Here is a 144,179-nt window from a genome sequence, read left to right as displayed (position 1 = left end):
TGCCAAGGACAAAGCATGAGATCCAAAGGCGGTGGCATGACCTAAAAACCAGGGTCAAAGGCATCCGTGCTAAAAACCATCTGCGAGCACATCACACTGGCGGCGGCACCCCCCCCGGAGCCCATACCCTATACTGATTGGGAGGAAAAGGTGCTGGGCATACTGCAACCAGAGATCCTGGAAGGAATTGAGGAAGGAGAAGAGGCTGGTAAGTACAAACCAAGCACCACGAGCACATAGACATGGCCTGCCTCACACAACTGAGAAGAAAAAGCTCCCAGGCTCTAACCCATGCATGTGGGCTACATGCTCACCAAAATGTAAACGGCTCCCAACAGGCCCCCATGTGCACAGGGAGGGTGGTGGTGTGTGGGGTGTGTGAGAGAGGTCACAACTACAACTCCCAACAGGCCCCCATGTCCACAGGGAGGGTGGTGGAGGGTGGGGCGTGTGAGAGAGGATAGTACTACAACTCCCAACAGGCCCCCATGTCCACAGGGAGGGTGGTGGATGGTGGGGTGTGTGAGAGAGGTCACAACTACAACTCCCAACAGGCCCCCATGTCCACAGGGAGGGTGGTGGAGGGTGGGGCATGTGAGAGAGGTCACAACTACAACTCCCAACAGGCCCCCATGTCCACAGGGATGGTGGTGGTGTGTGGGGTGTGTGAGAGAGGTCACAACTACAACTCCCAACAGGCCCCCATGTCCACAGGGAGGGTGGTGGAGGGTTGGGCGTGTGAGAGAGGTCACAACTACAATTCCCAACAGGCCCCCCTGTCCACAGGGAGGGTGGTGGAGGGTGGGGCATGTGAGAGAGGTCACAACTACAACTCCCAACAGGCCCCCATGTCCACAGGGAGGGTGGTGGTGTGTGGGGTGTGTGAGAGAGGTCACAACTACAACTCCCAACAGGCCCCCATGTCCACAGGGAGGGTGGTGGAGGGTGGGGCGTGTGAGAGAGGATAGTACTACAACTCCCAACAGGCCCCCATGTCCCCAGGGAGGGTGGGGTGTGTGAGAGAGGTCACACCTACAACTCCCAACAGGCCCCCATGTCCACAGGGAGGGTGGTGGTGTGTGGGGTGTGTGAGAGAGGTCACAACTACAATGCCCAACAGGCCCCCATGTTCACAGGGAGGATGGTGGAGGGTGGGGCGTGTGAGAGAGGTCACAACTACAACTCCCAACAGGCCCCCATGTCCACAGGGAGGGTGGTGGTGTGTGGGGCGTGTGAGAGAGGTCACAACTACAACTCCCCACAGGCCCCCATGTCCACAGGGAGGGTGGTGGAGGGTGGGGCGTGTGAGAGAGGTCACAACTACAACTTCCAACAGGCCCCCATGTCCACAGGGAGGGTGGTGTAGGGTGGGGCGTGTGAGAGAGGTCACAACTACAACTCCCAACAGGCCCCCATGTCCACAGGGAGGGTGGTGGTGGTGTTTGGGGTGTGTGAGAGAGGACACTGAAAAGTAATGCATGGCAAACAAAACATGTCATGTCCAAAGTATTGATCATCAAAATCTTGTCCCTCAGGTGATCGCAATTTGACTGGTGAAACCAGCAACCCGCCGCAACACTCTCCTCACTCACATCCAGGACTCTCTTGGGACGATGCCACAGCCAGCTCCGGTGCGGAGGAGGGAGTGGGCCAATGCACACTGCCAGGGCCATCTGGCTCACTGGAAATCCCTGCCTCAACAACCGTGGCCTGTGTCACTCCTGCAACACCTGCCACAGTGAGCTGTAGACCCACCACCAGCACCTCCACCACCACCATTACCACCACTCCTGCCTGTGCCACCCTGCCTGACCCACCGCAAGACGCAGGGCCATCAACAACCCAGCCAAGAAGGGAGAGTGGACGGGAAAAGAGAGAGCCGAGGCAACATCCCCCAAGCAGGAGTACCTCACACCGGCGAGCTGGGCAAGGACACCCACCCCATCCTGGCGCTGAGACACTGGAAGCCCTAGGCAGAGTTTAGGCTTCCTATGAGCGTGGGCAGGGACATGCTGATCGTGCCCACCAGGACTCGGTTGATAACACCAATGTGTTGCTGTGCATTGACAGCCGCCTTGGCCAAATAGTGGACCTCCTGGGCCAGCACAAATCACTGTGGAGGGAATGGTTAGACCGCAACACCCCCCCCCTCAACCAAGTGTCCAGTCGCCACGGTCAGCAACGCCACTGCCACCTGTGCCCCTGGACACGGATGTGGCCCCTGAGCAACCTGCCCCACAAGCTGACTCCGTACCGGCTCCAAGACGGAGGGGCCGTCCGAGGCTGGATGGAGGTGAGAGCAGTGGGGATGCTCCATCTACAAGCTCAAAGAGGGGCCGACAATGACTGTAACACTGCCTGGAGGCTGCCATCCACCCGCAAACTATCCTGTCCCACTACGCCAAGTATTGCCACAGGTCTGCTGGACTAGCCCGACATCACCCAATGTGGTGTCAGCACGGACATTTCATCTACCATGACCTTCAACTCACACTCCCCCACCAAAAACTTACTTGCATATATCCACCAGCACCAATGCACAACCTGTAAATAAATTTCACTTACACACTCAATGATGTGTTGCCTCCATGTTTATTCACATGATTGTCTCAGAAACAGACCTGACCAGGTGCAGGGAACCATGTCGTACAGAATCCTGCCGCTGTGGGAGTGACCTAGGGAAAATCAGAGACAGCAAACACACGTCAGGAAAGTGAATCACACCCATCACAACACACAGCAGTGCAAAATTCCACAAACCACACCCATCACAAATTCAGTGGATGAGAGGACACACATCATGGAAACTTGCATGTCCAGAGAAATAAACACACATACATGCAAACATAACATACCAGAAAAGGCAGCTGATGAACACCACATCCACACACCACCAGCAAACATACATAACGCATTGTCAACCCGCACAGGCGGTAGTCACTCACATTCAAGGGAAATAGCGATCAATGAGCTGACGCCTCTGGTCCACACCTTCCTCCTCACCACTATCCTCATCAGTCGACTTGGGTGGGATGGGAGGCCGAGGAACTTGTTGGTCTTCAGGGTCCAAGATCAGTTCAATGTTATTGCGCACTGCCAGGTTGTGGAGCATGCAGCTGGCAATCACGATCCTGCAAACTTTGCCTGGTGAGTAAGGCAGGGCCCCTCCGGTCTTATTCAGGCACCGAAACCTGGACTTTAGCAGTCCAAAAGTACGTTCCACCACTCTAAGTGTCCTTCCATGGGCATCATTGTAGCGCATTTCACCCGCTGTAGTAGGATTACGTATGGGACTCAGGAGCCAGGGCCGGTTTGGGTACGCCGAGTCGCCTATGTAGGGGGATGACAGACACAAATATCACAACCAGAATTGGTGGGTACCCCATGCCACACAGAAATCACAAATGTCCCCACAGCATACTCACCAACAAGCCACGCGTGTCCTGGACGCAGATTTGCCATCAGTTGGGGGACAATGCTGCTCCGCATGATGTGGGAGTCATGTGCGGAGCCTGGAAATCTTGCACACACATGGGAGATGATGTTGTCGGCCAGGCACACCACCTGCACGTTGAGCGAATGATAGTGCTTGCGATTCCTATATACCGGCTCACGTGCCCGTGGTGGAATGAGAGCGATATGTGTGCCATCAATGGAACCCACTACGTGTGGTATCTGGCCCAGTGCATAGAAGTCTGCTTTGACTGCTGCCAACTCTGCCGGCCGTGGGAAATGGATGTAGTCATCCTTGTACAGCATCATGGCTTTTAGAACATCCCGAAGTACCATGCTGAACATGGACTGTGCCATCCCCCCGGCATGTCCAACTGTGTACTGAAAGGTGCCAGTAGCAAAAAAGTGTAGTGCCGCCATCACCTTAGCTGTGGGTGTAATGGAACCAGGATACGTCCTTCGTGGCTGCAGATGAGGAGACAATTGGTCTACAAGCTCCATCAATCTACGTCGATCTAGCCGGAATTTCCTGATCACCTCCTCGTCAACCATATCCTCCAGCACAGTGTATTGGCGATGGACATTTGGAGCCCTCCTGTGTGGGAGTAGATGTAATATAAGTCAACTTACAAACAACGCATGGCTGTGCAACTCCATCACATGTAAGCCAACACTAGCAAGAAGATAAATGTTGTGGACAATAGTCATATGTGTGACATCTCAGAAAGTTACGACAATACGGAGTGCCCTATGAACAATGTGCAGCCACTAGCAACATGAAGTGTGTCAACATGTACAATGCAACTTAGTCTCATGTCAACATTACTGCCAACAAGACATGTGTAGGGACCCAAATGTGTACAAGCCTCATCACAGACACACATGCACGTGCAAACACAAAACGATAATGCTACACACACTTGTAATCATGCACCAATGACAACACTGACAATGGTGAGCATCCGCTCATTACATGCATGGTCAAACAACAGGCAACACACATACGCATACACAGAATGCATGTGTACCCACACCATTGTTATTAGCACACATTAACTACACACTGTCAACAGATTCTGAATGGGCGAGACAGGCCTGATGTACTGTGTAGATGTGAAGATTTTGAAACGTGTGTAGGGAAATACAAGACGTCAACACGTCGACATGCACATGTGTAGCACATTGTGTGCACATCAATGGGCATAGTATGAACACACATGATATAGTGCATGACATATGCACTTTCGCCAGCACAGTCACAACCCTCATAACGCAATAGCGGACTATACAGCACGGTGCAGCGGTCCAATTAATGACATCATTGGCGCCGCCATGGCGGTGCACTGCTTCCGCGATTTTCAAATGGGCATACGCGGCCCGCGTTCCCTCTTCCCATTGGCTGCATGTGCACGGACCGTCACGGTCACACATCGGCAACCGCATGTGCAAGCTTCCGGGACGGATGCTTCTCTTGCAACAATGTTTTTTAACTCACTGGCACCACCATGGTGGTGCACGCATTCCGCGGGGGAGGTGCAGGCCAACACATCCTTCTGATGATGTCAATGGACATGGCAGTTCATGACCCCCCTTACAGTCACATTGCATCATCCACCGTACACCGGCTGTGGCAGGCCCGGTGCACAACCGCCGGGCCAGGCATGTCACCCACCGCCGGGCCAGGCCGGTGCACACCCGCCGGGCCAGGCATGTCACCCAACGCCGGGCCAGGCCGCTCACCCACCGCCGGGCCAGGCCGGTCACCCACCTCCGGGTGTTGACCGTCCTGGCCCGGCGGTGGGTGACATGCATGGCCCGGCGGGTGTGCACCGGCCTGGCCCGGCGGTGGGTGAGCGGCCTGGCCCGGCGGTGGGTGACATGCCTGGCCTGGCGGTTGTGCACCGGTCTGGCCCGGCGGTGGGTGACATGCCTGGCCCGCCGGGTGTTGACCACCCTGGCCCGGCAGTGGGTGACATGCCTGGCACGGCGGGTATGCACCGGCCTGGCCCGGCGGTGGGTGACATGCCTGGCACGGCGGGTGTGCACCGGGCAGGGACGGTCGGTCTACGGTGGATGATGCAATGTGACTGTAAGGGGGGTCATGACCTGCCATTTCGATTTCCATAATTACAAGTATGTGTTGGCCTGCACCTCCCCCGCGGAAGGCGTGCACCGCCATGGTGGCGCCACTGATTGAACATTGTTGCAAAAGAAGCAACCGTCGCAGAAGTGCGCATGTGCGGTTGCCGATGTGTGTCCGTGACGGCACGTGCACAGGCAGCCAATGGGAAGGGGTAACGCGGGGCGCATATGCGCCATCGACAATGGCGGAAACAGTGCACCGCCACACCAGGGCCTGTCATTGGGCCTTTTCGAATGAGGCATCCAGGGGGAACCAATAGCTGGCCACGTGTGCCACTGACATGGGCTCTGGGCCCTATATATGTGTGACTTTCATAAGCACACATTCACTGCTTTGATCCAGTGCTGCCTGTGACCATCACCTCGACCTGCTGCTGCTGAGCTGACCAACGGCTGCTGCCTGTGACCATCACCTCGACCTGCTGCTGCTGAGCTGACCAACGGCTGCTGCCTCTGACCATCACCTCGACCTGCTGCTGCTGAGCTGACCAACGGCTGCTGCCTGTGACCATCACCTCGACCTGCTGCTGCTGAGCTGACCAACGGCTGCTGCTGTTGTGCCACAGTCTAGGACCTTGCCATGCAGGGAGTGCGAGAGACCGGTCGCGTCCCTTCACCGCAGCGGAGCTGGATGTCCTTGTGGACGGTGTGCTCAGCCACTACCAACGGCTCTACCGTGCGCCCGGACAGGTGGTAAGTACAGTGGTGTACATGTTGTTGGTCATGAGGTGTTCTGTGGCTCCTGTCTTCTGCAGGCCTGGCGGTGTGCTGTGGGACCTTTACATGTGTAGTGCTGAGCATGGCTGCATGTTGAAACGTGTTACTACGATGTTTGTGCATGTCATACTGTCCACTTAATTACCCTCCCATCATGGCAGGAAAAGCTGCACCTTCGCAAGGCCGTGTGGAGGACGATTGCACGTGATGTACGGGCAGTGGAGGGGTTCAATAGACGACACACACACTGCCACAAGCGCTGGGACGACATCTCCAGGCTTAGCAAGAATGTGGCGGAGATGACACTGGGGATGATTTCAAGATCTACACGTCTGGCCCGCCGCACCATGACCCCTCTTATGCACCGTATCATTGCTGTGACGCATCCTGACCTGTCCGCCCAGCTGAGTGGGGAAGCACAGCAAACTAGCGGTGAGCAGATTGTATGTGTATGTTACGTGGGCCTGCAATGCATGTATTGCTGCTCAGACACAGTAGTGGCTTCCGTAGTGCGTATGTTTATCTGAAATACCATGCTGGTGCCATTAGCGGAGTAGGCGTTGGCATCCATGTCCGCCAGGTGGACAGCCCACTTGCTTGGTAGTTGAGGGTTCCAGGACATGCCGTTGACGTCTGTGGTCCCATGGCATGACATGTGTGCAGATAGTAGGGGTGGGACGTGTGCAGGATGTGTGCAACATGTACAATGTATGTAATGGAATCCTAGATCTGTTGTCCATCAGTACGTGAGTGTGGCACTTACTCACACCGCGTTTCTCTCTATTTCAGCTTTGGCAGAGGGCACTGACCCACAGACGACGGAGATGAGTGGTGGCAAGGATTCCGAATCAGAGGTCACACACACGCAGACTGACACTGAAGAGGGCAGCCCCGGAGAGGGGGACAGGACCGTCCCTGTGGACTCGCATGTGGAAACACCATCGCCCTCATCCTCAGAAAGTGTTGGTGAGTCCGCACTGTTGGCACAGACAGGGAGTGGGCAATCGACACCTTCAGTCGGGACACAGCACACAGGGCCCACACTGTTACCCACTGCAACATGTACTGCTTGTGCTCGCCAGAGGAGGGGGAGCAGAGTTGCCTTAGGTGCAGGAACCGCCTCCCCCGCCCCAGTGACACAAAGCGCACTTTGTGAAGAGGCTGTTGATCTGCTGCAACAGCTGTGTGTAGGGCAGACCAACATGATCAATGCATTCGAAGACCACGATAGGAAGTTGGGGCAGATGGTGGCATTCATGGAGGGGATGCATGGCGATGTTGCTGGTCTCCACAGAACAGTTCAGTCATTGGCAAACACTGTGTCCTCAGCCATTGTACAGTCGCATAGACAGGGTGCTACTTCTGTACAACCATCCACACCACTTGATGTTACAGGGGAGAGTGAGTCTTCAGACCAGGCCTCTTATTCTGGTTATTACACTAGGAGCATCCACAGGCAGCAAGGCAGGGCACGGAGGGCACAGACACCATCCCCTAAGCCTGTGATCTCTTTATCCGAAGACGACGTGTCCAACACTGGAGTTGACAGACAGGATCATGTAGGGGTGTGTATGGAAATGGATTCACATGCTACACAGCCATCCCCCACCAAAGTGACTCCCAAACCAAGGCCACCTCCCTAGAGCAGGGACACTCCCAAGGACAAGGACAGTACCAAGGAAAGGGCACCTCCCAAGAGCAGGGACACTCCCAAGGACAAGGACAGTACCAAGGAAAGGGCATCTCCCAAGAGCAGGGACAGTCCCAAGGACAAGGACAGTACCAATTAAAGGGCACCTCCCAAGAGCAGGGACACTCCCAAGGACAAGGACAGTACCAAGGAAAGGGCACCTCCCAAGAGCAGGGACACTCCCAAGGACAAGGACAGTACCAAGGAAAGGGCACCTCCCAAGAGCAGGGACACTCCCAAGGACAAGGACAGTACCAAGGAAAGGGCACCTCTCAAGAGCAGGGACACTCCCAAGGACAAGGACAGTACCAAGGTAAGGGCACCTCCCAAGAGCAAGGTAGCTTCAAAGGAGAGGGACACTACAATGGACATGTCTGCACCCAGGGACAGGGCACCAGAAAGGGATCAGGCCCATTCCAGGGATAGGACACCTCCGACGTCGAAGGCACATCCCATGGCCAAGGGTTCTCCCATGGACACGAGCACCATCAAGGACAGGCATATTTCACCCCTGGCTGCACTGAGGATGATGTTTAAGGAACGTACAACACATGTATCAGCGGTGGAGTCCCCCCCATACCTCTACTCCCATCCACGCCCCGCTAAAGCAGAGGATGGAGTACACTGTTGTTGCATCCCCCATTACACATGATGCAGAGGGCAGAAGGCAGGCCACAGCAAACGTCAGGCAGGGTCCAGCACGTCCCCAGAGAGCAGACCACCACAAGCACATGATACACCTTTGATGTCTGGTGATGCCACTCCACTTACCAGTCCAGGCATGTCCGGGGTGCCCCTACGTTTCAAGAAACGGAGACACACACCACTGAGACCTGACCACCCCAATGTCGCTCCAGTACAGCTGTCCCCAGCTCCCAGAGCCACCCTGCCTCCTGGCCCATACAGCCCTGTGGCTCACCATTTCAGTGGTCCTATTGGCTCAGCTGCTGTTCACTCACATGTGTCAGGTGCAGGCATGGTATTTGTTGGTCAGTGTACAGGGACATGTCCGGGCAGTGTGTCTGGGTCTATGGCACATGTGTCAGTCACCACAGCTGTGGCTGTGTCTCACACTCCTGTTTCTGGTGCTGGCGGTGTGTCTGGGTCTAGGGCTCATGTGTCAGTCAGTAGATCGGTGGCTGTGTCTCACACTCCTGTTTCTGGTGCTGGCGGTGTGTCTGGGTCTAGGGCTCATGTGTCAGTCAGTAGATCGGTAGCTGTGTCTCACACTCCTGTTGCTGGTGCTGACGGTGTGTCTGGGTCTAGGGCTCATGTGTCAGTCAGTAGATCGGTGGCTGTGTCTCACACTCCTGTTGCTGGTGCTGGCGGTGTGTCTGGGTCTAGGGCCCATGTGTCAGTCAGTACATCGGTGGCTGTGTCTCACACTCCTGTTTCTGGTGCTGGCGGTGTGTCTGGGTCTATGGCACATGTGTCAGTCACCACAGCTGTGGCTGTGTCTCACACTCCTGTTTCTGGTGCTGGTGGTGTGTCTGGGTCTAGGGCTCATGTGTCAGTCAGTAGATCGGTGGCTGTGTCTCACACTCCTGTTGCTGGTGCTGGCGGTGTGTCCGAGGCGAGTTGTTCAAGCAGTTCACCAGATTCTGTGGTGTGAGGTCTAGTTGCCATCAGTCACATGTCATTTAAGTTTGTGTGTAGATTGACGAATGTAACCACGTAGGTTTTATTAATCTCCTTGTGACGGGTCGCTTGAAACACGTACTTGGGTAGCCTCTGATGTACCTGCTCTGTTGTCCACAATGCCCTGTTGCTGTTGTGATACTGCATTCTGCCCTCTCACGTGCTGCCAATGATGTACCTGCTCTGTTGACCACAATGCCCTGTTGCTGTTCTGATACTGCATTCTGCCCTCTCATGTGCTGGCTCTGATGGACCTTTTCAGTGGAATGGACTGTTGATGCACTTAGCCCCTCTCACGTGCTGTCTCTGATGGACATATTCAGTGCAATGGACTGTTGATGCACTTAGCCCCTCTCACGTGCTGCCTCTGATGGACCTGTTCAGTGCAATGGACTGTTGATGCACTTAGCCCCTCTCACGTGCTGCCTCTGATGGACATGTTCAGTGCACTGGACTGTTGATGCACTTAGCCCCTCTCACGTGCTGCCTCTGATGGACCTGTTCAGTGCAATGGACTGTTGATGCACTTAGCCCCTCTCACGTGCTGCCTCTGATGGACCTGTTCAGTGCAATGGACTGTTGATGCACTTAGCCCCTCTCACGTGCTGCCTCTGATGGACATGTTCAGTGCAATGGACTGTTGATGCACTTAGCCCCTCTCACGTGCTGCCTCTGATGGACCTGTTCAGTGCAATGGACTGTTGATGCACTTAGCCCCTCTCACGTGCTGCCTCTGATGGACCTGTTCAGTGCAATGGACTGTTGATGCACTTAGCCCCTCTCACGTGCTGCCTCTGATGGACATGTTCAGTGCAATGGACTGTTGATGCACTTAGCCCCTCTCACGTGCTGCCTCTGATGGACCTGTTCAGTGCAATGGACTGTTGATGCACTTAGCCCCTCTCACGTGCTGCCTCTGATGGACATGTTCAGTGCAATGGACTGTTGATGCACTTAGCCCCTCTCACGTGCTGCCTCTGATGTACCTGCTCTGTTGTCCACAATGCCCTGTTGCTTTTGTGATACTGCATTCTGCCCTCTCACGTGCTGCCAATGATGTACCTGCTCTGTTGTCCACAATGCCCTGTTGCTGTTCTGATACTGCATTCTGCCCTCTCACGTGCTGCCAATGATGTACCTGCTCAGTTGGGCACAATGCCCTGTTGCTGTTGTGATACTACATTCTGCCCTCTCACGTGCTGCCTCTGATGTACCTGCTCAGTTGTCCACAATGCCCTGTTGCTGTTGTGATACTGCATTCTGCCCTCTCACGTGCTGCCAATGATGTACCTGCTCTGTTGTCCACAATGCCCTGTTGCTGTTGTGATACTGCATTCTGCCCTCTCATGTGCTGGCTCTGATGGACCTGTTCAGTGCAATGGACTGTTGATGCACTTAGCCCCTCTCACGTGCTGCCTCTGATGGACATGTTCAGTGCAATGGACTGTTGATGCACTTAGCCCCTCTCACGTGCTGTCTCTGATGGACCTGTTCAGTGCAATGGACTGTTGATGCACTTAGCCCCTCTCACATGCTGCCTCTGATGGACATGTTCAGTGCAATGGACTGTTGATGCACTTAGCCCCTCTCACGTGCTGCCTCTGATGGACCTGTTCAGTGCAATGGACTGTTGATGCACTTAGCCCCTCTCACGTGCTCCCACAGATGGACATGTTCAGTGCAATGGACTGTTGATGCACTTAGCCCCTCTCACGTGCTGCCTCTGATGTACCTGCTCTGTTGTCCACAATGCCCTGTTGCTGTTGTGATACTGCATTCTGCCCTCTCACGTGCTGCCAATGATGTACCTGCTCTGTTGTCCACAATGCCCTGTTGCTGTTCTGATACTGCATTCTGCCCTCTCACGTGCTGCCAATGATGTACCTGCTCTGTTGTCCACAATGCCCTGTTGCTGTTCTGTTACTGCATTCTGCCCTCTCACGTGCTGCCTCTGATGTGCCTGCTCTGTTGTCCACAATGCCCTGTTGCTGATGTGATACTGCATTCTGCCCTCTCACGTGCTGCCTCTGATGTACCTGCTCTGTTGTCCACAATGCCCTGTTGCTGTTCTGATACTGCATTCTGCCCTCTCACGTGCTGCCAATGATGTACCTGCTCTGTTGTCCACAATGCCCTGTTGCTGTTCTGATACTGCATTCTGCCCTCTCACGTGCTGCCAATGATGTACCTGCTCTGTTGTCCACAATGCCCTGTTGCTGTTGTGATACTGCATTCTGCCATCTCACGTGCTGCCTCTGATGTACATGATCTGTTGTACCCAGTGCCCATGCTCTTGGATAATCTGATATTATGCAACTATTATGTTGAATAAAGCTAATAAATCATGTTTTGTGGTTTGTCGCTGTCATTCCTGGTTGTGTACTTCAATTGTGTATATTTTGGTGCGTTAGTCAATGTATTTCCTGTGACATGACACTCCCCCTCCCAACGTCACAGCCCTGCCAGGTACTCCCCTTCCGGCAGTAAATGGTGTGTAGCGTACCTGCGTCGTCGTCAATGATGGTCAATGACTTGCTGGTGGAGGATCGCGAAGAGTATCGGAAAAGCGTGTAGCGCTGGGTCCATGTGGGCGAGCTGCTTGTGGTGGGTATCTTCGCAATGTGTGGTTTGTTGGCCGTGGGGAATCCACCGTGTTCAGGCAGGTTTTTTTTCCGCTGCGGTTTTATGTGTGTTTTCCGCCATCGTGATTTGGGACACGGTCGAAGACGTCATTCGTACGGCGGTGTCTCTGGATTGGTTACGTCCGCCGCGGGGTCGGGTGTGATTCCGCGGCGGTGCGTTCTCTTCCGCCGCGTACGGAGTTTCAACAGTGTTTCCCATCCCAATATGGCGGTCGGACTGTCCGCGGCAGGCGGACAGAAAAAGGCTTTTTCCACCTACTCCAGGACGGCCCTCGTCCTTCCGTCCGCCATCCTAATGAGCCCCAAAGTTTGGAAATTTAAACCTGTGCGATAACACTCAATTTCTTTACAAAAAATGCTTCCAATACCAGCGCGTCTCTTGTTTCAAAAATCAAAAAATGTGGTTTCAAAATATCAAAATATCAAAATATCATTAACCAATGATTGCGCGGCTTTTCTCGTGAGACTAGTTCCCACGATCCTGTGCTCACCCCTCCTTTACAATTACTATCTCAGCTACATGCCCGCTGTCTCAACCAATACCAGCACGGCTCTGAGTGACGTCAGCGCAGCTCCGCGACTGACTCCCTCCTTTGCAAGGTAATTCGAAACCTAATTTATTTTATTTTAAAGTGCAAATTTTATTAATTAACAACGTAAAAACATTCGCCACTGTACCTAAGTGACTAAAAAAGGAAAGATATATTTCACTGCGAGTAAATCCCTTTCGCTTACTCTTTATATACTACGAGTAGATCCCTTCCGCCTACCCTTCACGCAAGCATTAGAAAACTTGCTACTCCTTCGGACTTATCCACTCCGGGATATATACTAAGGTCAAAGTTTCACCAGTGAACCCTTTTGCTATCAATCAAGCTACTACTTCCGTGTGACCCTTTCTAGGTGATATCACACTAAATGTTTTGCTAGCGAACTGTTTGCTATCATTCATTCACACATTCATACAGAAAACCCTAAATAGTGCTTACAGTTTTACCTAACCATGCACTAACTTCCTCAAGGTAAGTGACCTCACTGCAGTGTGGCTTCCATTTACCACCCGCTATTCTGCCCTCGGGGATTCCAGACAAAACATATAACAGGTATGAACAATTTTGGTTAATACATAAAATCAATACAGCATCAACAGAATCAATAAAATGTCAATAATATTTAAAATAATATCACATTTGATCGATCAATAATTAACCAACTAACTAACTACCTATCTTTAACTAAACCCTAACCGTACCTCTTCTACCAAAAGAATATACTGATAGAGCGTGCAGGTCACCCGACTATGAATTTACCATACTCACCTTTGCCCATAATCAATAACACATAATTTATTCAGGTAACCTTCACTCTACTACCAGTTATTTTTACCTACTAGGGGCCAGATGTAGGTAGGGTTTTACCGGTCGGTAACGGCCGAATTCGGCCGTTACCGACCGGTAAAACGATTTTGAGATGTAGGGGGCAGAATCGGTAAATTTACAGTTCGGTAAATTTACCGATCGGTAATTTTACCGAATCTGTAAATATACCGGTCGGTAAATTTACCGACCGGTATTTTTACAGATTCGGTAAAATTGATATGTAGGTGGGACTCTTATGAGTCCCACAAGGCCTAAGAAATCGGTATTTTACCATCAAATTCAATTTGATGGTGAAATACCGATTCAGGTGTGCATGCACATGTGTGCATGCACACCTGTGCCATATGGCAGGCAGACCTGCCCTTAGGGCAGGTATGCCTGCCCTATGGCCCCCGACCCTTTTTTGGGGGTGCTAGAGGGTGTCAAAGTGACACCGCCTGCACCCTTGTCAAAATCGGTATTTACCGATTCGGTAAATACCGACCGGTAATGCCCCATTCATTCCTATGGGCTTCAAAGCCCATAGGAATGAATGGAGCATTACCGGTCGGTATTTACCGATTCGGTAAATACCGATTTTTACCGATTCGGTAAAATACACATCTGGATGTAAATGTAAATGTACAGGAATTTATATAGCGCAAATCACCGAGCGGTTTCTAAGCGCTTGCTTAGGGAACCCGTCCTGGTATTCCCCTGTGAGATAACCCCGGCAGGGTATCCGCAAGGTGAAAGCCAGGCATCCCGCCGCGAGGGGCCGTTGTGGAGATTAAGCAAGCTATTGCCCAGAGTCGCAGAGTGTGAACCTGTGAATCGAGTAGGCACCGGAGCGAGAATTGTCGAGTCCATGGACATTTTAGGACTCAAGACCCTGCCGAGCCGGGAATTGAACCCTGGTCCCGGGCTGACCTCTGCTTCCAGGTCTGCCTCCTCTAACCAGTGAGCCACACTTCTCCACTGGATGGACCTACATGTCCACCCTTCATATTTACCGATTCTTAATTACCGAATCGGTAAAATTCGGTAATTAAGAATCTGTAAATATTTTTTACCTACATCTGGGCCCTAGTCCTTTACCATTGACTTACCAATCCTTGTCACTGGTACCTGTAAACCTATTGGATCAGGGTGTTAGCATAATAGGAAAAATACATTTGCACTCATATAATAACCACAGACTCGGGAAAGTTTTAAACTTTTTATCTACATTTCTTAAATTGTCACGATCCAAAGATTAAACACAAATAGACTCTCAATAATGAAGATCAGAATCAAAATATAACTATGCAAAAGATGTATTAAACTGATTTCGATCATTTAGCAATAGGGAGGGTAAGAAAAGGAACATAAAATACGATCAAAACATTTAGGCATTTAACAAAGGGAAGGGAAAAAAGGAACATGTCAACCTTTATCAATAGGAAGGGTAAAGAGAAGGAACATAATATGCAAGCGCAATTATCAAATATGTAACATTTAGGGAGGGGAAGAGAAGGAAGCAAATCAATGATGAACCCACATAAATGTATATGTACCTAGGAATGGTGTGAAGGCAGAACCCCGAAAGTTGCAGTCGCCAGTAGGCTAGCAGGTGCGGATCAGAATCAGGACAGGTAAAGCCAAATTGGATCAGGACAGGACCACCAAAGGTTAAGACCAGCACCCGCAGTTCAGTTGCAACTCCTGCGCTACTCCCTCTCTGCAGCTAATAGTCAGAACCCCGATTGGGTTATCGATTTCACCGACAAATGCTTCGCCAGCACCTCAGCTTCCCGGACCCCGATTGGGTCAGCGAATCTTCTGACAGAGTGCTTCGCAGCACTTCTGCTCTCGATCACCTATTGAGTGCTTTGGGTCAGTGACAGGTCAGCTATTCGGACAAGGCGGACAAATTAACTAACTAAGATTACCCTAGTTATACTATTTTCCAGGTCAGTGTACCACCCCCCAATGTTGCAAGTGTAAGGATCCCCAATTTTGATTGGACAAAGAATGAGGAGAGGTCATCACAACACACCAAATTTTGATACCTTAGTGTTGAATATTAATTTTATGTTCCCGCCCATCAATTTATTTTCACATGACATCTTTATTCCACCCCACAATGGATGTTCTATTGGCGAATACATTGTTATAACATTGTAAACATTTGAGTTCAATAGTTCATGTTCTCAGGAGCATCTTCTAGTCAGTCAGCTCCTTGGCTGCAATCCAAAGGTCACTGTTCCAGAGCCTTGAGACTTTCGCGCAGTCGCAGTTTCAACAAAGATGGAGTACAGCGTTATAAATTAGGCCAGTTTTCCGTGTGTAACATGAAATGGAAAAGAAACAGTTTTAGAACACAGAATAAATGAATACACTGTATACCATGTATCTCTACTCTATACCCATTATTTTATATTTAACTATAGCATTAGGATTAAGCAGAAAGAACAGCTTAGCAAAAGCAGCAGTGCAAGCTTCTTGCATAGGAAGACATAGAGCAGCCATATTATTACTAGTGCGCAGAAGCGACAGATTCCCTCCAAAGCAAAGAATACGTCATGTCACGTGAGTATGACAGACACATGCGCAGTAGAAACCCTCGCGTAGCAGCAGCCATCTTAGATGCAAGCGTATTACGGTTAGTAAAACACATACGCAAGCTTCTCTCGGACACCCAATGTTTATGTAAGATGCGATTTTAGTAAAACAAACATGTTGATTAGTGCTTTTAACTTTATTCGAGGTTCATGAATACAAGCAAGTTGCTTCATGTGCGAATCCTTGCGCCATCACCGCATTGGTTGGAAATTACTCCAACAAGACCGCTTCAGTCAGAAAGACTGTTCTATAGGGATTCAGATTTTGTAAATGCTTATGTTGTACCACCAAGCAGATTATGATGCATTCAACACTTTGTCAGATTCATGGTGGCTTGTAGGCCACGTGGAAACACCAACCATAATGAGTTCACAAAACTTTACAGCTGATGCCAATTGAAAGAGTAGACACACCTACCAATCCACCTATAAAAAAACCATATCAGACCATGATCCTTTGCTAACACACTTCTGCAGAGTCGGTCTGACAGTATTGCTTTCTCCTGTCACACAGCAGCCACCCCTTCACACAATCACGCACTGTTATAGCACCATTCACTGCACATATCATATTTGTTTTCCACTTTTTGTACACCCCTTTAATTTCACACTCACACTTACTATTTCATGCAGAATGTCCAAAAGACCCAGCCACGTTTTTCTGATGAGGAGTTGTCAGTGCTTGTGGATGAGTTGAGCCACGGTTATTCGAGCCCCAAGTCCAACAAACTTCCATCACCCAGAGAAACCTGATGTGGGAAAGGATAGTCAACAAGGTGAACACAGTAGCCACCACCCTCTGCACAAAGGGGATATTAGAAAGAGGTGGCATGATGTCAAGAAGAGGGTCAAGGCCTTTGCCAGCTGAAACCACCTGGCTTCACAACAAACTGGTGGTGGCCCTCCCATGCCACCAGTACACCTTACTGACTGGGAGGGGATGGTACATGGCATCCTGCCACGGGAGAGCTTGTTTGGAATACCTGTATGAATGGAGTCTAAGAAGTCATACCTAAACATTTGCCGCAAGTTATCCATTACACCTTAGCACACATTACTGTTTTGGTCAAAGTCTTGTAAATCTGACTGTTTTCAAGAAAGCAGTAGCCAAAGTATTGGAGATGATGTAACTAATGATGACAACCTATATACCTGCACATAAGATTAAAAATAACCAAATCAATGACATTTTCAAATTTCTACATGTAGGCTGTAAGTGTATACCCATTAAGTCATTATGGCAGCAACATCTGACAACATCCCAAAACATGACCCATAACTAGAGTAAGTAGTTACCAGGTATGTAATGCTAACCAGTTCATCAAGTAATCAGATCTCCCAAAAGGAAAGGACTACACCTATCATCAGCCACTCAGACTCCACCTAAGAACAACAGCTACCTATGTCAGCTATCTCTCTACTCAACTTCCCCTTACTGGCAGAGAGTTATTTGTCCAGGTAGACTTTGTGGGAGGAAGGAGGACTCTTTGCACTGATAACAACTACTATAAGGCCTTCTACTCCTAACTCCAAACTACAGCACCTGTGGCAGCCATCTCCTTACTCAACTTCCCTTCACTGGCAGGGAGCTATTGGTCCAGGTGAGCTGGGTGGGAGGGAGGAGTACTCTTTGCACTGACCACAACTATCGTCAGGCTTTGTACTCCAAACCACACTCACCTGCGTCAGACATGTTTCAACTGAAGATCCTCTCACTGGAAGGGAGCCATTGGTCAAGTGGGGTGGAGGAGTGTCTGAAATGAGCACAACTACCATCAGGCCTTCAACTCCTAACTCCAAACTACAGGCACCTGTGTCAGCCATCTACCTACTCACCTTCCCCTCACTGACAGGGAGCAGTTGGTCCAGGTGGGCTGGGTGGGAGGGAGGAGTACTCTTTGAACTGACCAAAATACCATCATGCTTTGTACTCCAAACTACAAGCACCTGTGTCAGCCATATCTCCGCTCAACGTCCCCTCACTGGCAGGGAGCTATTGGTTCAGGTGGGCTGGGTGGGGGGAAAGAGGGCTCTTTACACTGACCACAAATACCATCAGGCTTTGTACTCCAAACCACACTCGCCTGTGTCAGCCATGTTTCAACTGAAGATCCTCTCACTGGCAGGGAGCCTTGGTCAAGTGGGGTGGAGGAGTGTCTGAAATGAGCATAACTACCATCAGGCCTTGTACTCCTAACTACAAACTACATGCACCTTTGTCAGAAATCTCTCTACTCAACTTACCCACACTGGCAGGGAGCTATTGGTCAAGTGGGGGTGGGGTGGGAGGGAGGAGTGTCTGAAATAACCACAACCACCATCAGGCCTTTAACCCAAGCTAAAAAAGCAGACACGTGTGATGTACCTCAGCAACCATTTTTTATCACATCTTACTATGGAGTGGAAAGTCAAATTCACTGAGTTGTATATACACCATGCTATGCTCTTACTTGTTTGCCAACTTAGGCTGCTTTACCCCAGACTTTTGAGTAGAAAATAATGAGCACATTACTGACACCATGACAAGGTTGTACATAAAATACCACAAATGTTTTGAGCTAAGGCTGTCACTTCACTGTGCCTGGTGAAACATAGACAATGTACATCACACAGTTATAACAACAACTAAACATTACCAATTGATTTGTAAGAATGTCCTGCCAAAATATTTGATTTTGAACTCACTAATCCTCAAGTGTCATCTACAGAATGTCAGGTTCAATTTATTGTCAGTAGCCATGTCATAATCCAAATTGTGACACTGACCATATCAGCACAGAGGTGGAGAAAGACCATAATACCCATTGTGAAAAAGTTGCATTGTTTACATCAATTTAATGCTAACACATAATAGGTGCCAATTCCTCCATCTAAATCTGTTTTTTGTTCCAAGCATATACTCTATTTGTACCCTTTGAGGTACAATGTCTAGTCACATAATTGACTTTGTGATATGTGTACCAACAGGGCGATCTGGCAAAAATTCAAGGAGGAATGAGAAAACCAGTCTGCCTCAGAGTCCAACCCTGAATGAGCTTCCCAATGATGATGACTCTCCTGAATACTTGGATGTGGAGGAGGAACATGGTTCATCAGATTTGGCTGAGGTGACAGCACCAGTATGTTCAACAGGGTCCACTGCAACGCCTCCCACCTCAGGTTCCAACTCACAGCTGACCCCTACCCCAACAGACACACAATCAAGCATGGGCCACATCATCACCAGTGCACCACAGTCTACCTCAGAGTTGAGGATCCAAAACTCACTCAATGAGGGTGGAGGAGCTGGTTCGACAGTGCAGGCACAAACTGTGCCAGCCCATGGGGGTAAGGGTGGTGGGAGGGGACATGTGGTCCCACGTCGTCCAACAGCTGGGCCACGGATGTCCAAACCAACCTTTCCCGAGTGATGTATGCCTTTGAGGGGTACCAGGGAGCAATGAGTCTGGTATTCCAAGAACTCTGGGACATCAAACAACTGTAGACGTCCCTAGACCACAGACTAGAAAGACACAATGAACAAATGGATGAGGTCATAAGGGTGCTGAGGGACATCAGTACCACCTTCTGCCAGGCCTTGGCCCACACAACTACCCCTACCTGTGTGACAACTACATCTGTCCCCTAAACCTCTGCTCAAGCCACTGGGAGGGAAGGGACGGTGAGCCAGGCAGAGAATCCTCAGTAACCCCAGAGCCTGCAGCTGTGGATTCCCCCACCCGACATTGGAAGGGACATCCAAAGAAATACTTGTAAGAAAAAGGGGTAACCCTGAGCAGCAGATATGTTCTTAAGTTAGGGAAAATATACAAATTGTACACAAAGAGCACTTAGGAACTTATTAAACTAGTGGACCTTAAAAAATTCCTAAACAGATATAGATCCAATCAGGTGAATATTTTATCTTCAAAAACATTTATTGATACAGAATTGCTATAAATGAATTCTCAAAAATTACATATTTATGCATTGTAAAACTGACAACACAGTTTGGTTTTGAATCCACATCCCTAATTTGATTCGTTTTCAATATACTCTTCACTTATACTCCCACATTCATGCCGATTGTAGCATTTTCATAGCTCCTCAGAATGACAATGGAGACTATAGGTTTATACTATTAGGTACATCGGTGGTTTATATACTTTTGTCTTTGTCAGTCCTTTTATGTACAATATTACAATAATTAATACAAATTTCTCAATAGTAGATTATTTTTCTGCCACAGTTTTTAATGTGTTGTTTAAATCAACCAAAGGGAGTGTGGTATTTGGATTTACCAAATCAAATAATAGATTGGGATCAGGACATAATATTTTTTGTTAATAAAAAAAGTTAGAGAGCAAAATGACATTCACATGGCTGAAAGTTTGTGTCCTACGCGCATTCCGGCTGTGAACCTTTGTCAGGAAGCCATGAATTCATAAACCCCTGGAATACATTTGAAGCACATCTGAATTACGTATATTCAGTCCACTGAGACTACAATTTAAATTAGGTGTGTGCTAAACAAAAGGGTGTGTCAAAGGAATAGATGGAATCTTTAAAAGCTTCAAAAGTTCTAGAAGCAAAAATGTTTAAAAACCAACATTAGTGTTCAAGTCACCATGCGCAAATGAAACCACCACTGTGTTTAAGAAACCTTGAGATAGGCCACCACCAGTATATGGGTCATTAGTGGGGTCAGGGTCTGGCGTGCACCCCTTCGGCCTGGAGGTGATGGGCCCAGCTGGACTTCCGCTATCTTCTCCAGCCTCGCAAGTCCTGCCACTGTTTGCGACAATGGACACTGCGCAGAAGTGTGACACCCAGGGACCGCACCTTTTGGTTGATGGCCCTCCACAGGAAAACGTTCTGATGGGAGTTGACCTGTAAGGATGACATGGTATCAGACACTTAGTACACATGCAAGATGTACATCTACAGCTAGTATTTCACATAGGTCATATACAGCTAGCGTAAGCATTTAACAAGTTAGCAGATCAAATTCTTTCACACTGTACATGTTGTCAAACATCCAACATATTAACATAAAAAAATGTTCAGTTCTGATTGGCACCACCCTGTATCTTGTCCTTGTCCTAAGTGAGTATACCACATCTCTTACAACACTGTGGATGGGACCACACCACAGGTGGTATGAAATCTTTTACCAGCTAATCCAGCACACCATTGTGTCCTCTGGAAAGGAACAGTAGCACTTCGGCCCTGGAAATACACCAAACGAGTTTGGCACAATTTATCAGAATCACACTGTATAAAATACCACTGAAATCTGGTCATTTTGTTCAGTAAATGTTTTTGGGAGTAAATGTAAGGTAGTATAGGTGGGTAACTTGTTGATCACCCTCAGTGTAACAATGGACATGTGTCTGACGCAACAGAACAACAAATCGCGACTGTGTTAGCCTGTGAAAACAATGATGCCATATGTGCCAGTGTGAAGGGGACTACATCAACATAACTTTGTACAACAACCATTGCCACAGTACAACAGTGCATGTGATGCTCATGCTCTACACTGCAGTCTCAAAATATCTGCAGGCGACATGTTTGAGATCGCAAATGTGCACATACATCTTGGCATCACTCATGGCATTCTGACTGCCAACTGGTATGGTCAAGTATTTTATTTTCAAGCAAACATACTGGGTGACAAAATGTGTATATGTCGCGTACAACTGGGTCTGTGCCTCACAGCATGTATTTGAACATATTGCCACACTAGGAGCATAATTGCCAAACCATAGTCCAATGAGACGTGATGAAGCCAAAACAGAGGCTATGTAAATCAACTGACGGAACACTCTGTACAACAGTAACATTACCACATAACTGTGCTCCAGCTTGGGTAATGATCCATACAAGGATTACAACCCTGCATGTGTGTCAGCTCAGCATTATTGCACTGCTGTTAAACATAATCATCATATGACCTGACTGAACATAATGACCTATACACCTGGTGGCCTACTACATCTGACATGACCCTTGTTGAGCACTGTGAATTGTGAGGTGTAGTGATATGGCTGACGTAACATTAAATTTCCCTCATGTGTGTTGAGTTGTTGTTGTGATTGTACACATCAACAACTTATCCACATATGCAACTGACAGTTTAAAATAACCATTAGAGTTTGAAGAGCTATGACTCCACAAGCGAGACTTTGGTAATATTTACCAGTAAACAAAATTAAAATTATGTAAAAGTGATGTGTACATGCATAACTAAAACACCAAACGATGTGTGTGGTCTATGATGAGATGTGCACATGACATGTTGAAGCAATTTTCAGAACAGTACTGTCACACAGACAGCAGTGAACTTGTCCATAACATTTCAAAATACACTTTCACACAATTAGAAACAGAATCCATTCAGTTTCTCATTGCCACAATCTGCCCTATGTGTATGGTTACCTGACATGTAGGTAAGTATTTCTGTCTGAATTGTACTCACTTGCTCCTCTTGTGTGCCATACAGCTGCTTGTACAGGGGAGGCACCACATCAACCAGGGTTTCCAGCTCATCATGTGTGAAGGCAGGGGCCCTGTTCCCCGTACGGCGTGTCATCATAGCTCCCAGAGGGTGAGAACAGCAGCAGAGAAATGGAGAGGCCTGTAAAAGTGCAGTTTCTGAAGGCAAGCAATCTGCATTTCGCAAACGTGAAGAATTGGACAATATTAAAGTGGAATGTTAGGATTTTGGTCAAATCCCACATGTGATTAAAGCTATTGATGGGACAGATACTGCTTTAATCCCACCACTAGCCAATGAACGGGTGTATAGGAACAGGAAAGACCTCCACTCAATCAATGCACATGTGGTTTGTTTGCCAGATTTGTACATCTCACATGTCTATGCCAAATTTCCAGGTTCAGCCTGTGACCCCTACATACTACTGAACAGCATCATACCCCATTTGATGACACAACTACTTCCAGAGAGGTCCCGGCTGGTTGGTAATTAAGAATTTTTAAGACGTTTGTTATGATTGGTTTTGTGTGTATATTCGGTAAATGTTTGTTTGAACTTTGAACAACAGTCAAACTGCCATATAGGAGACTCAGGATACCCCAACCAGCCATGGTTACTGACGCCATTGAAGAATCTTGTGACCCCAGGAGAAGTCTTCTTCAATGAGGCCCATGGGAAAACAAGGCAGTCAGTGGAGGGGGTTTTGGCCTCCTGTAGGCAAGATTTTGCTGTCGAGACAAAACTGGAGGAGCCCTTCAATACTCACCTGGGAAGGTGTGGCAGATCACCCTCACCTGCTGCATTCTCCACAACCTGGCAGTAAGGAAAAACATCCCTCTCATTGAAGAAGATGGAGACCATCAGGATCCACTGGTTGAGGATCCTGGACGAGGTAATGAAGACAGTGGTGAAGAAGAAGGATGTAACTTGTGACAACAGCTTATCAACAACTACTTTTCATGACTGTAAGTATGCACTGATATGTATTTCCAATGTCACAGTGTTTGTTGTAGTGTAGCTGTGAGGACTATGTGTATGTACACTTAAGAGTTTGGGGTAAGTGTGCCAATGTCTGTACAAAACAGGTTTTTAAAATAGTTAATGTCACATGAACACTAGAAAATATTGAATCTTTACTAGTGTGAAAATTAACATTGTTCTGGCTGAAGTTTAAGTTGATGGGTAACAGTTTGCTGGCCCACAACATGGACTTGTGGACTGGCCATTTGGCTTTGTGTTTTACATTTCTGATATTGAGGCTGAATAAAGCACTTACTTGTTTTCTTTTTCCTGGGTCCACCCATTGCTACTGATGTTAACTCTTATTCCTGTGTAATGTGGGACTACAGTTCTGTTTGTTTAACAATGATAGCATATGGCTAATAGAGTGTGTTGGTTTATTGGGATCTTGTGTGAAATTATGTACCTACAGTGGCTGGGTGTCAATGTTCACATGATGTATTTGTAGGGGTGGAGGGTATTTGGCCAAACCTGGCATTGGATATTCTATTTCTATACATTCATGGTTTTAGCAGCATTTCTTTGGCCAGTGTTCAAGTGTGTCAACGGACAGAACTCAATAACATGTATGCTGCATATGTATTTGATGTGTACAAAGTGCATATTTTTGTCTACACACTTGGAGGCGTTGAGGGCCATATGTATCAAACTCTGATTTTGCGATTCTCAAATTGCGATTTTTTGCGAATCGCTATTTGAGAATCGCAAAACGCTATGTATGTAGGATTTGCAAATAATTTTGCAAACCCTACATATTCCCAAATTGCAAATTGCAAATTGCCATTCGCAAATAAGGAATACCTCCCCATTCATTCCTATGGGCCTAGAGGCCTAGAGGCCCATAGGAATGAATGGGAAGACATTCTCAAGTTGTGATTCTCAATTAGAGAATCACAAATTGAGAATGCAATTTCAAGGGTTCCAGGGTGTCAAAATTACACCCTGTTGCACCCCTGACATGTGGATGTGTGCACATGTGGCACACATTCATGCCCTACCCGGACTCTGAGTTCCTTTGTGGAGTCCACAGGCCGCCTCTCCCCTTGTCAGGCTGGCTTTCGTCCGCTGCACTCAACCGAGAAGGTGGTAGTGTCGGTGATGGACAAACTGAGGGAGGGCATTGACACCTGCCTCCCCCAGGCCCTGGTCCTCCTCGATCTGTCCGCCGCGTTCGACACGGTAGACCATGACATCTTATTGACCCGTGTCGAGGCGGCGGGCATTGGGGGTACGGCCCACGCTTGGCTCCGGTCTTTTCTAACTGACAGGGAGCAGGCTGTCCACCTGGCAGGTTTTGCCGCCCCTCCCCGTAGAGTAACATGCGGCGTTCCCCAGGGCTCCTCTTTGTCCCCCTTGTTATTTAATTTATACATCTCACCCCTCATTTTTTCTTTACAGCAGATGGAGGTCTCGGTGTTCAATTACGCCGACGACCTCCAACTTATCTTTAACCTCTCCCATTCCCCTTCTTCTGCCCAGAATTTTCAGAGGGTGATGCTTTTCATCCAAAATTGGATGAACTGCAACCACCTCAAGTTAAATCCCGACAAAACTGAGTTGGTTTTGACCGGGGGTGGTTGCAGTCCTTGGTCCCCGTCTTTCTGGCCCGACTCACTTGGTTCCCCCCCCTCCCCGGTTTCCAAGGTCAAAACCCTGGGCATCTTTATCAACTCCCAGCTTTCGCTTCACACACAGGTTTCATCGGTGGTGTCCTCCTGTTTCTTCTCCCTCCGCACTATCCGCAAGGTTTCCCGTTTTTTTTCTGCCCCAGCCCTGAAGCTCATTCTCATGGCCATGGTGCTATCGCGCCTTGACTATGGGAATGTGGTCTATAACGGCGCCCCAGACTATTTGATCCACCGACTGCAGCAGATACAAAATCAGGCTGCCCGCCTGATTTATGGACTCCCCAAATTTCATCATGCCACCCCTTTGTTGCAATCCCTGCATTGGCTACCGGTGAAGGAGAGGGCTCTTTTCAAGCTGGGCTGCATGACCTACCAGGCCAGATCTGGGACTGCCCCTGCCTTTCTTTGTGAGATTATATCTCCTTACCTCCCGGCTAGAGAGCTTCGTTCCTCTCACCAGGCTCTTCTGACAGTTCCACGCTTCAAGAAGAAGAGGTCTGGGGGGGCGAGATTCGCGGTCCTAGCCCCCTCCTTCTGGAACTCCCTCCCTTTTGACCTCAGAGCTTCTACTTCATATGTAGAATTCCGTAAACACCTCAAAACCTTCCTGTTTCCCAGTTCTCCAGCAGTTTAGTCTCCGTCCCCGACCCCTCTGGTTCTCCGCTGTCTAGCGCCAGGAAACCGTCTCGGTAACAGTGCGCTTTAGAAATTCATTAAAATTCAAATTCAAATTCAAATTTAAGGGCATGCATGTGCGCCACATGGCACTTTGAAAAATGCCAAAATGTGCATTTTTCACAGAAATCGCAAATTACCACCAACTTCAAGTTAGTGGTAATTTGCGATTCCTTAAGGCCAAATTGTACTTTTTCTGTGCTTCTTACATTGCAATTAAGGAATAGCAATTTGCGATTCCTTAAATGCAATCGCAAAATAGGGAATCCCAAATTTTGTGATTCCTTATTTTGCGAGGCATTTTTTCTTTAATACATACCACTAAGCCCAATTGCGATTGCAATTTGGAATTTTACATATGGCCCTTTGTCTCTTCATACCTGATAGGTACTGTAGACTCTGTAAACAAAGCAATGTGTACACTGCAAAATATGTCTTACTAGATATGGGCCAATTGCTATTTCTTCTGTAGCTATTGTTATTAAATTTGAATGAGACAGTTGCCACACGTGGCTGCCACTTTGTGCCAATACCCATTAGTTCCAGATGAGATTGATTCTAACTGTGCTGTCCACATTGTGACTGGGTCGCAGTTGCAAAACAGACTGTGTCAGGGCCCGTACTTCCCTTACTTTTAGTAACCAGTTTATGCAAGTTATATATGCACTGTGGCCTATTTATGTTATAAAACTTGGATGGCTGTAATCCCATTCACTTTGCTTGCCTAATTAATGTGGGTGATGTCTGTGGGTCCATCAGAGTGCTTAGTAAGTTAAACTGTGTTTGTCTATTTTGAATTTTCCTATTGATGTATGTGCAATCAGAGGGTCATACTTGTTGTAAGGTGTGGGCCACAGTTGTCAAGGAGTGTTTGTGTATCAAGCGATGTGGAGTGTGTGTACATAGCCAGGTAGGATGTGTCACCTGCAAACAGTTGCACATACACAAGCTTCACGACTTCTGGGTTGTGGTAGAGTGGATCAGTCTAGTGATCTTTGCATTGTGACTAATTTATCTGGTTAGTCACGACAGGAGTCTGAGTGGCTTCATATAACAGGGAATTAGGGTGTTGACTCATAGGGACATGTATTATGTTTATGTGGGCACCTTTTACAGCCATTTGAGCCACATAAATGTGCTTTGCACTTAGTGGTATACATATGGTATGTCAATACTTCTGGCATAGGACAAGATGTATATAGGTGAATGTACCCCGTACATTGTATCTAAGATGCTCAAGTGTTTGTTATTGGCAATGGATGTTATAATCAGGCCACTTTGGTGACACAAATATGACTTCAATACATAGGGATTTGTAGTAGGTTCATTGCTGGCAGTAGGAGATTGTGCTTGTAGTGTTACAGACATCTCAGCTATCAGTTCTGGGGCAGTGTTAGGTGATGCAGCTGCAAAGTCTGCTTTCTGTCTTTTCAACATATTTCTGAACTCAATGGAGTGTGGGTGGAAGCTTTCTGTGGAGGCAGGTTTTCCTACTTCCAATGCTATGCACTATCATTCACAAAACCTTTTCATGGACTGATATACATTTGTCAGTGCTCGCTCCTCCAATGCACCTTAGAGCCCCCTCATGTGGTACTTCTCAAGGTATAGCTTTTCACCCTGACACAGCACTGCAACTACCTCCTTCACGGTACAGAGCAGCAGCTCAGCAGGACCCTCAGTCTTGCTCCCAGCAGTGGTGAAGAGGTTAATGGTTTCTGGGAGGATTTTGTGTGGCGGTGTATTGCTATCAGTGGCACATACTTTTGTGTGTGGATTGATGTTATGTTGCCATGACATGTGGCACATATAGCAGTGGTGAGCTCACCATACATATATATATATATAACGCGTCAGGCAAGCATCATGACACACCTGTGAGCCAGTGGGGAGATAATCCAGTGAGGCCGGATGGCAGGCGGAACACGAGTGCGTCCTGAAAAGCTCTAGGGCGTTTGTGAAAAATTATGCAGCGCGGGGTCCTTACCGCGTCAGGATGCACCTTCTCGAGTCACCGCGCAGCGGGGAACGGACTGGAGGAGCTGGGGAACGGAACTCTGCCGCTCCATACAGCGTGTTAAGCCGGATTGAACGCAACTCTCCTTGGCATCACGGGTTTCCACTTAGGAATGAACAATTGCTCAAAACAAAGTCTGTGACCCAGAGCTTGGTAAAAATACAATTCCCAGCATGCAACATGAACTCAAACGCCAATCCTCAACCAATGGAATCGTGCATGTTAACAACAAATTAAATGAAGTCTCTGTAATCACATTCTGAGCCGCCTATGATTAAGGGGCGAGTGACCCCGAAACGCGTCAGGCAAGCATCATGACACACCTGTGAGCCAGTGGGGAGATAATCCAGTGAGGCCGGATGGCAGGCGGAACACGAGTGCGTCCTGAAAAGCTCTAGGGCGTTTGTGAAAAATTATGCAGCGCGGGGTCCTTACCGCGTCAGGATGCACCTTCTCGAGTCACCGCGCAGCGGGGAACGGACTGGAGGAGCTGGGGAACGGAACTCTGCCGCTCCATACAGCGTGTTAAGCCGGATTGAACGCAACTCTCCTTGGCATCACGGGTTTCCACTTAGGAATGAACAATTGCTCAAAACAAAGTCTGTGACCCAGAACTTGGTAAAAATACAATTCCCAGCATGCAACATGAACTCAAACGCCAATCCTCAACCAATGGAATCGTGCATGTTAACAACAAATTAAATGAAGTCTCTGTAATCACATTCTGAGCCGCCTATGATTAAGGGGCGAGTGACCCCGAAACGCGTCAGGCAAGCATCATGACACACCTGTGAGCCAGTGGGGAGATAATCCAGTGAGGCCGGATGGCAGGCGGAACACGAGTGCGTCCTGAAAAGCTCTAGGGCGTTTGTGAAAAATTATGCAGCGCGGGGTCCTTACCGCGTCAGGATGCACCTTCTCGAGTCACCGCGCAGCGGGGAACGGACTGGAGGAGCTGGGGAACGGAACTCTGCCGCTCCATACAGCGTGTTAAGCCGGATTGAACGCAACTCTCCTTGGCATCACGGGTTTCCACTTAGGAATGAACAATTGCTCAAAACAAAGTCTGTGACCCAGAGCTTGGTAAAAATACAATTCCCAGCATGCAACATGAACTCAAACGCCAATCCTCAACCAATGGAATCGTGCATGTTAACAACAAATTAAATGAAGTCTCTGTAATCACATTCTGAGCCGCCTATGATTAAGGGGCGAGTGACCCCGAAACGCGTCAGGCAAGCATCATGACACACCTGTGAGCCAGTGGGGAGATAATCCAGTGAGGCCGGATGGCAGGCGGAACACGAGTGCGTCCTGAAAAGCTCTAGGGCGTTTGTGAAAAATTATGCAGCGCGGGGTCCTTACCGCGTCAGGATGCACCTTCTCGAGTCACCGCGCAGCGGGGAACGGACTGGAGGAGCTGGGGAACGGAACTCTGCCGCTCCATACAGCGTGTTAAGCCGGATTGAACGCAACTCTCCTTGGCATCACGGGTTTCCACTTAGGAATGAACAATTGCTCAAAACAAAGTCTGTGACCCAGAGCTTGGTAAAAATACAATTCCCAGCATGCAACATGAACTCAAACGCCAATCCTCAACCAATGGAATCGTGCATGTTAACAACAAATTAAATGAAGTCTCTGTAATCACATTCTGAGCCGCCTATGATTAAGGGGCGAGTGACCCCGAAACGCGTCAGGCAAGCATCATGACACACCTGTGAGCCAGTGGGGAGATAATCCAGTGAGGCCGGATGGCAGGCGGAACACGAGTGCGTCCTGAAAAGCTCTAGGGCGTTTGTGAAAAATTATGCAGCGCGGGGTCCTTACCGCGTCAGGATGCACCTTCTCGAGTCACCGCGCAGCGGGGAACGGACTGGAGGAGCTGGGGAACGGAACTCTGCCGCTCCATACAGCGTGTTAAGCCGGATTGAACGCAACTCTCCTTGGCATCACGGGTTTCCACTTAGGAATGAACAATTGCTCAAAACAAAGTCTGTGACCCAGAGCTTGGTAAAAATACAATTCCCAGCATGCAACATGAACTCAAACGCCAATCCTCAACCAATGGAATCGTGCATGTTAACAACAAATTAAATGAAGTCTCTGTAATCACATTCTGAGCCGCCTATGATTAAGGGGCGAGTGACCCCGAAACGCGTCAGGCAAGCATCATGACACACCTGTGAGCCAGTGGGGAGATAATCCAGTGAGGCCGGATGGCAGGCGGAACACGAGTGCGTCCTGAAAAGCTCTAGGGCGTTTGTGAAAAATTATGCAGCGCGGGGTCCTTACCGCGTCAGGATGCACCTTCTCGAGTCACCGCGCAGCGGGGAACGGACTGGAGGAGCTGGGGAACGGAACTCTGCCGCTCCATACAGCGTGTTAAGCCGGATTGAACGCAACTCTCCTTGGCATCACGGGTTTCCACTTAGGAATGAACAATTGCTCAAAACAAAGTCTGTGACCCAGAGCTTGGTAAAAATACAATTCCCAGCATGCAACATGAACTCAAACGCCAATCCTCAACCAATGGAATCGTGCATGTTAACAACAAATTAAATGAAGTCTCTGTAATCACATTCTGAGCCGCCTATGATTAAGGGGCGAGTGACCCCGAAACGCGTCAGGCAAGCATCATGACACACCTGTGAGCCAGTGGGGAGATAATCCAGTGAGGCCGGATGGCAGGCGGAACACGAGTGCGTCCTGAAAAGCTCTAGGGCGTTTGTGAAAAATTATGCAGCGCGGGGTCCTTACCGCGTCAGGATGCACCTTCTCGAGTCACCGCGCAGCGGGGAACGGACTGGAGGAGCTGGGGAACGGAACTCTGCCGCTCCATACAGCGTGTTAAGCCGGATTGAACGCAACTCTCCTTGGCATCACGGGTTTCCACTTAGGAATGAACAATTGCTCAAAACAAAGTCTGTGACCCAGAGCTTGGTAAAAATACAATTCCCAGCATGCAACATGAACTCAAACGCCAATCCTCAACCAATGGAATCGTGCATGTTAACAACAAATTAAATGAAGTCTCTGTAATCACATTCTGAGCCGCCTATGATTAAGGGGCGAGTGACCCCGAAACGCGTCAGGCAAGCATCATGACACACCTGTGAGCCAGTGGGGAGATAATCCAGTGAGGCCGGATGGCAGGCGGAACACGAGTGCGTCCTGAAAAGCTCTAGGGCGTTTGTGAAAAATTATGCAGCGCGGGGTCCTTACCGCGTCAGGATGCACCTTCTCGAGTCACCGCGCAGCGGGGAACGGACTGGAGGAGCTGGGGAACGGAACTCTGCCGCTCCATACAGCGTGTTAAGCCGGATTGAACGCAACTCTCCTTGGCATCACGGGTTTCCACTTAGGAATGAACAATTGCTCAAAACAAAGTCTGTGACCCAGAGCTTGGTAAAAATACAATTCCCAGCATGCAACATGAACTCAAACGCCAATCCTCAACCAATGGAATCGTGCATGTTAACAACAAATTAAATGAAGTCTCTGTAATCACATTCTGAGCCGCCTATGATTAAGGGGCGAGTGACCCCGAAACGCGTCAGGCAAGCATCATGACACACCTGTGAGCCAGTGGGGAGATAATCCAGTGAGGCCGGATGGCAGGCGGAACACGAGTGCGTCCTGAAAAGCTCTAGGGCGTTTGTGAAAAATTATGCAGCGCGGGGTCCTTACCGCGTCAGGATGCACCTTCTCGAGTCACCGCGCAGCGGGGAACGGACTGGAGGAGCTGGGGAACGGAACTCTGCCGCTCCATACAGCGTGTTAAGCCGGATTGAACGCAACTCTCCTTGGCATCACGGGTTTCCACTTAGGAATGAACAATTGCTCAAAACAAAGTCTGTGACCCAGAGCTTGGTAAAAATACAATTCCCAGCATGCAACATGAACTCAAACGCCAATCCTCAACCAATGGAATCGTGCATGTTAACAACAAATTAAATGAAGTCTCTGTAATCACATTCTGAGCCGCCTATGATTAAGGGGCGAGTGACCCCGAAACGCGTCAGGCAAGCATCATGACACACCTGTGAGCCAGTGGGGAGATAATCCAGTGAGGCCGGATGGCAGGCGGAACACGAGTGCGTCCTGAAAAGCTCTAGGGCGTTTGTGAAAAATTATGCAGCGCGGGGTCCTTACCGCGTCAGGATGCACCTTCTCGAGTCACCGCGCAGCGGGGAACGGACTGGAGGAGCTGGGGAACGGAACTCTGCCGCTCCATACAGCGTGTTAAGCCGGATTGAACGCAACTCTCCTTGGCATCACGGGTTTCCACTTAGGAATGAACAATTGCTCAAAACAAAGTCTGTGACCCAGAGCTTGGTAAAAATACAATTCCCAGCATGCAACATGAACTCAAACGCCAATCCTCAACCAATGGAATCGTGCATGTTAACAACAAATTAAATGAAGTCTCTGTAATCACATTCTGAGCCGCCTATGATTAAGGGGCGAGTGACCCCGAAACGCGTCAGGCAAGCATCATGACACACCTGTGAGCCAGTGGGGAGATAATCCAGTGAGGCCGGATGGCAGGCGGAACACGAGTGCGTCCTGAAAAGCTCTAGGGCGTTTGTGAAAAATTATGCAGCGCGGGGTCCTTACCGCGTCAGGATGCACCTTCTCGAGTCACCGCGCAGCGGGGAACGGACTGGAGGAGCTGGGGAACGGAACTCTGCCGCTCCATACAGCGTGTTAAGCCGGATTGAACGCAACTCTCCTTGGCATCACGGGTTTCCACTTAGGAATGAACAATTGCTCAAAACAAAGTCTGTGACCCAGAGCTTGGTAAAAATACAATTCCCAGCATGCAACATGAACTCAAACGCCAATCCTCAACCAATGGAATCGTGCATGTTAACAACAAATTAAATGAAGTCTCTGTAATCACATTCTGAGCCGCCTATGATTAAGGGGCGAGTGACCCCGAAACGCGTCAGGCAAGCATCATGACACACCTGTGAGCCAGTGGGGAGATAATCCAGTGAGGCCGGATGGCAGGCGGAACACGAGTGCGTCCTGAAAAGCTCTAGGGCGTTTGTGAAAAATTATGCAGCGCGGGGTCCTTACCGCGTCAGGATGCACCTTCTCGAGTCACCGCGCAGCGGGGAACGGACTGGAGGAGCTGGGGAACGGAACTCTGCCGCTCCATACAGCGTGTTAAGCCGGATTGAACGCAACTCTCCTTGGCATCACGGGTTTCCACTTAGGAATGAACAATTGCTCAAAACAAAGTCTGTGACCCAGAGCTTGGTAAAAATACAATTCCCAGCATGCAACATGAACTCAAACGCCAATCCTCAACCAATGGAATCGTGCATGTTAACAACAAATTAAATGAAGTCTCTGTAATCACATTCTGAGCCGCCTATGATTAAGGGGCGAGTGACCCCGAAACGCGTCAGGCAAGCATCATGACACACCTGTGAGCCAGTGGGGAGATAATCCAGTGAGGCCGGATGGCAGGCGGAACACGAGTGCGTCCTGAAAAGCTCTAGGGCGTTTGTGAAAAATTATGCAGCGCGGGGTCCTTACCGCGTCAGGATGCACCTTCTCGAGTCACCGCGCAGCGGGGAACGGACTGGAGGAGCTGGGGAACGGAACTCTGCCGCTCCATACAGCGTGTTAAGCCGGATTGAACGCAACTCTCCTTGGCATCACGGGTTTCCACTTAGGAATGAACAATTGCTCAAAACAAAGTCTGTGACCCAGAGCTTGGTAAAAATACAATTCCCAGCATGCAACATGAACTCAAACGCCAATCCTCAACCAATGGAATCGTGCATGTTAACAACAAATTAAATGAAGTCTCTGTAATCACATTCTGAGCCGCCTATGATTAAGGGGCGAGTGACCCCGAAACGCGTCAGGCAAGCATCATGACACACCTGTGAGCCAGTGGGGAGATAATCCAGTGAGGCCGGATGGCAGGCGGAACACGAGTGCGTCCTGAAAAGCTCTAGGGCGTTTGTGAAAAATTATGCAGCGCGGGGTCCTTACCGCGTCAGGATGCACCTTCTCGAGTCACCGCGCAGCGGGGAACGGACTGGAGGAGCTGGGGAACGGAACTCTGCCGCTCCATACAGCGTGTTAAGCCGGATTGAACGCAACTCTCCTTGGCATCACGGGTTTCCACTTAGGAATGAACAATTGCTCAAAACAAAGTCTGTGACCCAGAGCTTGGTAAAAATACAATTCCCAGCATGCAACATGAACTCAAACGCCAATCCTCAACCAATGGAATCGTGCATGTTAACAACAAATTAAATGAAGTCTCTGTAATCACATTCTGAGCCGCCTATGATTAAGGGGCGAGTGACCCCGAAACGCGTCAGGCAAGCATCATGACACACCTGTGAGCCAGTGGGGAGATAATCCAGTGAGGCCGGATGGCAGGCGGAACACGAGTGCGTCCTGAAAAGCTCTAGGGCGTTTGTGAAAAATTATGCAGCGCGGGGTCCTTACCGCGTCAGGATGCACCTTCTCGAGTCACCGCGCAGCGGGGAACGGACTGGAGGAGCTGGGGAACGGAACTCTGCCGCTCCATACAGCGTGTTAAGCCGGATTGAACGCAACTCTCCTTGGCATCACGGGTTTCCACTTAGGAATGAACAATTGCTCAAAACAAAGTCTGTGACCCAGAGCTTGGTAAAAATACAATTCCCAGCATGCAACATGAACTCAAACGCCAATCCTCAACCAATGGAATCGTGCATGTTAACAACAAATTAAATGAAGTCTCTGTAATCACATTCTGAGCCGCCTATGATTAAGGGGCGAGTGACCCCGAAACGCGTCAGGCAAGCATCATGACACACCTGTGAGCCAGTGGGGAGATAATCCAGTGAGGCCGGATGGCAGGCGGAACACGAGTGCGTCCTGAAAAGCTCTAGGGCGTTTGTGAAAAATTATGCAGCGCGGGGTCCTTACCGCGTCAGGATGCACCTTCTCGAGTCACCGCGCAGCGGGGAACGGACTGGAGGAGCTGGGGAACGGAACTCTGCCGCTCCATACAGCGTGTTAAGCCGGATTGAACGCAACTCTCCTTGGCATCACGGGTTTCCACTTAGGAATGAACAATTGCTCAAAACAAAGTCTGTGACCCAGAGCTTGGTAAAAATACAATTCCCAGCATGCAACATGAACTCAAACGCCAATCCTCAACCAATGGAATCGTGCATGTTAACAACAAATTAAATGAAGTCTCTGTAATCACATTCTGAGCCGCCTATGATTAAGGGGCGAGTGACCCCGAAACGCGTCAGGCAAGCATCATGACACACCTGTGAGCCAGTGGGGAGATAATCCAGTGAGGCCGGATGGCAGGCGGAACACGAGTGCGTCCTGAAAAGCTCTAGGGCGTTTGTGAAAAAATATATATATATATATATATATATATATATACATATATATGTGTCTTTGCGCATTTCTAGTCCTACGTTCATATTGTGCCTATCCCTGTATTTTCTTGTAAAACTCTGGTCACCCGATGCTGAAATTCCATCCTTCCTCATGCTCACCATGCTACAGAGCAGTTTTACATTAGTGCACCATAGCTTTGTAGTCACTTTGATGCCTACGAGTAGGTGTGTCATTTACCGGCGGTGACGTCTACGACGGTTCTGATTTTGCAGGTCATCGAGTAGGTATAAAAGCGGTATGACATGCGCGATGAGCTCCATGGCTGCTCAGGAAGTGTGAAACTGTGCTGTGGTAAGTTTCGGACATATAAGCCTCCCCTTCCGCCATCTCTGGTGGGATGGTTAGACCACCACAGACAGTAGGTTGGAAGTCTGCATTGTAATTGGGTGGGTAGATCAAGGGTGAGACAGTGCTCCGATCGGCTCCATTGGACCTTTCTGAGACCTGCGCAGTCAGAATTTCCAGTCGGAGGCGGAAGAACCGCGTCAGATGGTAAACCATGTATTGGAATGCATCATAATACTGAGGTCGGAGCGGCAGCTTTAAGCATGGGCGTAAAATCCGCTCCGCTCGCGGATTTTTCGGATTTTCGGCAAATTCGCAATCCGCGAACTCTCGCGAATTTGTCGAAAATCCGTGAATCCGCTCGCGGCGGATTTTTTGCTTGGTTGCGGCGCGCGGCGTGGTGCACGGCGTTCACTTTCCGTCATTTTAGCGTTTGCCGAGTTGTTTTTCTTTGCGAGTGACGCGCCATTTTAGATCTTGCTGCGTGTTCCCGCGGGAGTTTGTCGCCCGCGAATACGTACTCGCGGCTTGCCACCTTGCACAGCACACCTCGCGAGAGTTCGCAATTGCGAACACGTAGTTGCGGCGGAAAGGAACAATCTCGCACTTGCGAAATAGAGATTTTGCAATTTCGCACAAGAAAATCACCAGCAAACAGGATAAACCTTCAGAAAATTATGATTTTTATCAGAATCACTCCTCAGGTTGACATTTGCATGGCCTTTTTTTTTGCAAGGAGTCCATTTTGGGGGGGGGGGGAGGAAGGAAGTGCCCCACAGTCTCCAACTTCCTGTTCCTGTCCAGCAGGCTCCTCCCAGTGCTTTGTCCATCTCCTGGTCACTTTCATTTGGATCTGGAGCTGGAAGGATTACTTTTTGTGGGTGCTGCTGGATATTTGGATTTGAGGCCTTTTTGACTGTCTTTGGATCACTTTTGGATTAGAAATCAACTTTCACAAGTAAGTTTGTTTGGGGCATTACAGTTGCTGCAAGTACAATTTTGGAACTTTTTCAGAAAATTAAATAAATTATATTGTGGGTAGCCACAGTATCCAGTAGGACCAGGGTTGGTTATGGGTGCATGATACAACTGTTTTGTTGAATTTAAACACCATTGAGGCCATGGATGGGCTGGGATTGTGCAGATTTTATTGTTTTTTGTCGTTTTTTTGGGCCTGCTGGTGTGGCCCTTTGCCCAGGGGTGGTGAGTGAGTGTTGCATGGGCCTAGTCTTTCTGTGGGGTGTCTTCTTGAATTTAAACATAATTGAGGCCATGGATGGGCTGGGATTGTGCTTATTTTATTGTTTTTTGTCGTTTTTGGGGGGCTGCTGGTGTGACCTTTTGCTTGCCCAGGGGTGGTGGTGGTGCATGGACTGAGTGTGCCTGTGGTGTGGTCTCACTCTCTTTGATGTAAACATCATGGATGGCATTGGATTGTGGTGATTTCTGGCTGTTTTTCTGTTTTTTGGGGGTGTACTGTTGATGTGGACTGGCCATGTGGGTGGTGGTGGTGGCCATCTTGAGTGCTGGCTGGTACAGGCAACATGTGCTTGGGGTGTAAGGGGGCCATTTTGAGGAGAGGCAGTGTCTGAGGCCTGCACTTATTTTGCCTACTTTTCATCCCTTATGCCCAGGGGTAGTGAGTGTTGCATGGGCCTAGTGTTTCTGAGGGGTGTCTTCTTGAATTTAAACACCATTGAGGCCATGGATGGGCTGGGATTGTGCAGATTTTATTGTTTTTTGTCGTTTTTTTGGGCCTGCTGGTGTGGCCCTTTGCCCAGGGGTGGTGAGTGTTGCATGGGCCTAGTCTTTCTGTGGGGTGTCTTCTTGAATTTAAACACCATTGAGGCCATGGATGGGCTGGGATTGTGCAGATTTTATTGTTTTTTGTCGTTTTTTTGGGCCTGCTGGTGTGGCCCTTTGCCCAGGGGTGGTGAGTGTTGCATGGGCCTAGTCTTTCTGTGGGGTGTCTTCTTGAATTTAAACATAATTGAGGCCATGGATGGGCTGGGATTGTGCTTATTTTATTGTTTTTTGTCGTTTTTGGGGGGCTGCTGGTGTGGCCTTTTGCTTGCCCAGGGGTGGTGGTGGTGCATGGACTGAGTGTGCCTGTGGTGTGGTCTCACTCTCTTTGATGTAAACATCATGGATGGCATTGGATTGTGGTGATTTCTGGCTGTTTTTCTGTTTTTTGGGGGTGTACTGTTGATGTGGACTGGCCATGTGGGTGGTGGTGGTGGCCATCTTGAGTGCTGGCTGGTACAGGTAACATGTGCTTGGGGTGTAAGGGGGCCATTTTGAGGAGAGGCAGTGTCTGAGGCCTGCACTTATTTTGCCTACTTTTCATCCCTTATGCCCAGGGGTAGTGAGTGTTGCATGGGCCTAGTGTTTCTGAGGGGTGTCTTCTTGAATTTAAACACCATTGAGGCCATGGATGGGCTGGGATTGTGCAGATTTTATTGTTTTTTGTCGTTTTTTTGGGCCTGCTGGTGTGGCCCTTTGCCCAGGGGTGGTGAGTGTTGCATGGGCCTAGTCTTTCTGTGGGGTGTCTTCTTGAATTTAAACATAATTGAGGCCATGGATGGGTTGGGATTGTGCTTATTTTATTGTTTTTTGTCGTTTTTGGGGGGCTGCTGGTGTGGCCTTTTGCTTGCCCAGGGGTGGTGGTGGTGCATGGACTGAGTGTGCCTGTGGTGTGGTCTCACTCTCTTTGATGTAAACATCATGGATGGCATTGGATTGTGGTGATTTCTGGCTGTTTTTCTGTTTTTTGGGGGTGTACTGTTGATGTGGACTGGCCATGTGGGTGGTGGTGGTGGCCATCTTGAGTGCTGGCTGGTACAGGCAACATGTGCTTGGGGTGTAAGGGGGCCATTTTGAGGAGAGGCAGTGTCTGAGGCCTGCACTTATTTTGCCTACTTTTCATCCCTTATGCCCAGGGGTAGTGAGTGTTGCATGGGCCTAGTGTTTCTGAGGGGTGTCTTCTTGAATTTAAACACCATTGAGGCCATGGATGGGCTGGGATTGTGCAGATTTTATTGTTTTTTGTCGTTTTTTTGGGCCTGCTGGTGTGGCCCTTTGCCCAGGGGTGGTGAGTGTTGCATGGGCCTAGTCTTTCTGTGGGGTGTCTTCTTGAATTTAAACACCATTGAGGCCATGGATGGGCTGGGATTGTGCAGATTTTATTGTTTTTTGTCGTTTTTTTGGGCCTGCTGGTGTGGCCCTTTGCCCAGGGGTGGTGAGTGTTGCATGGGCCTAGTCTTTCTGTGGGGTGTCTTCTTGAATTTAAACATAATTGAGGCCATGGATGGGCTGGGATTGTGCTTATTTTATTGTTTTTTGTCGTTTTTGGGGGGCTGCTGGTGTGGCCTTTTGCTTGCCCAGGGGTGGTGGTGGTGCATGGACTGAGTGTGCCTGTGGTGTGGTCTCACTCTCTTTGATGTAAACATCATGGATGGCATTGGATTGTGGTGATTTCTGGCTGTTTTTCTGTTTTTTGGGGGTGTACTGTTGATGTGGACTGGCCATGTGGGTGGTGGTGGTGGCCATCTTGAGTGCTGGCTGGTACAGGCAACATGTGCTTGGGGTGTAAGGGGGCCATTTTGAGGAGAGGCAGTGTCTGAGGCCTGCACTTATTTTGCCTACTTTTCATCCCTTATGCCCAGGGGTAGTGAGTGTTGCATACTTGCATGTCCCTAGTCTTTCTGTGGGGTGTCTTCAATGTAAACATCATGGATGGCATGGGATTGTGCTCATTTTTCTGTGTTTTGTCGATTTTTTGGGGTGTATAACTGAACTGATGTTCCTCTGTCTTCCATTGCTTTTAGGTGCACAAGAAGACTCAATAGAACCACCAGTGCCAGGAAGAAGTCCTGCAGCGGTGTGTGCAGCATAACGTCACGCGACGTCACGTCTGGACACAGAACCCTCTGCAACTCGTGCAACTGCTGCCTGCTGACCTGCTCTGAAGAAGATGGCCCCAAAAAAAGTAACCCGTAGCTCCTCTAGCAAGAAAGGTGCCAGTAAGGAGCAGAAGAAGCAAGTTACCAAGGACACTGGTGTGCCGCCCGCCCCTTTTTTTGGGAGTAAAAAAAAAAGTATGCCTGCAGCAGCTGCAGCGGGATCTGCTGGGGACCAAGCTGGCAGCAGCACCACCGCTCCATTGGGCTCAGTGCCACCACCACCACCACGCCAACTTAAGTCCAAGCCCTTGAGTGCTGCAGAGGCAGCCAGTATACTTCTTCAATCACCATCGACCAGTGATGTTGGCTCATCGCAAGAAAGCAGCAGCAATGTCCCTCAATCAACACAGGTTGTTGTAGCTCATCTGACGAGTGTTGAACAACCACAGCCGCAACAACAATCACATGTGCAAGTACAAGCCCAAGTACATGTGGAAGGAGAGGCAGCGCAAGGAGATGCGCAAGCAGAGGTGCATGGAGGGTCACAACAAGTGCCCACAATAGTTGTTCCTCCCGAAGTAGGGGCACATCAGGAAATCGACAATCAAGGCTAGGTATCATTTGAGGAAGCCACTCCTCCTGATGATCCTTCATTGTCTTCCACACCCCTAGCAAGGAAGAGATCAAGGGTGGTGTCTACATCCTCTTCAAGCACACCTCCTTCTGATGATACGGATCAAACTTGGGAACAAACAAAGGTAGTTAAGCGTAAAAGGAAGCTCGTCCAAAGTCTCAGAGTTATGGAGTGTGATGAGTCTCAACAAGAAGTGGCGGATACTGCTGCTGATGAAGACTCTGCCAACGACGACCCAGTCATCATAAAGGTCACTGCAGCCCCAGCGGGCATGCAGCAAACAGACATTTTGACCCTAGCCCGAAGAGCTGCTGAGCGTGATGATGATGTTGTCGATGAGGAGGCAGTGGAAACACCACAATCATTGGAGTTAAGTAGTACACCAACTCGTCCCGCTTCCATATTTCTTTCTGGCAAGAAGAGACCTCCGTCAGCCTCGACCTTAATTAGTGGCGGTGAAAGTGCAAAACGTACAAAAGTTGGGCAATCCACATCCTCCACTTCATCTGGCATTAGCTTCATGACCACCACCACCAGTATCGCCGCCTCCTCCATGTCCCACAGACACTTCAAGTCCCCAGTTTGGGACTTCTTTACTGTTTGTCCAAAAAATCCAAAGTTTGCCATTTGTACCATTTGTAAGCAAGCAGTTAGTCGTGGTAAGCCAGGTACCAACTATGGTACCGGAGGCCAGAGAGGTCATCTTAGGAGACAGCACACTGTCAAATGGTTTGCGCACCTAGATGCGATCAAGAAAGGCCAAATTCAAGGAAACGTTGATGTTTCATCTGATGATGACGAGCAGGAAGAAGACGTGTCAAACACTTCCCTTACACCCAGTACCCCTGTCAGCAGCACACCCAATGTGAGGCACACTAAGAGTGTTGGAGCGAGTGAGACACCAACGCACAAAAGTTCACCAGCGAGCAAAATTGGGTCAACGAAGTCATTATCAGCCCGTAAATGCTTGGTCCAGGGCAACATTAGAACAATGCTTACTTCAGACGTGCCATATGAACGCAACCACCCACTGACGCGTCTGTATAACACTAAGCTGGCTAAAATGCTAGCTGTGGACCTTCTACCTTTTTCTTTTGTAGAAGCGGTAGGTTTTCTTGAATTAGTGGCAACGCTCTGCCCTAAATGGAAGGTTCCGAGCCGGTTCTATTTTGCCAGAGTTGCGGTTCCAGCACTACATGAAGATGTGCTGCAGGCGATTGGGGCAGCTTTGCAGAAGAGTGCTGTTCACACAATACATCTGACAACAGACATGTGGACCAGTGGCGCAGGCGCTGATTACATGTGCATCACTGGACACTGGGTCTCTTTTTCAGGTGTTTTAGCAAAGCTAAACGCAGGTGTTGACCCGGACAAAGTTTTCAAAGCTGCTCGGAAGCATGCAACACTAGCCATGTTTGGCTTGGAGAAAAGTCACACAGCAGAAAACCTTTTGGAAGAGTTTAACAAAAAGGTCTTGAAAATGCTATCCCCCCTAAAACTCAAGATTGGTTATGTTTCCACGGATAATGGCGCCAATGTAGTTAAGGCCATGCAGAAGGGTGACCATGTTAGAGTGCCGTGTTTGGCGCACTGTATCAACCTGGTAGTTCAAAAATTCTTGAGTGATAAAGACAGTACAGCGTTCGAGGTAATGGCCACCTGCCGCAAAATGTGCAACCATTTCAGCCATTCTTTTAAGGCCCGGAAGCATCTGCGGAGACTGCTATTTATACGTGGAATGCCAGTGAAAGCACTCATCCAGGAGGTGGCAACACGTTGGAACTCAACCTTCTACATGCTTGAGCGTCTGTATGAGCAGTATACGGTACTCGATCACTATTTCTTCACAGAGGGTACATCTCAGAAGGAGGACCTGCGGATGAGTGCGGCGCAATGGGACATAGTTAAAAGCCTGACAGACATGCTTCGTCCTTTTGAGTTCTTCACGCGTGCAGTCAGCCAGGAGGACTGTAATTTGGGAAAAGCTATCCCATTGTTGTGCATGCTGGAGCACCAACTGATGGCGGTGTCTTCTGAGTTTGAAAAAGATGGAAAAAAAAAGACCATTTCATTTTGTCTGAGAAATTATTAGAGCGCCTACGTGGTGATGAACGTCTTCAAAAGATCAAGTCAGATCAGCATTACATTTGTGCTACTATTCTGGATCCACGCTACAAAAAGGCGCTGGCAGGCGAAGCATTCTTTCCTTTTGCTGATGCAGATGTTCAAAAGTACAAACATTGGTTAGCCTGGTCAGCCAAGAGGTTTGAAAAAGAACGGCAGGTTATTGAAGGAGAAGCCAGTACATCAGCATCAGCATCAGCAGGTCATCCCCAGTCACAAGAATCCACTTCTGCACCTGTGGCTGGGGCACAAGTGACCTCTCAGCCGTTAAAGACACCGGCAACTGGATCATCTGCACCACACACAACAAAAACAGTGGCTGTTGTAGAGGATTGGCTAAGTTTGCTTGGGTATGGTTCTCGAAAAAATGTCACAGCCACAGCAAAAAGTAAGCAAAGTGGAGGAACCGTTGCTGACCTTGAGTCGATGGTGCAGGACTATCTGAATGACTCAACAGTGGTCTTTCTTAATGATGAGCCATTGCAGTATTGGCATGGCAAAAAACAATTGTGGCCACAGCTCTTCAACCTGGCTATAAACTATTTGTCTTGCCCACTCGCAAGTGTGTCTTCTGAACGTGTTTTCAGTGCTGCTGGTGGCATTGTAACTCCCAAACGGAGCCGCCTCTCGCCCAAAAATGTGGAGCGGCTGACAATGATCAAGATGAATCAGCACCTCATACCACCAGATTACAAAGTACGAGAAAGCACGCCGCATGAAGACGAGGAGGACGGCAACGTAGATGAGGGGATTTGTTCTCTGTTCGGTGTCACTGACCTCATCCAGCCTGAATTCGCAGAGTATGATGACGAAATCTTGTTCTTATTCCCTGACACCGAGCCCTGAAAATGAGACAATCAATCAAGAACTTTCTTTTTCGTCCTTATTCACTTTTATTCCTGTGTGCTTTGTGTCTCTCTTTCTTTGTTTTGCACAGTTAATTTAATTCAAACTTTAATCACCTAATCCCAAAAACAAGACCATCATCAGAACTGTCTTCACTTGTTTGCTTATTGATTTGAAGGTGCCGCAGTCTACATTCCTCAGGTTCACAAGTTCTGAAGAACATGCTCCTCTATCCTCCTCCTCCAGACTGCGATTTCCCTCCAAGCAGAGTGCTGGATTACGCCCAATGAAGAAAGACTCAGCACTTGTGGGGGTGTTGTACTTCTTTGCGGGTGAGTTGACGGATTTGGGCCCATTGCTGTGAAGCTCTAATAATGGACAAAAGTGTTTTGGACCAAATATGAGGTGGAAATTTCTTGCCGTTTTTGCTGACTTGCTTGCCTTTGAGGTGCTCTTTGGCGGGGTTCCGGGTGTTTGTGGGTAATTTTTGGTGTCTGTCGAAGCACTGATGCGACATTCTAATCTTGATTGCATTTGCTTTTCAGGAAATCCGTGGTGGAAAACAGGAGTTATGATGATTGATGATGATGACCTAGCTGAACAGCGCCGCATTTGGACCGAAGGCCGAGAGATATTGTAAGTATGAGATTTTGCTTTTTCGCTGTTTGGGGGTGTTGTCGGGTGCTTTTTTGCGGGTGGGTTGGCGGGTCTTGCCTGGGGCATTCCTGGGAAGGTCTAATACCGGATAGAAGTGTTTTGGACAAAATCCATAAGGAACAGCCTTTTTTTTGCTATTTCTTCTGACATCTTGCTCAATGTAGCGTTTTGGGGGGCTTCCTGCTGTTCGTGGGTGGGTTGCAGCCGGGGTCTCTGTCTTGTTGAAGCACTGCTGCGACAGTCTAATCTTGATTGCATTTGCTTTTCAGGAAATCCGTGGTGGAAAACAGGAGTTATGATGATTGATGATGATGATGACCTAGCTGCACAGCGCCGCGTTTGGCCCGAAGGCCGAGAGACATTGTAAGTATGAGATTTAGCTTTTTCGCTGTTTGGGGGTGTTGTCGGGTGTTTTTTTGCGGGTGGGTTTGCGGGTCTTGCCTGGGGCATTCCTGGGAAGGTCTAATACCGGATAGAAGTGTTTTGGACAAAATCCATAAGGAACAGCCTTTTTTTTGCTATTTCTTCTGACATCTTGCTCAATGTAGCGTTTTGGGGGGCTTCCTGCTGTTCGTGGGTGGGTTGCAGCCGGGGTCTCTGTCTTGTCGAAGCACTGCTGCGACAGTCTAATCTTGATTGCATTTGCTTTTCAGGAAATCCGTGGTGGAAAACAGGAGTTATGATGATTGATGATGATGATGACCTAGCTGCACAGCGCCGCGTTTGGCCCGAAGGCCGAGAGACATTGTAAGTATGAGATTTAGCTTTTTCGCTGTTTGGGGGTGTTGTCGGGTGTTTTTTTGCGGGTGGGTTGGCGGGTCTTGCCTGGGGCATTCCTGGGAAGGTCTAATACCGGATAGAAGTGTTTTGGACAAAATCCATAAGGAACAGCCTTTTTTTGCTATTTCTTCTGACATCTTGCTCAATGTAGCGTTTTGGGGGGCTTCCTGCTGTTCGTGGGTGGGTTGCGGCCGGGGCCTCTGTCGAAGCACTGCTGCGACAGTCTAATCTTGATTGCATTTGCTTTTCAGGAAATCCGTGGTGGAAAACAGGAGTTATGATGATTGATGATGATGACGACCTAGCTGCACAGCGCCGCGTTTGGACCGAAGGCCGAGAGACATTGTAAGTATGAGATTTAGCTTTTTCGCTGTTTGGGGGTGTTGTGTCGGGTGTTTTTTTGCGGGTGGGTTGGCGGGTCTTGCCTGGGGCATTCCTGGGAAGGTCTAATACCGGCTAGAAGTTTGTTGGACAAAATCCATAAGGAAACACCAGTTTTGGCACTTTTTGTAAGTTAGGGTTCGTTAGGGTTAGCCCTAGCAGCAGGATTGCATGTGTTTCGGGGGGTTCTATTGCAACGCGGTTCTGTTGTTGTAGAGCACTGTTGGAGCGATGCTGGCTATGGATACTTTTGCTTGCTTGCAAGTGGTAATCCACGGTCTGTATTTGGGCCTACTGTTACTTTCAAAGTACGTTTTGTAACCATTTTTCTGCTAGGCATCGTTTTTGGAGATATGATTGGGGTTCTTCTACATTTTTGCGACTGGCTTTAGTAAGGGTCTTGGTGGGAGCATTGCTGGGAAGGTCAAATTTTGTTCTAAAACACAGTAGTACACCTACCTTGAGGGGAAAGATCCGCTATAATATTTTGGCCATACTTATTGATCCTTAAAAAGGTGACTCAGACAGAGCACGCAATTTCAAAAATATTGTACTGTCTATTAGGGAAATCAAAGTGTCACTTTTTGAACCACACAGCGTACATACCTTTTATTTATTTATCAGTGGTATTGTAATAGCACTTCCTGTTTTCCGTTCAATAATTACAGGCCGGGTTTCAGTCAACATCCGCCAGGCAGGCAGTGGACAGGGTGTCTTCTGTCAGTGGTCACCACATTGATGGACGAAGCGTCAGCTGGAATGGAGGAGTGCCGCCAATAAGAGGAATTGTTTGCTGCATGCAACTTACTTACCAAATTCAACAGGACAACTCCAACAACATACGCAATACAGATACAGTATCCATTGTTGTCTTTTATTCTATGAGTGTGACTGCATGTGCTTACCTTTAGTTTGTAACCAAAGATTGTCTGTATCTTCAATTATTGTTTGTCCATGCTCTGCTTTTTTTTTCTTCTCTCAACAAAACCTACCCAAAAAGAAACCCCCATTCCCATCCATTTTACAAACCCTAACCCTCTTCCCCCGGGCTGTGTTGTTTTGCTTGATGTCTGACTAAAATGACATCAATAATTCCACACACTTGCTGGGGAGGATAAGGTCATAGCAGCAACAGGCTGGTGAAGGAATACGAGGATATCTTCTAGACTTACTCAGCTTCAGTACTATATCTTCTAGTAGTAGTAGCCAATATCAAATAAATTCAACGCAAGTACTAGTTATACTTGCAAGCAAATACTTTACCATTTGTTAGGCTACATTATGGCACTGTTCTAGTGTACTGTCACCTGCTATTTTCTCGATCGTACCGTAACCGTTGTAATGCTACAGTAAGGAGGACAAACAAGGTTTCGTTTTCTTTTTTTCCATAGGCATGCAACTGCCACTGTGTCACACCACTAGTACCACCGCAATGAGGAAATGTCACCCGCCCAGGATTGACAACGTTAATCCCCATTTCACCTGGAGCCAGCCCTGGGCCTAGCCCTAATTTCTAACACAAATTACAGGTAAGATAAGCGTTTGGTGGGAGGTAGTATAATGGAGTATTATTTCGGAGTAGACAAGAGATTGACGGTTGTACTACTAAAGTCCTACGACTGTTCAGGAAAACAAAGTTACTGTTACACCCCCGCCCCCCACCCACCAGACTGAAAAGCAGTAAAAAACAGGTATGGTCAGATAAAGTTGAAAAATATATTTATTTAGCCCTAACAAAATAATCTCCCTCACCCACCCTAACCCCAACGATTGTCTCTGAAACGTCCCAAAACGATCCCAACTCCCAAATCCCACCCCCCAAAAGTCTATAAAAAAAGGGCAAGGGACACTCCACTACTGGAGGGTGCTGGTGCTGGTGCATGATGCGGCATGGGCATCATACTCCTTGCGGAGGGTGGCAAGCTCGGAGCGGAGGCCCTTAACTAAGTTCTTATACCTCAGGACCTCCTGCTCCAGGTTGGACATGCGGACTTGTAGGCGGCGTTGGCGTTCCTTGCAGCTCCTGTGGGGGGCAGCTGGTATTTCGGTTGCTTGGCGGTGGCGGTCGTCTTTCTTAGCCCGGCTCGGTCCCGCTGGCTTAGTCACGGAGGAGGATGCAGTGGTCACAGTCGAGGATGTTGCCCCGCTCGACTGCGTGTCCTCCTCCTCCTACAGGGCCACCAGCCGCCGATATTCGGCGACTGTGGCCTCCAGCCTCCGTTGCGGGCCAATCTAGCCTGCTCCCTCCTTGTTGTTGATTTGGAAGGAGCAACTATATGAAGAAAGAAAGACATAGTCTGTAACCAATGCTCCTTATTAATAACACAAAGTGATTGAGCCGAAAGTTGGGTCACAGAGTACAAGTAGCAAATTGAAAGCACAGTACATAACTATTGAGGACAGTATCTATGTAACCTCCCACTTCTGCATCCTTGCTCTAACAGTAGTGGTAGTTTAATGAACTAATTCTACGACCACTATGGACTTCCATTACAGTCGACTATGACAGTACACCAGTCTTATTCTTCTTCTTCTCTCTTGTTTAGGGAAATGGGTACGTTATCTTATGCAAGCCGGCAGAATGACATGGACACAGCACAGTGAACTTGCACCCGAGAAAAAAAGTTGCACACCATGATGAGTGAGACAGACTTGCGTTACTGTACCGGTCCAGTACATGCAGGTGGTGAAGCTATTACTTTTCTATTACGGGTGGCACTGAGAATACTCTGTTACAAGGGCTACTGCTTAATTAATTTACCTTTCACCCTACAGTGCAAATGAGTACTAGAAAAGGAAACTGAAGAAGCTAACTAATTTGATTATCTATCACTTCACATGGGACGTATTTAATGACAGATGAGATGACTTTAGGTGCTTTGCTTAATATTGAGTGAACAGTGATACACCCACACATGAATGACGTACTACAAGTAAACTAAAGTTATTAAGAGAGGTACAGAGTGTCCACCGTAATAACCAGATATATGCTGTGAATGCAAACGCAATACAAAGTACTGCTACTATTCATGGTAGTATTGGACACATTTACAATTTCTTTTCCTTGCCTTCCCTGCACTGGAACGGACGTGCGGGTGCGGTGGTACATGCTCTTCAAGGTAACACTTACTTCACCTGGCGACCATCTACTCTCTCTAGATACACATGTGCTATCTAAGAGTCAGAGAATACCATGCTCCAGGCATCCATTCAGTCAAAGTATACGCACACATACAGTTTCTGTTTCACCCACCCAGGCTGCTGTCCTTCCACCCATCCTTGCTTCATCATTGACCCAGCCATGCACCATACCATATTCTTTCCTTCCCAGCCACCTCGGGGGCCAAGCAAACACATATCGTTCTTCTTTGCCAGCCATCATACAAGTTCGCGTCCCACTTACTTACACCCTTCTTTCGCTTTTCGTTCATCCCATCCATCACGTTCGTCTAAGAACTTATTGGGATTCTTCTCACCAAAAACTTCACAGCTAAGTCGAAGTACATTTCGAGGAGGCTACTACCTGGTTGATTTGTAATTGTAATACACCCGTGCAGAAAGCACACTATGCAGTCTTCAATCTCAATAAGTAAGGAATATATAGCTTACCTGTTTCCGCCACCACCGTTTGATCCCCCACAGGAACGTCCGCCAGCTCTTCTACCGCCGCCTCCTCCCCAGAGGCCTCCGAGTCCTGGTCCAACACAGCCACCTCCGCGCTGGCCCCGTCACCAGATGTTACACCTACAAAGTACATTTAAGAATGTTAGAATACACCACTCACTACTATATAATATTTGGTCTAGGAGAAATGTTAAAAAAACAGAATACAATGTAATAATTTGTGACTGTCTACTCCATAGTAAAAATGTCCCATTTTCCAGGGAAGGCTGTTGTCTTGCTGCACTTTTATGCACAACTGATGAATGCTTGCTTTTGATTTTTAACACACACCACTTTTTCTCCTAACAGACAGAAGCTTGACTCCTGAGTCCTAAGAACACGACCAGGATCAAGTTCAAACCAGGTGAGAGTTCGGCTCGACCACAAGAAATGTGTCCAATTAATCGTCAGCACTAACCACTTTTCCGTTTACAGTTAAATAGTTTTATGACAAAGTAGATTTTAATAAATGTGTTTACTTTTAATAAAGCTTTTAAACTTAAATAGACTCTGTGGTTTTTGTTCCTCTAGACTAGAGTGGATGAGCTAAAGGTTTTGGAATTTTTGCAAGCATGAGTGCCTCTGACACTTCTTGACTGTGCTGTGACTCCGTACTACTCTCTTGTCCTGCGTACGATAATCTAGAGATCATTGGGGATCTATAATCGGTGACTTCGGGAGCTGAATGACTCTGCCACACTATCTAGTCAGTAAGGAGACAGTGCATAGAGGTATTGCTGAATATAATGGGAGTCCAATGGAATTGCCAAATGTCCAATCTTAGTTAGCTACACAGACAGACTAGTAAGAATAGTCTAGTAATACCACAGGGAGTCATATTCGAGGCAGGATAAGAATTTATATCCAGTCTACAAGAAGATCAAAGACGATTTAGAAAAAATCGAATGAGGAACGCTAGGAAAAAATAGGTACTGTTTATTAAAATGTAAACTTACTGGGGCCAGCAAAGGAGCCCTCGCCTGCCCGATCCTGGCCTGCATCCTCAGCACCCTCCTCCTGTGTCCTCTTGCCCTTGGGGGGAGCTGATGTACAACATGAAAGAAAGAAAAACCAGAAAACATGGATGAGATTTTTCAACCAAATCAAACATTTCAAAAGAACAATAACAACATATTTTGGAAAAATAGCAAATAGATAGACAACTATTCCACGGGATCTATCTCATGTGGTATACTACGTTATTCGTATTGCCTGATTTGCGGAACGTTGACTTAGAAAGTTCCTATGTAACTCAATAAACAGACTACTAAAGAGGTTTGCCTAGGCCTGGCACTGCAGGCAGCAGTGCGCAACACGTGACAGACAAAGTCCATCCTGCTTGCAGATCAGTGAATACTCAAACTATCAATCCACCCGCCACCACCGCCACTATTTCTTCTTATAGCCATGTGACTGTCTAAAGGAAGGACTGGACTTCAGTCTGTTGGGGCTGATTTAGAAGTCCCTTGCGGAAGTTGCGGCTGATTTTCCTCCATTGTTGCGTGCCTTTTCTGACGCAGCGGCAGAACAAAAGACTCGCCATGGTGTTGGTGCGGCGTATATATAAAAAAAAAAAACACATATGGGCATATGGGCGATGCATCACGTTGTAAAGCCCTGCGCCATCAGGGGGCGTTCCGGCGCAAGGGAGGGCGTACCTGCGCAGGAACGAATCCTAAAAGTGGCTGAGGGAAATCTACAAGATGTCAATCAGTCACTTTTAGGACAATGATGCATGACTCAAACCCTGCGCGCTTGAAGCCGACGTACGGCTTGATGCAGCATTGGGGAGATAGGGTACCCCAGAGCATTGCTGGAGCAGCGCCATCGTTGCCACGCAACTCCAGCAATGCGCTGCCTTTACGGCACAGATGCGTAAGGCTTCTGTGACGTTTTGGGCCAATGGGTGGTGGTGGCATGGCACACAATTACTGCCGCATCCCTGCTACTTTGCAGGGATGCGCCGGTAATTGAAAATATGACCCTTACTGTCTAGCATTACGCAGTTCTTTTCTTTACAGTACACTCATACATAATTTCTCAGGCCAATGAAATGCTTCTGAACACAACATACAAAACAAAGAAGCATAGTAGCAAGCAAGGCTACTGAGAAGGAGAGCAGTGCACCTGAAATGCATAGAAGATTTTGAAATATAATTTACCTCAATGTAATCGGCAGCATTATTGCTCTTGGTAAAGAACAAAGATTTGCAAATAACAGAGCAGGATAAAACAGAGTAGTAAATGTACTACTACTACTACTCACCAAGCCCGGGGACCTCTACGCCGAGCGCGTCCAGCAAGTCCCGCTCCCGGTCCATGACATCGGTCCAGCGGTGGGTGGCCTGGTTATATGTGCGCCGGACCCCAGAGATCTTGTACATGGCCTGGCACACCTTCTCCCACCGCTTGCGACGCTCCCGGATGCCATAGCCGGTCGCGATCTTGCCGCCTCCCAGGATCGTCTTGGGGAGGCGGCGCTGGACGTGGAAGATCAGTGCCGCCACTTCCTCCGCGCTGAAGATCTCCCTCGGGACCACTTGCTCCCCCCTTAAACGCCCGCACGGGAGCCGGGCACGGGGTGCGGGACCCTTCCCCTTCTCAGGGTGCTTCCCGGCTCCCTTTACCATGGTCTGGGCAGAAATAAACTTAAATGATAAAGAAGAAATAGAATAGTGAAGAAGAAAAGAAAAGAGTTTAAAAAAGTAGTTTAAAAGTAACTAAAAGCTGCATAAAACACAAAAATATAGAGGTAGAAAAATAGAGGGATAGATAATAAGTAAAATTAGATCAAAAAAACTTCAAACAAGCAAAGGATGGCAGAGATTGAGAGAGGATAGAGAAAGCATGCCCAGAACCATAGCAATGAATGAGAAACAAGATGGCCGCGCCCGTTCACGACCGCGTGGGTAAGTTCGTGCGAGATTTTCCTTGCGAGTACGCGCGAAATTGTACTAGCGAGCAGCACACTTTGCGAGATTACACATAGCGGGCGGAAACGGAATTACGTCACGCCAACAAGATGGCCGCGCCCGTGTACGACCGATAGGGTAACTTGGCAAACGTATAGCTAGAAGCGCCTCGCGAACACGCGCAAGATCACGCGAACATACACGTCGCAACAAAAACAATTTTGTATTCGCACGTATTCGCGGCTTCCGAAATCGATCTCGCACGGATTCGCGCCCCAAAAAACGCGCGAAATTGCAGAAAAAACGATTTTAGCTAAACTGAAAGCAATGAGCAGGTGCAAAAGTTCAAACTTAACATTAGTAACATTCAAGGTAGTGCTTCCTGATGGGCCCCTCCAGAGTTTGCAACTATTCTATGACCCTGCTATGACCCAAACAGCAGGCTCATAGAATAGCACCATAAAGGTCCTGTGAAAAAAAAATTTCACTGCAACAAAAAGCAAATTACAGATAAGGAAGGAAGCAGGTGCCAGCCAGACTGGAACTTTCAAAATTACTGACACATTAATGAAACACAAATTAATTGATGGCAGTTGAAGAAGGGCAGGTGTGCTTGCTTTTTTCAACCACCATAATCTACAGTGATAAATAAACCTAATAGGTGCCAGTGAGGATGTACCAGAGGGTGGCATGGGTGTCCCAGAGGGTGGCAGTGGTGAAACAGAGGGTGCTGTGAACCTGTGATGATAAACCAGACGTAGAAACAACATAGTCGCGGCCGTTGCGAGCCGAAAAGTAAGTTCGCAATTGCGAACTTGTCCCAAAATCGGCGCGAACACAAAAAACGGAAAAATCCGCAAATCCGCTAGAGTTCGCGGATCTTCGCGGATTGCGAATCCGTAAATCCGCAAGTTCGCGTACGCGAGATCCGCTAGATCCGCCCATGCTTAGGCAGCTTCCAATGAGACATTCGGTGGACCAACCGACCCCAACACGACTACGGACAGGTCCTCCCAACATCGTAATGAGTCCTCTTGTTAAAGTTATGCAAGATGTTTGCAGTAGTTTGAGATTTCTTCATGGCGAACATGGCTACTGTTGCATGCTTACGAATGCCATTAAAAATGTCAGCAGTGTCAACACCTGGAGAGATAATTTCTCTAACCCCCACAAAAGAGCTCCAGTGTTCAGTGATGCACATGTAATCAGTGGCTTGGCAACTGGTCCACGTTGGTCGTCAAGTGGATGGTTTGAATAGCACTCTGCTGCAAAGCTTGTCCAACCAATTCAAGCACATCGTTATCTAGCACTGGAACTGCAACTCTGGCAAAATAGGTCTGGCTGGGAACCTTCCATTTCGGGCAGATGGGCGCCACGAAAACCCACTCCTTCCACAAAAGAAAAAGGGAGGAGGTACAGCGCTAACACTTTAGCCAGCTTCGCGTTTTACAAACGTGCCATTGGGTGGTTGCGTTCATACTCCCCCTCCTGCTTAAACATGCCAGATATAGTAGCATGGATTTTCCTTTTTTTTGGAAATTCAGATCTAATAGTGATTGGGGAGTGCCTGGAAAGTTTCAGCTCCCTGTGTTTTCTTTGTTCACCCGAAGGTGGCAGGATATGCCCCGATGTGGGTCCCTTCCTCACTATGCTACTAGATTCAAGCTAGCCTGGCAGATGAGAGGTGTTACCCCAAAACCGGTCTCAGCATGCTTGTTTCCAGTCCAAGGAAGACCTGGCTCGGCAGTACAGGCTGGACTGGTCCCGGAAGGAACCGGACTGATTTGCATATGGCTGGGTCTGAACTGGGGTGGCGAAGTGAGCTAAAGAACGATTATGGATTCAACCCAGATATAATAGTGACTGGGGGAGTGTCTGAAAAGTTTCAGCGCTCCATCCATCAGCTCCTTGTGTTTGCTTTGTTTGCCATAAGTTGGCAGGGTATACCCAGACATGGGTCCCTTTCTCACGTTGCCACCGGATGTAAGCTAGCTTGACTGATGAGGGGTGTTACCCCGAAACCGGTTCCAGGATTGTTGTTTCCAGTCCAGAAAAGAGCCGGTTGGCAGTTCGGGCTGGACTGTTCCCATGAGGGACAGGGTCAAGACTGATTTGCATATGGCTGGGCTGGACTGGGGTGGAAAGTGCTCTACCACCTATCCTCTGCAGTTGCTCAAGTGTCAGCCAGGTAGTCGCCTTGCCCATTAGGGTCTTCTAATCACTTCTAGCCCCACTCATCAGGATCGCAGGTAGTTATGAGTCTGTACAGTGCAGCAACATCAACAACTCCATGCCCAGATCACCGGAGAATGCTGCAGCCTGTAGGCCTCAGTCACGATTTTCTAAGATTACGATGACATGGGCTCCCTCAGGGACAGTGCAAGCCCGGACAAAACCCAGCCATACCTGACGTGGTTTCGGTACGGCAGAAGGATGGCTATAGCAGATGACATGTCGGGTTATGAAAGGGGGCCTTCAGGAGCTCTGCACTGTGCCACCACCATCTTGGGCAGCTAAGCCACACCCACATGGAACAATGCTTTCTGAACCACAGGGCCATATTCGCCACTACTGGTTGCAGAAATATACAACAAAAGCTTCAGCATTAAAACCAGAGGCAGCTGGTAAAGCTTAAAAGTGATGGAATGTAAATACTTGCCTCAAACTGAGTTGAGTTAGGGTAGCTTCTAGTTGGAGTGGTTGCATGGTACCAGAGAATATTTTGAAAAAGAAAACAGTGCCAGATTGTACATTTTGCACCTTTTCCGGCATTGAACAGGCTTGTGGCCACCAACTGAAAGGGTCAACACATGGCTCATATTAAGGTGATATTAGTAATTAGACCACTACTCATGTAAAAATAAATTTCTTCATATAACCATTATCCAACTTTTTGTTTGGAATCATCCTCTGCCTTCCAGGGAAGCAGCACATGCTGGGCTAATCATTTCTGTTCATGCCAACTTTATGCTTTGAAAAAACAAAACCTTCACCTGGTCCATTCTGTTGCAATGCTTTGTCTGAATGGTGGACTATCAGGCAGTGGGGCCAAGAACTGAAAAGCCTTGGTGTTGCCATTGCATCATGCAAGGCGATGCAAGGCAACGCAAGGGCTTCAAAGAGATTCACTAAGCCGCACAAAACCACCGTTTGTGACTCTGCATGGCTTAGTAAATCTGAAGTAATGCAAGGCAGCGCAAGTCTCTGCCTTGTGTTACTCTTCCCTGGGAAGGCATTTCATGGGTGGAGTTGGGTGTTCCCACGCATCCACCCATAGATTGTGGCGTGTTTCCAGATTTACTCAACGCCTCTTTGCTAGGGCAGTTGTTGCGCTTACAAAACATTTAACATAACATATCATAACTATGACTAGTAAACCTGGGAATGTGTCAAAATGCTACACCAGGTCCTTAGATCACTAGTCACTAGATCACTGCACGCACACCCTCTTAGTGTTCCAGTGACACAGAGGCTTTTTCTTATCAGATTTCTTCGATTTCAGGGTATTATACTGCATTTGAAACCTTGCCGACTTAAATCGGTGTAATATATAGGTGACACCGGGATCTAAAGATCCATTTATGAATACGTTCATTGCTTTTGGATGCTCATTATTTGCTACGGGTCCTGAAGAGGGTCCCATGCATTTGTAATAATTTGTTTGTTTAGAGGACAGCATTGTTGAGTGGTTACTGTGACACTTTGGATTTTTATTTTTCGTGGATCGTCAATATCTGAGTGTTAGCACGGATAAGTGAGCTTTGATTTGAATACATTTTGACCCTGTGTTATTATCCTTTTTGGTGTTTTTGGATATAATAAACCATATGCAATACTGATTTATAGAAATGTGTGCCTCATATTTTAACTAACTGTTAATTGTTCGATAAAAGTGTGTACTTAAATTAGCAGATATACGTTTTACTTCCATTTTGAAAGTTATTATATTGTTGGCATCATTTGATAGGACAGCATTTTTGTTCCATTGCCTGAACATCACCACAAAGCAGATTGTAATCTATCTACCTATAAGAGTCTTCAAAGCGGTGATATGCTATAGGTACATAGCAACCTACCTTGTGATGTTACATCAAACCAACTAATTAACCAGTTTTGGTTATATAAAAACAACATTTTGATAGCACGTGACTGCAAAATCAAAATATAATGTCCAATAGCTCTATCAATTGTGCACATACTTAATGGGAATCATATTTTTAGTTTAATATTTTGTATGTTTTAAAGCGCTGTATTCCACCATGCAGTAATCTCAGGTCGATTTTGTTAATGGCAAAAGAGAGGAAAGGTACAGGTTTAGAGGGAGGAAGAGATCAGTCAAACAAGTCCAGAGGAAGGGTCTGCTATTTTAAGGCATGTTAAAACTTGAGATTTTTCACCAATGTTCTTTGAAACATGGAATAAAAAGGCATTGGCCGGTTTTAGCATTAAGTCATATGGCATAGTGAAACTAGAGTGCGGACAAGGGGACAACTAAGAGGCTTATTTACAAGCCCATTGCGCCACCGGTGCGTCCATTTTGTTGGCGCACCGGCAGCGCAATGGGCTTCCCCATATTTACAAGGCCACATAAAGTTACCCTACATGACTTTTCATGGCCACGTAAATATGGGCCCTTTTCACACATTACCCTGCGTGAAAGGGATGTTCCTTGGGTGTTACTGTGGGTGTTCCAATTCAACATCCATGGAACTTGACACACTCCCAGATTTATAATATTTTAGTAAACTGGGAATGCACCAGAATCCTACGCCTCCCCAGGGGACGTGTAGGAATTGCGCATCGAAGAGAAATACTTTTATTTCTCCCCTTTTTTCCAATTTCAGCACTCACAGAAAGAGGAAAATGCCATTAATGAGGTATCCCTTCCTGCACAAAAACAATCATCCCTGCAGCTCAAGCACCCTTGCTAAATGACGCAAGGGTGCCTGCGCTGGCACAATTGGGGTTTCTGCTGATGCCAGGAATGTTGAAATTGTATAGAAGCATGCTAAACTGGAGATCCTTGTCTGTTTTATTTACAAAGGTTGCTTGCCAGAATATCGTGGACTAAAACATCGTCCTACAAAAATATCGTAGCCATAATATCAAATAGCAAAATATCGTGAAGGTAATTATACAAAGGTAAGTAAGGAATGTGTATTCTTAACCAATATTATGAGAGAGGCCCCACGTACCAAAGGGACAGGGCTTAACAAAATTGAAGAAGGATAAAGATTCCCTTTGGTGATTTGGTCATATAATCTCTTTTAGAAAACCTCAAGCATTCATACTCCACACATATCAAAGCCCAACAAGTCTATACATGTAGTGCCACAAATACTCAAATGGTGAGAAAAAATATAATATATTTATCAAGATTAATACTTAAAAAGTGTATCATACAATCAATAATTCATGAATTAAAACATTTCCCAACACATAAAAACCATTTCATAATTATAACATTTTCCTTATATAATACATGATTATAAAAAAGTAAAAATATCAGAAGAGCAAACAGATTCAAATACAAAGATAGCATCAATATTTTATCCAATCCAATGAAATACATTGTAAATCAAACATAAGTGAAAATTAGAAACAAGGAGGAGAGACAAAAAGGAAGAGAGACCCAAAACATATACAACAATACACTTCTTTATAGTTCTTGGACTAATCCATAAAATAAATCAGACAACAGGCATATGATTAGTACAAACTTCCTTATCAATTATGCCAGCGATCGTGTATCGACACGTTTTGGCGGTGTACGTATGAATAGTAACCACCTTTTTCAACACAGAATTTTTCTATGTCTCTCTTGAAAAAACTGTTTTCAATATGAACGATCAAACTAATGTAGGGGTTCCATTACATATATTCTTTTTTTTGGGATAGATGTGTGGAGATAACCGTATCAGCTCTATCACCAGTCGTGGGTGTATTAAGATCACTCCACTAATGCGACCCTTGGTCTCCCAGGAGTTTAAATTCACTCCGTACTCGCTTCACTACTGGCGTTCATACGTCCTGTCTTCTTATTTTAAATTTAAATGTGTGAATACATGAAGTTTTCTGAAAGAGAATATATGACCAAATCACCAAAGGGAATATTTATCCTTCTTCAGTCATGTGTATTCCTAATTCCACATCTGCATACCTCACAGATACACATGTCTTCAAGTTACATAGAGGAAGAGTTATTAATATTAAATCTATACTTACCTCGATATACTTACATTCGCGATCTTTTAGTTGTAGATATCCTGGCTACAATATTTTTGTAGGATGATATGTAAGATATGATATTCTGGTGTAATACAGTTCACAAATGGGAAGATTAGTTAATTAAATAATTAGGTCTAGGAAGACACCACAATGGACTTCAATTTGCATTTGTTTTCTTCTCTTTGGTGGGTCGTTCCTTGTCATTGACTAATAACACTCTTGTATTTGCTAAGCTGTTGTAATTCCTTTGCTCATGCTTCTGTCCATATCATAACATTTTGATTTGACCTGTGTTGTTATTTTCCGAATGTTTAACTGACGATTTGAATACTAAAAATATCATAATATACCATTATGTGCACTGAATCAATGTCTGATCGTTCTACACACAAATATTCTTTTTCCACGTAGAAGATGATAGTTACAGCTAAACTGAAATCAAATCTAGCAGAAAATCTCCGTTTTATTTTTATTTGATGCAATATCTTGGGTCTGGGGACTGTTTTCCCTAATATTACTGTGACGGCAGTGCTATCGACCATTGTTTAAAGAAGCACACAATTGCACTAGGGAACAGGGGGTCGGATTACATTCACTGCCCTAAAATATTGCATCAACATTTTGAAATCATTTAGTTTGCACAGGTGCCATTTTCATCAACAAGTGCTAAACTGTTATTTGCGCTGTCTGGTCAATGCAAAGGTTACATTTTTCACATGTGGATTGGGTCAGATGTCCATGCAAATGTGAGTGGAATCTTGCACCAGTGCAGGCTTTCAAATCCAGAAATGTTGGCGCAAACAGCAGAGATGTAAGTGCAGTCTGCTCATAGTTGCTCTACCCTTTTTACCTAGGGATCAATACAATAATACACACAGCAATGCCAGTGACAGATGTTTTACTAAACAACCGAAGACATGTACACAACAAACTATTTGACAAGTCCTTACTTGGGTTTTCTGCTGTAGGAGGGCAGTCGTCTAAATTTTTGTCACTTGGTTATATTATGGAATTTTGCATTTGCATTCTCTGTGGAAATGAGCGAGGATTGGCTCCAGACATGTAGTGAGTAGGAGCCCACTGCACACGCTTAGACCAGATGGTGAGAATTTTCAGCCTACCAGTGTGTCCTTCTTACATGGTGTGAATTCACCTGTGAGATATTTTTAATCTTAGGAAAGAAAGCTATGCTTTTGTAGAGTCACAGTTCAAAGATGGTGCCATGGTTCTCAGAACCAGAGGTCCTCTGGCTTTGACAATGAATGTCATCTTCTTTTGAATGCTCTAGATTATTGTCTTTTGTGCACAACCTGGTCCCTTGACGCAAACCCATGTACAACACCCCGCTGCTTTTCAGCAAGGATTATGATATATAAATGCAAAAACATACATGATACATAGGTGTGCCTTCCTTACTGTTGAACCACCCTAAACCACTGTTAAGAACTCTCAGAAAATCAGGATTTTACTGCAACCTCGTATAGGGAGTCTGGATCTACAGCTTGTCCTTGCGGGGGCTCCTCATCTTTCGCCTCGTTGGGTACTTCTTGTTGTACTTTGGTTCGTTCCCCTTGCTGCTCTTTGGGACCTTCCTCTTGCTGTCTATTATTCCCTCCTCCATGCTGTTCTTCAACTCCTTCACTGCACGTCGCATTCATGTCTTCACCTTTACTGACATTGGGGTGCTCCTTTTTGCCTTTGTTGGCAAAGGTGAGGAATTTGCTTGCACCTAACTTTCTTATGGTCGCTTTCTTCTTTGCCTGCTTTTCAATGTACTGAAAGTAAGGGTCTGCCTCTTCTGCACCTCGGTTGACAATGAGGTTGCTGACCATAAGGCTGAACATCACAATCCCAAAGAATCCAATAACAGTGAAGATGTACCAGGCAGCACTGGTCTCATCGGAGCCGGTGTGAGCAGTGCTGTTAGCGATGAGAGCGGTGCTGTAGTTGACGCTGTGCGCTCTTAACGTAGTCACAAATGTTACAATCACATCTGCCATATTGGAAGTGGTTGTGGCACTGCAAAACAAGCAGTAAAGCATTTATTGAATTTGATATGTACACCATAAGGACAGTCAAAGCAAGCTGTCACGTTTGAATATATTACTGATATCACAGGTGACAAGAAAAACAAGCATTTGCAATACTCTAGATCTCACATTTGTGAGAGTTAGTGCTTTTGTTTGGAGTGAAGTGGATGTATGTGGGTGGAGTTGAATTATGTGGGTTGAACTGGAATTGTTAGTTGGGGAATTATGTGGGGTGGAATTGTGTGGTGTGTAGTGTATTTGTGTAATGGAATTATGTGACTTGGGTGAAAAGATAGGGGTTAGAGCTGCACAGAATAGCTATAAAGGAAGATAGAGAGGGATAGGTAGATGGTGCACAAATTTGTGAATGAACTCCAGGCAGAGGAGCACAAAGAGTATGTGAGAAAGCGTGAAAGAAGGTGAGAGCAGGCCTCAGACTCAGAGAAAGGGTGCACCTGTGTACACAGAAGACACCCCAGGAAGAGGAGGAAAAAATGGGTTTCAGGGTCGTAAATCTTGAAAAGGTATGGGGAAGAAACTGTGCTTGAAGACCTGAAGTGAACCAAATGAAAGAGATGGGAAGAGTATGTGAGAGAGCAAGAGAGAAGTGTTAGGGAGAGAACGAGAGAGGGAGGGATGAGTGGGAGTGGCACCGGGGGTGGAGAAGAGAGATGGACCAGTGCACAGCACTAGGAGATATAGGAAGGTAGCATGTGTGAGGAGGCAGTGTAGAGAGGAAATAGTGAGTATGAGGGAGTGATGAGGGGGCAGTGGAATTGCGAGATGAGAGGGGGTAGTGGGAATGTGAGAGAGAAATGAGAGGGGCAGTGGGTGTGTGTGAGAGAGGTGATATGGTTGGTGGAAGTGAGAGGTATGGATGGGTTAATTTGGAATTGTATGGCATGGAATTGTGTGTTGGGGTGTGAAGTTGTGTAGTGTAAATATGTGGCATGGTGTGGTGTGGAATTATGCAGAGAGTAATTAAATGTTATTAACTGCACTGGAATTCTGTAGAGTGAGATTGTGTGTAATGGAGTTAATTATGTGGAATGGTGTTGTGGAGTGATATGCTGTGGAGTTGAATTATGTGGTGTGCTGTTAAATTTTGTGGTATGATGTGGAAATCTGTGGTGTGGTTTGGAGGTATGTGGTGTGTTGTGTAATTATGTTGTGTAATTACGTTGTGTAGATTAAATGTAAGGTTTGGTGTGGTATGTATTGGAAATCTATGGAGTTGAATTTAAATTGTGTGGGGCGTGGAACTGTGTGGTGTTGAGTGAAATTATGCTGACTGGCTAGCTCTGCAGTCAGGCATGGAAGAAATATTCCAATAGGAAATCAAATTACATTAATGGAAATAATATATGCTGTTGATAAGAACATTTTGTATTACACAACTGGCATTCTGTACACCAAGCTCTAATGACTAGACTTTATATAAGTACATTCTGGCAACTTGTAGAACAGCGAATTGCAACAACATCCATAAAGAAGCAGACCTCCACACAAATACCACACCCTCTGACGGATTTTAACAGAACTCTGTTCAAGACTTTACATTGCTTGAACCTCCCAAACTGACATCAACAGCAGATATGTAACTACGGTGCAAATATATAAGGAGATGCGTAAGCTGTCAGCACAGCAGAAGATGGGTGGTCCATGTTCACAGCAGAAGATGCTGCTATCGATCATACAAACAAATGTCTTGTTATGAAAAACAACTTCACATTCAGCCCCACACATGAAATACCAGCAAGGCCTTGCCACTAACTTGAGAATCCTTAATGCCATATGTTATTAATAGGGGTAGCATCTGCTAAGGCGCAGCGATGGCTCACTCTTTTTAACCTTAATGGAACAAAACTCAGAAGAAATTAGATGTGAATACGTTAGAAAATAAAGTTTGTAGTAAAATGTGATCAAAAAGTTTTATTTTGGATATTAGTATTGTCTAACACGGAAAGCATGGCGCAGTGTATACGTATGCACATTGTTAAACTTAAAGGGAAATAATGATGAAACTAGGGAATAGGAAGGGCATACACGCGTGTTTAATGTATTTGAAAGCCACATAGAAGAAAACAATCTCAAGTGAACACGTATTAGACGTGTTTTTTCAACCCATGATTAGGTTGAACATTTATCATAAAGATCAAAAAAATAATACACCTGAGGATTACAGCAGTGTCAACTAGCATTAGAAAAAACTATACTGTTAAGGGCTTGCTTTTTCTTTGTATGCTATCCTGCATTCCAGGCAAAAGAAATGACAGAACCTGAGCAGGAAATACTGCAATGTCGAGCACAGTGCTTCAGTTGGTAGCGTTTCTAAAAAGCAGATTAAAAAAATATCACTAACGCATGGTGATGCCAAGATAAAATACATATGTGTGGAGCCTCACCAAAAACTACGCAATTTATACTGCAGGCATTTTCCTACAGCTAGTGTTATACATACACATTTGGAATTAACAACATGAAAACAGTTTCCTAAGTCACTTCATACTTGCAGAGAATGAACGTGACAAGCCCCTGCTTGATAGATGCGGCTGCCGATAAACAGCGTGTTCAAGGGGCATTGTAGCTTTTATTTCCTAACCACAACACACTTAGGGTCATATCTACAAGCCCCTATCGCCTTGGGAACATCACTTTTCCGACGTTCGTGTGGTGAAAGGACTTAATCTTAATTACAAGGAAGTTTTAAACCACTTAACTAAGCTATGCTTAGTGCGAAAGGGGTGGGCAATGGGTGTTGCGGTGGAGGTTCCACTGCAACAACCATTGATTTTGACGCTGCCCTCTATTTACATGGGGTGGCGTAAATAGGAGGCAGCGCCAAAATTAAGACCAGGGAAAACCTGTTCTTAACTTGGAGAAATGAGGAGAAATGCTATATTTCTCCTCATTTTTGCTTTTTCCATGTGTGCTGCCTTGTGCAGTACACATGGAAAAAGCAAAACGCATTGGATTGTTTATGTTCAGGAAGGTGACCCTTCCTGCACATAAACAAACTTAAAAAAAATACACTTTGTAACTGCCATGTGTGCTGTATTCAGCAGCACACATAGAAGTGACAAAACGGCATTTCAAGATTGTTTATGTGCAGAAAGGGGGACCTTCCTGTCGATAAACAATCTTCCCCTGCTGGCAGACACCCTTGCACTATGGTGCAAGGGTGTCTGCATTGGCGCTACACTGCTAGGTGTAGCACCAGTGCAGGGGGAAACGCAAGGCTGCACCATTTCTTGTAAATATGGTGCAGCCTTGCATTTCTGATGTGGCGGAGTGGTGCGTTAAGCCATGACGGCTAACGCCTCACACCGCCACTTCTTTGTACATATGCCCCTCAATTTGCAAAAGCGAAGCTTACAGGGTGACTTAGCCAGTCCCATTTCTTTACCAATCCTGCTGGTGTCTTTCAAGCTGCATACTCAAGCACAGCATAATAAACTGCTCAATAAAAGAAGTGCGCTAAGTAGCCAGATGGAGCAGTTTTTCCAATGTTGTTAGCTTATCTGCACCTCCGAAAAGCACGCCAACATAAAAAATACTAGTATGCACGTGTTTGCCTTTTTATATGTTGTCAACATTACTGGGAAGGTTCATGACACCAATACATCTTAAAAATGGATAACCTGCTCCACTCTTACCACTAAAATAAATAAACAAAATTAAGTGAGGCAATTGTGGAGCGGGGATGTGTTAAAGTCAAAACAAAACAGAAACACTGCTGGGAAGTGCTCGTCCTAGACAAATTAAATAAAACTAGATAAAGCACTGCAATTGTGAAGCTGGTACTGCATTAACCATGAAAACAAAATCCAGTGGCCGGATAAGCTGAAATGCTAATCAAATGTAAAAAAGAGACCAAGTGAAAGCAGCCCAATATATGCATGGAAGATCAAAGGGAACATTCGAAAACCAGTGGATGGTTGGAAAGCAAATAATACCAAACAGCATCGGGCCTAAAAGCAACAATTAAAAAAAATTAGTTCTGCCAAACAATTGATCAATAATGAAAGCGTAAGGAAACTGTACTTGGCTGGTGCTCCTCTGTCTTCAAACGGAATTGACATATGGGATGCCAAATGAGTTAGGACGCAGCAGAAAATTACGACTCTGGAGTGAACTTATGGCAAGCAGCAGGCCAGACTAAAGTCTTTTTTTGACTACTACAGGGCTTGCAGACAGCGCATGCGCACTGCCCAGGCTCGACCTAAAAGTCTTTATTTGTGTAGCGGTCAACATCATTCTTTATATAACAAATGCTCATAGCTTGTTATGCAGATACCTTTTAGCTAGTTATAAAAGCCCTCTTGTCTTGAAATCATACAGAAACTAGATTGGACATTGCAGTTTATTGGTTAGGTGAGTAAAGTTGTGAATCTGCAGATGGAAATAACATGTTTTGGCCTGCTCACATCCTTTTATGAAGATGACCTGAGGATACTTGTACTCTTCTCCTGCATCCATTTAGTGTATCAAATATCCCTTTCCATCCTTCAGGTTCCTGCTGCTTTAAGAGGGTTTGCGTTGGTCAAGTTACCCTCAGGAACCCACATTTCAGAGCAGTCTCTCCAATTCTAAAGACCTCCCATGTGCCCCTTAAGTCAGACATGCCCATTTAGCATATGGCATCACTCCAACCTATCTAGCTCCCATTCTCTTTGTTGCCTAGCTTAAGTGGGAACCTGGGGCATGCTAGTGGTTGTCTCTCATACTTCCTCTTGTGGAAATTATTTTAGGGGATCTGAGGGGGACGCGTCTGTCTCATATCCCCTCCTTTACACTTGCAACACTGTCACTCAGAGGTACTGGGAGCTCTTGTCCAGTGTTCACTATCTCTGCATCTCAAGTGGTATACAGTTCTTAGGAAGGCCTCCCTCATTTCAGGATCTATTTGTGAAAAATAGCCAGCTTTCTTGTGAGAAAACCTTTCTTCAAATGTGTGGGTTCCTTGGGGTTCTCTTTGCCTCCTTTCTATAGAATCTTTGTACAATGGTGTCATTGATCTTTCCAAGCATATTCAGAATTGATTAAACCTTCATTCTACCACCCTACTTTTAGCCAGTGTCCAGTCAGCAACCGGAAGCCCATTGAACCAGTACACCTAGAAGGATCTTGTGGAATCCCACAAAGTAGCTATTTCCATGGGGTTCCCCTCTCTCCAGCAGAGGGGAAGGCTCCGCTAGGTCGGGCACAACTGTAAGAGTCTTGAGCCCCTCCCATGAGTTTCATTAGAAGGGCTCCAGGTAATGCTTTACACAAGTGCTACCTTGGACACTATTTCTGAAGGCCCTCAATTGGCACCTCTGACAGTGGAGACGATCCTTTCTCTTTCAATCCTTTCTCCATGAGCTCCTTCCTCCAACTCCCTCTGTGGAACTACTGTTAGTAAACCATATTTAACCAGCATGAACATTCTATTGTGACATTTATTTATTTATTTATGAGATTTATAGAGCGCGAACGAATGCCCGAGGGCGTCTTGACATCATAGGCCGAGTCACATGAGCTACTCACTGTAAACCAACAGTTCGCTCATTCTATATAAACATGTACAAAAGTGTAGGTGTAGGTCAGCAGTAACACACCTGGATATCATTCCCAGTTACACATGGATTTCTGGTGTTAAACATTTTCTTTGTGCAATGGACCCTTAGTATTAGAGTATTGTATTGTACTGTATTGTATTGAAGCATTCATATAATACTTACTACTCTTATGTGGGGAGCTGAAGTACTTAAGTGCTTGCCTACATGAGTAGCATGCTGCACTATGTAGGGTGTGTCATTGGATGGATGTTTTTTATCCTATGTGGTGTTGCACGGACTCAGCTGGTTACGCAGAACTGTGGGTTAGGATGGCAGGATGTCAGTGTGTAGGGACGGAGTCTCTGTACAGCATCAGTGCCTGGAAGCACAATCCTGGCTAGCTAACAGTGCCTCACCTGAACCCCTAACCTTTCCAGAGTAAAAGGTGATTTTGGCAACCTCGAAAATGACCATCTAGTTACTTAGGGAACCGTGGAAACAGATCCTCCCCTTTCATTACTCAGTTACTCACTCATGCATACCCATTGTAAACATAAGAAAGACATGAAGGAAGTTTACAATATATTTATTGAAACTATCGTAGTCTATTATGAAGCAAATGTGCTGTGGTCATTAGGCAGATGTAACTAAACAAATGAATTAGCATTACTAACAGACGGTATAGGGCAAACATCCCAACGATGGCAAATTACATATCTGTCTAGGTCTGCTCTTATTTTGTGAACACAGGAATATACTTGCGATCTTTGGGATTTGGCTAGGACCTCATACCTGGTGTATGTAGTTAGGTGGTCCTCATCATGAGTGTAAACTTAGATTATGCAGGGCTGCATGTCAGGTACTGCTGTCACTCCAGAACAGTCATCTCTGCCGGAATTCTCCTCTCTGGTCCCCAGTGGGACAGGACACAGTTTATATGATAAAACTATTGTGCTGGAGATGCAGCTGTGCAACTGTGTTATGTCTAAATGTTAGGAACTGTTGCTTAACGAAGAAAAAAAAACTGTATACTATGTTGTTATGTATTACCAGCATCCTTGTAGAAAATAAGTAGACTAAATCCCAAGGAAAGTCCCTGACAACAAGCAACATGTGCAGCTTATTCTCAAAATACTGTCGCAAAAGCAAATGTGTTATATGTGGCTATCTAAAGTGAGCGGAGGCAGCCTAAAACATCGAAAACCCATAACTAAGGAAGAACCAAAGTGGGACCAGGAGGGTAATCACTACAGTGGCAAGTGTTTTAGTTTTGTGCATGAAGTCCACCGAAGTGTGCTTATTGTGTTATGAGGTGCAGCACGTGGCACTGTATCGGATGACGATGTTTAAGAGACAGACGCACAGTTTTATGACTTTCAGCATGGTGTTAGCTTTGAACAGCTCTGCAGTACCATTACAGTATCTCCTTAGCTGGTTACTGCACTGGGTTGTCCAATCTGGGATTTTGTTTATGGTTGTCGTCCTGAGCTGGCATGGCTGGAGGGAGAGAGAATTGGACAGATCTGTTGGGATGTGCATTTTTATCGTCATCCCATATTTGAGTGTCTTTGTGAGATGTAAAGATGCAGTCAGGTTGTATGAATATTTGGGACCTGCAGAGGTGAACTATATTAAAGTCCTACACAATTGTTCAGTACTATGTGCTACATCTCTGTACTGATTCTATGCCTGTTTATTTGGTGATGTTTGGTTTTGTGATGGGGTTTGTAGGTTGAATTTTAAAGATATAAGTTACAGTTTGTTGTTGACAGTGGCATAATATGGTTTTATTATTATTGTGGGCCATTAGAGTTGCATATAGAAGTACATAACTATATAATGCCATGGCGAGAGTATTAAAGTGTACCTACCATAAAGAGCAAGACTGCATTGCACATGTAGGGTGGTATCATTTAATTGTCATGATTTTTGTCAGAATGAGCAACACAGAGAAGCCCAATGACTATTTGAGATTTAAATGCAAAGGAAGGGGCAGTCAATATGTGTAGGTTTTTAAATAGGGCTGGTCTAAATTTATTTTTTTTGTAAACTTCTTGCTGTTAAAGTAAAGGCAATTTCTTATTTATAGCATCCTTATTTTGATAGTCATACATTTTGCTCTAGGATAGTGTACCATAGTATATTGGTCCCCCTGTAGTATACAACCATTCAAAGGATTACAGTTGAGTACCTTTATCATATCTAAGAAAGCCCACACAGTAGTTGGAGTTGTTTAGAAACAAACTGTGAAGTGATCGCAACAGAGGTATGCATGTACATCGGTGGGTGTGCCTGTGGTGCGTATTAGTGTATCTTGACTTTTGTTAAATCATGTATGTGTAGTAGCTGTGTTTGTTTTAATTTGTCATAACTATGCACCAGAGACCAAGCTGGCTAGAGTCAGAATGAAAACCAAAGCATCTTGGGCATTCAAGGAGTAGAACTGTACTGGTCCAGTCACTGAATAAGAAAAGCAAGTCTGGTATGAAAATGCCCTAAGTATGTGCAACTAATCTGCACTGTAAATCATTGTAACTTTAATCACAGCACAAATGTTAATTGTGAATATGGGTCAATGAGCCCAGCCACACTAAGGAGAAAACATTTTTGCTAGACATGCAGACAAACTAGATTAGAAAACACATGAATCCCATAAAAATCAGTGGCACTTGGAAGGGTTAAGGACAGTATTGTTCTATATGTTTCTCAAGTTTCTGTCATTCAGAAAGTGAAAAACAAGACCTAAAGCAAGGAACAATTTGTTTCGTATACTGGTCTGTTTTTTTCCATAATATCAAAGACAATAAATTAAGTTGTCCAAAACAGCACAGTCCGTTTGCCTGTCATATCACATTCATCTTTAAGTGCTGATGCCACCCAGTGTCTGAACCAACCAAGGGAAACATTCCATCTGCAGTGTATGAGGCCAAAGTTCTCCAGATGAATATAAATGACCCAGTCCATTATCTGTCAGAAAAGGGGATGGTTTCCGCTTGTTATAGGTTTGACAGGAGATTTGTGCAAACTGCTATTTTTTTAAGTTAGGATGATACCTATGATTTTTTAAGTTTAGTTTGCTTTTTGGCATTTTTGAATTTCATCATTGTACTGAAATTTCGAAACATAATAGGATATCATTGGCCCAACTGTCATTTGCTGTGGTAACAATGGTTAATGTCATCTAGAGTGGTCACAAGCAGGTTCGAATGTCATTTCTGTGGTGACAAGCAGGCCTTTAGGTACAGGGATGAAGGGCTCAACCTCACATAGCTAAGTCCAGATGAAGGAAGTTGCTGCAGGGAGCAACCTTTTGGAGATGCTGGCTATCAAATGTGAATCTCTTCGGAATCTCAGAGGTCCGACAATTCAGTGATGGTGATTGACACAACCCCATTCACCATATTCTGGTTCTGCAAATATTGTAGTCTGTGAGCATGCAGGTGGTGGTACTGGATGTTTAGGATGGCCCCGACAAATAGAGGGATAGCTTCATTCTGATTCAGGTAAGAAAAATTTGGTAAATTTCAGAGTTGGCATTATTTGCAGGTTCATTTACAAAGTCATCATGACCAGCAAGTCCACTTATCTTTCATTACATTTCTAATATTTAGGTATTTTGGTAAGAGGTAACACACTTTACAGCGAGTACAATACAGTTGTAATTGACTCAGGATTGTGGTTTGCATGAATACATATTAAAATACACAAGTTAAGGGACCATATACACGGGTATTGTAAGTAACTGAGGAGATATTGATTCACAAAGAGCAGTGCATTGAGTCTTTGTGTGGGTATGTGCGTATGTGTGTTTGCGTGTGTATGTGTGTAATGCTTTATTGATTGGAAACAGAATTTTATCTCTTAACAGCTCTCTGGTTGCCTGGATGTAGATTTTAGCTTGCTTACTTTTAGTCAATTTTGCGTTAATCTACTTGGAGGACCACATGTTCTCTCTATGTTTTCTGGTAAGGAGCATGGGAGGTTGTGTAAATATTTGATAGTTTTAAGAATCACTCTTTCTAACTGAATGAATGGCTCCTCTCCGGTTAATTTCTTTGAAGGGAGACTGTGCTTGAAGGCACATGTATGAGTCACCAATTGTTGGGCTTATGCTAGTGTTTTTGTCATGTCCATTTGATAGATTCTAACTTGTCCTTGGGAGGAAAGATTACTTGATCCTTAATTCAGTAAAAGAGTGTCTTTTTGCTTGTGTTCCTGCTTTGGCAGAAATCATGACATTTTCTGTAGAGGAGTATCCATCAATCAGACTCCCAATAGTAAGGTATGCCATAAAACAGATTAAGAAGTAAACTGAAATCCAGCTGGAGAGGTATAACATTACAAGATATGGTTATTTCAATAGTTAAGCATTCAGCAAAGATATTAGCCTCCTTTCCTATGGGAGTTTTCATTGAGAGTCAGTCAGTAAATACTTTATTCGGTTAAGATTATTAACCATAAAAGCATACAAAATACAAAATTCATTTACATTAAAATAACAATACAATTTTAAATAAAAATACATCAGATTTCCTTACAATCAAACAATACAAAGTTGATAGGAGTGATATCCTAGTTCTATCAGAGTACATATCTGGGCCAAGGGGTAGGTTCTAGTAGTTATAGGGAGGTAACTGCTGATATCTAGTTGGTTCAGGACCCCTCCTACCCTCCCGGTGGTATCCCTCTACGCTCTACCTAGTGCTTGGCAAGTATGCAGTTCTTGGGTAGAAATCGCACAGTTCAAGTGTTGATATAGGCCCGTCTCCTATTTGTGGCTCCCAGCTTTGCAGATAAGGGACCACCAGGTTGTCCCGAAAGTTGACAATGACCAGGTCTCCCGCTATGTTCTTAGGACGGGAGCCTATCCACCCCACCCTTCTGACATTTAGGATTGCCCCGTTGATGTTGGATGGAAGTGGTCTATTTTTTGTCAGCCAAAACTGGACTTTGTTTTTGAGATCCTGGTGACCTTCAATCTTCCCGGTGGCAAGCACGGGCACTCCCGAGAGGACACATACGTAGGGTGCTGCCTCTGGTGGTAAATGTATGGATCTATTACTCCCGGCTAGCCCAACATAACATTTACCTACTTTCGACCGCCCAGCTCTGGGAACTGTACTGTGTGCCATTGTCAGTTCATTGGCTACCTCCTTATTTTTAATAACTGATAGTACAGGATCAAAAGGGTTATTCTGGGCAATTTTGCTGTGTGCAGTCGTGTCAGAGATTTTTGAGGCAGCAATTCTCTGAGATTGCTTGTTTGACTTAGTTGGCTTGGTATTGTTGTCTATTGTTGAGAGCTTTTCCCCAATTCTCTCTAACCTTTCGATAAGCGGGGATAATAGAATGTTTACCAAATCTTCAAAGTGGGCCAACAAAATAGATGGTAAAAGGGATATAGGGGTTTCCAGTATTTGACCCAGTTTAGGTGTCTCGGGGGTGATGGTGGCGGTAACCAAAGAGGGGTTTGAGGTTGTTTTTCGGTATTTCGATGGTTTACCCTTATATTTCATACCTTTACGTTTTATGCTCTGGGTAGGAACATAAGGATGTACTAACCCCTGAGTGGTAATTTTGTCCGTTGTTACTACTGGGTTTTCCAGTGGACTTTTATTAGGTTGATGCGAATTCCTAATCTGGGGGCTTCCAATACCCATGGGGCATGTTGTAAGACTGGATTGTTCAATTCCCTGTTCAATGGGGATGTACCTGGTTTTGCAAATAGCGTTTAATTCCCCCTGTAATAAAGAGTTGGGCGAGTCAATTAGGATTGGAGGGGATCGTTTGCTACCTATGGTGTCTTTAGGGAGGCTATGTTCTATTGACTCAAAAGCCGATGTTACCCTAGTTAAATAAAGGTCAAGTGTCCCCTTAAGTGACCCTCCTTGTGAGGCAGATTGTTTGGCTGTTCTTTTAGAGGTCATAATGCGACAAGCTACTGACCCAACTGCACACACCTTGTGTGAGGCCAATGGATATACACAAAGACAAAGGAAGACTAAGGGGCCACGGAAGAAATAAACCGGAACATTCGTTGGTAGGCTCTGAATGGTTGGTCTCTAGTTAGGCATACCTTAGTTCATGTCTTTAGTCCCTAGAGAGCAGCCAGGAGGAATGACCCGACCCGACCTCCTCTGGCCTCTGAGGGCCACAGAGGGCCCGCCCTTTGCCCGGCGCGTCCTCGCGGGACGAGGGACCTGATGCTTCTTTATGCGCCTCCTGGCGCGCCTGGTGATTGCGTGGGCGTTTGCCCCAAAGGATCCTGGGTGTTGTAGTGTTGGACCGGCGGAGCAAAGCCCGGCCGGTCGTTCCGGTACCAAGAAGGGGGCGGAGCCAAGCCCGGCCGCGAGAGGACAGGAGCGGGCACAGCAGCGTCAACAACTCTCCCCCCAGGTCAGCAGCAGCAGCATCCGAGGGCACCAGAGGACTCGGCCCCTGACGCTTCTTTATGCGCCTCCTGGCGCGCCTGGTGATTGCGTGGGCGTTTGCCCCAAAGGATCCTGGGTGTTGTAGTGTTGGACCGGCGGAGCAAAGCCCGTCCGGTTGTTCCGGTACCAAGAAGGGGGCGGAGCCAAGCCCGGCCGCGAGAGGACAGGAGCGGGCACAGCAGCGTCAACAACTCTCCCCCCAGGTCAGCAGCAGCAGCGTCCGAGAGTCTAGGAAGAGAAAGTGCTGATTTCTCTCATTAGTGGCGCGATAACAACTCTATGGAACCAATAGTAGTCAGTAATATAGGGTGTATGTCGTAAGGCAATAGAAAATACCAAACCCATATTTCCTACATGGTGGAGCTGTATCACCAATACAAATAGTTGGCATCAAAGGAAGAATCAAAAGCTTTTTTTAGAGAATCTTTAGTGCTGGAATTGAACATGGGAGAAAACATATGATTGGGGAACACTGTATAGAGAATTGGATTGTGACTTCCTTGCCATAGCCTACCAATGGCACTGCAGTTCAAAGTGGTGAAATTTGGCATCATAATGTAAAACAATGCATGGGGAATGCACCTGGTATTGTATGTGCCTGGCACATTTGGGATCAGCGAAGGGCTCATTGGTAATTGTGATTGTGTAGGTATTGTTAAGGCGCCTGCATATTCAATGATGATTTCCCCCCTCCTCTGCATGGGAGCAGTCTAATAGGATAACGTGTGAGGCAGAGTGATGGATACTCGATACCACCAATGAAATCCTGTCTCATTGTTGTAACTCAGAACACCTAATAATCTCTTGCTACATTCAATAGTACTTTTCTTTTGTACATCTCTAATGGCTATGCACTAAATATGCCTTTCTATAAATTCTTGAAAAATGTCAATATATTCTTTCACCTGTGGAACTGGATGCTGCCAACAAGCCCCAGGCAAACAAGCAAAGCCAAGGTAATTGCATTGTTGTCCCTTGAAGAAATGTGTAATCCGCAGTAACTTGATAAGGAAGTGTCACTTGGTAAAATGGCATTAATGTTCCATTGTGTCAGTGAATCAAGTACGTGGTGGAGCTGTTGTTTGAGCATATTCTTCCAAATAACATTAAGTAAGACAGGATTACGGTGAATACAGTGTGAAATAGATCACAGCCTTTCAGATGTGTTTGACAAATTATGGCATTACGTTTTATTGGTGTGTAATATGCAGATTTAGTTATACAGCTTTATATGCCTTGAGGGGGACTTGCTTTTAAGGCCATATTGTCTTTTTTATTTTAGAAAGCTTCTTTTCTGTGTCTAGTGGATTTAATTGGGCAGTGTTCATCGTGCTCATGTATCTCTTTGGACACAAACCTGAAGCTCACCCACCAAGACGCTCCCGTTATTTGCCAAGAACAACAAACAAGATATGGTGCAAACCTGGCTCAATTACATGAACCTCTATGGCGTTGAATCCCAATTTTCACTGAATGCCAAGTCCCTTGAATTCACCCTGGCCACCAGTCTCACCCTCAAGAACCACATTGCCAGAAAGAAAATCACAGCCTGGTACCAACTCTCTCTTGTAAAGAAAGTCAAAGTGAATTTTTCCAGGAAGCAACAAAAATTCCTTGCACTATGTACTTGGCCTCCCAGACTCCACACTGGCACCACTTCAGGGCGTCTCACACGCCACAGCACAGCTCAGCCAGGGCCTGAAGAAATATGATCAAATCACCCCTATCCTGATGGAACTCCATTGGTTCCACATGCCGGCCCCAACAATATTCAAAACCAGCAGCATCATTTACAAAGTCATCATGACCAGCAAGTCCACTTATCTTACACACTTGTAGCCAGTACACTGTGACTACAGACGAATACGTTTAAAAAAGACATAAAAAAACAAGACAGTTGTCCTTTTCCATCTATGTACTTAGGATCTGGGACAATATTCCAGTATTCCTCAGGACCACCCCAACACTGCTCCAATTTAGAAAAATGTTAAAAACTCACTTCTTTAAAGAGCACTGCAACACAATGTATTAACCGTTCACAACCCAGCTTCCTCTCCTATTACTCATTGACATTTTGCTGGTCTAAGACATTGTATAGCTCTCTGTTGACCTTTGGCTTGGTTTGCAATATAGAAACTGTGCTTTTACTTTTGCGGCCCACTGGAGGGTATACAAATATGTTTTAATCAAACTGAGGCATCACGAATCCACTGGAGGAAATATTTATTGTAATAAGGACTACAAATCCCAATATGCATGAATTCAGTAATGAAAGCCCACCTGGGGGCAATAATAGCAAGAGGAAGTTAACTGATAGTCTTCACTTGTGGTGATTACGCAATGTGCCTGTGATCAAGAACTCATGGCAGTCCGAAACACGTTAGGCTTTTCAAAAATAGAACGGAGAAGAATGCCAGTTTGTGCCAGTTTAAGGAGGAGAACCTGGCGACAAGTGCATCTTCAATTAGGGCAACATTTGGATTTTTATATATATATATATCCATCCAAATGTTGCCCTAAGTGAAGATATATATATATTCACTGAAAAAAACCCATAGGTTTCAGGCCTTATATAGTTAGGAATTAGCATTTAAAAAACCTTTAAAATTCACTCAAAAAACTATAAGTTTTAGGGGTGTTATAGTTAGCCCAAACGCCGAAATTCCGAACGATTGAAAATGACTTTTCTTGAGAAACATTTGGATTTGGATTATCATGTCCTATACTTTGGAATTTTTGAAAGACTGACTTTGAGGATGCTATAAATTACTCAAGTATGCCCGAATTGTGTGGGTTAAATTGAAACCTAGTCACTTTGAATAAGAATGTACTTACGTCTCGTCTAACATTTGGAAGAAATATCTAGTTATATGACAACAGGATACCGACATAACTTGAAGGAAATAAGAACGCCCTGAAGAAGTTCTGTTGTACAGAACGAAACGCGTCAGCTGGCTGTGGGACATAAACTTAAGGAAAATAAAAGCATTTGAATATACACCAAGATTCAGCGCTTCAATAAGGATCTAAGTGGTATGATTTGATTGGACTTATTGTGCAAGTGGTGCTGTGCCAAACTTTGGAATATTCTCCACTACTCTCTACTACTTACTCTCCACTACTCACTCTCTACTACTCATTCTCTACTACTCTACTACTCTCTCTCTACTACTCACTCTCTACTACTCTCTACTACTCACTCTCTACACTCTCTCTCTACTACTCACTCTCTACTACTCTCTCTCTACTACTCTCTACTACTCACTCTACTTCTCACTCTCTACTACTCTCTACTATTCTCTCTCTCTGCTACTCACTCTCTACTACTCTCTACTACTCACTCTTTACTACTCTCTACTACTCACTCTCTACTGCTCTCTACTACTCACTCTACTACTTACTCTCTACTACTCTCTACTACTCACTCTCTACTATTCACTCTCTACTACTCTCTACTACTCACTCTACTATTCACTCTACTACTCTCTACTACTCACTCTCTGCTACTCTCTCTACTGCTCTCTACTACTCTCTACTACTCACTCTCTACTCTCTATTACTGACTCTCTTCTCTCTACCTCTCTACCTCTCTCTACTTCTCTCTCTACTAGTCTCTACCTCTCTACCTCTACCTCTCTACCTCTACACCTCTACCTCTCTTTACACGCACACATATACACATATATATATATATATATGCATATATATGTGTCACACATTTGCCATAAAATCTAAATGTTAGCACTCTAGTTGCTCATTAGATCACTGTAGTCAAGCTACTGCTCACCAGGGAAGTCTGCTGCTAATCATACTTTCTATGGCAAAATGAACCCCCTCATTTTGTTCCTTTTTAAATTAAATGTTTTCAGACTTACCACTTCATTCCAATCAAGATGGCTTCTGGTGTGCCATACTTTTGTCATAAGTAAGACTGTTAGCGCTCTAGTTGTTCTTTAGAACACTCTGGGACATTCTGTCATTGGGCTATACTTGGGCTACATCTGGGTGATATTTGGGCTACATTTGGGCTCTTTTGTCTCTGGTGGCCATCTTGGGAGACTGCATGTCAGAATTTTTTTAATGAAATAGAAGAGGATTTGGGAAGTCACTCAAAATGTGCCCTAATTTTTCTTTCTGCAGCACTAATCATACTTTCTATGGCAAAATATACCCCCTCATTTTGTTCCTTTTTAAATTAAATGTTTTAAGAGTTACCACTTTATTCCAATCAAGATGGCTTCAGGTGTGCCATACCTTTGTAATAAGTAGGACTGTTAGCGCTCTAGTTGTTCTTTAGAACACTCTAGGAGGCTGCAGTAGAACACAAAGGAATCAACTGACAGTCTCTGTCCTTGTTGGATGTACATGTTTTACTGAGAATGTCAGACTTCATTCCCACATGACTGAGAAAGATAATGTGAATTTACAGAAAATATGCTTTCAGTTTAGCTTATAGATCCCCTTCCAAACCACTGTGGGAAAAGCATGAGATAATAGTTTTCTTTCAAACATGATTCATGATATCCCAGCAGAAGGCTTTTTCACATGGTAAAATCACCTTAGAACACACCACAATTCCTAAAATTAGTATGGTCCCATCAACAAATGATTTATAATGTAACTAAAGTCCTAAAACCCTCTATTAACTACAATGTTTTTTAATGAGGTGCTATCATGTATATTGGTCCCAAGATGGCTGCCAACACTTCTTGGATGAAGTGCTGACAGCCAATCAGATGTCACGATGAGATGTGTGGTTAGGCTCCGCCCAGATATATATGTGTTTTGAAGTTAATTTTCATAAAAACCACTGGAGCAATTTTCACCAAATATATCAAAGGCACTTCTGCGTACCAGTCCCTACAATTTTGCCAAGTTTGGTGTAATTCCATTCAGCGGTTCGGGCTGTAGCCTTGTCAGAACGTCCTATGGAAATTAACATTGGGAAAAAACGTTTTGGGACCCCCCTTTTTTCTCAGCCCCCACTTCACGAATCCCCCCGAAACTTTCAGGGAAGGAGCGCAGCGGAGCTGGCCAACATTTTGGAAAATTACACGCAAATTCCTCAACCGGCGCCAAAGTTATTTCTAATAGAATGTTGCGGATATCCTATGGTAGCTAGGTCCTAACTATGTATACCTAATATGTGTGAGTATATATATATATTCTTCACAAAGCAAGGTATTGGCAAGGCTCTGACCCACCATATCCACGCTTGGCAGATGAGCCGCTGCAGACCGCAGTTCGTGACTGCACGGAGGAATCTGGATCATTGTATCCATGCTTTCCAGGCCGGTCCGTCTGATGATTCGTGAGGTTGAAGGCATCTTGGAGACCCGGGAAAGGAATTCGTTTTTACCAGCAATGTTTTACCACAGATCTTAACAGTGTTCCTCATTTCATCCAGTACCCACGCAGGGATACAAAAGAGCAAAGCAGAGTAACTTACCTGGCATGCCGTGAGAGGTGCATGCTGGGACTTGCAGTTTGCCGACGCAACTGCGGGTCCATTTATGATTTGATAAAGGCACAGTCCGAAACGTGTCATGCCGATGCTTCTTGTGCGAAATGAATCCTTTCCTGATTTCCCCGCTGTGTCCCTCCCGTTCTTTTTAACTCCAAGAACGTTTCTTGGCACACACACACATATATATATATATATTTACTGAAAAAACCATAGGTTTCACACTCGTTAGTTAGGAATTAGCATTTAAAAAACCTTTGAAATTCACTGAAAAAACCATAGGTTTCTCACCAGTTATAGTTAGCTGAACATTTTACTCATACAAAACCATTGAAATTCCCACGTTATAGTTAGTTGGACTCCCTATAACTCGCGCACCCGCAATCCACTGCTGATGATGTCACATATCACATCATTCATGACATCGTCAGTGACATCACTGATGACATCACTGATGACATCTCAAATGACATCACTGATGACATCACTGATGACATCTCAAATGACATCACTGATGACATCACTGATGACATCATCCAGTGACTGTGTGTTTCTGTAAAGTTTAAATATGTTTACATATTCAAGAATGAGTGGGTGTATAAGTGTCTGGATGAAGGATTTAGTTGGTGCGTAACTGACTGTATGAGTGAGTGATTAAATGTGTCTTACTGAATGCATTGGTTAGTAACTAAACTGTCTGAATGTGTGCATCAGTATGTCTGTTGTTGTGTAAGCTGCTGCATGCGTTGATCAGTAGCTATATGAGTGGTTATATGGGTTATTGATTGGTTGCCCAAATATTTGTATGTGAGGGTGAGTGTGTGTGTGGGGATGGCTGGGAGGTGTGTGACTCTGTGCATATATGTATGAGCAGTTGATTCACTTGTTATATGGGTTCAAGAGTGCATATGGAAAGAGCTGTATGGGTGGTTGACTGTGTGCATGGGTGTGTTGGTGAGTGAATGGCTATCTCAGTGCTCCATGTCCAAGTAAGTACATATGTAAAACACAGTGCATGTGAGAGTTGGCATATATAAATGACTATACATGAGAGCCTGTGATTGCGTAAGAGACTGTATGGATCAATGTGTACTTGTATCAGTGATTGTAAAAGAGAGTAAGTATGTGTTAGTATATGTTTGAATAAGTAAGGTTTAGTGTGTAAAACTGTGTAGTTGAGGAAATGGGAGTGTGATTGATTCTTTGCATAACTGACTAGGTGTGTGAGTAACTCTGTGGATGAGTGTCAGCGTGTGAGTGTCTGTATAGGTGTATGAGTGGATATGATAGTGTTCTATTGATGAGTGACTGTATGTATGAGTGATTGTATGGGTGAATGAGTGGATGTGTGTGTAGACCTAGAAATCAGTGAGAGCGTATGTAGTTACTGGTATTGGTGTGTCAATAATTTCAGGAATGGTAGTTTGTATTTAACACTGGGGGTATCAAAGGTTAGATTAGAGTGTGAGGAGGTGCATCGTATTATCACATGGATGAAGTCATCAGTGATGTCATCAGTGATGTCATTTGAGATGTCATCAGTGATGTCATTTGAGATGTCATCAGTGATGTCATCAGTGATGTCACTGACCATGTCATGAATGATGTAATATGTGACATCATCAGCAGTGGATTGCGGACGCGTGAGTTATAGTGAGTCCAACTAACTATAACGTGGGAATTTCAATGGTTTTGTATGAGTAAAATGTTCAGCTAACTATAACTGGTGTGAAACCTATGGTTTTTTCAGTGAATTTCAAAGGTTTTTTAAATGCTAATTCCTAACTATAACGAGTGTGAAACCTATGGTTTTTTCAGTGAATTTCATAGTTTTTTTAAAAGCTAATTCCTTTGTATATCGACTTTGTAACCTACGATTTTTTTTTATTAGCTGTTTTTACAACTATTAATTATATATATATTTTCTTAATTATTTGTTCAATGTATATATATTTTTTTTATAATTTTTTCCTGGTGCGCTCAGGATGCGCGCACCATTAAGCTTACCCGTATCATTTTGACTTGGAGCGCTCAGGGTGCGCGCACCGGTAAGCTCTCCCGAGAGCGCAGCGAGAGCGCTATTTCTGCGGTCTTAGAAAAAAATATGTATGAAAACTAAATAATAATGTAAGACATTCTGTACCATACTTATAAAGCAGTATTTTTGAATTTCCGAATTAAAATGATTTTGCATTTCCGTAAAGCTACCAAAACGTCACTCAGGCGCGCCGGTAAGCGCCCCCGGTAGCGCCTACGTTCGTGCCGCGTAAGCGCCCCCGGAAGCGCTCCGGTGCGCGTAGCGTAAGCGCGTCAAGTCATGTGACCTTAAAATAACAATTTTCATTGGTTGCTAACAGATGTTTTTTTCCAAAGAATGAAAATCCCACCCTTTTCCTTCACTTCTTCTTTCACTTTGGTGAGAGTGAGACCTCTTTTTTTCTGTGCTAACAATCTGTGGATAGAATGGCTGCCAGAGCATCCAGCAGCAGTGAGGAGTCAGATGGTTTCATAGATGAAGAGCCTCCTCAGCCGAAGGTGAAAGAACATTTCATCTTGAAATATTTTGATATACCTGAGGGACTTAAAAAAGTAAATGCTCCAAAGGTGGAGTGTAAAATCTGCCATACTGTACTTTCCCGAGGAGACCCCAGAAGGAAATACAGTTTTGGTAATTCTACTATGATTCGGCACGTCCAGAGGAGGCACCCCCAGAACTATGCCCGGGAGAGTGTCAGGGCTCTAGCACGAGAGGCTCCAAGGGATGGTGCCTCTACTTCAACTGGAGGAGCAACTGCATCGGTGAGGGGTCGACCAGAACAGCTGATCCCAAATATTCAGCCTGTTTTTAATGAGGCCTCAATCAAATGCAAACATTGCGATGCACTACTTTGTTACGGGGAACAAAGTATTTTGATCATTGCTCGAGCAATAGAGAACCACCGCTGCCGTCCCCAGCCCTAATTTTGATTTTTTTTTTGTTCCTGTTGAGCAGTTTGCCATTCCCTGTTTTTGTTTTTGTTGAGAAAAAAACGAAAAAAGAAGAAAAAAAAAGTTCTTTTTAGAACTACCTCCAATTCTCAAAAAAGAGCTGTATTCTTAAAAACATGAAAAAGAGTAACTGAAGTGGAGTGCAGTGAGAGAGAGGAGGAAAATGAGTGAGAAAGCAAAGAAAGGGATGAGAGGGGAAGGGAAGTGAAGTGGGGGACTGAAAGAATGTGAGTGTGGGTAAGGAGAGTGAGGAGAAGGAGAGTGAACATGGGGAATCAGGATAAGTGAAGAAAATGTAGTAAAGGAACAGGGGTGTGGAAGGGTAAGAAAAGAGCACTAATGTTTACGAAAGAGTGGAGATACAGACTGGATAAAGACAAGTGAGTGTGAGACAAGGTGAGTAAGGGAGTGAAGAGACAGAGAAAGTGAAAGAAAAAGTGAGAGTATAAGACTGAGAACCTTATTTATGAGGCCATGCGTCACTTTTACACCGCCGGTGTGTCACTTTTTGTGGCGCACCAGTGGTGTAAAAATTGCACCTTGTTGAGTCATATTTACAAAGTAACGCATTTAGGTAGATGCGTCACTTTGTAAACCACTGCGCCACATTATACCTGCGCCAGGTATAATGTATGCAAAGGGGGCGTATTGACGCAAGGAAGGGTCGTAGAAGTGACGCAGTGAAATCTATGAGATTTCACTGCGTCACTTTTAGGACGCCGTTGCGTCAAAATCTTGCGCCTGCCTCACAGCAGGCGTAAGACTGACGCAGGCCTTTTCACATGGGGCTTGCCCCATGTGAAAGGATGCATTGCTGGAGTTGCGTCACTTTTGTGACACACTCCAGCAATGCGTCACTTTTGTGCTTACAGATACGTCAGAAATACTGACGTATCTGTAACTCCTTGCTACATGATGCGTCATACATTAAATATGACGCATCAGGAATGTCGCAAGGAGAGCGCACTGAGAAATGACGCATCACTGCTTTCACGCAGCGATGCATCATTTCTCATAAATGAGGCCCTGAGTGAGAGAGGAAAGAAACATAAGTGAGGGAGTGTGGCTGTGTTATAGGGAGTGAGCGTGACAGAAGAGGAGTGACAGACTAAGGGGTCAGAAAGAATGAGGCTAACAGAGAGAGAAAGAGGGAAGGGGAGTGTTAACTAAGAGGACAGAGGGAGTAAGAGAAGGAGTTAATGAAGTGGAGTAAGAAACTGCACATTTTAATTGGTTGTACTTTTGAACACTTTGAAAGTCACATAACATTCACCCATCCCCCCAGTGCTCATTCCCCTGTTACCATGGTAACTCCCTCCTCACCCAGCACACAGTTCAGAAGTTCATCATACTATGTTGCAACAAAAAAAAAAGCAGAAAGGGTGTTTGACCACTCAATGTACCAGCTAATCATGTGCAATGTTTCTTGAAATGACTTTTCCTCAACCATTGAAATGACTTCTTTCAAAAAACAAAAGCATGCACCATAGTTTTCAGTGGAGAATGGTAAGAAAGCACCAATCATTTTTTGTTTTTCAAGTGCACTGAATCTCAACCACTTTTTTACATAACTCCTACTTTCAAACTGCCATTTCATTTCCACAACTCATCTGAATACAAGCACATCTACCTTCAAGATGCCAAAAGTCTGGTTTGTGGGTCATAGCTTTGTCCACTGGAGTCAAAAATACGCAGCTAACAGAGGTATTTACAACCTTGATTTACCAAATGTGGACATTGTATGGATTGGACAGAGAGGATTGAGAAGTCACCAATTGATACCATTGGTAAAATCCTTTATGCATCTACCACACCCTGACCTCATAATTGTGCACTGTGGTGGCAATGATCTGGGCACTTTGACTGGGGTAGGTCTGGAAATGCTTTTAAAGGACATCTTTGGGCAATTGATGTCACTTTTTCCCAAAACTGCCTTGGTATTTTCTAATATATGCCAAAGGCAAAAATGGAACTGGTCCAACCAATTTTGTCCACAGATTGAGAAAGCAAGGAAACATGTGAATAAAACTGTTTCTGCTTTCCTCAGAGACTATGGTATGTGTTCCATTTACCACAACAACTTGCATTACAACATGCAAGACATCTATAGGAGAGATGGTGTGCATTTTACAGATGAGGAGAATAGAGTTTTCCTCTTGAATATAAGACTCTGCATTGGTACCTACTTGTAAGTACAAAAAACACCCACATAACACAACAGCTCTTTTCAGAGATACCCTACCTCTAAGCACTCTAAATTATGTTTCTTACTATAATTTTTTACACTGTTTTTCCCTGTGGTGCGCTCAGGGTGCGTGTACCGGAGCGCGCACCTGGGAGCGCACCCAGTGCTTACCCCGCGAAAAATAAAAACAAAAAAAGTTTTTTTGCCCTTCAGGATCCTTCTAGGCCCCCCTCAGAAAACCTGTGGGTCAGGGGGTGTCTACTCTGCACCCTTTTAATTATTTCCCCCTTTCTTTTTCACTTCTTGTGTCTCGATTCTACCGAGACACAAGATGGCGGACTCTCCGGACTGTTTAGAATGTTGACCGACACCAACAGCCAATCAGCGTTCCGCTCACGCACTCCCGTAGCGCGCCGGGTGCGCTACCCGGTACGTGTACCGGTGAGTGCTCGGAGCGCGCCTATAGCTATATATGTGTTTTTGAAGTTAATTTTCAAAAAAAACACTGGAGCAATTTTCAGCAAACATAGCAAAGGCACATCTGCGTACCAGTCCCTACAATTTTGCCAAGTTTGGCGTAATTCCGTTTAGCGGTTTGGGCTGTAGACTTGTCAGACCGTCCTATGGAAATTAACAGCCCCCACTTCACGAATCCCCCCAAAACTTTCAGGGAAGGAGCGCAGCGGAGCTGGCCAGAATTTTGGAAAATTACACACAAATTCCTCAAGTGGCGCCAGAGTTATTCCCAATAGAATGTTGCGGATTTCCTATGGTAGCCAATCCTAACTATAACTACCTACTGGCCAGTAGGTAATATATATATATATATATATATTAAGAAGGAGCTCCAATACCACCAACTAATGACAAAATTAAAGAATAACAAGGAGATAGTCATTAGAAGTGCCGATAAAGGAGGCAACGTGGTACTGTCGAAAATAAATGACTATTTAAAGGAAGCAATGGGTCAATTGAATGACAAATTCTGCTATTGCAGCAGCAACAAAGTGACTTTATATATGGTTCAGTTGTCATACAAAGTTAAACTGATAGCTTGGCGTGACACCGGCCTTAGAACATCAGATGAATACATTCCTATGGATTGCAACCTCAACAACTCCAATAATGTACTTTATTCCAAAAGTACACAAAGATGAAAGAAACCCCCCTGGGAGGCCGATTATATCGGCTAGAAAAAGTATTTTTGAAAATACCTCAATTTACATGGATTTCTTTCTTCAAGAGTATGTCCATAAATTGGCCTCCTACATTAAGGATACAGGAGACTTCCTAGCCAAAATGATGAATTTCCCGTGGCAAGATGATTACCTTTTAATAACATTTGATGTAGCCTCACTATACACAACTATTAAACACAAAGATGGACTAAGAGCTGTGCAATATTATCTGTCCAGGAGAGGGCCACAATATGCTGAACACACCAGAATGTTAGTGAACATGGTTGAAATGTGTCTAATGAATAACATTTTAATGTTTCAGAATGCTTTGTATCAGCAATCACGAGGAGTAGCCATGAGAGCCAGCTTCTCCCCCCCCCAGCTATTTGTGTCTACACATGGGCTGGTGGGAGGAGCTGGTCCTCAGGGAAAATTACCCTGTAACCATATCTAACCATGTCAAAGGCTGGTGGAGATTCATTGATGATTTGTTTCTGGTATGGCAAGGCACAGAGGAAGAAGCAATAAGGTTCATTGACACAATCAATACCAATGATTTGAATTTAAGTTTCACTGCCAACATTAGTAAAACCAGTATAGTGTTTTTGAATGTTGAGGTGTACATCAAGCATGGCAAGCTAGAAACCAATTTGCACAGAAAGCTTCCGGCAGGAAATGCCATCATTCTGCATGCGAGCAGCTCGCACCCAAATCTACTGGTGCAAAGTATTCCTTATGGAGAGCTACTGCATTTAAAATGCATATGCAGCAATAGTCAAGATTTAGAAGAGGCCCAGAAAGGTTGTCTAGCCAGATTCAAAGAACGAGGTTACAGCAACAAATCCCTCGCAGCAGCACTGACTAAAAGTAACCTGAAACAAAGGGAAAGTCTACTGAAACAGAAGCCAGATAAATCTACTACTGACGAGACACCTGTCAATTTCAGGTTTATCCTGGAATTTAACTGACAGGAGTCAGCAGTACGCACTGGGCAGCACAAAGGCGGCGTTGGCGCTTATGACAAAGAGGGGCGGAGCGGATGTCCACCTACCAGGACGCAGCAGATATTTAAATCAGGCATTTGGGCTGCGTTCCCACTACTAACCCTGGCGCTGAAGAAGGCATAATAGCCGAAATGCATTCGCCATGTTTCACTGTGCTCCTCATTAAAGCTCGCTCCAAGCTTTTCCCTGGTGTGGCCTCTTTCTTCCTTGTGGAGATATGTGCGGACATTGATGCGTGGTTCCCCAGTACTACACGAGAGGCCCCTGCAGCATCAAGTTGGCCTGGGATTACTGGCACCTGCTTCGGCGGATTTCTTTGTTCCCACTCACCTGGATATCCTTGGCCCACCTTCAGGTTCGGAAAACTATGGGGCGGTGTAGTAGTCATTGACTGCACGTTGGGCATAGCGGATTCCCTGCTTAGCCCCCGCCGATTTCTTTCCGGAGACTTGGGGGTTGCTGCAGTCAGGGACTGGAGGAGAGAGCTTGATTTGGCGCACCAAGGAACTTGGGGGTTTGATTTCCAAAGACCGCTCCGCCACCGCAACGCCTCACAATACGGAATGTGGCATTCTGGGAACTGTAGTTGCCATGCACTGGGCAGCACAAAGGCGGCGTTGGCGCTTATGACAAAGAGGGGCGGAGCGGATGTCCACCTACCAGGACGCAGCAGATATTTAAATCAGGCATTTGGGCTGCGTTCCCACTACTAACCCTGGCGCTGAAGAAGGCATAATAGCCGAAATGCATTCGCCATGTTTCACTGTGCTCCTCATTAAAGCTCGCTCCAAGCTTTTCCCTGGTGTGGCCTCTTTCTTCCTTGTGGAGATATGTGCGGACATTGATGCGTGGTTCCCCAGTACTACGCGAGAGGCCCCTGCAGCATCAAGTTGGCCTGGGATTACTGGCACCTGCTTCGGCGGATTTCTTTGTTCCCACTCACCTGGATATCCTTGGCCCACCTTCAGGTTCGGAAAACTATGGGGCGGTGTAGTAGTCATTGACTGCACGTTGGGCATAGCGGATTCCCTGCTTAGCCCCCGCCGATTTCTTTCCGGAGACTTGGGGGTTGCTGCAGTCAGGGACTGGAGGAGAGAGCTTGATTTGGCGCACCAAGGAACTTGGGGGTTTGATTTCCAAAGACCGCTCCGCCACCGCAACGCCTCACAATACGGAATGTGGCATTCTGGGAACTGTAGTTGCCATGCACTGGGCAGCACAAAGGCGGCGTTGGCGCTTATGACAAAGAGGGGCGGAGCGGATGTCCACCTACCAGGACGCAGCAGATATTTAAATCAGGCATTTGGGCTGCGTTCCCACTACTAACCCTGGCGCTGAAGAAGGCATAATAGCCGAAATGCATTCGCCATGTTTCACTGTGCTCCTCATTAAAGCTCGCTCCAAGCTTTTCCCTGGTGTGGCCTCTTTCTTCCTTGTGGAGATATGTGCGGACATTGATGCGTGGTTCCCCAGTACTACGCGAGAGGCCCCTGCAGCATCAAGTTGGCCTGGGATTACTGGCACCTGCTTCGGCGGATTTCTTTGTTCCCACTCACCTGGATATCCTTGGCCCACCTTCAGGTTCGGAAAACTATGGGGCGGTGTAGTAGTCATTGACTGCACGTTGGGCATAGCGGATTCCCTGCTTAGCCCCCGCCGATTTCTTTCCGGAGACTTGGGGGTTGCTGCAGTCAGGGACTGGAGGAGAGAGCTTGATTTGGCGCACCAAGGAACTTGGGGGTTTGATTTCCAAAGACCGCTCCGCCACCGCAACGCCTCACAATACGGAATGTGGCATTCTGGGAACTGTAGTTGCCATGCACTGGGCAGCACAAAGGCGGCGTTGGCGCTTATGACAAAGAGGGGCGGAGCGGATGTCCACCTACCAGGACGCAGCAGATATTTAAATCAGGCATTTGGGCTGCGTTCCCACTACTAACCCTGGCGCTGAAGAAGGCATAATAGCCGAAATGCATTCGCCATGTTTCACTGTGCTCCTCATTAAAGCTCGCTCCAAGCTTTTCCCTGGTGTGGCCTCTTTCTTCCTTGTGGAGATATGTGCGGACATTGATGCGTGGTTCCCCAGTACTACGCGAGAGGCCCCTGCAGCATCAAGTTGGCCTGGGATTACTGGCACCTGCTTCGGCGGATTTCTTTGTTCCCACTCACCTGAATATCCTTGGCCCACCTTCAGGTTCGGAAAACTATGGGGCGGTGTAGTAGTCATTGACTGCACGTTGGGCATAGCGGATTCCCTGCTTAGCCCCCGCCGATTTCTTTCCGGAGACTTGGGGGTTGCTGCAGTCAGGGACTGGAGGAGAGAGCTTGATTTGGCGCACCAAGGAACTTGGGGGTTTGATTTCCAAAGACCGCTCCGCCACCGCAACGCCTCACAATACGGAATGTGGCATTCTGGGAACTGTAGTTGCCATGCACTGGGCAGCACAAAGGCGGCGTTGGCGCTTATGACAAAGAGGGGCGGAGCGGATGTCCACCTACCAGGACGCAGCAGATATTTAAATCAGGCATTTGGGCTGCGTTCCCACTACTAACCCTGGCGCTGAAGAAGGCATAATAGCCGAAATGCATTCGCCATGTTTCACTGTGCTCCTCATTAAAGCTCGCTCCAAGCTTTTCCCTGGTGTGGCCTCTTTCTTCCTTGTGGAGATATGTGCGGACATTGATGCGTGGTTCCCCAGTACTACGCGAGAGGCCCCTGCAGCATCAAGTTGGCCTGGGATTACTGGCACCTGCTTCGGCGGATTTCTTTGTTCCCACTCACCTGGATATCCTTGGCCCACCTTCAGGTTCGGAAAACTATGGGGCGGTGTAGTAGTCATTGACTGCACGTTGGGCATAGCGGATTCCCTGCTTAGCCCCCGCCGATTTCTTTCCGGAGACTTGGGGGTTGCTGCAGTCAGGGACTGGAGGAGAGAGCTTGATTTGGCGCACCAAGGAACTTGGGGGTTTGATTTCCAAAGACCGCTCCGCCACCGCAACGCCTCACAATACGGAATGTGGCATTCTGGGAACTGTAGTTGCCATGCACTGGGCAGCACAAAGGCGGCGTTGGCGCTTATGACAAAGAGGGGCGGAGCGGATGTCCACCTACCAGGACGCAGCAGATATTTAAATCAGGCATTTGGGCTGCGTTCCCACTACTAACCCTGGCGCTGAAGAAGGCATAATAGCCGAAATGCATTCGCCATGTTTCACTGTGCTCCTCATTAAAGCTCGCTCCAAGCTTTTCCCTGGTGTGGCCTCTTTCTTCCTTGTGGAGATATGTGCGGACATTGATGCGTGGTTCCCCAGTACTACGCGAGAGGCCCCTGCAGCATCAAGTTGGCCTGGGATTACTGGCACCTGCTTCGGCGGATTTCTTTGTTCCCACTCACCTGGATATCCTTGGCCCACCTTCAGGTTCGGAAAACTATGGGGCGGTGTAGTAGTCATTGACTGCACGTTGGGCATAGCGGATTCCCTGCTTAGCCCCCGCCGATTTCTTTCCGGAGACTTGGGGGTTGCTGCAGTCAGGGACTGGAGGAGAGAGCTTGATTTGGCGCACCAAGGAACTTGGGGGTTTGATTTCCAAAGACAGCTCCGCCACCGCAACGCCTCACAATACGGAATGTGGCATTCTGGGAACTGTAGTTGCCATGCACTGGGCAGCACAAAGGCGGCGTTGGCGCTTATGACAAAGAGGGGCGGAGCGGATGTCCACCTACCAGGACGCAGCAGATATTTAAATCAGGCATTTGGGCTGCGTTCCCACTACTAACCCTGGCGCTGAAGAAGGCATAATAGCCGAAATGCATTCGCCATGTTTCACTGTGCTCCTCATTAAAGCTCGCTCCAAGCTTTTCCCTGGTGTGGCCTCTTTCTTCCTTGTGGAGATATGTGCGGACATTGATGCGTGGTTCCCCAGTACTACGCGAGAGGTCCCTGCAGCATCAAGTTGGCCTGGGATTACTGGCACCTGCTTCGGCGGATTTCTTTGTTCCCACTCACCTGGATATCCTTGGCCCACCTTCAGGTTCGGAAAACTATGGGGCGGTGTAGTAGTCATTGACTGCACGTTGGGCATAGCGGATTCCCTGCTTAGCCCCCGCCGATTTCTTTCCGGAGACTTGGGGGTTGCTGCAGTCAGGGACTGGAGGAGAGAGCTTGATTTGGCGCACCAAGGAACTTGGGGGTTTGATTTCCAAAGACCGCTCCGCCACCGCAACGCCTCACAATACGGAATGTGGCATTCTGGGAACTGTAGTTGCCATGCACTGGGCAGCACAAAGGCGGCGTTGGCGCTTATGACAAAGAGGGGCGGAGCGGATGTCCACCTACCAGGACGCAGCAGATATTTAAATCAGGCATTTGGGCTGCGTTCCCACTACTAACCCTGGCGCTGAAGAAGGCATAATAGCCGAAATGCATTCGCCATGTTTCACTGTGCTCCTCATTAAAGCTCGCTCCAAGCTTTTCCCTGGTGTGGCCTCTTTCTTCCTTGTGGAGATATGTGCGGACATTGATGCGTGGTTCCCCAGTACTACGCGAGAGGCCCCTGCAGCATCAAGTTGGCCTGGGATTACTGGCACCTGCTTCGGCGGATTTCTTTGTTCCCACTCACCTGGATATCCTTGGCCCACCTTCAGGTTCGGAAAACTATGGGGCGGTGTAGTAGTCATTGACTGCACGTTGGGAATAGCGGATTCCCTGCTTAGCCCCCGCCGATTTCTTTCCGGAGACTTGGGGGTTGCTGCAGTCAGGGACTGGAGGAGAGAGCTTGATTTGGCGCACCAAGGAACTTGGGGGTTTGATTTCCAAAGACCGCTCCGCCACCGCAACGCCTCACAATACGGAATGTGGCATTCTGGGAACTGTAGTTGCCATGCACTGGGCAGCACAAAGGCGGCGTTGGCGCTTATGACAAAGAGGGGCGGAGCGGATGTCCACCTACCAGGACGCAGCAGATATTTAAATCAGGCATTTGGGCTGCGTTCCCACTACTAACCCTGGCGCTGAAGAAGGCATAATAGCCGAAATGCATTCGCCATGTTTCACTGTGCTCCTCATTAAAGCTCGCTCCAAGCTTTTCCCTGGTGTGGCCTCTTTCTTCCTTGTGGAGATATGTGCGGACATTGATGCGTGGTTCCCCAGTACTACGCGAGAGGCCCCTGCAGCATCAAGTTGGCCTGGGATTACTGGCACCTGCTTCGGCGGATTTCTTTGTTCCCACTCACCTGGATATCCTTGGCCCACCTTCAGGTTCGGAAAACTATGGGGCGGTGTAGTAGTCATTGACTGCACGTTGGGCATAGCGGATTCCCTGCTTAGCCCCCGCCGATTTCTTTCCGGAGACTTGGGGGTTGCTGCAGTCAGGGACTGGAGGAGAGAGCTTGATTTGGCGCACCAAGGAACTTGGGGGTTTGATTTCCAAAGACCGCTCCGCCACCGCAACGCCTCACAATACGGAATGTGGCATTCTGGGAACTGTAGTTGCCATGCACTGGGCAGCACAAAGGCGGCGTTGGCGCTTATGACAAAGAGGGGCGGAGCGGATGTCCACCTACCAGGACGCAGCAGATATTTAAATCAGGCATTTGGGCTGCGTTCCCACTACTAACCCTGGCGCTGAAGAAGGCATAATAGCCGAAATGCATTCGCCATGTTTCACTGTGCTCCTCATTAAAGCTCGCTCCAAGCTTTTCCCTGGTGTGGCCTCTTTCTTCCTTGTGGAGATATGTGCGGACATTGATGCGTGGTTCCCCAGTACTACGCGAGAGGCCCCTGCAGCATCAAGTTGGCCTGGGATTACTGGCACCTGCTTCGGCGGATTTCTTTGTTCCCACTCACCTGGATATCCTTGGCCCACCTTCAGGTTCGGAAAACTATGGGGCGGTGTAGTAGTCATTGACTGCACGTTGGGCATAGCGGATTCCCTGCTTAGCCCCCGCCGATTTCTTTCCGGAGACTTGGGGGTTGCTGCAGTCAGGGACTGGAGGAGAGAGCTTGATTTGGCGCACCAAGGAACTTGGGGGTTTGATTTCCAAAGACCGCTCCGCCACCGCAACGCCTCACAATACGGAATGTGGCATTCTGGGAACTGTAGTTGCCATGCACTGGGCAGCACAAAGGCGGCGTTGGCGCTTATGACAAAGAGGGGCGGAGCGGATGTCCACCTACCAGGACGCAGCAGATATTTAAATCAGGCATTTGGGCTGCGTTCCCACTACTAACCCTGGCGCTGAAGAAGGCATAATAGCCGAAATGCATTCGCCATGTTTCACTGTGCTCCTCATTAAAGCTCGCTCCAAGCTTTTCCCTGGTGTGGCCTCTTTCTTCCTTGTGGAGATATGTGCGGACATTGATGCGTGGTTCCCCAGTACTACGCGAGAGGCCCCTGCAGCATCAAGTTGGCCTGGGATTACTGGCACCTGCTTCGGCGGATTTCTTTGTTCCCACTCACCTGGATATCCTTGGCCCACCTTCAGGTTCGGAAAACTATGGGGCGGTGTAGTAGTCATTGACTGCACGTTGGGCATAGCGGATTCCCTGCTTAGCCCCCGCCGATTTCTTTCCGGAGACTTGGGGGTTGCTGCAGTCAGGGACTGGAGGAGAGAGCTTGATTTGGCGCACCAAGGAACTTGGGGGTTTGATTTCCAAAGACCGCTCCGCCACCGCAACGCCTCACAATACGGAATGTGGCATTCTGGGAACTGTAGTTGCCATGCACTGGGCAGCACAAAGGCGGCGTTGGCGCTTATGACAAAGAGGGGCGGAGCGGATGTCCACCTACCAGGACGCAGCAGATATTTAAATCAGGCATTTGGGCTGCGTTCCCACTACTAACCCTGGCGCTGAAGAAGGCATAATAGCCGAAATGCATTCGCCATGTTTCACTGTGCTCCTCATTAAAGCTCGCTCCAAGCTTTTCCCTGGTGTGGCCTCTTTCTTCCTTGTGGAGATATGTGCGGACATTGATGCGTGGTTCCCCAGTACTACGCGAGAGGCCCCTGCAGCATCAAGTTGGCCTGGGATTACTGGCACCTGCTTCGGCGGATTTCTTTGTTCCCACTCACCTGGATATCCTTGGCCCACCTTCAGGTTCGGAAAACTATGGGGCGGTGTAGTAGTCATTGACTGCACGTTGGGCATAGCGGATTCCCTGCTTAGCCCCCGCCGATTTCTTTCCGGAGACTTGGGGGTTGCTGCAGTCAGGGACTGGAGGAGAGAGCTTGATTTGGCGCACCAAGGAACTTGGGGGTTTGATTTCCAAAGACCGCTCCGCCACCGCAACGCCTCACAATACGGAATGTGGCATTCTGGGAACTGTAGTTGCCATGCACTGGGCAGCACAAAGGCGGCGTTGGCGCTTATGACAAAGAGGGGCGGAGCGGATGTCCACCTACCAGGACGCAGCAGATATTTAAATCAGGCATTTGGGCTGCGTTCCCACTACTAACCCTGGCGCTGAAGAAGGCATAATAGCCGAAATGCATTCGCCATGTTTCACTGTGCTCCTCATTAAAGCTCGCTCCAAGCTTTTCCCTGGTGTGGCCTCTTTCTTCCTTGTGGAGATATGTGCGGACATTGATGCGTGGTTCCCCAGTACTACGCGAGAGGCCCCTGCAGCATCAAGTTGGCCTGGGATTACTGGCACCTGCTTCGGCGGATTTCTTTGTTCCCACTCACCTGGATATCCTTGGCCCACCTTCAGGTTCGGAAAACTATGGGGCGGTGTAGTAGTCATTGACTGCACGTTGGGCATAGCGGATTCCCTGCTTAGCCCCAGCCGATTTCTTTCCGGAGACTTGGGGGTTGCTGCAGTCAGGGACTGGAGGAGAGAGCTTGATTTGGCGCACCAAGGAACTTGGGGGTTTGATTTCCAAAGACCGCTCCGCCACCGCAACGCCTCACAATACGGAATGTGGCATTCTGGGAACTGTAGTTGCCATGCACTGGGCAGCACAAAGGCGGCGTTGGCGCTTATGACAAAGAGGGGCGGAGCGGATGTCCACCTACCAGGACGCAGCAGATATTTAAATCAGGCATTTGGGCTGCGTTCCCACTACTAACCCTGGCGCTGAAGAAGGCATAATAGCCGAAATGCATTCGCCATGTTTCACTGTGCTCCTCATTAAAGCTCGCTCCAAGCTTTTCCCTGGTGTGGCCTCTTTCTTCCTTGTGGAGATATGTGCGGACATTGATGCGTGGTTCCCCAGTACTACGCGAGAGGCCCCTGCAGCATCAAGTTGGCCTGGGATTACTGGCACCTGCTTCGGCGGATTTCTTTGTTCCCACTCACCTGGATATCCTTGGCCCACCTTCAGGTTCGGAAAACTATGGGGCGGTGTAGTAGTCATTGACTGCACGTTGGGCATAGCGGATTCCCTGCTTAGCCCCCGCCGATTTCTTTCCGGAGACTTGGGGGTTGCTGCAGTCAGGGACTGGAGGAGAGAGCTTGATTTGGCGCACCAAGGAACTTGGGGGTTTGATTTCCAAAGACCGCTCCGCCACCGCAACGCCTCACAATACGGAATGTGGCATTCTGGGAACTGTAGTTGCCATGCACTGGGCAGCACAAAGGCGGCGTTGGCGCTTATGACAAAGAGGGGCGGAGCGGATGTCCACCTACCAGGACGCAGCAGATATTTAAATCAGGCATTTGGGCTGCGTTCCCACTACTAACCCTGGCGCTGAAGAAGGCATAATAGCCGAAATGCATTCGCCATGTTTCACTGTGCTCCTCATTAAAGCTCGCTCCAAGCTTTTCCCTGGTGTGGCCTCTTTCTTCCTTGTGGAGATATGTGCGGACATTGATGCGTGGTTCCCCAGTACTACGCGAGAGGCCCCTGCAGCATCAAGTTGGCCTGGGATTACTGGCACCTGCTTCGGCGGATTTCTTTGTTCCCACTCACCTGGATATCCTTGGCCCACCTTCAGGTTCGGAAAACTATGGGGCGGTGTAGTAGTCATTGACTGCACGTTGGGCATAGCGGATTCCCTGCTTAGCCCCCGCCGATTTCTTTCCGGAGACTTGGGGGTTGCTGCAGTCAGGGACTGGAGGAGAGAGCTTGATTTGGCGCACCAAGGAACTTGGGGGTTTGATTTCCAAAGACCGCTCCGCCACCGCAACGCCTCACAATACGGAATGTGGCATTCTGGGAACTGTAGTTGCCATGCACTGGGCAGCACAAAGGCGGCGTTGGCGCTTATGACAAAGAGGGGCGGAGCGGATGTCCACCTACCAGGACGCAGCAGATATTTAAATCAGGCATTTGGGCTGCGTTCCCACTACTAACCCTGGCGCTGAAGAAGGCATAATAGCCGAAATGCATTCGCCATGTTTCACTGTGCTCCTCATTAAAGCTCGCTCCAAGCTTTTCCCTGGTGTGGCCTCTTTCTTCCTTGTGGAGATATGTGCGGACATTGATGCGTGGTTCCCCAGTACTACGCGAGAGGCCCCTGCAGCATCAAGTTGGCCTGGGATTACTGGCACCTGCTTCGGCGGATTTCTTTGTTCCCACTCACCTGGATATCCTTGGCCCAACTTCAGGTTCGGAAAACTATGGGGCGGTGTAGTAGTCATTGACTGCACGTTGGGCATAGCGGATTCCCTGCTTAGCCCCCGCCGATTTCTTTCCGGAGACTTGGGGGTTGCTGCAGTCAGGGACTGGAGGAGAGAGCTTGATTTGGCGCACCAAGGAACTTGGGGGTTTGATTTCCAAAGACCGCTCCGCCACCGCAACGCCTCACAATACGGAATGTGGCATTCTGGGAACTGTAGTTGCCATGCACTGGGCAGCACAAAGGCGGCGTTGGCGCTTATGACAAAGAGGGGCGGAGCGGATGTCCACCTACCAGGACGCAGCAGATATTTAAATCAGGCATTTGGGCTGCGTTCCCACTACTAACCCTGGCGCTGAAGAAGGCATAATAGCCGAAATGCATTCGCCATGTTTCACTGTGCTCCTCATTAAAGCTCGCTCCAAGCTTTTCCCTGGTGTGGCCTCTTTCTTCCTTGTGGAGATATGTGCGGACATTGATGCGTGGTTCCCCAGTACTACGCGAGAGGCCCCTGCAGCATCAAGTTGGCCTGGGATTACTGGCACCTGCTTCGGCGGATTTCTTTGTTCCCACTCACCTGGATATCCTTGGCCCACCTTCAGGTTCGGAAAACTATGGGGCGGTGTAGTAGTCATTGACTGCACGTTGGGCATAGCGGATTCCCTGCTTAGCCCCCGCCGATTTCTTTCCGGAGACTTGGGGGTTGCTGCAGTCAGGAACTGGAGGAGAGAGCTTGATTTGGCGCACCAAGGAACTTGGGGGTTTGATTTCCAAAGACCGCTCCGCCACCGCAACGCCTCACAATACGGAATGTGGCATTCTGGGAACTGTAGTTGCCATGCACTGGGCAGCACAAAGGCGGCGTTGGCGCTTATGACAAAGAGGGGCGGAGCGGATGTCCACCTACCAGGACGCAGCAGATATTTAAATCAGGCATTTGGGCTGCGTTCCCACTACTAACCCTGGCGCTGAAGAAGGCATAATAGCCGAAATGCATTCGCCATGTTTCACTGTGCTCCTCATTAAAGCTCGCTCCAAGCTTTTCCCTGGTGTGGCCTCTTTCTTCCTTGTGGAGATATGTGCGGACATTGATGCGTGGTTCCCCAGTACTACGCGAGAGGCCCCTGCAGCATCAAGTTGGCCTGGGATTACTGGCACCTGCTTCGGCGGATTTCTTTGTTCCCACTCACCTGGATATCCTTGGCCCACCTTCAGGTTCGGAAAACTATGGGGCGGTGTAGTAGTCATTGACTGCACGTTGGGCATAGCGGATTCCCTGCTTAGCCCCCGCCGATTTCTTTCCGGAGACTTGGGGGTTGCTGCAGTCAGGGACTGGAGGAGAGAGCTTGATTTGGCGCACCAAGGAACTTGGGGGTTTGATTTCCAAAGACCGCTCCGCCACCGCAACGCCTCACAATACGGAATGTGGCATTCTGGGAACTGTAGTTGCCATGCACTGGGCAGCACAAAGGCGGCGTTGGCGCTTATGACAAAGAGGGGCGGAGCGGATGTCCACCTACCAGGACGCAGCAGATATTTAAATCAGGCATTTGGGCTGTGTTCCCACTACTAACCCTGGCGCTGAAGAAGGCATAATAGCCGAAATGCATTCGCCATGTTTCACTGTGCTCCTCATTAAAGCTCGCTCCAAGCTTTTCCCTGGTGTGGCCTCTTTCTTCCTTGTGGAGATATGTGCGGATATATATATATATATATATATATATATATATATATATATATATATATATATATATATATATATATATATATATATATATATATATTCTCATATTTATGTGGCTTTATATACTTAAATAATGACATTTTGATTGACCTTTATTGATGTTTTTACCTTGGCAGTGATTTGAATGCTTACATATCTATTGTGTATATGCATATTTATGCATGTATTTATGTATTTATTTATATATTTATAGGCTTATTTGCACAGTGAGTAATTATTTCAATACCAATCAATAAGCAAGTAACAAGCCTATATGTATTTTTGATTTACAGACCGTATGAATCTATTTCGGTCTCTGCACTATGTTGATGGTTGTTATATTAGGCACTTGGCACTTTAAAACTTTATCACATGGTTGACATTTAAAAAAATGGAGAAACAGATAAAAAAAAGTGTAAACCTTTAAAATAGGATGCCAATGGTTGGTGCGCGTCATGTGATCAAGTCCCCTAGGAGGGACGAAACGCGTAATGGCTGCCGTTTGTTTGTGAGGAGAATGAAAATAAACTAAAAGGTATTTTATGAATCCTGTGGTCCGTGCTCTTTCCATTCGACTGCCAGCGAGAAGGCGCGACTGTGAAGGAGTACTTTATCCGATATATATATATATGTATATATATATATGTATCTATATGTATATATATATATATATATATATATATATATATATATATTACATTTTCCCCTGCTAGTAGAGGGGTGAAGAAATAATTTTTTAAAGCATTTCTTACTTCACACATGTGACTCTTGAGAATTAAAAGAGGTGCATGGTGGGTGCACTACGGCTGTTTTTCTTTAAGGCAGAACCTATCTCACAAGCCACATGGAAACAAGTACTGCACAGGTTAGCAATAAACAGATCCACACAGTTAAGGTAACAAGGTAACCACATGAGAGGGTGTCGTTGTGCACTCATGGAGAAGTCAGGGCTACACAGAGAAATTCTTACCTCTTGTATTAATTGTCCGCTGCATGAAGTAAATTTGACGTCAAGTGAGATCATTAAATGTGTGTCTCAGATAAAGCCTGCAAGAAAGGCTGGTAACTGTTTGTGATATATGTATCAGAGAACCTGCACTCCTAATTCTGTGTCACTATTTCAAGCCAGTTAGTTGTGTTGTTGCACGGTATATGTTAGCAGTTTTGAAGGTATTTAGGACTCAAACTAATGGGGTCAGGCAATGCCGCAACAGTTGCAACCTTAAAATATTTTTCTATAGTGGAAATCTGCAGAGCTGCCATTTGGTTTCCTATTCGTGCTGTCTGAAAATACTGCTATCTTTTTTTTTTTTTTTTTTTTTTATTTCCGAAATTCTTTATTGTATATAAAAAAATATAAATTTACATACATGGACGAGGCTTATACATGAGTGGAAGAAGAAAGAAGAAAATAGGCTAAAGAGGAGAAAGGAGGAAAGAAGGAAGAGGGGGGGGGGCGGGGGGGGGAGCGGTAGTCCGTACTCTTGAGATTGTTCGCCAGTTCGTAGTCTCATAATACTGCTATCTTGACAATAATTACAGGATTTCTTTGTTCATCAATTATTTCAGAATCTCTCTGAGCAATCACTGCTTTGCCTATATCCATCTTTACTTGGGGGTACTGCTTGTAGGCCAACCAAAAACGTAGATCCAGGAATCAAAACAATGAAAGGAACAGATCATTCTTTTCCCCATAGATTCACCTAATTATCATCCATGGTCATTAGACAGGGCTGGAAATTAATACATTGAAACTATTTTTGGTCCCAACATGTTGTATAGCGTGGGGACCGGGATGAGATGGAACCACATGTTAACGTATTTTGGTATTAGTATCTCTTTTCAAAGAATTCAAGAGCTGCTACTGAAAGGCAACAGATATTCATTAATGTTTCCCCAGCATTTAAAAAAATGTCAAAAGTGCTGATACTTCAGGGGTTTCAGTCTCGGGGGTGGGGGCGGTTGGGGGGGACATTCATTAATATTTTCTTGTGAAATGCATGAGATCTGCTGATCGCTCACACTATCTCTATAATCAACTTCAAAATCAATTGGTGTTTTTTTCCCATCAAGGCCCTCATTACGACTTTGTTGATACATGTGTGGGTATTTTAGGAGCCCACAATCTCTGATTCGGCACAGTATGCCCATCTAAAATCTCCCATTACAATATTTTGTCCTTAGAATGGGGAAAAACACACGAACCCTGAATTACTGGATCCTTTCCACTGGTTATCCCTAATTCCGAGGACAGACCTGCCGACATTTATCACCTGCTCTAAGCAGGAGGTAAATAGGTGCAGGGAGGCCAGTGTGGGTCAGGGGTGAGGTCCATGGTGGCAGGGAGGGTGGGTAGGGTAAGAGAGGGCTGGGGCCAGTCTCAGAGGATCAGTGTCTGCTCTCCCCGTCTTGTTGGGGGGAATGAGCATGGGCTAAGCTGTATCTCTACCTAAGGTTCCTGTCCCTCATCCACTATGGCTTTAGCAGGTGCAGATCAGCACCCGGTAAACCAGGTCTGGTGTTGTCAGGCCCGGTAATGTTGAATTCAGAAACACCAGACTACTCATTGCCTGGTAGAGTGGGGTGCCTGTACTGAGCCCTAAGTATGCCACTGTTGCTCCTGGTCGGTTCCCGCCAGTGGTGTTTCCCGGTTTGTTGCACGAGTGCCGCGTACCTGTGTCAAGCGCACAAAACGCCGTTAAACTAAACGTAGCGGTGCCGTTTCTTGAAGGATTGAAGCAGAATTACTGCTGGCTTCAACATTCATTGGATGTCCAACACCTGATGTTATTCCTAGGTGTTTCTCCAAACTACAGATTCATTGAAGTTCATTAATAACTTTGGCTTGAATGACTAAGGTCTATTATATATCTTGCAAAATAAATCATTGTCCTGAGGATGGTCTAAGGGACTGACGCCACAAAGACCGAAACGTCGACAGTTCCATCAACTCCCTAGAAACTTTTACAGTTGCTGAGCAATTTTTTTCTATGTTTAGTTAATTATTGCTTTACAATCATTTAGGAGCTGATGTAGGTGATGACATATATTTTCAAATTGATTTTGCATATATGTACATGACTTTTTCTGCTGATATCGTCTCCCCCTTTTTTATGTACCCTGTCTTGTAATTTAAGATGATAAAAATTAGATAAAATCATTTTTGATATAAAATAGGATTTACTGTGTGCTTTCTCTTTCTTGAAATTAATTTTCATTATTGTTGTTCCAGTGGACACTGTGAAGTTTGTTCTTTTGTGACTTACTTGAAATTACTTAAAGTGAAAGAATATATTTAATACAAACAAAGGGGCATATTATCAAGGGATTTATCTCTGCTTTTTTGGCTTTAAAAGCCAAGAAAGCGGAGATAAAATTATCTCCCTATTACCTAGCTGTCGCTAACACTAGTTAGCGACAGCTAGTAGGAGATAGCGACCATCTTGGGCCCCGCTTTGCATGTCAGAGATATTTATCACTAATGACATGCAAAGTGGGCGTGCCAAGATGTTAGCGACTGGAAACAGTCGCTAACATCGCTATCTCCTATTACCAACTTTTGGAGATATTCGCACTAAGCACGAATATCTCCAAAAGCTAACACCTGCCCTGAGCAGTTCTTAGCCATGTTATCTAATGGGAGGTGGATAACATGGCTAAGAGCATTAGCTCGGTAATGCATGAATATCGCTGATTTTACAGCGATATTCATGCATTTCGGCCGATTTTTATCGCTAAGGAGATAAACCTTGATAATAGCAAGGCTCCTAAGCGATAAAAATCGCCGCAACACGGCGATAAAATTATTGCTGCTAAGCCAACATAGCGATAATTATCGCTCGTTGTTGGTAATATGCCCCAAAATCCCTTGTAAATACCTTTTACTTTGAGACAGTTCTACACAGACCTCTCTGTCATACTCGTAATAAGCCCCTAAGTATGTCACAAATCTGCACAAAGTTCACTCCAGCAGTGATTTGCAGGCCTTGTCATAATAAATGGACCATACTGGCACACAGTATTTTTGTGCTATCCAATTAAATGTATTACAGGTTATCTGATAACTGCTGTTCTGCGAATAATTACTAGCAATCATGCATTAAACACATCACTTTTCAACTGATCCTTTCACAGATACCAAGGTGGAAGATCAAGTTGACAGGTATCAATGAGGTATCAATGGTTTCTACTGGATATTGCTCTTGTATATGGGTTCTTTGTCATTTTTGGACATTGAACTATTGGTCCAGCAGACAAATTACAAAATAGCTCCTGGTGGTTTAAAAAATACCCAATAAAATCAAAAGTCTATACCTGTTTAGTAGGTCAATCAATCAATCAATCAATCAATCAATCAATCAGTGACACTTATAAAGCGCGCTACATACCCGTAGGGTCTCAAGGCGCTGGGGGGGGGAGCCGCTACTGCTCGAACAGCCAGGTCTTCAGCTTCTTCCTGAAGGAGAGGTGGTCTTGGGTCAGGCGCAGGTCGGGCGGGAGGGAGTTCCAGGTCTTGGCGGCCAGGTAGGAGAAGGACCTTCCTCCTGTAGTCGCTCTTCGGATGCGGGGGACGGCGGCGAGGGCGTGGTTGGCTGATCGGAGGTGGCGTTTGGGAGTGTAGAAGTTGACTCGGCTGTTGAGGTAGCTCGGGCCTTGGTCGTGTAGGGCTTTGTGTGCGTGGGTGAGGAGGCGGAAGGTGATTCTTTTGTTGACGGGGAGCCAGTGAAGGTCTCTCAGATGTCCGGAGATGTGGCTGGTTCGTGGGATGTCGAGGATGAGTCTGGCTGAGGCGTTCTGGATCCGCTGGAGTCTCTTCTGGAGCTTGGCGGTGGTGCCGGCGTAGAGGGCGTTGCCGTAGTCCAGTCGGCTGGTGACGAGGGCCTGGGTGACGGTCTTCCTGGTCTCGGTGGGGATCCACCAGAAGATCTTCCGTAGCATGCGTAGGATGTTGAAGCATGCCGAGGAGACGTTGTTGACTTGCCTGGTCATGGAGAGGGAGGAGTCCAGGATGAAGCCCAGGTTGCGTGCATGGTCTGTCGGTTTGGGTGCGGTGCCCAGGGCGGGAGGCCACCAGGAGTCGTCCCAGGCGGAGGATAGGAGCCCAGGATGAGGACCTCCGTCTTGTCCGAGTTCAGTTTCAGGCGGCTGGTCGTCATCCACTCGGCTACCTCTTTCATCCCTTCGTGCAGGTTGGCTCTGGCGGCGGCGGGGTCGTTGGTCAGGGAGAGGATCAGCTGGGTGTCGTCGGCGTAGGAGATTATGCTGAGGTTGTGTTTGCGTACGATGGCCGCGAGGGGGCTCATGTAGACGTTGAAGAGGGTGGGGCTCAGAGATGATCCCTGGGGGACGCCGCAGATGACTTCGGTGGCCTCTGACTTGTACGGTGGTAGGCGGACTCTCTGTGTTCTCCCGTCGAGGAAGGAGATGATCCATTCCAGCGCCTTGTCCTGGATTCCGACGTTGCTGAGGCGCCGTACTAGGGTGCGGTGGCAGACCGTGTCGAATGCCGCGGAGAGGTCTAGGAGGATGAGGGCCGCTGTTTCTCCGTTGTCCATCAGGGCTCGGATGTCATCGGTGGCGGCGATGAGGGCGGTCTCGGTGCTGTGGTTGGCTCGGAAGCCGGACTGTGAGGGGTCGAGGGATCCGTTCGTCTCGAGGAAGGCGGCCATCTGCTTGTTGACGGTCTTCTCGATGACTTTGGCTGGAAACGGGAGGAGCGAGATGGGGCGGTAATTCTTGAGGTCGGTGGGGTCCGCTGTTGGTTTCTTGAGTAGAGCGCTGAGTTCGGCGTGTTTCCAGCTCTCGGGGAAGATGGTGGTGTCGAAGGATGTGTTGATGATGTCTCGCAGGTGGGGTGCGATGACAGCGTCGGCCTTGTTGAAGACGTGGTGAGGGCAGGGGTCGGTCGGTGATCCGGAGTGGATGGAGTTCATCGTGCGGATGGTGTCTTCGGTGCTGATCGGGGTCCAGGCGTGGAGGGTGGTGGTGGGGGGTGGTTGTTCGGTCATGGTGTGCGTTGGTTGGTTGTTGAAGCTGATGTGTATGTCCGCGATCTTGTTGTGGAAGTATGAAGCCAGGGAGTTGCAGAGGTCTTGTGATGGGGTGATGTCGTTGTTTCCTGCGCTGGGGTTGGAGAGCTCTTTGACGATGTTGAAGAGTTCCTTGCAGTTGTGTGCGTTGTTGTCCAACCGGTCCTTGAATGCTGTTTTCTTGGCGGCGCGGATCAGCTGGTGGTGTTTCCGGGTGGCAAGTTTGAAGGAGGTCCTGTTGTCCGGTGTCGGTTCCCATCTCCAGACTTTCTCGAGGGCTCGGCAGTTCTTCTTGGAGCTCTTGAGTTCGTCGGTGAACCATGGGGCTTTCTTGCTGCCGGGTCTGCTGGGCGGGGTCCTCAGTGGGGCGAGTTCGTCCGCGCAGTTGCTGATCCACTTCGTGAGGTTGTCGGCGGCCTGGCTGGGGTTCGCTGAGCTGGCAGGAGGGTGCTGGCTCAGGGACGTGGCGAGCTGGTCTGCTGTGATCTTGTTCCAGCTTCTGCGGGCGGCCTGTTGCTGGTGGTGGTGGGTCGTCGTTTTCTTGAAGGTGAAGTGGACGCAGCTGTGGTCCGTCCATTGAAGCTCTGTGGCGTGGCTGAAGTCGATGTCTTTGCTGGGTGAGAAGACAGCGTCGAGTGTGTGTCCGGCGAGGTGGGTGGGGGTGGACACCAGTTGCTTGAGTCCCAGGTTGGCGAGGTTGTCGAGCAGGGTGCTGGTGTTGCGGTCGTTGTTGTTCTCCAGATGGAAGTTGAGGTCTCCCAGGAGGATGTAGTCAGCGGAGGGGAGGGCATGTGGGCTGACGAAGTCGGCTATGTCCTCGCTGAATTGTGTGCGTGGTCCAGGGGGTCGGTAGATCAGGGTGCCTCTGAGGGTGGTGTTCGGGTTGGTGTGGATCTGGAAATGCAGGTGTTCGGCGGTGGTCAGGGAGTTGTCGGTGCTGGTCGTGAGACGGATGGTGCTCCTGTGGATGATGGCGATGCCTCCTCCCATCTGGTTGGCGTTTCGGTCCCTTCGGACGATCTTGTAGCCTTCTGGGATGGCGATGGCGATGTCGGGAGCTGAAGAGGCGTTCATCCAGGTCTCCGTGAGGAAGGCAACGTCTGGAGCTGTGGTGTCGAGGAGGTTCCAGAGTTCGATGGCATGTCTGTGGACGGAGCGGGTGTTGAGCAGGATGCACTTGAGGTGGGTGCTGCTGGTGTTCGACTTGGCGGGTGTTGGTGCGAGGCAGGTCCGGATGCAGGAGAACTTGCAGGCGTGGCAGCTGAAGGGTCCCTGGGTGCGTCGTGATGTGGCTTGGTGGCACTCTGGGCGTCGGCCGGTGTTGAGTGCGCTGAGGGTGGCGGTTGAGTACGTCCTGCGGGTCGGTCGGGGTCTTCGTGGGCCAGGGGTCCTGGCGCTGGGCGCGATCCGGTCGCGGACGGGCGCAGACGGGCTTACCTTTGGCGCGCCTTCGGCGCACAATCGGCGCGCCCGCTGCGCGTGACCGCTGCGCGTTCGCACGGTCGCCATTTAAGGCGAAGTGCGCGGGTGGGCGGAGCAGCTGGGAGGCGGGAGCGGGGAGGGTACAGAAAAGAAAAAGGGGCGGGGAAAAGCGGCGGTGGCGGGAAGGGAGGGCGGAGGGCGGCGAAGGTAGGCGGACAACAAGGAAGGAAACCACAACACGGGGGAAATAAAAATTAAACAGAACGGGCACAAATTCTCAACAAAACAAGGAAAACAAGGAAAAAAAACAAAGTTATATAAAACAGGCACAAATGTTAGACAAAACAAGGGCAAAACAACCGCAGCGGCGCCCGCCGGCAATCGGCAAAACGAGGCAGCAGCGAGGCAGGGGCAGGCAAGGGGCACACGCAGCAGCTGGTGGCCGTGCGGCGCGGGGGTGTCCCACAAGTGGGTCACACTCACCTGCGTCGCACGGTCGCCATTTAAGGCCAAGTGCGCGGGTGGGCGGAGCAGCTGGGAGGCGGGAGCGGGGAGGGTACAGAAAAGAAAAAGGGGCGGGGAAAAGCGGCGGTGGCGGGAAGGGAGGGCGGAGGGCGGCGAAGGTAGGCGGACAACAAGGAAGGAAACCACAACACGGGGGAAATAAAAATTAAACAGAACGGGCACAAATTCTCAACAAAACAAGGAAAACAAGGAAAAAAAACAAAGTTATATAAAACAGGCACAAATGTTAGACAAAACAAGGGCAAAACAACCGCAGCGGCGCCCGCCGGCAATCGGCAAAACGAGGCAGCAGCGAGGCAGGGGCAGGCAAGGGGCACACGCAGCAGCTGGTGGCCGTGCGGTGCGGGGGTGTCCCACAAGTGGGTCACACTCACCTGCGTCGCACGGTCGCCATTTAAGGCCAAGTGCGCGGGTGGGCGGAGCAGCTGGGAGGCGGGAGCGGGGAGGGTACAGAAAAGAAAAAGGGGCGGGGAAAAGCGGCGGTGGCGGGAAGGGAGGGCGGAGGGCGGCGAAGGTAGGCGGACAACAAGGAAGGAAACCACAACACGGGGGAAATAAAAATTAAACAAAACGGGCACAAATTCTCAACAAAACAAGGAAAACAAGGAAAAAAAACAAAGTTATATAAAACAGGCACAAATGTTAGACAAAACAAGGGCAAAACAACCGCAGCGGCGCCCGCCGGCAATCGGCAAAACGAGGCAGCAGCGAGGCAGGGGCAGGCAAGGGGCACACGCAGCAGCTGGTGGCCGTGCGGCGCGGGGGTGTCCCACAAGTGCAACATGAATCGACAGGAATTTACATCACTGGTATTCATTAAATGTCCAAAATCAATTGGTTATCAACTAGCCCTTGTTGAAATAATTTGTGTCGGAATTTCCAAAAGGGGTTACATTTCTATTGAGAATTGATGCATTGTGCTGGTAAACACATCACACATCACACTGAAGCACCTAACTGTTGCCTACGAGAAGCGTCCAGGAGCTGCATTCCATTCCTTGGAAACATACAACCTTTTCTGAGGAATGGAGATTCATGAGTGTAGATCCTTGTTGAGTGTGAATTGAGTTGGAGAAAAACAAATCCCCGTGCATTGAATTTGAAAAAACAAATCCCCGTTATCAAATGTGTTAAATACCTCAACCTTCATTACATTTGGCAACCTGCTGAAATTTAACAGGGGAAATGTGTGTGGTATGTACAGTGCCAATTGGATTTTGGGGAATTAAACACCAAAATCCTATCGTTATTCCCTGAAAACTCGTAATAGGCACTATTTATCGCATCAGACAGATACAGTACCTTGGAGTATCGTAATGTATCAGGTAAGATAAATAGCATGTTCACTCATAATCAGTCCATTCTATGCAGAACTGCAACACAGTTAAGTGGCTAACCTTAGTGGAAATATACAAGTAACTGGAATAGTGTAACCAGGGCTGATAAGATGAAATGAACAATGGGTTTTGTCCTACCAAATAAAAATATGTTTTGTGAGAATTGTCGGTTTATCCGTCACCCGGTGGGCAAGGTTCATTATGTAAAAGTGATAAGGAAAGTGCCTTCATAAAGCCACGTTGCAGCATTGTATTGACAGGATGGTTCAGTGAGCTAAATGGATGCCACTGATATATGGGGTGATCTCACGTCACAAGATTTGAATCCTGCCAAGGCCAACTCTACCTTTCATTACACCAGCATTAGTAAAATAAGTACTATTCCTCATTTAAATTGCCATTTAACGTACTTTCGGAATGTCAGCAGTGCAGGATAATGCATTTTATAAAACTATCATCTATTAGAACATTGGAATGTTGAGCACTCCATTCAAGACAAGGGAGTGCTCTGGGTTCCTAATGGTCGATAGAAGCCCCGAGCATCAACTTTCTAATGTTTGCTCACAGCTGTTGCTCTAAAAAAAAAAAAAGTCTCACGGAGCCTGAGGGGATTTCAACCCCCTCGGGCTGCGAGAGGCCTTTGTTTTAAAAATGAGAACATTCGGCCCTCTAGGGGCAGAATGTTCTAATAGCCTTAGAGCCCTTCTTAGGGGGCTCTACTGGCCATTAAAGGTCTGCTCCCTTGTTAAAGCGGTAGAGCCTGCTGCGACAGGCTCAACGGCTATATTAGACCTACCTGCAGTGCAAACATGTCCATAATTTCGCTCAGGGAATCGTTCCGGCCATGTTTGTATTCCAATATTATCATGTGCAAACAATAAGTTGGCTCTTCTGTTAGGTAAAAAACATGAAAAACATGTTCCTTTGCCAGTTAATGTGCCAGCAAGATGGCTCTGTGAGTTAACACTTGCTACTGACCTCTGTAGGGATGTGAAGGTCATCAGTTCAAATCTTTACATTGGAGACTCAGCCTTCTGGGTAGTAGCAATTATTGTTTACTGCACTTAGAACCCATCCAAGTTAATATTGTAATGTTTTGTTTACCTGGAAGCTTGTGTGATTGGGTGGCGATGAAATCTGCCGTGTTGGATCTAGCTGGCTTTCTCAAGATGCGAGATACGTTGGGTAGTAGAAGCAAATGTTCCAGGCTGCAAAACAATTTGGTTATTAATTTACAATATAAACCACACATGTTTAAGGTGTACTATGGCTATGTGTTAATATGTATCTAATTATGACTAGGCTCTGATTGGATTTTGGCATCTACATTCTGGAGCATGCCAAGAAAACACTTACAAGTATTCTTTTTACTAAGTGAGCCAAATATGTTTTACTCCTTACTATTATTGTGCTGCAAATTATATTTCAATTATTCCATCCCAACAAAACTTATAATAGATTAGGCCCTCTACGCTGCACCAGTCTTTCACAAAATCATGGATTCCTCTTTATTACCTTACAGACATGACTTAAACATGGCAGGTGACAACACAGACTGCTGAATCATCTGTCACAAAAACAGGACTCCCAAGTATTGGTAGCCAAAATCTCCACTGGGCAGACATATCTTGCTACAAAAATGTTACTTATAATTAATTCCTAACTTCATCCAAAGGAACTCCTGACACATATTAGAGTTAATTTTATTTTCTAATTGCAGACCAACATATTTGTTTTCAAGTGCTTGATAATGGGATTAGATTCAGGTCAATATTTTTGTACGGAGATATTCAAGATGTCAAGATTTTGTAACTGTGTGGATTGGAGTCTATGTTTTGCAAAATATGTTTGCAGCGGTGTTTTTACATGCTACAGCCTAAACATTGATAAAGAACTCCTCTCATTACAAATTCTTTTTTCAAAGCATGAGACCAAAGACCAAATACATTCTCCAGGAAAAAAAAGTTGTAGGAAAAGTATTGCTCTCCGATTGCTTAACATCTCCTAACCTAAAATCCAAATTCAGGCCCAGATGCAACTCAAAGGCAAAGACTCTGCGGTTTCTGAGTGATGCTCTGGGTATCTTTTATGAGGCTGTGCCCTGTCTGTTAGTTCTTCTTGTCCTGCGGGTTCTCGCTGTTACAGTGAACTATGAGGCTTTGCTGAACACTTTGTGAACTGGGGTAGACAGGTCTCTTCTGGACTGGCAGGTATGTGAAGACAGAAACAAACGAAGTCCCACTCTCCACGTACAAAACTGTGGAGATCCTTAAAGCTCCATACTGAAACACCCTCTGTTTGCTTTATTATTTGGAAAGCACACACAGATACTATTGCACCAGATTCAAAGTGCTAACAAAAAAAAGCAAACATTCTGCAATAGTTAAAACACTTAAAAAATATCAAATAGAAGTCCTTAATCATAACCAATCCAGAACAAAAATTGTTATGATTCACCATTAACATTGTCTTTAAAAAATTCTTCAGATTACAACTCTGCTGTGTTAAAGTGCTGTAAGTAACTCTACTGTACAATACTATTAGCAAATGTAATGCTTCAGTAGACAATCCACTATTCGGCACCCCACCTTTCCAGGTGTGTTGCACATAAAGCATGGGAACACCAATTTAGATTCAGTATTAGTTCTAAGAAGTTTAGTCTTAGATCTAATGCTGATTTAATAAAGCAGACTGAGGCCTGCATTATGTGTGGCTCATACCATTCTATCATCCATGCAAACCACTGTTTACACAGGTGAGTGTATTATGGGTTTTGGGGATTCTTTTTTTTAAATTCTTTTAATTAATTTATTTATTGGTATTTCAACAACATACAGTCAAGGAGCACAGTATTGGCACTTACAGGACAATGATATCGCAATAACTCTTTGTCATGAACACATTAATCAGAAAGTTTTACGTTACCCTCCACCCAGACAACATTGTAGTCACATATACAATACACTTCCTCTTCCCAGGCTCCGTCAGTACTCCCCGCATCTAACCCTTGCTCAGCAGCAAAAGTCTCATTTCGAGTTCAGTCCACCAGGGTCTCCACGTCCCGGGTCGCGCTCCCGCGCCCTGGCGGCAGCAGTTCCACAGGCCCAAGTGAATCCGGGCGCTCTAGTAGGGTGCCGCAGCCGTATCAGCTCTTACTAGGCGGCCGAGCACGCCCAGCATGGCTCCCTCCACTCACCGCCTCTCTCGGGTCTGGGGTCCTCTAAGTCCCTCCTCGGCCCCAGTTCAGGAGCGCCGGCGTGTGGGCTAAGTAGGTCCCCACCAGTACGATGTCCCACCAGGGGCGGCAGCAACTCTAGTGGCTGTGCTCCGTAGGCCGCACCGCCGCTCTTTGTGTCACCGGGCCAGGCAGCCCAAAGTAGCGCTCCCCGCCAGCCCCGGTGAGCGCAATTCGCCTGGTAGATGCCCCTGCCGCTCCGGAGCACCGGAGCAGCTTTCCGGTTCTCAGAGGGCACTGCTGTCGGCAGGATAATTATCATGATCGGTTTCTAGGCGGAGGAGCTAACGGCTCAGGCAGCCATCTTCGTTGCTGGCTAGCTCCGCCCCCCTTTTGGGGATTGTTTTTGGCAGACAGATTTTTCTCCTGATACATTTTGACAGGTCAAACCTGACGAATGTTCCAGATGAAAATGGCCCAGTAAATACCAGGAAACGCAAATGTTGGTGGTGTGCACCAAAATGAGCCTATTATGCCCCACTTTAGGGCAGACATTCTAATAGCTATCATTTATCACATTCGATAAATAACGATCCTCAGGGAATCATTAGTTTTAACAACTGTTACACACAGTTACAGAGCCTCTCAGAATTGAAGGCCAGATCCAGCATATCAATGAGACTGCCTAATATTTACTTGAATCCCTTATATTCAGTTTTTAGAAGATGAGATTAGTATTCATCAATATGTAAATGAAATAATGATCACATAATCAATATGGAAATGAAAATACAGCTTCAGTTAGATTTTTCTATTGATGACCGCTCAAAACCACTGTCTTTCCTGAGCTCAGTGCGAACTGGATGACCAAATTCTCGGTAAAAATCAAACCCTCCATAAGGGATCCCTTCTTTTTCTGCGGAGACGATTGCCTCCTACCTGTTCAAGCCAGTCTGAGGCAACTCTCCGTGCTTAGAATATTACCTACCGTAGTCAGCGCTTTGGCAGGGTCTCTGAGATGCCCCTTGGACTTAGATCTCCCATCGCCAGCCAAATGAAATGAACCAATTACTAAATCTGTGTTCTGTTAAAGATGAACCAACTCATCTCCCTGGAAGGCTTCAAGTCAATGTTGCAAACCCCCGTGGTTCTCCTGTAATTTCACACATTGGTGTGGGAATTCCCATCTAGCTGGAGTGCCTCAATATAACCTTACAAGAAATTTCAGGCCATATTTATCAGAAAGTAATACAGCGCAGTGCAGCAAGTCTCCTCGGTGAGCTACGCTGTGTTATAGGGAAAGGGCGGGAATGAACCGTATTTATCACAATACAGCACTTTCCAGCTTTTTCACAGCGCTGGCGTGCAATGTGCTGCCAACGCAGGCATCCTTGATCATGGTGCAAGGGTGTCTGTGTTGCAATCAGGATTGTTTTTGTATAGAAAGGGGCACCTTCGTGCACAAAAACAATCCTCTGAGGCATTTTCTGCTTTCTATGTTTGCTGCAGGGGGCAGTACGCATAGAAAGAGGAAGTAACAAGAAGAAATAACGATATTTATCCTCATTATTCATCCCCTGAGAAAGAGTAGCATTTTGGAGCATTGTCAGGTCTACCAGTAATGGTAAATCTGGGAATGCATCAAAATCCATGGGTGTTGAGTGGGACAACCCATACAACACCCATGGAATGCCTCCCTGGGCCAGAGTAATGCAATGCAGTGATTTGTGCTGTGTTGCGTTACTCCAGATTTATCAAGTCACTCGGGCCATGGAAGAAGGCCTTGCATGGCTTGGTAAATCACATCTTAGGGGATGCTTGACTTTTGAAGCACGTTACCTGGTGCAAAAGCTGAACAAATCTTAAATAAAATCTCTATTGCAAAATCTCTACCACTTGACCTAAAACAAATCTTGCCTGACTCTGCACATTCATCTATCCAGAAAAACCTTTGACCAAGTAATATCGTGATATCCTCCCAGAATGTGGAACTTTTCCCCAGATTTTATTCAAATTCAATTTGGCTCTTGAACAGGGATTGTCTACTACACTGTCTACTGTTCCTAACTGTGCAGCATCCTGTGTGCCTCTCATGTTGTGACCTTCGTTGAGCAATAAATCAACTTCTACCAAGCATTCTACGATTCCAAGATGTTGAACTCTCCCAGACTCTATTCATCTCTCTCCTACCTTTTGGAGCCATTGATGTGCTACGCAGCCGTAGTGGGAGTACCTGCCCGGCAGGGACGTGGGTGGGGGGGAGGCAGGGTGGAGGGTAGTAATGTATGGATTATGGACTTTAACAGGTAAGTAAACATATAAATAAATAAAACGAATTTCGTTGCGCACACTGCATCGCATTTGGTGATGCAGTGCACGCACATAAATTAGTTTTATTTATTTATATGTTTACTTACCTGTTAGGGTCCGTAATCCATACATTACTACCCCCCCACCCTTCCCCCTCCCCCATCCCACATCACTGCCCGGCAGGTACTTCCACTACCGGCTGCGGCTGGTGCTACGTCTGTCACTGGGCTGTCAATATTTATTGTTCTTCTATAACTCGATTACTTCTGATGAGAGCTTTAGAAAATGTAATGGCTATAAGGCATAGATGAACTAAAAGTGCTGCACTGTGTTGCATGAGACAGGGATAGCAGAACAGCACTGTTCTTGTCTCCCCCTGTGCTGCAGCTCTCTGAGCCTGCCTTGTGCCTTGCACAAACCTTGCACCATAGTGCAAGGCTGTGTGCATTATTTCAAGCATAGGTTTTGTAGTATGGGGGACTCTTCCAGCACAAAATGTTATGCTCAGACATAGTTTAAAATGTTTCCCACATTGGGTGGGTGCTGTAGAGCACAGCTCTCATGCAATGTTGGAAAGGTTATAAGAATGAAAACATTTCTTCTTTTCAACGCCTGTCCCAAAGAGGCAGTTTGTTTAATGCAAAGCCCTGTCCACCATTTTTAGTAGATAGAGATTTGCATCAGAACCCCCTGGGTGGTTGCATGGAAACCCCAATGTATCCCTCCTTGATGCAAAGCAGCACTGTCACTAATTTACATTACTTTTGGGCTACTTTCGGTGCAAATAAGGTTTTGTGTAGGAGGGTAAATTCAATCAGCAGTTTGCTCTGCCTGTGGACCATGTTTGTGACCCAAACCTGGCACAAATTCTTAGTAAAGCTTCCCCTAAGTCTTCAACCACCTGGGACAGCAGCCTGCTCTGTACTAATGAGCCACGTGTAATATCACAATGTTGCATGTAGTGTATTCCTTTTGTTTCAAATTCTGCATAACTTGGTCCAAAGATTACTTTATCTGCTAGCCAACATTGAGTCATTTGTATATAGGAATCTTTCATATAGTGACATTTCCCTTCCAGTGTTGTGTTAGAGATGCATTCTCATTGTCACTCTGTAAAGCACTTAGGCGCCCTTAAGGGGCCAGTCCACTCTGAAAACAATGACATATACATTAAAAAAAAATAACTTACAATTCTTGGCTGGCGATACTAAGCTTCTTCAGTAGATTTTGTGTTGATGCAATTTCTCAGATCGCGTCACCACTGGAACAGCCTCGCAGGCCACTTGGCCAACAACAGGGCTCAAAAATATAAAACATCCTTGATTGTGGACAGTAGCTGCTCGCAGAGTTTGCAGACCACAAACTAATTCAAAAGACTTGACTGCCGCTCTTCTCGAGGCCGAGGACGCCAGACAGGCACTGCTCTGAGCCTCTGTGACACAGTGAGGTGGCTGAGATGTCTATCGGAGTGTTACCTAGAGGGCACGTCTCGTCTGTCATAAACCTCAAGGGTGGTAACATGATGCCACCAGAAGATTATGTTGTACAGAATGTCAATATACAGGTGTCGCTTTAGGAAAGAGCAGGAACAGAACAGGTACAGTCTGTTCATGGGTCGTTGCCTGAATTAAGCGGTGCGACTGTGACAAGCTTCAGGCAGCGCTGTTTCAGTTTAAGTTGGAATCGAGAACCGCAGGTGCATTTGAAAAAGGGGTGTGCAAAAGTTTTTATCGCGTGAACTTTCCTCAGTTCTCATGAACGCAACAACTAATACATTATTTTTTTCAAAGAATGGGATATATTTTGTGTATTTAAAAAAAAAAAATTTAACAAAAAAAAAAATCACCGCTATTCACGCACTTTTGTAGTTGTGCCGAAACATGTTTTAAAGTGAACTCCTAGGAAAACGGCACGTCCGTTTTCACCATCACCTAGTAAGTGCTCGCGATAAAGTAACACCAGTTTGTATAGGAAAGATACGCAAAGGGACAGACGTGGAAAAACACAAGTAAGCAACTAACCGGGGCTTTCAAGAGACTTGGCTTGACTATGAGAAGGAGAGCGCGCTTGAGTCCCAAACCAGCCTGAGCAGAGTTTAAGGGGGAAGTGTTTGGAAAGATAGGAATGTGTAGGACAAATAAAAAATATCATAACCTAATAGTGCTGTGAATCACTTTTTAAAAGTCCCGCTCCTCTGTTCTCTCTCTTGGGCTGAAGAACCCTTTCACCACAAGAGGTGACAGACCTATTACCATGATAGTACCACAAAACCAGGAAACACTACTATCACTCAGGCTGCTGTTTCTACTGCTCCTACCATCACTAAGGCGCTGATTGCGAGTTCGTAGGAATCGAGGTTCTGTTCCTAAATAAGGATACCGCAGAGTTACTTATTTATCAGATGTAATAAATAACATCTATCACGAGTTTTTGAGGAATAACATGCGGATTTTGGTAGATACCTCACGAAGAGCCCATTGTAAGGTAAATACCAATGCACTTTTCTCCTGTTACAGGGCCGGCTTTAGCACCGGTGGCGCCCAGTGCAACAATATGTTTTGGCGCCCACCAAAAACGCACGTTTCTGGTGGCCTTTCATTTTTGCCAACTTCAACTAATATGCACAAAACATTTGTAAATAATAAGTCAGTCCATTTGCAATGGATGTCTGGAGTTTGGTGATGACTCACCAAGGTGTCACTTTTTAAAAAGGAAGAGGGGAGGTCCAAGAAATAAATCAAATGAATTTGAAGGTAAGATAATGTTTTTTGTCTACCCATAGCCATTTAAAAGTATGGGCAAAATGCCCAATTAACCAGGGCCCCCACCTTTCAAGAGGACACCTAGTGAGGTATTCATGACACTCCCACCATAAAAACAGTGTATAAAAATAGATTATTTTAAATTTGACAGGGACATGCACACTGTTAACAATCTCTAGCATGCATTGCCCAACCTTAACCACTGGATTCGGACATGTGAAGGGAATATATTATTCTTAAATTAAAAATTAAGGACGATCCAGTGGTAACATTAGAATTGACAAAACTCGAAATTAAGAATCTGTTTCTATCCTATAGAATAATGGAGAACAATAGTCACACTGAACAGTTAACTACTTGTCAATTCTACTCTTGCTATTCAGACGCTGTAGGTTTTCAAACTTACTTAACCACATCGACGCTGATGACGATCTCAGCTCGTCATGAGGTACACCTCTCGTACGCTCATGACGAGCTGAGCTCGTCATGAACCGCGGGTTTTTAAAAACATCAGCGCACAGCGGGAAAATGCGCCGCAGCGATGCGGTTAAGCTTGGTAACTAGAGCGTCCCATGGATATGTCCTTACCAGGGTAAGATTTGGGCTTGCGCACCATCTGGTTGCATTCCCTAAGATTAAAGAATACCCGGCTTCTCCTTGTCCGTGTGATGGTCACACCAAACAAAGCACTCTGCACTTCCTCCTAGTCTGTGAATTGTATAAGAATTTTCGTGTAGCTTTTTTAAAACCATTATTTTAAAAATATCGTAATTTTACAATTGATGCTGCTATGAGGCTATTTGTCTCCATGAATGAAATAGATGTTTGCTTCTTTACCGCAACGTTCCTGCTCAAATCCATTGAAGCAAGGAAAAGCATGATTTTTTAATTCCACCCCTTATTAACTGATGTATTTTATTGTTAGTAATTTTTTAATATGAATGTAATGAATGACATTTTAATGAAGATGTTTGTACATGCTTTTATGGTTATTTTTAATGACCCGAATAAAGCTTTTTGAATTGAAATTGAATTGAAGGTAAGATAATGTTTTTTGTCTACCCATAGCCATTTAAAAGTATGGGCAAAATGGCCAATTGACCAGGGCCCCTACCTTTCAAGAGGACACCTAGTGAGGTATTCATGACCCTCCCACCATAAAAACAGTGTATAAAAATAGATTATTTTAAATTTGACAGGGACATGCACACTGTTAACAATCTCTAGCATGCATTGTCCAACCTTAACCACTGGATTCAGGCAGGTGAAGGGAATACATTATTATTATTTTTTTTTAAAGTTCTTTCCCGCTCAAGTCTCTGTTCTTGCTTGACCTCATCTCTTATTTTCCACCCTCTCTCTCGTTACCGCTCATTGTTCTACCTATCTGTACATCCCTATGTACCTACCTCCTCTCTCTAGCTCAACTCCTTCTACCTCATTTCTATCTCTTTTCAAGTCTACCCATAGCCACCCCTAAAGCCTAAAAACCCTTACCCACAATACCCATTCCCACCTCTACAACCGTAAAACACCCTTGCCAGACTATACCTCTGGCTCCTGCATTGTGGAATTCACTACCTCTTTTACTTCGCCATGAGCTTAACTATGTTAGATTCCAGAAAGGCATCAAGACATGGCTATTCAATCAGTAAGCTCCATTGATTACTCCTCTTCTCAGCTTGCGTTTACAGGCACCGGGAAACCTCTGGGTCGCTGTTGCGCCATATAAGTGTAAATATAATGATAATAATAATAATAATAATAATGATACCTGTACTCACCCCTAAACCCTAAAAGCACCCTCACCACCTAATACCCTTACCCACCCCTAAACCTTAAACAAATCCTTACTAATCTATAGCCTTCCCACCCCTAAACCCTAAAAACACCCTTACCACCCAATAATCCTACCTACCATTACACCCTAAAAACACTCATACCACCCAATACCCCTACCCATCTCTAAACCCTATACATATATCGTTTTTTAACTGTAAAAAACAAAGATTAAAGTAACAACGTAACTCTAAAAACTATAGAAATTCACCAGATATAGTTATAGTTATTTCAAGTAACTATAAATTGTGCCCACACAATGGACAGTTTTCTCATCAATAATTTAATTGCACATTTTGCAGTGATACTATTAATGATGTCATAAAAGAGGTCATAAGTGATGTGATATTTGGGGCAATTAGCAGTGTGTGATGAGGAGATCTTAGAGCACGACAGCCAACCCCACTATGCCCATCGACCATGAGCGGCGGGGGTTGGCCACAGGTACTCGTCTGCTGACACCCCCACCCCCGCAGGCAGCCACGCCTACACTTCACCTGGGTTCAGCTGTTCACAGGGGGGGTTGGCCACACACCCTGTGTCCAACCCCTTTGCAGGCAGCCACATCCCCTTCCCCCAACAGTCCTTCTCCCTCCGCACCCAACACCTTCTATATAAAGCAGATCTGTGATCTCTCTCCAAAAATTACCAATAATTTTAATCAAATCTATATTTCAATAATGCACACAATGCAATGTTTACTATTATTGATTACTTAAAATATTGAATAAAGTTTTATTAAACTGCATTGTACAATGAAACAATTTTAACTCTAAAATCTATAGGAATTCACCAGATCTAGTTAAAGTTATTTCAAGTAACCATAACTTGTGTCCCTACCATGCACAGTTTTCTCATCAATAATTTCATTGCAAATGTTGCAGTGCTTCTATCAATGATGTTATAAAAGATGTCATGAGTGATGGAATATGTGGAGTAATTAGCAGTGCGTGGCGAAGCTGCGAGTTATAGTTATCTTAGGGCATGGCAGCCAGCCCCATCCTGTCCATGCCCTTCAGCCATGAACGGTGGGGGTTCTCTTCTTTCTTGTTACATAGTTTTTATTATTACATTTTGGGAGTGAAACGTGCAAATAAATAGTCAGAAAATTGTATTTGTTTCCTTATTATTACATTTTGGGGATGAAACTTGTGCAAATAAATAGTCAGAAAATTGTATTTGTTTCCTTAAAAGTTTACACTCTAAAACATGCAATAATAAAAACAACCACATAAAGGCCTTGTATTTTATATGATACATCTTCAGGCCACATAAAATGCAACTATTCAACCAGCCCCTAGGTGGCACTGCAGTTTGAGCTGTATTGCAATAGCTCCACCCTGGGAAATGCTTAAAAAAATATGGTTCTTCTTGCATGGTTTCACTGACACAGGAGTAGGGGTGGGAGGACATCTCCGTTCTGCCCACGGAATGTGCAGAGATTTGCCCCTTCCGTCTTCAGCAATGCAGGCGGAGAAACAAGGCAAATCTCCGCACACTCATAACGGAAGTTGGCCGCCCGCCTCCCGCCCGCAGTATTTAATTACATTACAAAGCCTAAAATAACATTGAAAAGAAAACTTACCTTATCGCCGGCGCATCCTTGTCCATCGCGCCTTCTTCTGGGAACTGCGCATGCGCGGGAGCTTGCGCATGCGCATTCCTGGTGAGGAATGTGCATGCGCATTGCCCCCTATGTCTTTTTCATGCGTTTTTGTTAGGACTATGTCAAGAGTCCTAAGATGACTGCCACCATTTCCTGTTTGATGTAGTGTTAGCCAATCTGATCTCAGCTTGTCAGGAACCTTAACTTCAAAATTACTGAACTGATTTACACCAAAACACGAAAACACTCTTCCTGAGCCAAGAACTAGCTTTCTGCCACATTTTGTGAACATCCGTTCAACGGTTGGGCTGTAGCTATGTCTAAAGGAAAACTGAATGGGGAAACATGTTTTGGGACACCCCTCTTTTTCTCTCCCCCCACTTGAAGGATCACTCCAAAACTTTTCATGCACAAATGAGTCAAAAAGTAGCATTTTTTCCAGAAAGTTTTGTGGAGATTCGTCAAATGGCGCCAACGTTATTAGCAACATAAAAAAGGCATTTCCTATGGAAACACGATGCTAACTAGAACTGTCCACTAGTGACCACCATTGGGTAATGCAGGTATGTGTATATGACCCTAGCATTAGGCCTATCATATTGCCATAAAAATTAATTTAATTATGACAGTAACAGGATGGATCTATATAGATTTGTGAGGAAGCTAAAATTGATGAAATTACATTAGATGAAGAATACGACACATAATATACAAGAAAGAGAAGTGGCCTCTCCCTTTGGTCCCAACAAACCTCGCAGTATCAGATCTACCAATCTTGGAGTGTAGTGAGGACTGAGCCTCGTTTGCGCACATTGCTATGTTAGCATAGGTTTAAACGCCATTTTACCTTTTGCTGCTTTTGCACACAACACTGCATATAACTGTTGTTGTAAGTTAGGCTGCGTGAATTGCTTCACATGAGAAAGGTTTGTTTTCGGCATCCCTAGACTTACATCGCGACCCTAGTCTGCACAGTGAGTGCTAAAGCCTCCAAGGTTATCATAACAAGGTAGCTGTTGTTCAAGCTGATCAATTCACGTTTTACACATAACATACATGCAGCTGCAAGCCAACGGAGATTCTGGCGCCTTTAATATTACACTGTAAGCATGATTTCAGGCACTTGGAAGAATTCCGTTTCCAGAGAGAAAGAGCTTTTGCAGATCCTGATGTGATTTACTCCTGCTGATCGTAGAGGTATGGGGTCCCCCACACAAGCCTAAGAGACCTTCTATATTTTATAAAACATAGTACTAGCAAGGGAGGGTGATATACTAGGCGCTATAATACCTATTTTCACCATCATTGTAATATGATTTCTCCTTTTGTGTTTTATGGAGTTGTAACAATGCTGATCATATTATTTCTAATCATATGCCTGCTTATGTTAGCAAAAATACTGCATCTTAGAGCACGTCGTTAAAATACATATTTTAACCTTTCCCGTGTCTCTTTCTTACCCTGTTGTGGACTGGTATGAGAGTATAACGAAAGAGTGTTCTTGCTTCCCACCATTCCTGAGTATCACCTAAGTCGCATGTTCTGGGTTGTCTAATCATTGGATCCTTTGCTGTTGCTAGCTGGTTAGGGTTTCTAGGTACTGAGGTGAGTTTTTTGGTCCGCCACAATTCACTGAGGTCCTGGGTCTCTGTGCACAGTTCTATGTAGGAGCAGAATCCATGCAACAGGAGGGCATGTGGTCACTACAAAATTAAATTGAGAATGAGCAACCAACATTTGATGACCATATAAAGGACTCCACAAATCTAGCCTTGCAAGCAGAGGATTACACCCCTTCGTCCTCGAGCAAGATATAGACCACAGATGACAATGGATAATCTGGATATAAATAATCTTTATTGTGTATGGTTAATTAAAACTTTTACAAAATGCATTGCAGATAAAAGCCAGCTCTAAAGATTTAAAAAAAAAAGTTTTATCTAAATGCTTAAAAGGATAAAAAAGGAGGTTATTGAGTTCACACATTTTTGATGCTCTGACAGACCTTTTGCAACTGCAATTAGCTTGCTGGAGGCCGGCCCGATTCGATTTGATTCCCTGTGGCTTGTAAAAGAGAGTTCAAATAAGACAGAAAATGCAGAGTATTTGAAAGTGTTGAACCTTAGCAGCAGCAGACTTGATCTGGATCATTTTTGGACAGTGTCTGACTGAGCAAATGATCTTTGGATTTGGGAATTGCAGTTGCTCGTGATCGCGGCACTGGGTGTTGCGAAGGCTGTGACTGGGCAGTACTTTGCAGTTTATTTTCTGTTAATGTCAGTAATTTTACTAGCTTGCCGTTTACCTGCGGGTTTTCCAGTTTGAAGCATCCAATCACAGCATGTCTGCAGGTGCAGATCCTACGGAGGTTAAATTCTGGTTTAAGGAAGCAAGCCCTCTCATCCTTTAAGTTTATGCATGAGCAGATCAAATGTGCCAAGTCCATTGTTCCGTTTCTCCACAGGTGGCAGTTCATCGTTGTTTGTCCCCTCACCCATCGTGGAAGATGCGGAATAGCTGGAAGGTTTCCTAATCGGTAATTTAGAAAGTTTTCTTTTACTTTTCTAGAGTATCCCAGGTTGAAGTATGGCTGAGAGCCAAGCGATTTGTAGCCGTTAATTGTCATCCAGGCATGACTTCTACCAGCAATGGTAGCTTTGGCTTCCAATTGGGAGAGTTCGCTTATAACCTTTCGCACTGCTTGTTTGAAAGCTGTGTGGGTGGTTTGAGCATCCCCGAGCTCGGAGAGACCAGTGGTTGTCAGGGAGTCTTTTAGAAATGTAATGGCTGGCGATGTCATTCTATGCTGGAGCCATAGTTTAAGGTGGGAAGGGGGTTGTTCCTGATTTTGTGCCAGCAAGTTATGTAGGACACCTGCCTTGCTAGGTGTTGTTTGGCAAGACTGAACTCCAACCGGATCTGTGCTGGAGAGATGTAGGCTGGTATGCTAAACATAATTCTGTAGGCCTTGGCTACTGTGCTAGCATTTTGCATTCTCTTCGTCTAAGGGCTTCACTGCCATTTGTGATGGTAGTAAGGATTTTGAATTGTGCTTCCTGGAGGAGAGGGGAGAGCATAGGGCCTGTTAGTTTGGATTTTAGCTGCTTTAAAGTTGTCGCTACAGACATTCCTTTTTTTTTGATGGTCTCAAGCTGGCTGGCAAATTCACCACCATTATCAATGATGACCCCCTACATATTTGTAGTTGTTTGTATTCAGCATTGGCATTTTACCCAGGTGCCAGGTGTGTAGACGTTGTTCGCCCATTTTTCTTGACAATGTTTTGGTTTTCTCAAAGTTCACTTCAAGGCAGTTATCTTCTCTGTAATCTTACATTGTATTGAGGAGGCGTTGCATACCCACTTGTGTGTGACTGGCCAGGTGCACGTCATCAGCGTATAAAATACTGGGCAAGGCCTCGCAGTCCAGTCATGGTGCATGCACGTTGCATGAATTTAGGGTTTGTCTCATATCCACCATATAGAGATTAAACAGAGTTGGGGCAAGCATGCATTATTGTTTAAGCCTTTTGATGGTTAGAATGTGCTTTAAAAGGTGTGTTCAATCTCCCAATTTTACCTGCACCCAGGTATATTAGCAGGCTCAAGAGTGCTGGTGGAATTTCTCAGTGTGCCGATTTCCTCCAGAGTCTTGCTCGATTAATGTTTTCAAACGGTGCCCTGAAATATATAAAACAAAGATGGAGTGCCTGTTTTGTTGATTTTGCCATTTCTATAAGCAGTGACATTTCTATAAGCAGCGACTGCTGTCTTTAAAGACTCCAGTTTGATTAAATGGTATCATTTCAATCAATCAATCAATCAGGAGTTTGTTAAAGCGCGACTACTCACCCGTAAGGGTCTCAAGGCGCTAGGGGTGGGGGGGGGGTGCAGGTTCCATTCCATCAAGGAGGGGGTCTGTTGAAGAGCCAGGTTTTGAGGTTTCTTGCGAAGATGGGGAGCGATGTTATCTGCTCCATCACCCAATCCTGAAGGTCAGCTAATAGAGTACCAGCAAAGTATTTTGCCTCAATATCAAGCACTGTGATGAGGCGATAGTTTTTGGGAGAGGTTTGTCACTGACTTGTAAATTGGGGAAATAATGTAGCCTTTCCAGGAGGCCGGGAATCGCCACAGCTATCTGATTCTCCAGGAGAGGGTCTAAAACGCCTGCTCAAATGTCAGAGTCTTGTTTGAAGAGGGCTGGTGGAATCCCATTAGGGCCTGGTGCTCCGTCTCTCCTACATTTTGAGATTTGATGTTTAGCTGTAGGTATATGAGATAGACTGTCCACTTCCTGATGGTTTGCTTCAGGTTCGGCAGCATGATTGTGTTGGTGGTCCTGGGTTATAGTTGAGTCTGATTTTTGCGCTATCCACCCCTCTCCCGGTTAACTGATTGAAATGGGTTTTTGAAAAGAGGGTCCAAGTATCTTCTGTAATATATGATGACACCCCACTGTGCACTGGGCGCATTACACTGTTCACCGTTGCCCAAAAGCGTGTGCTATTTTTGGCTTTGGAATCGCAAAGAAGTTTTGCCCAGAAGACTTCTTTGCACTTATTGATGTCCCATTTGAGTTTTTTAGCGTGTTTCTCTGTTGGCGTAATGATAAGGTCTCCAGGATTATGCCTCAGGGATCTATGGGGCACATGCATCAAGGTAGGATTTTACGAGTCCTTAATTGCAATTATTAAGGAATCGCAATTAAGGACTCGCAAAAGCCTATGCATGTAGGAATCGCTATAAAAATAGCGATTCATAAACAATCCTTAAATGCGACTTGCAAATTGCAAGTCGCAATTAAGGAATGGCTTCCCATTCATTCCTACGGGCCTACACGGCCATAGGAATGAATGGGAGATTGCATGCACAATTTGCGAGTACCAATAGGTACTCGCAAATTGCGCATGCAATTTCAAGGATGCAAGGGTGTCAAAAGGACACCCTGTTGCACCCCTGAAATTGTGATGTGCACCCATATTGCGCACACACATGCCCTAAGGGCATGTGTGTGCGTAACATGAAACTTTGAAAAATGCAAATCAAAGTTTCTGCAAATTACCGACCAGTTTAATTGCTCTGTAATTTATGGCCCCAAATAGCGAAATCGCTATTTAAAAGTGGTTCTTGCATTGCATTTAAGCATCGCAAAAGCCCCTTTGGTGGGCGCAAACGGACGATTTTTGCGAATCGCACCGTTTGCACTCGCAAAGAAAGTTGAGGCATATGCATGTAAGTGTTTTCTTACTGTTTTTATTTTAGTTCGCTGTGCACTAGGAACCCATTCCTCTTCTCTTACATCGTGGGGTGGCTTGCATTTGGCTATTGATGCAAAAGAGCTTGATAGTTTGGCAGTGCAGGTTTACCATTTACTGACAGGACTATCTATGATCCTGTTTTGTTTCTGTAGCAAGGACTTCACAGCTTGAAGAACCTCTCCTGTGTTTACTAGTGAGGATTTAATTTGTTTAAGTTTGATTGTATGCAGGAGTGCGAGCCCCCTGGTGGGAGTACCAATGTTGGTGTGTTTGCCAGCAGCAGTACCCCCTGGGGATGATGGTCACTGTCCTCCTTGTCCCCATTGGCGGAACCTAACCACATAGTGAAAGATTGGGAGCGAGACCAGTGTGTAATCTAGTGTTGAACATGCTATATAGCAGAAGAATGAATCTGCTGCTGGGTCGTCTTTGTGGAATCTGCTGTTTAATACCCTGAGTTTGATGTGCTCCAGGTTTTCCAGAATACGCCTAACCATATTGCTTGCTTTGCTGTGCGGGCTTCTTTTGTGGTCTGGAATGTTCCAGAGCAGAGACTGGGTCATGACTTCATCGTCGGCCGAGAAGCCTAAGATGTGTAGATTTAGGTCCCCTGCGAGGATGTGGTTTGGGGTGTCCTCCTTGCTTATAGTTGTCCGGAAGTGGCCCACGAGGTGCCTAGATATCCTGGATTGTTTGTGTTGAGTTTAATAGGTGTTTATGATTATCACCTCCTCCATGGTTCCTTTAAGTTTAGGGAGATCTTGATTGGCTTGATGGACGTTGAGGAGGAGGGCATTTCCTTTGCAGTGGTGATGTTAGTTATTGAAACGTAGGTTGCCAGCCCATCTGATAATTGGCCGTATTGCGAATTCTTAACTTCCGGCATTTGGAAGCAAATAAAACCTTTTAGTTGGTGTGGGACAGCCATCCATGTTTCCTACAGCAAGATTTTGTCAAATGATTTAACGTATACCGTGAACTTTGGGTCAGTTACTTTGCTTCTCATTCCACTGATGTTCCATGAGCAGAAGTGCAAGGTTGACTTGCTCTGTCGAGGCGGCCCTTTCTGTTGCACTCTTTGTCATTGGGCATTTGTGGACACATTGATGGGTCTGGTATCTGCTGGATATCCAAGTGCATGGGTAGATTCTGTGATTGGGGTTGGTTGTGATAGTTGCTTAATACCCATTCCTAGCGGGTGATTGGCCCGCTCTCCCCTTAGCAGTGAAGGGGTAGTTTCTCTGCTGCTACTAATTTTGTTCTTATTATTGGTAAGTAGTGGAAGGTGTATCTAGTACTGTGATAAGATGAAACACTTTTTCCCCAAGAATTTACATATTACGCATTTGTTGAGCACTTTTTTGGCAAGCAAGGTGTGGTCTTGGTGACTTCTCTTCCTGGGAGTGCTCTGTCCTGATAACTTCTATTGAGAGGAGGATGGTTGTATTAATGTCTCTTGAAGCTGGGATAGTTGACAGTAGTTGGAGAATGCTGCCTCTGTGTAGTGCATCTCAGTTCTCTTTTGATTCGAACTCGGGTATGAAAAGCAGAATGCAGGAATCCAGCTGCTGCCTGGTAGGAGTTTCCTTGGGGGGTCTTCCCCCGAGATACTAACTAGGTGGTTGCAGATTCTGCAGACCGTTTTCGTTAACGTGTGGTGGCCCCGTGCCTACCAACCAGTGGAAGCTTAAGCTCTTTGTGCTCTCCGTCCCAGACTCTTTTGTGCTTGCGTTGTCAGGCTTAGGTAAGCAGACAGGGCTATGTTCGTTGATTGCCACTGCCATTGTGGCTGGGCTCGTGAAGTTTGACTGTATCAATATTAAGGCTGCGTTGACCCTGGCATTGTCTGTTGTGGCCTCGCTGACCACAGCATGTTGGCTGTTTAGTGCTCTCTCCTGGTGCAGGGCTTGCTTGGTTGATGAATCGCTTGTTACTGTTACTGATGTACTAAGAGAGATATCCAAGGCCCCCTGATCTGATTGGGGTGACATTCTTTTGTGTCTGCTGTGGGATTTTTCCCTTCATGGGTTGATGTGGCCAGGTTGGTGGCCTTACTTTTAACTTTATTGGTTTGATCGGCCTCTTGTTTGGAGGTGCCTAAGGAGTCTGGTGGTGGGTGAGTTTGTCTGGTTGGGATACATGCATGGTCTGCTTTTTGGGGCAGAAAAGTGGGTATATTGCAACTTGATTGAAGTTGGACGTTTGTTTCGGCCTTTTTTCCTGAGTTGACGTCTTTGTTTGGCATTGTGTGTTGGGCCATCTTTGGGCTGTGGTGCTGTTGGTACGGAGGTGGGAGCTCCCCCAACCAGACATCATATGGTTGCTGTTAGTGGGGTTTTGGCAGTGACCTGCGTCAGGTTTAGCTTCTTAGATGGTGCTATTTGTAGATTTGAAGACTCCTTTTTCTCTATGGACTCTTTTTTCGGACCATCAAGCAAGGTAGACAGCACGGAGGGTAGGAAGGATACTTTCTCGACTATCGGCCCACATATGCAGGTCAAGTTTGATTCCTGTTGGGCCCTGTTTATGAGAGAATTTAGGTTTCCCAGTTTTTCATTGATCCCTCCTACATATAAGGCCAAGGTGTTAGGAAGCATCAGTTCATTGCATAGTGTTCAGCAAGGAGTCCCAGATGTTAATGATCTTAGTCGAAGCTGGGACACTTGAAGGGGTCTGCAGCTGCAGGCTGCATCTGAGGTCTCTTCTTTGCATTCGTTGAGCTGCTTTGAATTTGGGGTTCTATGTGAAGAGTTATGTGGGAAGTCCAGTGAGTAGGATGCAACCAGATCAGCCCACTCCTGAGAGCCTAGATATGAAAGTGCTTCCTGATCATCCTCCTGGGTCTCTGACCCATCAACCTCCTCTGCCCCCTTCAAGTTTTAGTCTACTCTCTTTCATCCAATTGTTTCATCTGCAGCTGCAGCTTTGGCAGATTGGAGGGGCCCTGGGAGGAATTCGGAGGTGGCGAATTTGTGTTTTCACCTTGTGGCTCTCCCTTTCTGGCAGCCTGTGTTTGTGTGGGGCGAGGTTCTGGGTGGAGAGGTTGGGGCTGCTATTCCCTTCCCTTCTATAGTTTCCCGCTGTGCATTGCCAGTTTCAGGTAGCTTGATGAACTCCTCCGCAGGTTATTCCACTGTTTGCGAGGATTGCGCAGGTTGCAGAGGGCGCAGACTGAGGTAATGGGTGAGTGAGTTCAATGCGGTCCTGGAGGCCGCAAATTCCTCTGCTAGAGGAAAATATGGTAGAACCTGCTTCCTTGGGGAAAAGAACTTTGAACACATTTTTGGCTGAACGAAGTGTGTCGAAAGACTCTTACCTTGGACCTCCTTATTGTCGGTACTCCTTGGTGGAGAGCCCTGTGTCACTGAAATGGTGGAGACTAGGACCGTTGGTGATTCTGTGTGATCACATTTATTTGGTTGAGTCTTTCTCCTGCATTTGGCACCCCTCGGTTGGGGGAGGAGTGGCAGTGGCTCCCTTGTTCTCCTTTATCTCATTGGGTCTGTGGCCTTAGGCCTTGTGCCTTGACCGGCCATGACCTCCCTCTTAATGCTAGGTAGTTGGAGGCCGTCCGGCTAGGCCTGAGTTAACAATGGTTGATCAAGGGCTGATTAAAGGCTGACTGAAGGCACATAAAGGTTCACACAGTTGGATGCTGGCTTAGTTGTATTGGGCTGCCAGCTGCTGGGAAGGAGCTTTTGGGACTGACGCTAATGCTGAAAGTTCCCCTCAAGCTGAGTGATGTGGAAGTTTGGGCCTGGTGCTAAGCGTGCTGATGCTGAAAATTCCTCTCAGCTGAATGGGGTTTTTTTTTTTTTGCACCGCCGCTCCCCCTTTGGGGTGTAGGGGACTTGAGCAGGCCAAATTGAGAGGAATTGAGAGGGTCCAGGCGGGTAAGCCAGTGTGTAAACCCTGAGTAAGGGACTAAGGTTGGTAGTTTTTGGGTCTATTGCTTTCCTGTTTCTTGTCTTCCTCCACGATGTGGAAAGCACTGCTTTTAACTGCTGCAGGAGTGTAGTTCCAATCCTGTTCTGAATGCCTAGGGACTAGCAGTGAGCAGGGCATCTGGCTGCCTAAAAGCCGCAGCCAGCCCAGCTAGGGTGCTTCCGCAGGCCTCTAGAACGCAAGCTCAGCAGCAGCCAAGTATGGCTGCCACGCTTGTGCTATAGTTCAGGGAGAGGTGTCGGTCTGCATGAGTGGATGCCTGGTATCAGCACCCAATGTCTGCACAATTACGGAGCCTCGGTGAGAGGGGTCAGGTGTTCTGGTTGAGTATTCCAATGCAGTAAGCATGAATGTGAGGGGTGAGAACGAGGAGGTGGACTGAGGCGGGGATGTCACCAGGCCACAACGATCTACAGTGTGCCCTTGGGGGCCAACTACCCATCCTGTAACCACACAGTGGGATTGCTAAGAGGTCTTCGGAGGCCACGCCCCATTTCTCCACTGCTCTGAAAACACGACTCATGGCTTACTACTGGTTGGGGGATGAAGTCCCCTTGACCCTTGAGGGACCTTGGGGGTCAAGAAGTCCTCATGGAGCCTCCTCTAAGTCCTAGTTAGTGGGAGTTCTGAGAGTTGGTCGGAGGCCCACCCCCTTTGTCCACCACTCTGCAAATGTGATTACTACTTAAAAAAACATAGAAATACAACAAAAAAAACAAAGGTTACAGGCAAGTTATAGTTAGGAATTAGCATTTAAAAAAACCTTAGAAATTCACTGAAAAAGCCAAAGGTTACAGGGGTGTTATGGTTAGGAAATAGGATTTAAGAAAACGTAGGAATTCACTGACAAAAACAAAGGTTACAGGGATGTTATAGGCTCAGATTTCACTCGTACAAAACTAGTGAAATGCAGCAGTTATAGTTAGCTGAGCTAACTTTAACTTGCACTGCGCAATGCACTGCTTATGACCTTACATATGACATGGTCAGTAACATCACTGATGACATCACTGATGACATATTACAGGACATCACTGATGACATCACCACAGAATCACTAATGTACCCATTCACACCCCCATGGAACCTTTCATACACACACTCGCACACAACCATTCATACAAACCCATTCACAGACACCTACCAGTACTTACACACCCACTCACTAGATAATAGATCAATACATAAATCCAATCACTCGCCCATACAGCCACTCAAACACCCACTCACTCACAAATACAGCCATTGACATATCCACTCATGCGCCCATACAGCCACTCACACACTGAGTCAGTCACCAATAGAGCTGCTCACACACCTAACCACTCACCCATACAGTCACAGCCACTTACTCACACATACAGTTATGCACACACACTCACTTACTCATGCAGATACTAAAATGTATTCACTCACCTATACAGTCAGTGACACAAACACACACATACCCATACAGCCACTTTCACATTCACTCACTCACCCATACAGTTACTCACATACCCCATCACTCACCTATACTGCCTTTCACATAATCAGTTATTCACCCATATACCACTGAAGCATCCACTCACTCACCCAAACAGTCATACACACACTAATTCACCCATACAGCCACTGACTCACCCACTCATCCATACAGACAGTCACACACACCCTCACCCCTCACCCACCCACACAGACTCCATACAGGTGCTCGGACTGCCAATCACCCATACAGCCACTCTTGTACCCACTCACATACCCATACAGCCACTTGTATAGCAACTGACAAACTGATACAGGTATTCACCCAACCAGTCACTCACCCATACATTCACTGAGTCATCTAATCACTCACTTATACAGTCAGTCACGCACCTACTGAATCGTCCATACAGGCACTCATACATCCACTGAATCACCAATAAATCGTGGTATATTTATTTAACACTCTTCAAAAACACTCACAGTCAAGTTTTTTAAATTCTATTTCCTAACTATAATGTCCATGTAACCTTTGTTTTTTTGAGTGAACATATATATATATATATATATATACACAGCTCCAAACATCCTACAGGACTCCGCCTGTTACAGATCAGCAGCACTCACGGGGGTGGTTTTTTCAAAAAGGATTTATTCAAAAAACCTTAGCACATCAAAGACGCTTTTCGGCACTTAGCCTTCATCAATTTGTTTCACAGTTGGCGCCACGGCCATTCGTATATTTATACATCATGTGGTACAGACATGAACATAGAAAGAGGACTTATAGTTTCTCTTCCAACACACCTCCATATTGTAGTGTGCAAATTACTTTATGAGACCCGATAGACATCGCAAACCTCAACGATCTCAAAAGTATCCCATATTGCAAATGCGGTCTGTCATTTATAATCCCACATTTCCACATAATACAGCCCTGGATGAGCAAAATACTTGTTCATTCGTTCATCACGGTCTACATAATCACGCCCTGGATGGGCTCACGCTCATACTGTTACACATTACATGCACATGGGTACCACAATTCATGACTTCAGTGCTAGTTCAAGTTACTTTCCCTAATTCAATATACCATAATCCTATGAATATATTTTTTACTAGAGGGCTGTATTATGTGGAAATGTGGGATTATAAAAGACAGACCGCACTGGTGGTCAGCAGTAGGTAGTTGTAGTTAGGAACTAGTTTCCATTGGAAGAGCATTTTTTGACTTGCCTATAACTTTGGTGTAGTTTGACCAATCTGCATGAAATTTCCCCCCCCCCAAAAGTGTCAAAATAGGTTCTTTGTTTCATGGAAAGTTTGGGGGTGATTCATGCATTGGGGACAGAGAAATAGGGGTGCAAAAAGAGGGTGCATTGTAATGTTAATTCCCATAGGAACGTGCTGTCAAAACTACAGCCCGAACCGCTGGACAGAATCACACCAAATTTGGTAGAAAGGTAGATGTTGTTACACAGATTGTGCTTTTTGTTATTTCGTGCAAATCTGTTCAGTAGTTCTTGAGAAATTAAATTCAAACAGTACAGTGATATCTCTGGTCTGGCCGTTTTGCGGTGATCGTGGTTAAATTGCAAGGAGTTTGCAGTAAACCACGAAAGCGCTTGCCAGTGGGGATGGTCTGATTGGCTAGACGCAACCTTAACAGAAAGATGCGGTGGGTTTGCAGTGCTTGCGTTACATCACTCTTGTTCGAGGTAAATGGCGAAAGCGTGCCAACGCAACCTGAACAGAAAGTTGCGACTGCCTTTTTATTTATCAGAGACAGTTACTGGGCCGAATTTCTTTTTTTATAGTTACATAAGGGGTCAGGGTAGAGGTACTCTGAACCCATGTTTGACAAATGAGATTATTAGTGACACAAGTTACGAGTCCAAATTTGTTTTTTTTAAAAATATGCACAATATTCGCGACATCAACGCGAACATCAGCCCAGCTCCTCATGTACCATTGCAGGAATCAACGTATTTGTGATGCCTGGCGTCATTGCAAAAATAGAAGATCTATTTTAAAAATGAATTTCATACAGACTACATTGAAAAATATGATTTTAAACAGTGCCCTAATAAACCCCTAATGTCTAAAATACTGAAAAATGTCTGTCTATCCGAGTTTTACACTTTATGAAAACAGGGGCTATCAATAAGGTTACCGAAATCCAGTGGTGACTCCTCCGCTAGAGGAGTGTTGCCCACTGAGCAGCCCAGCCCCGCCCCAACCCAGTTAGCTGAACTAACTATAACAAGCACCCCTTCAATACAATGCTTATGAATTCACATATTACATCACTCATGACATGGTCAGTGACATCACTGATGTCATTACTGATGACATTTCAAATGACATCCCTGATGACATCTTTGTCAATTTAAACTCCCTGATTCTATCGACCAAGGAACAGAAGATTCTCAAATTAGGCCTCTCTTATGCCCCAGAAACTAATATGGACTATCCAGCCATCCGAACTGACATATATAAAATGACTCGGAAACTCAAGCTCAAAAAATGTAATTTACTAAGAGCTAAGAACAACACTGACCCCCATACAAGTTCAATCAATCTCAGTGCCATCGAAAATAAACAACTTTATCTGATGAGTTATTAGAATTTTGGGAAACTGAAGAGGCAGGCTTTGATACTATTCGAACAGTGGATGGCAGTACAGCAGCTGAAGGTATTCTGACATCTAACATCAAAGCACCGCTGACACCTTTTAAGCCATCATCAACATGTAGCCCCATTTTGCCACGAGATCTAATTGATGTCTTTCAGGAAAATGTTACCAGCCAACTCAAAGAATTACAAAGCAAGATCTGCAGAAGCAAACGCAGATATGACAGTCCAACTACAGATTATGAACGACTTGTAACTGAAATTGTGCAAATATAAGAGCATTGTAATACGACCGAGTGACAAAGAGGGAAATGTAGTATTGTTGAGCCAAAGTGACTATGACAAAGAAGCCTATAAACAGTTGAATGATTGGCAAACACTATGAAAGAATGAATATGGTCCAACTCAAAATGATGCAGTCTGATTTTCACCAGAAATTGACAAAATGGAAAAGTGAAAAACTTTTGTCAGAAGCAGAATACAGGTTTTTGAGAATGGACAAACCAGTGATGCCCCTTATCTAGTTTATACCAAAGGTACACAAAGATCTGGAAAATCCCCCTGGTAGACCGATAGAGGGGGGTTACTTGAAATACCTCGGTATATATTGACTATTTTCTGCAGAGCTATGTCAGATCCTTGGATTCTTATAGTCAAGATACTGGCGATTTTTTATTCTAACCGCAAAGTATTGAATGGCAAGACAACTACTGGATGATTGCACTCGATGTAACAGCACTGTATGCTAGTATCAAACATTCTGATGGAATAGTTGCTGTTAACTCGTGTTTGTCATGAAGAAATGTACTTTTTAAGGATCACAACTTGATGTTGGTACAAATGCTCAAATGTTGCCTTGAAAACAATGTATTCATGTAATAACTTATTGTGTAGGCAACTACAAGGAGTAGCGATGGGGGCCAGTTTCTCCCCAAGCTATGCTTGTTTGCATGTGGGCGCTTGGGAGGAACTGGTCCTCAGAACAGAATATGGCGAAGTCATTGAATCTAAGGTGGTAGCATGGTACCGATTCATTGATGACTTATTTGTTGTGTGGAAAGGCAGTCAGGAGGAAGCAATGGACTTTGTGGCCAAAATCAATGTAAATCAATACAATCTTAAATTTACCGCTACACTCAGTCAAACCATGGTGTCCTTTTTGGACACAGAAGTGTATGCCAGTGGTAACAAATTTGAAACGAGGCTATTCAGGAAGGCAACCGCTGGTAATACCATCCTTCATGCTGGTAGTGCACATCTGGCTCATTTGATTATGAGCATACCATATGGTGAAATGCTTCGCCTGAGAAGGGTGTGCTGCAATGACACTGATTTACACCTGGCCCAGGTAGGTAGTAGATCTAGGTTCCTGGAAAGCGGTTACTCTAGCAAGGTCATTGAAAAAGCCAGATCTAAATCCATGCTTGTCAGCCAACAGCAATTACTGAGCAAATATGATACTACAGTTGAGATAGCTACCCCCGCAGTATCTGATGCAGTTGAGACTAATACACAGTTTGTAAATCCAACTAATCCTTTCAGGATTATAGTTAGTTATAACAAACAACATAAGGAGTTACGTAAGATCATCAACAATAATTGGCCCATCATCCTTAAAGATCCTGTTATTGGCAACACACTCCCCAAAAAAGTATCCATTACATTCAGTCGAGCTCCCTCTATGAGGGATAGATTGGTGGACACAAGCCCTGAGGTAATCGAAAAAATCACTTGGGTACAAACCAACAATGTTTTTTTTAAGTGCAAGACGTGCAAATCATGCACTCAGGGGATCAACAAAAAGACATTCAAGGATGGGTTCAGCAATAAAGAACATCAGATCAATAAAGTATTGACTTGCAAGGCAGAATTTGCTGTCTACATCCTAGAATGTCCTTGCTCACTCAGATATGTAGGGAGTACCAAACACGCAGTCCACAAGCGAATCCTACAAAACTTCTAAGAGCTATTGTCAATCAAGACAATACGTACCCGGTAGCAAGGCACTTTAAGGAGCATCATCAAAGTAACAACAAAGGGCTCAAGTACTATGTCATAGATGCAGTCAGTGCTAGCAGACGGGGAGGCAATAGAGAATCAAAACTGTGTAAATTGGAGACTAAATATATATTACAACTCGATACCAAACAGCCATGGGTCTTAATCTTACGGAGGATCTTCACACTTGTCTGTATTAACAACATGTATTTAATCTGTGATAATATTGTCCGCATATCAACACTTTATTACAGTAGGGATTATTTTAGAATAGTTTTTACTATTTTGGATAATTATTTATTGTTTTAACTTGGAAATGTTTTATTACATACATCCTATACTGATACTGACCCCGAGACGTAGTATTGTCTTATATATTTGGTATATGTGTATACCTAGTGGACATTATTAAGCATATTAGACTAGTCCTCCGGTTAACCTGTATACTAGATTCTCTAATCCCCTGTCTTCCTTTTAATCATTCAAACCTACTCAGTTGATTAGGTATCTTCTTCCCTTTGCCATTGTACTCATATTACAGTACAATTCTTTGATTGTCGAGTATCTATGAAGCTATAGCCAGTTTCATTATGTATTTGACAGAGTAACAAAGATGGTACTGTATTTGTTTGATCATTGTCGCTTTGACTATGATTAGGGCTATGATCGATTAGGAAAATGTAGACTAGATAGGACTGGGCTCAGACTATCTATGATTTTAATTATGTAGATTTTAAATTCACTTTAGCACTTTATTTTTACACGTTTTATGGGCAATTAGCACATGTAAATGGGTCGTTGGCCATTGTAAATTATTGACAGACTATTACCTCTTCCGGGGATTTTACCCGTGATTAAGTATGTGCACGATTTATACGGTATTTATTCATTTTTTAGGGTATGCTGACATTGAAACATGTTCATCATTACGGCTGTTTTGTAGGATTTGGGCTAATGTGTATTATCACAGTGGATTTCTATTGTTATCTTTATTCTTGCCATTGTATAAAACATTTTTTTAACAATGACTCTTCGCCCTTACAATATATATGACATGAGTTCCTTTGATACTTGTCTATATATATATTAGCAGTACAGTGTATTAAATAATAACATTGTATTATGGCAGCTCTGTTGACAGTTTGCGATATGTTGCACAATCCCTTGCACTATTTAAGCACTCTTTGCACATGTGTATAGGTCTAATTTGCACCTCCAAATGACAGTACTTGGATGTAATATGTAATTAACTTTTATATATTCATTTTAGCCTAAGTTACGTTTCAACCAAGTTATTTATTTGTTGAAAATATGGGTAATCTGTCTTTTATGTCTATGCCATGTGACCCGTAATGTACTCTGCATTTGCACTTTAAAAGTAGGTGGTTCACTACCTCACGTTGTCATGTGTTCAAGGCTCTGCGGAGGTGAAACATTATGGCGGCAGTACAAATAAAATAATCGGCATCTTACTTCTGTGGTCCGTGTCCGTTCCTGCATGCTGGGTACGGGAGTTTTAATACATCAGCGTGATCAACGGATTCCTGCATATATATATAAGTAATTGAAGAGATCAAGCATCTGCATGTGAAAACTGTACAAACACGCAAACCCCAAAGTGACAAAATGAGACAATACACAAATCTCATGCAAAAATTGAGAAATAATGATGCAGTAGTTATCAATCAATCAGACAAAGGGGGTAATATTGTTGTGTGGGCCAAGAAACAATACATGGAGGAGGCTTTCCGCCATTTAAACGACGAACAATGTTACTCTAAGACCGATATGAAAGCAGTTAGACAAATCCAAGACAACTATCGAGACGATCTGAATCAATGGAAACGTGATGGCCTAATTTCAAGGGACGAATATAAATTTCTTTACAAAGAGCACCCCACAATCCCTAACATCTATTTCATCCCGAAAGTGCATAAACCAGAATTTCCTGTACCGGGGAGACCCATAGTCTCATCAATTAACAGCACCTTCGAGAATACCTCCAAGTACGTTGATTTCCACCTCCAAGAGTTCGTGACAACACTACCGGCCTACATAAAGGATACAACAGAATTTCTTTTTCTACTGAATCAGTGCATATGGTCTGACGATTTAATATTTATTACTATGGACATTCCAACATTGTACACTAGTATTGACCATGCGGATGGCATAAGAGCAACAAAATATTTTCTAGATAAACAGCCCATTGAAATGTACCGTCACAATCACATGTTGTTACAGATGGTTGAGAAATGTTTATACAATAATGTGTTTTTGTTTAACAACACGGTTTTCAAACAAATGAGGGGTGTTGCCATGGGGGCATGTTTTTCCCCCAGCTACGCGGGGCTCCACGTAGGCTGGTGGGAGGAACATGTCCTCAGGGTACAATTTGCAACCAGTTGGACCACAAACGTCATGAAATATTGGCGATATATTGACGATGTGTTTATGATTTTGCGAGGCACAATGCAACAAGCTGTAGAATTTGTAGAAAAAATGAATGACAACCAACTAAATTTGAAGTTCACAGCCAGCATTACTGCGAGTGAGGCAGATTACCTTGATGTACATGTATCTATACAAAACAACACAATTGTTACTAGTTTATTTAGAAAAAGCACATCAGGAAACACGATTTTACACGCAGGCAGTTTTCACCCACGCCATACCATCGCCAGTATCCCCTATGGGGAGTTCCTCAGAATTCATCGAACATGCAGTACTTCTGCACTTAGGGACCAACACCAACAGGAAGCTAAGACTAGACTTATGGCCAGGGGCTATAAGTCAAATAAACTCAATGAAGCCATGACGAAGGCCAACTTAAACGATCATCTAGCACTTTTGGACCCTAATAGAAATGAGGCACGTGCCATAGACGTATGCTCCGAGAGGGAAGAAATTAGACTTATCACAGGTTTCAGCCGCCAGGCCAGGCAGATAACGAAGATCATGAGGCAGGAATGGCCAATCATCATGACTGACCAGGTGCTGAAAGAGATAATGCCTGAGGCCCCCACCCTAACGTTCAGACGCGCTTTTTCCATGCGCAATGACCTTGTAAACAGCAGCCCAGAAACCAACAAAGCGAGCAACTGGTTGTCCCCTCGGAAAGGATTTTTTAAGTGTAGCTCCTGCAGGGCTTGTACATTTGGGGTAAACACTACCACCTTTAATACCCCATTTGATGACACTCCCACAGCCCTAAAAGCCCATTATACTTGCCGCACTGAATATGCGGTATATGTGTTGAAATGTAGCTGTAATTTAATTTACGTGGGCAGCACAATCCTGTCCACGTACGGATACTGCAACACATAAGGGCCATAGTGCATGCGGACCAGTCTTACCCTGTGGCCCGACATTTTCAGACTACACATAATAAGAACTTATCACATCTAAAATATTTTGGGATAGATGCGGTAATACAATCCAAAAGGGGGGGGGACAAGGACAAATGTCTCAGGCAACTAGAATCTAAATACATCATTAGACTGAATAGCAAAGCACCTGGGGGTCTCAACATGGGGGAGGACCTTCACAATTTTTTGTAGTAAACACGCCAGGCTTGGTGTGTATATCAACATTACGAAAGGATCTTTAAACACCCCCGGCAGTCCCCATATACAATTTTTGAGGACACGCCCTGGACCCGCCGTTAGGCAGGATAGAGAACATGAGCAGTAACATTTTATTTTAAAATCACAATTGCACGATATATTCTAATATTGGGCCAGCCTGATATTTAGTTTATTAGTTTGTCAGCTTATTAGCACATGTAGCACCACTTCACACGGGAATATTCGATACCACACTTTGCAATGACAGGACGTGGGGGGACTGAATGGTCATTACAGGGACTGATTGAAGATAGCAGCATTTAGGTAGCAAAGAAACATGCTTTTTGTACCTTTTTGAATAATGGAGACATAATAAGGAATCACAGTATGGGCATATTGGCTTGGAATTAGCAGGGTACTAAGGATAGGAATTTGTTGTATTTATACAAACATATGTTGCAATTTATGGACCAGGGTGCATTATCGTAATGTTCACAATACAATTGTTTACATAGGCACAACACACTTTAATATTGGACCGCATAGATCAGTTTGCACTAGTCTATTGTTTACATTATCATTGTTTACATATGCACTTGGCACTTTAATAAAAGTGCCCGCCCTGTAGTAGCGTTGAAGATGGACAGACGAAGATTGTTATCTCTTTGTGTAGATATTATGTGTTCCCAGATTTTTTGAATCGAAATGTATTAGGACATAATCAGTGGGGATTCGAAGGAATTTGAAGCACCTTTTTACACACAGGTCCACTAATAATTGCGAATTTGAAAAGAATATGTGACGTTTTGTATTTAACACTGTGGTGCACACTTGGCTGTTATCAGTGAGCAAGGGCACAGCTGGTGCCCAAAACGCGTCTGATGAGGCTTGCACCATTTCACGGATTTGATTAAATAAATCACATTTAAAGAAGGAGTCTGTCTCTGGCAATATTTTGGTTGTCCACGTACCTGTCTGTGCTGCATGCACGTTGTAGGCAAGTTGGATTGGATATATATATATATATATATATATATATATATATATATATATATATATATATATATATATATATATATATATATATATATATATATATTACATACTGGCGGTCGCCAGTGGGTAGTTATAGTTAGGACCTAGTTCATAGGAAAATCGCAACATTCTATTCCCAATAGCTTTGGCGCCGATTGACGAATCTTTGCGAAATGTAAAAAACGTATGACCCGCTTTGGTCTGCTCCTAACTTGAAAGTTTCGGTGTGATTCGGCAAGCAGGGGCTGAGAAAAAAGGCTGGTCCCAAAACGTGTTCTCTCCATGCAATTTTCCATAGGAAACTTTAGACACGGCTACATCCCGAACTGCTGAACGGAATTAGACCAAATTTGGCAAAAAGGTAGCCCTTGGTTCACAAAGAGCCCTTTTTGTTAAATGGTGTAAATCTGTTCAGTAGTTTTTAAAATATTAATGGAAAAATAAATATATATATCTGGCAGAGCCTAACTACACATCTCATTGTGAGATCTGATTGGCTGTCAGCACTTCATCCAAGAAGTGTTGGCAGCCATCATGGGACCAATATACATGATAGCACCGCATTAAAAAGTATTGCAGTTAATAGAAGGTTTTAAGACTTTACTTACATTATAAATCATTTGTTGATGGTACCATACTCATTTTGGGAATTCTGGTGTGTTCTAAGGTGTTTTTACCATGTGAAAAAGCCTTCTGCTAGGATATCATGAATCATGTTTGAGAGAAAACTATTTTCTCATGCTTTTCCCACACAGGTTTAGAAGGTGATCTATAAGCTAAACTGAGAGCATATGTTCTGTAAATTCACATTATCTTTCACATTCATGTGAGAATGAAGTCTGACATTCTTAGTAAAACATGTACATCCAACAAGGGCAGAGACTGTCAGTTGATTCCTTTGTGTTCTACTGCAGCTTCCCAGAGTGTTCTAAAGAACAACTAGAGCGCTAACAGTCCTACTGATGACAAACGTATTGCACATATGAAGCCATCTTGATTGGAATAAAGTGGTAACTCTTAAAACATTTAATTTAAAAAGGAACAACATGAGGGGGTTCATTTTGCCATAGAAAGTATGATTAGTGCTGCAGAAAGAAAATGTAGGGCACATTTTGAGTGACTTATCAAATCCTCTTCTATTTCATTAAAAAATTCTGACATGCAGACTGAAACATGCACTTTCAATACCAGCAGCAGACTTCCCTGGTGAGCAGTAGCTTTACTACAGTGATTTAATAAGCAACTAGAGTGCTAACATTCCGAATTTATGGCAAATGTGTGACACATCTGAATGCCTTCTTGATAGAACAACTAGAGCGCTAACTGTCTTACTTATGACAAAAGTAAGGCACACCTGAAGCCATCTTGATTGGAATAAAGTGGTAACACTTAAAACATTTAATTTGCAAAGGAACAAAAGGAGGGGGTTCATTTTGCCATATAAATTATGATTAGTGCTGCAGAAAGAAAAATGAGGGCACATTTTATCTTCTCAAAACCTCTTTTGTTTTATAAAAAAAGTCTGACATGCAAACTGAAACATGCACTTTGAATACCAGCAGCAAACTTCCCTGGTGAGCAGTAGCTTTACTACAATTATCTAATTAGCAACTAGAGTGCTAACATTCAGAATTAATGGCAAATGTGTGACACATCTGAATGCCTTCTTGATGGAACCAAAGTAAAAAACTAAAAGCATTTCCTACTGAGGAGACTGCAGTAAATGAGGAAATTAGGAAGTCTCCTAAGATGGCCACCAGAGACAAAAGAGCCCAAATGTAGCACAAATATTATCCCGATGTAGCCCACGTAGAGCTCAATGACAGAATGTCCCAGAGTGTTCTTAAGAACAACTAGAGGGCTTACTGTCTTACTTATGACAAAAGTATGGCACACCTGAAGCCATCTTGATTGGAATAAACTGGTAACACTTAAAAAATTTAATTTAAGAAGGAACACAATGAGGGGGTTCATTTTCCATAGCAATTATGATTAGTACTGAAGAAAGAAAAAATAGGGCACATTTTGAGTGACTTCTCAAATCCTCTTCTAATTCATTAAAAAATTCTGACATGCAGACTGAAACATGCACTTTTAATACCAGCAGCAGACTTCCGTCGTGAGCAGTAGCTTTACTACAGTGATTTAATGAGCAACTAGAGTGCTAACTTTCAGAATTTATGGCAAATGTGTGACATATCTGAATGCCTTCTTGATGGAATCAAAGTAAAAAACTGAAAGCATTTCCTACTGAGGAGACTTCAGTAAATGAGGAAATTAGGAAACTTCATAACAAATGAATCTCCCAAGAAGGCCAGCAGAGACAAAAGAGGCCAAATGTAGCACAGATATCACCCAGATGTAGCCCACATGTACCCAATGACAGAAGTGTGCAAAACACTTTTTATTTTTTGTGTTTTTGAAGTTTTATATAGTGCAGACATGTCAAGTATTGGAGTGCCTAACATGAGCATTGGTTACATCACACAAGAACAGATTCATTTTGGTTTTAGACATGGGGATATTGAGTGATTTGACCAGAATCACAGAATGTTGCGCTGAAGCAGAAACTCCAACCTGGTTCCCCAGTTGCAAAGTCTGCAGCTCTGGAAGTAACACCACATCCACTCCCCTAAGTGTAACATTTAATCAAGTGGTCTACTGGGTAAAAACATAAAGATAACAAATAATTTAAATGTGCTTTGTCGCTATTTGAAAACTCAGAAAATATGTCCTCATTTTAGTTTTTAGAGCACTAACCATAATTTGGATACAAATAAGACCCTCTCATATATGTATTTTCTAAAGGAAATGCTCTAGGTATTACAGTTTTGATTACCTCAAGATGACATCAGGCATTCCACACTTTTGTAATAAATATAGAATGTTAGAAATCTAGTTGTTCATTAGGATACTGTTGAGAGGCAGAGGCCAGGGGCACGGACTCTGAAAATTGAAGGCAGGTAGGAGGGTGCAGAGGCAACAATTTCACCACACTGGGCAGGCAGGAAGGGCAGTGGCAGCACAACAGACTATGGAGGGCAGTGGAAAGGGGGGCAGGGGCAACAAACCAACAATACAGGACTGGCAAGAGAGGCTCTGGCAATATAATAGACCATTGTGGGCAGAAGGAAGAGGCAGTGGTACAACAACCATACATGCCAACAATCCCAATTCAGCCAGGCAACGTCCAAAGTTTTTAAGCCGAAATGGGTTTTATTTGATCTGTTTCCTGTCTACAATCTCCTCTTTTTCAATGTAAGTCAAAGGGGAAAATCAATACCCCCAGTTTTTTTTCAAAATCTCCCTCTTACCAAGTTCAAAATGTTAGCAAGTATGGTACATTGGATCATGGAAGGCAGGGGGAATTGGGGTAGGGACATGGACTCAGAAAACAGAGGACAGGAGGGACATGGAGAGGTGCACCAAACTGACCCTACAAGGCAGGCATCAGGGTTTGCAGCAGCACAATACACCACACAGGGCATGCGGGATGGGAGTGCGGCACAACAATCCATAGAAAGCAATAGGAGGGGACAGGACCATGCACATGGACAACAGAGAACAGAGAGGAAAGAGGCAATGGTAGCTAGCTGACCATAATGGACGGACAGGAGTGAAAGCTGCAGCATAACGGACCATAAAGGGCAGGATGGACGGATCAGGGGCATTATAATGGAACAGACACGCCGGGAGAGAATAGGGGTCTGCACAAAGAAACAGAGGGCTGGAGGCAAGGGGGCAGGGCAGGAGCAGCAAGATGACCATGGAGGTCAGGCAGGATGGGCACTAGAAGCAAGACACACCATGGAGAGCTACAGTGAGACTATAATGGCATACAACAGACCATGGAGGGAAGTGGGAGGGGGTCAGGGGCAGCTAGCTGACCACACAGGGAAGGTGGGAGGGGCCGTGGCATTACAGAAGACCATGCATGGCGAGCGGGAGGGTTAGTGGCAGCACAATGGCTATGATGGGCAAGAAGGAGGGTGCAGGAGCATGCACAAAGGACCATGGAGGATAGAAGGGAGGGTCAGAACCTGGGCACAGACAAGAGAGTTCAGGGGAAGGGGCCTCACAACAGACCACGCAGGGCAGAAAGGTGTGGCAGTAAAATGGACCATTGAGGACAGGAGGAAGGGGATAGCGGCATGGAATGTGGACAGGCAGGGTGGAGGTGGCAGGGACAGGTTACAGTCATCTGACAATGCTAGGCAGGTGGGAGGGGAGTGGCAGCTCAACAGAACAATCAGGATAGATAGGAGTGGCAGGTCCATGGAACATGGTGGGCAAAAAGGATGGAGCAGGAGCATTCACACAGACATGGGAGGGCAGGGGAAAAGAGGATAGGGGCAGCAAGCTAAGCACAGAGGCTAAGCAGGAGGTCAATAGAATAGAATTGGGCAATGGAGGGCAGGAGGAGTGCACTGGTACATTATGCAAAATGGAGGGCAGTGGCAGCACATCAGACAATGCATGGCAGGAGGGAGTAGGCTAGTCCATAGATTCAGACAACAGAGGATAGGGAGGAGGTGGATGGGGCAGCAAGCTAACTGTTAGAGAATGCAGAAAAGCCAGTGGCAGAACAACGGCCACACAGGGCTGTAATAAGGGAGCAGGGACATGGACTTGGACAATAGATGGCTAGGAGGAGGGAAGGCAGGAGCAGCAAGCTTGGGTGGGGGCAGCACAATGCCAGGCCCTGCTTCCAAACCCCCACCAACCATTGTGATATGTATCTTACTTAATGCTAACAAAAAAACTAGAAATTTGCTAAAAAAAACAAAGATTACAGGGACAGTATAGTTAGACTCAGATTTCACTCATACACAACCAGTGACATTCAGCAGTTATAGTGAGCTAACTATAACTTACACCCCGTAATGTACTGCTAATGACCTCAGACATTACATCATTCATGACATGGTCAGTTACATCACTCATGACATCACTCATGCCATCTCAAATGAGCTGTGAATGGAATGGAACTATAATCGCTAGAACTTTATTTAGGGATAGTGTGTGTATATTAACACTCTTTTTTTTTTCTTTTCTTTCGTGTAAGAACCATTATAATACACAACGCACCCAGATTAATATGGCCAATAGCCTTTCACTTTAAAGTAATGTGTAGTCCATTGTTTATGTTGATATTTGCAATCCTAAGTATGTTTATTATGAATAAGTCACGATGACGAACATATAGGTATGGCGGTCACGGGGCAAGATATGTTGAAATGGCATTGTGTGCATTTTAACACTTGTTTCCTTTTCTTTATTGTATCAATTCCTGAATTTTCACATCGTGACCAGGCCAATATGGCCACCAGCTTTTTGGATTAAAGTAATATGTAGTACTTTGTTAATGTTGGCAACTTTAGGCATTGGTGCATTTAAATAAGGATGCTACAATGACGTCTTGTATCATTATCAAGGTTCGGACGAGCCGAAACGCGTGGATCATGTCCTTTGCAGATTAAATACTTCCAAACTACAATCTGAGTGCTGATTCCTTCCTTGTAAGAGTGAGAGGAGACTTAGGACACCCCCGCGCCGCACGGCCACCAGCTGTAGCGTGTGCTCCCCGCCTGCCGCTGCCCTCAGCCTCGCTGAGTCTGCCTGCTGGCCCCGCCCCCCGCCGTATTTCGAGTGGTGTCCTGTATTAACTGTGTTTTATTTTTCGTTGTTATCTAGCTTCTTCTGTAGTTATTTAACTTTTTGTCCCTTTTGCTGTCATTGTGTGGCCCCCTGTGCTGCTGTGCCCGTACCTGACCACCCGCCCCGCTCCCCGCCGCCGCCGTGAGAGCGGACACGCCCCCTTTTCCTTCTGTGCCCTCCCCGCTCCCGCCTCCCAGCTGCTCCTCCCTCCCTCGCACTTGGCCATAAATGGCGACCGTGCGGCACAGGTGAGTGTGACCTATTCTTAGGACACCCCCGCGCCGCACGGCCACCAGCTGTAGCGTGTGCTCCCCGCCTGCCGCTGCCCTCAGCCTCGCTGAGCCTGCCTGCTGGCCCCGCCCCCCGCCGTATTTCGAGTGGTGTCCTGTATTAACTGTGTTTTATTTTTCGTTGTTATCTAGCTTCTTCTGTAGTTATTTAACCTTTTGTCCCTTTTGCTGTCATTGTGTGGCCCCCTGTGCTGCTGTGCCCGTACCTGACCACCCGCCCCACTCCCCGCTTCCCGCCGCCGTGAGAGCGGACACGCCTCCTTTTCCTTCTGTGCCCTCCCCGCTCCCGCCTCCCAGCTGCTCCTCCCTCCCTCGCACTTCGCCATAAATGGCGACCGTGCGCACGCGCAGCGGTGACGCGCAGTGGGAGCGCCGATTGTGCGCCGAAGGCGCGCCAAAGGTAAGCCCGTCTGCGCCTGGACCGCGCCCAGCGCCAGGACCCCTGGCCCCCACAGACACCAGCCCACCCGCCGGACCTACGACGCCACCGACCTCTACGCACTCAACGTCGGCCGCATCCCCGGATGCTACCGAGCCACCCCGAGACGCACCCACGGACCCTTCAGCTGCCACTCCTGCAAGTTCTCCTGCATCCGTTCCTGCACGGCACCTGCACCCACCAAACCGAGGACCAGCAGCAACCACCTGAAGTGCATCCTGCTCAACACCCGCTCCGTCCACAGACACGCCGTAGAGCTCTGGAACCTACTCGACACAACATCACCAGACGTCGCCTTCCTCACGGAAACATGGATGAACGCCTCCTCAGCACCCGACATCGCCATCGCCATCCCGGACGGATACAAGATCACCCGGAGGGACCGCGGCAATCAGACCGGAGGAGGCATCGCCATCATCCACAGGAACACCATCCGCATCACGACCAACACCGACGACACCCCCACCCTCGCAGCCGCCGAACACCTGCACTTCCAGATTCACACCGACCCCAAGACCACCCTCAGAGGCACCCTCATCTACAGACCCCCGGGACCACGCACACAATTCAGCGAAGACATCGCCGACTTCATCAGCCCGCACGCCCTCCTCTCCGCTGACTACATCCTCCTCGGGGACCTCAACTTCCACCTGGAGAACAACAACGACCGCAACACCACCACCCTGCTGGACAACCTCGCCAACCTCGGTCTCAAGCAGCTGGTGACCACCCCCACCCACTACGCCGGACACACACTCGACCCCGTCTTCTCAGCCAGCAAGGACATCGCCTTCAGCCACGCCACGGGACTCCACTGGACGGACCACAGCTGCGTCCACTTCAGCTTCAAAAAGAACACGATCCACCACCA

General features: G+C 46.0%; 1 protein-coding gene across 2 annotated transcripts; it reads right to left on the bottom strand.

The window, feature by feature from the left end:
- Positions 1–58,410: 58,410 nt before the first annotated feature.
- On the bottom strand, positions 58,411–112,120 carry LOC144771548 (uncharacterized). 2 transcript variants are annotated; one of them, XM_078655949.1, is made up of 3 exons: positions 112,002–112,120; positions 106,432–106,535; positions 58,411–59,929 (listed from the first exon to the last, which is right to left on the bottom strand). In XM_078655949.1, the coding sequence occupies exon 3, from the start codon at positions 59,908–59,910 to the stop codon at positions 59,368–59,370; it is 543 nt and encodes a 180-aa protein (XP_078512075.1). In that variant the 5' UTR covers positions 59,911–59,929; positions 106,432–106,535; positions 112,002–112,120; the 3' UTR covers positions 58,411–59,367. The 2 variants fall into 2 exon arrangements, with proteins under 2 accessions (XP_078512075.1, XP_078512074.1); XM_078655948.1 differs by lacking the exon at positions 112,002–112,120 and adding an exon at positions 108,524–108,878.
- Between the last annotated feature and the right edge of the window lie 32,059 nt (positions 112,121–144,179).

The sequence above is a fragment of the Lissotriton helveticus genome, chromosome 8, assembly GCF_964261635.1.
Source record: "Lissotriton helveticus chromosome 8, aLisHel1.1, whole genome shotgun sequence".
In the NCBI taxonomy this organism is placed as follows: domain Eukaryota; kingdom Metazoa; phylum Chordata; class Amphibia; order Caudata; family Salamandridae; genus Lissotriton; species Lissotriton helveticus.
The sequence above is the reverse complement of the archived record's forward strand: the minus strand, read 5'-3'. Positions and strand labels throughout refer to the sequence as shown.

Coding starts and splice junctions, on each gene's coding strand:
- LOC144771548 (XM_078655949.1), bottom strand. CDS start 59,910: ATGGCAGATGTGATTGTAACATTTGTGACTACGTTAAGAGCGCACAGC.